The following is a 144,179-nucleotide window of genomic DNA, read 5'->3' as shown; positions in this document are numbered from 1 at the left end:
TTCATTTAAATGTAGCTCAGATTTTAAAACAGTTGATGGTGTAATAGGATAGACAGGCTAAATTCAAAATTAATTCACCTAAAATAAGCTAACATGGATTGTTCAGTTTTTCTAGTTATTTTTATGTTTTCTTATTATATAGATATTTATATACATCCATTATATATATTATTGCATATGAACTCATGCACATGAAAGACAGGAAATAGTCAATTGTTCTGTATTAGTCAGATATGGCTTTTAAGAGAAGGGAATTTCACATATCTCAACATATGGTTGACTGATAATTTCATGCTTATAGAAAACTTTAAGATTATAATGGACAAAGGGATTACCTGAAAAAGTTCAGGATCTTTGACCAGGGACTGAACCTGTGCCCCCTCCAGGGGAAGCACAGAGTCTTAACCATTGGACTGCCAAAGAAGTCCCACCTTGAAATTTTTAATTCTAGAAAGTTCAGTGTTGTCACAGGCATGATTGTTCTCTATGGAACAACTGAAAAACATATATAAAAATTATTATATACAATTATTGTTATTGGCCTGTTCACCTTAAGATGAGAAACTTCTCTTCTTTGAGCTTTGTTTCTAATGAACTAGAAATAACTTCACATATAAACAGGAAAATTTTCTTTCTGTTTTCCATTTTTGTTTCCATTTCAGAACAACAAATATGCACAACAAGCATAGTTTGATAACCGAATTCTACGTTAAGACTATTTTCCACATAAATCTAAGGACTAGACATTGAAACAAATGTCTATTGTCAGCAGGAAGGGAAATTGTTTAATATATTTTTATCTATTTACTTACTTCATCATTGCTGTGAGTGGACTTTCTCTAGTTGCAGTGAGTGGAGGTTACTCTTTAGTTGCGGTGCGCGGGCTTCTTGTTTGTGGTGGCTTCTCTTGTTGCAGAGCACCAGCTCTAGGCTTGTGGGCTTCGGTACTTCTTGTTGGGCTTAGTTGCCCTGAGGCATGTGGAATCTTAGTTCTTGGACCAGGCATCAAATCCACGTCCCCTGCATTGGCAGGTGGATTCCTAACCGCTGGACCACTCGGGAAGTCCCCAGGAATGGAGTTTTCACTAGAAATCACTGGTTTGTATTTACTAGAAATACAACCAGTCCTCATGCAACCTTCACTCAAAAGAGCCAAGAGCAAGGAAAATGCATCCCATTTACTGAAACCTCCATTTATCTTTCTAACATTGATGATTTTAGGAAATTTATATTTTAAAAAAGCTTAGACTGAAAGGATTATTTCCTTGTACCAGTTTGAAGAAATTAATGAAACTATAAAAATAATTTTATCTATTTATTAGCTAGCCTGTGTTTCTATAGGAATTGAACGCCCAACAAATCTGCTCTTAACTGATCTTTTTCTTGTCCTTGTTGGGTTGAGTTGGGATATCCTTCTGATATTTTTTGTACTGAGGATATTTCTGTCATACATCAAAATCCAAATAATCTTGAAGATCCCATCTAGCATTACTTTGGTTAAGGATATATTATCTAACTGTAACTAGACTGCAAAAATTAATTTATGTTTAACAGCAAGATGGGAAAAGAGATATTCTGAGTTACATCTAAACTTGTTTCATTTTTCTATAGGGTACACGGAACAAATTAAACAGCTTTCTCCCCCTAGTTTTCTTGGTTAAATGAACTTTTCATAGTAAAACAAGCTACCTAAATGGTTTTCTTTTGAGATAGGAAGTTCTATCGAGACACTGGATTACTTTACCCAACACTTTTTGCCATGACCAACAGATGGTTATGTTCTGAACCAGGCTGTTACATGCCTTTCATGGTCTAATTTTATAGCTTCTGGGGAATGGAGCTTCCATTACTTTCCTGAGAAGACAGTTCTCCAGTGTAGTCCCTCTAATTATTTAAGGTAGGTCTTCATTTCTTTAAAAGAGCTGAATTATTCAAATTGGAAAAGCAGCTACTGAGTAAGCAGCCTGACTTAAACTGACAAAAGCAAGGAAATTCTGGATCCACAATTCACCTTCCACCCCTTGACCTCACAAGCCGCCATATTAGCGTGATCACACCAAAATACCAGCTTGTGTTTACACTTTCAGTCCTCCTGATGGCGGACGGGTGCGTGTACACGAGCACTCGCTCTGTGTGCACTGAATAGGATCACGATCCGGAGAGCTGAAAATGTAAACACAAGCTGGTATTATGGTGTGACTGGCGGTTTGTGGTTCTTTGTTTGAATACTTTAAAAATGGGCACCCTGGCAAGAACAAAAGAGGCAGACACAGAACTGCTCTGAAATGGCTTCTCTCATCTTTGTCCCGCCTCAGGTAGACCCAAAATAACTTACCCACTTGACGGGGTTCCCCGCAACCGTTTGTTTTTGCCTAGTTGGCTACACTTCAATGCAACAGTTTTGTTTTTCAAAGGCAGGCCGTTCATTCTTTGCCTTTCGTAATTGTAAATTATTTTCTGAGTATTTGCTAGCACTATATTTCTCCAGTCATTATTTACATCAGATCTTCCAAGTGGCAAATTCCTTGCAATGCCTGATGAGTTTAAGCAAGAACCTAAGTGCCTTCTGTGGCCTTGCTTTAATATTTGCAAATCAGGAATGGTTCTTTTACTTCAAATGAGGATTGGCATCAGTATAACCCTATCAGACAACGGTATCTACCTAGTGTTCTTGCTCATGCTATTTCAGTCGTTAATTTGAAGTGCAGAAGTTGACCTTAAGAGAGATGTAAAGGGTATAAACACTCGAAATTATAAACTTCATTTTAGCATAACATCTACTTGCATGGGTGGACCTTTCGTTTTCTCTCGAGCCTTTGTCATTTCTCCATCTTCACACTAAATATGTTCAATCATTGGTTTCCCACTGTGAAGTTTGATTCTGAAATAGATTTACTTGTAGGATGAAGAGATGAGCATATCATTTCAGGGAGAAAATTAAGACATATAAAGAAAGAAGCCTGAAAGAAACTCATTTCCTGAAAAATGTCAACGTATCTCATGCTATGCTTAACTTCGCAGTAAAGTACATTATCTTGTTTTTTAAAAAACAAAATTTTCCCTTTGGAATTAGGTATACCATCACTACCAAAAATCGATAAGCAAAGGAACAGTGGGTAGTATGGCAGGTCCCTTTCTTAAATAAAAATTGCAAAATTGATTTTACACCTATTGAGGCAGCCATTCACTACTGTAAACTTATTTCTGACAACTGTTTATTTTAGAATCTAATAAATAATTGAAAAACAAAAGTGATTTTCTCAATATAATCGAAAGGCAGTTAATGTAAAGACATATACACAAACAACTCATGGTTGTAGACAGTTTTGATGTAGACTGCAGTACTTAATAAAGGAATAAGAGGGATCCTAGCTTGGGATTTTTAATGAAATGCCACTCAAATGGAAACAAGTGATTTCAGAAGTGTTGTCAGTCACTTTAGACTGAAAAGAAATAACAAGAAATAGCTTTTAAGATATCAAATAATTTGCACTCAAATGCTATACTATAGCACCTCATCTTTGAATAGGCCAACAATTTGCCTTGTTTTTTTAAAACCTATTATACATGATCCCTTCACGAGACTGCACAACTTGACTGATCTTTGCCATCTTGTATCTTTCTTATCTCTCTCCTTGTGAAATCCCTTATGGGTAGAGCTAGCAAGCATTTCACAAATTATAATAAAGGAACCACCTACATGAACATCAATACTGACAGATCTCAATCATCTTATTTTCACGTGATATATGTTCAGGCTCAATTGATGACTAAACTATGGAATTAATAGATACTCTGGAAAAGTGAGTTTGATCTTATCTTACACACATGTTTTAAAACAGCTCTATAGAGCTATTTTGGAAACTCAATATCTATGGTAATATGTTCAAATACACAAATTATGTACAAAGAATTGATATTTTCATTGATTTTATCTGCAATATCATATAAGTTCATATCTTATGTGCTATATTTCATATTCTAGCAGAAAAAGTTTGTGCTACAGGATTTCATAGATTTAAAGTTTAGCTTTTAGAGATTCTTTTAAAAATTATTTACTTAAAATATGATTGTAATTTTGCAGAAAATTCAGAACATCCTTGAGCCTATAAACATTCTTATGACTGCTCGAAATTTGTGTTGGCCCATATTTGCTAATGCCATTATTTTCTTTAGCTACCTCATGCCATTAGTATCTGTTGATAGCAAATACAGACAAACAGCATTTAGGTTAGAAGAACTTTGGCAAATTTGTCTTGTGGAAACCTGCTAAGAAAGGTAAAATGGGGGTCAGAAAAGCTGTAGCAATGGTCTAATTCTGCATCTGTAGGAATAAGGGTTAAAAAGAAAAGGATGGGTGGTAGAGATGGATGATGGTGGTGATTGTTCAACAGTGTGAATTTACTTAATGCTAGTGAACCATGCACTTAAAATGACTAAAATGGTGAAGTTTATGTTTTGTGTATTTTACCACAATAAAAAAATAGAGGTTAAAATTGTCTCTGATGAGAAATTAGAGACTGACTCTAAGAACCTACATGCCCAACAAAAAAAGTGATTTCACTGCAGAAAAGCTATAAATGTATGTGAAAACAGGAACACCAAACTTTCTTTTCAATTCATTGAAGCAAACACAAGAATTCTTTGCCTTTGGAGTTGATTCAAACACAGATCATCGTGTAAAATCACCAAGTGATAATAGTAAAGTAAGACAAAGTTTATCAAATATTCTTTAGTTCCTCTCTATATTTTTTTGCAATTGACCATCTTTTTTTCTAGGTTATTTTTTTAAGTTAATGCACATGAGCATATAACTTATTTGTATGACTATTTATAAAAATGAAAAGGAATGAAGTTAAAAGTAGTGAAAAATAACACTGCCTTAAATACTAATGAATTTTAAGTAGTTGAATTTTTTAAAAGTAAACTCTAAGTCATACTCTAGGGCCTACTTTCCTAACTTTTAATAGCTTTCTAAAAAAACTCAAACCTTGAAGCGCATGCAATTAGAAACATGCAACAGTGAAGCTAGGCTTAGTCACAGTACTATTTCAACGCAAACTGCTTCTATTTTTGGTGTCCTACAGAGAAATAGAATTAGAATGTTCTAACCTCTGCTCATTCTGTAGGTGAGAGTATAAAGCTGACTGCTAAAAAATTGCTGTAGGGGGAGTCCTTTCAAGCCAATTCTTTCTCATGTTTTATGTATTAGGTGATTACTTTACTATGAAGTAGACAATTGTTTAAGGACAAATAATTAATTTTGTGTAAGTAATCAGTTCCAAACTCACTACGATAGATTGTCATGAATGTGGCCTCTCTATGGGCATCAGTACGTGGTTTATGCCTCATATTTGTACTATCCTGGTGGGTTTTTTTCCCTGCTATATGGTTTGTAAGGCTAAAACAGAGCAATGTTACTTAAGTTTATAGAATCATAGAACTGGGTGAATTTTGAATTCATCCAGTTCAACCACCCCTTTGATGCCTGAATCTCTTTTAAGTACTTACACAGCCTTAGTATTAATATTTCTAGTGATGGTAATGCTTACTTCTGCTGGAGCATATATAATTGAGAACAGGAAAGCTAAGAAGTCGGGATTAAATTATAATTTCTTCATCTGTAAAAGATGTATACAATTGAGGATTAAATGAAACAAGCTATACGATCAGGCCTAGCACAGTACTAGAAATATAATGCTTACTAAAAATGTATATCACACTTACTACTCTTTATGTTTCAAATATCTAGTGCTTATTAATGTCACATAATTTGAGGGGAGTTACCTGGTTCTCTGTTATTATGTTGGGCTTCCCTGGTGGCTCAGACAGTAAAGAATCTACCTGCAATGTGGGAGACCCTGGAGTAGGAAATGGCAACCCACTCCAGTATTCTTGCCTGGAAAAGCATATGGACAGAGGAGCTTGGCAAGCTACAGTCCATGGGGTTGCAAAGAGTCAGACATGACTGAGCAAGTAACACACACGCTAGCTGGTTGTCTGTTACTACGTTAAGGCTAGGGTCACTGAAGTGTCATTAGGCTAACATTATGATATAGAACTGGGTCACAATATTTTTAACATAAAAAAATGAAGATACTTATAATTAGATTCTTGTGGTGTTAGAGTAATAGCTGTGTCGTGTTGTTGTTCAGTTACCAAGTCGTGTCCGATTTTTCGAGACCCCCCTTGAACTGCAGCACGCCAAACTTCCCTGTCCCTCACCACCTCCCGGAGTTTGCCCAAGTTCACGTCCATTGAATCAGTGATGCCATCCAACTATTTCATCCTCATGTCATGATATATTTACATAAATATTTACCTGTTCAAATTTTATTTTACTTCCTACTCACTCCACTTGTTCTAAAATCTCATCACAAATTTTAAAATCACCAGAAATTTTATAACACCTCAATTATGCTTGTCTTAAAAAATACATGGTTGCTTTTTTCTTTCTTTCATTTACATATTTTGATTAATTAGATATTGAGTACAAAAACCTACTAAATTCTACATCTAGAATATCTCTATTTCTTAATTTCATATTCAGATATTTAAAAAACCCACAAAACTATGCTCTGATAAAATTGCATTAAACTAACAATTATAGACTCTGAGCTGTTTTTAAATATTCCTAAAAATTTTCTAGTTCTGTGATTATGATTATTATTAAAGCAATCTAAATATAAGCAGTTTTGTTGAAGATAAAGTAATTCAAATTATGAATATGTAACCTAAAATTTCTTAGAGTAATTAGCAGCTCTGGTTTACCTGAAAGATGCAGTTATCAGGAGCATGTAGTTTAATATTAGCACATCTCTAATATCGATGTTATTTAAAGCCATACATTAAGAATCATAAGCATCTGTACTGACAGAAGAAGCATGCAACAAAGTACTGAAAAACTGGAATAGAATTAATTGGTTTTGGTCTACCCACTTCAAATGAGAAAATAGCAACAGAAAAAAAAATTAAGCACTAAATGTATTCGTTAGGCAGGATCAGCAATCATGCTGCCCACACATGATCTGCAATTAATTTGTAAATAAGAAGATTCATCACCTGGAGGATAATAAACTCTAATTTTATGGCCCAAAAGACTAGACAAGTAAAAACCACTAATGAATGTACTGTATAAACACAGGGGCAAGAATGTACATTGGTTGAACAAGTGAGGATAACAAGGAGACTCTGTTTTGTTATTAAAGTAGACCAAAAGATACATGACACATATCTGGAGATTTTTCTGAAGTGTTAACACTGCTCAAAACAGGGTCACTTAAAAGACATGGAAAAGTGTTACTACAAGGTAAGAAAGGCAGAAGTTGATTTTTAGAAAGAGTGTTTTATAAAAAAGTAAAGATCAGTGTTTTTTAAAAAAAAAACAGATTAATCTCTTAATTTTAATTGATTTTTCATAACTGCATATTAGAAAATCTTACTACTAATAAACTGAAGTGATTTTAGTTTAGATTTAGTTTAGATTTTTATATGTGACTTGGACTATGAAGAGGTGCCTTCAAACATTATTTATTGAGAAAATAAGTATTAAATGGAGTTTCCAGTATTTCTGTACTTTGGGAAGAGGCTTTGATGTGAAAACTATTTTCCTTCCTATAAGTTACAGTTGTATAACATGCCTTAATTTTGAACCATAAATGAAACACTCAACTTTATGTTGAACACTCAAATGAAACTCCATTCAGATGAGAATTTATTCTTTAGTGCCAACTTAGAATTTTGAGAAACACAGAGAGATAAAAGAATCAGTTTGGATGTTTATTTAAAATACAGCATCCTGGTCTCCACCTCATGCCAAGTGAAATACAATCTCTGCACGTGAAAACTTGGCATCTGTATACAATTGTAGCAAAACCTCTAGTTGATTTTGAACCATACTAAAGTTTAAGAATGACTTTATTGTTAGTAAATATTTATTAGTTGGACTATAAAGAAAGCTGAGCACCGAAGAATTGATGCTTTTGAACTGTGGTGTTGGAGAAGACTCTTGAGAGTCCCTTAGACTACAAGGAGATCCAACCAGTCCATCCTAAAGATCAGTCCTAAGTGTTCATTGGAAGGACTGATGTTGAAGCTGAAACTCCAATACTTTGGCCACCTGATGTGAAGAACTGACTCCTTGGAAAAGACCCTGATGCTGGCAAAGATTGAAGGCGTGAGGAGAAGAGTTTGACAGAGGGTGAGATGGTTGGATGGCATCACCGACTCAATGGGCATGAGTCTAGGTAAACTCCGGGAGTTGGTAATGGACAGGAAAGCCGTGGGGTCGCAAAGAGTCGGATACGACTGTCAACTGAACTGAACTGAACTGATTAGTTTCATCAAATATTTCCTTTTCATAAACAAAATTTATTTTTTAATAGGCACAGGAAAATACTTTTCCAAAGTGTAAAAATTAGACCTGAAATTACTTTTATTAAATAAGTTCTTAGGCCTGGAATCACCTTAATGGGATTAATAATATTATTAGTGCTAAAATTAAAAGGAGAAAGAACTCAAGGGAAGTCTTAATATAGTAAATAGTATACAAATTTTTGAATGCTGTAGAACTTAACTGTTAATTATAAATATAGTATATATATTAAAATATATCACTTATTAAGCTGTTTCAAAGCTGAAACTCCAATACTTTGTCCACCTGATGTGAAGAACTGACTCCTTGGAAAAAACCCTGATGCTGGGAAAGATCGAAGGCAGAAGGAAAAGGGGTCAACAGAGGATGAGATGGCTGGATGGCATCACTGACTTAATGGACATAAGTTTGAGTAAACTCTGGGAGTTGGCGATGGACAGGGAGGCCTGGCGTGCTGCAGTCCATGGGGTAGCAAAGAGTTGGACACGACTGAGCAACTGAGCTTAACTGAACTGAAACTGTGTCAATTATTAACATTTAGTACTCAAAACAAATGTCATAAAGTATTCAAAATAAATGCTATAAAACATGTGACGTTCTATGCAATTCATCAATAGGATTTGACCCAATTCTAATAATTCTATCTGCCTGCTTTATTTGATTATTTAACATTAGAAGTAGCTGTATTTTAAAACAAAGTTGGGGGAAAGGAAATATTTGCTGCTAGCAGTTGCTTTCGGAGAAGGTGATGGCACCCTACTCCAGTACTCTTGCCTGGAATATCCCAGGGACTGGGGAGCCTGGTAGGCTGCCGTCTATGGGGTTGCACAGAGTCGGACACGACTGAAGTGACTTAGCAGCAGCAGTTGCTTTTAAGAAGTGGTATCTGGAAATAGAGCTGTGATGGCTGGGTGGTCAAGGCATTGGATTCAAAATCCAATGGGGTCTGCCTGCTCAGGTTAGAATCCTGCTCACAGCATTTCTCAGTGAAATTAAAAGATGTTGGCTCCTTGGAAGAAACACGATGACAAACCTAGACAGTGTATTAAAAAGCAGAGACATTACTTTGCCTACAAATGTCCGTATAGTCAAAGCTATGGTTTCTCCACTAGTCATGTATGAATGTGAGATCTGGACAATTAAAAAGGCTGGGCACTGAAAAATTGATGGCCTTTGAACTGTGGTGTTGGAGAAGACTCTTGAGAGTTCCTTGGACGGCACAGAGATCAAACCAGTCAATTCTAAAGGAAATCAACCCTGAATATTCATTGGAAGCACTGATGCTGAAACTGAAGCTCCAATACTTTGGCCACCTGGTGCAAAGAGCCGACTCATTGGAAAAGTCCCTGATGCTGGGAAAGACCAAAGGCAAGAAAAGGGGACAACAGAGGATGAGATGACTGGATGGCATCACCAACTCAATGGACATGATTGAAAGCCCATTTTAGAAAGATCTTAATCTGTATTGTTTAAAATGAACTTTTATTTAAATCTTAAGGAGATAAATTTCACCAAACCTGAAAATTCACTTATGGGATTTACCTCAAAGGAAGACAGGGTTTTGTCCAAATAGTTTAACTTAAAGAATATTGTTACTTAGACATATGCGCCATCTAGTGGCAAAGGGCGGTAGTTTTGGGGTAATTGTTTTCTCATTGGATAAGAACAATATGAAACTGGCTACATTTACAGGTTTTGTTAAAGGCTTAAAAAAAAAGTCATTATAAATTGTAGAGATTAAATTGAAAATTATGTACTGAATTTCAAAATAATTTATATTAACGAACATCACAGAGCGAGGAAGAGGTTGAAAATGATGAAGGTAATATCAACATATATTGTAAAGATATGGGTGATATAAAATGGCAAATCAGTACAAATAGAATTTAAGAAAAAACTTTATTGAATATTGTTATAGATATTTACTGTATACACACATTTTATGAAGAATGGTCTTCTTATGTTCAGAGCTCATTTTAAAAATTATTAATATGTAGTAGAATTATCTTTTTTCTGATGAAAGTGGTTATATCACTATATATTCAAAAAATTAGTCCATTGTAAGGAAAATTGGACTTTCTGATTATTTATAATTAACGAGTAAATGTTTATTAAGTTGGTATTCTACATAACTAGGTTCTGGGGAATGAATGTGATTGAAAAAATATGTAGTCTCTATTTATAATCTAACAAACTATAGCTGACATGACAAGAGATTAATTACAAAAAAAATATTTAGTAGGAAAATTAATTTAAATGACATTCAAAACATATAACCACTGTATAAACAAAGCTCAAGAAAGAGCATACTTGCTTATTCTGGTGCTTTGTACCAGCTCAAGAGAAATCATCTGTATTAAAAGTTTATTATGTGTGCTCATTACTTGGTCTGACATATATCTCTATAATTTCTTCCACTGGCATGTTCAAACATAAATATAATGTTTTCTTACACAAAGAATTAATAATGTCAATTGTATGAAACCATATGTAACATTGCTGGGCTATGGTAGATATTTAGTTCCTTTAATTCTTTTCATCTTTAATACAGATAATCAAGAATAGTTATTGTGAAAACTGAACAAGTACTGAAGGGGAATGTTTTAGATGGGGTATGATTGGATAAGGGAAGATATAAGATGTTTTGAGTAAGATCTGGAACAGAGTCATAAGTATAAAATGACAAAGAAGTAGCAAAAAGGCATATAAAATAGGAGCATAAAATTGAAAGTTAACATGTTGTATTAATGATGTAGAGGTCCATGTAAATGTAGAGGTCAATGTGGAAAGTAAAAAGAAATAACACAAGAATGTGATTAGTATCATGCAAGGAATTCTCTCTTAAAGATTTACTTTATATCAATATGATAGGCAATAGGGAAAACTGTATTCAATGTTAGGGTTAAAAAGACTGATAAGATTAGGTTCCTGAACCGAAAGAACACATAATAAATGAGGGTAGAACATTTGCTGGGTATCCAAAATTATTTTGAATTTTACTCGGTTTATTGATAAATATATCCGTTCGATGTTTTTATTTCTAAAGTGTTAATTTTCAGATTCTCATGCACTAATCAGATGGAAAGTGTCCATAGTTCTTCTGGTTGAAGAACAAAAGAACCATATCCCTGGACGGTCCCTAATATCAGTGCATTTTTCTCAATCCTTATGATTTTCAGGGTGATTGCCAAGATGTAGTTTGGCCGTGAAAGTCCTGCTTAGATATCATTTGTTAATTCAGTAGTCTACAGCAAGATTTGGAATGACTTGATGAGGTGTGCTGAATATTTTCTGCTGTTCATCCTCTTCACCCTGCTCTCTGCCCTAGGACACTGGTTCCTAAAGACCGAATCATCTGGAAGCTGCTCTTAGCTTGAGACTGTCTGAATTCTGCTGAGGCCAGAGCTCTGGTCAGGTGGCCCATCCCCCATAGCAACAGTCTCATTTCAGCTTTGGTTGCTACTACTTCCCTTTGCCCCTCAAGTCTAGGGAGAGTAATACCTTCATGTTGGTCGGTACTTCAGTTGAATTCTTTTAAACTTGCCCAGATCTTTGATTAAACTATCTTTTGAATGTGTTTCTGTTTCTTGCTGGAATTCTGATATAAGGCTTCCAGTCACAGTCCCAGGAAGAAGATTATAGAAAAGGAATATACACTAAAAAAAGAGGGACTCGGCAGAAGAGGCTATGTTTATGTTGTGGTAACAAAGAAGAACTAAAATCTTAGTGGTTTAACACATAGAAGATTATTTCTCTATCACTCAAAGGTCACTATCATTGATGTAATTATTCAAGGCAGCTATCATTCATGTGTCACTTAGCAATCTCATCGTCTTTGATTTTCTGGCTCCAGTTTCTTACCACAAGACATCCACATTTGCTGCTGCAGGGGGAAAGGGAACTGCAAAATTGCACAGTGGCTTTTTACTGCCTCAGCCGAGAAGCAAAACACATCACTTCTCATAGTTGATTGACTTGAAGTATCAGATCTCCCCGGCCAACTCCTAAGGGGCTGGGAACTTTAGTCCTGTGTGGGCTCAGGAAGGAAAAAGGACACAGAATACCTAGTACTGTGGTATAATAAGCAATATGTGCATGCGCAGTCACTAAGTCCTGTTTGACTTTTTGCAACCCCATGAACTGTAGCCCTCCAGGCTCCTCTGTCCCTGGGATTCCCCAGGCAAGAATACTGGAGTGGGTTGCCATTTCCTCCTCCATGTGATCTTCCCAACCCAGGGATCGAACCCGCATTTCCTGTGTCTCCTGCACTGGCGGCAGATTCTTTATCACTAAGCCACCTGGGAAGCCCCATGATAAGCAATATCTTTGGCTTTTGTCCATGGTTCCCGGCACAGGGTTCCATTTGAACTTTCTGAGTGCTAGGAGTGACCTTTGTCATTCATAATAAGCCCCTTTATATCACACTTAAGTTTATGCTAATGAGATAACTTAGAATAAGGTCCTTAGATAGCCTCAGGATGGGACTGGTCACCAGAAAGACCAAGCGATTAGAGGGTAGGAACTTGCACCCCCACCCACTGACTTCCAGGGAGAGGAGAGGGGCTGGATATTGAACTCATTGAAACTTAGCTTCCAGAGTGATGAAGAGGTCAGGTTGGTGGGAGGGTGGCATACCTGGAGAGGACAAGGAAGCCCTGTGTCCTCCCCACCCTGTGTCCTTTTCCATCTGCTGTTCCTTTGTGTCTTTCATAATAAACTGGAGTTATAGGCATAGCATTTTCTTGAGTTCTATGAGTCATTCTAACAAATTATCAAACCTTGGAGGGAGAAGAGGTAATAGGAACTCTGGAATTTGTAGCCAAGTTAGACAGATGTGGACTGTCTGGTACCAGGGACTTGGTACTTAGGCCTGATGTTTGAGAGAGAGCAGTATTATGAGATTGAATCCTTAAACTTGTGAAGTCCAACACTAACTCTGGGTAGTTAGGGTGGTTAGTATCAGAATAGTATTGAATTGTAGGACACTCAGATGGTGTCAGAGAATCTGAGAGTTAGAGATGTAGTGTTGGAAAAGACTAAATGTAGACATTGATAAGTTAAATTGTCATGTTAAAATTTAAGAGTAGCAAATGAAAAAGATCATATATCATATATAAAGTCAATTGATTTATAGGTCATATGCAATAACTATAATAATAACACATAATGTTTACTAAATGCTTTACAAATATTAAACCATTTAATCTTCATAACAACCCTATTTAACAAGTAGCATAATTGTCCACATTCTGGCTCTAGAATTCATGCTATTAACCCCTAATGCTAACATTTTATATATGTTTTTATTTGATTACCATTGCAATAGATATCAGCATGTTTTATACAGGTAGCAATAAACAATAGTAAATGTGGCAGTAAATGAAAAGATATACAAAATGTTAACAATTAGTATATGAAACTGAAAATCTTCATAGTTTAGGAAAAAAAAAGCATTTGCGCTTGGCAGTTGGTGAAGATAGAATCATCCCTTAAACTAAAGTACTAGAAAATAGAAATGGTGGTAGTTTAGTCGCTACGTCGTGTCAGACTCTTTGTGACCCCATGAACTGTAGCCTGCCAGGCTCCTCTGTCCATGATTTTCCAGGCAAGAATACTAGAGTGGGTTGTCATTTACTTCTCTAGGGGGTTTCCCTGATCTTCCCCACAAAGGGATCAAACCCATGTCTCCTGAGTTACAAGTGGATTCTTTCCGACTGAGCCACCAGGGAAGCCAATAGATTTGATGATGAGATAATAATAATAATTATTATTATTATATATATAATATATTATATATAATATTATATATATAATAATTATAATATATAATATATATAATAATAATAATAAGTGAGAACTTATTGCAGAAGTGTCACATTTCAAATCAGTAAGATAAAGACAAATTACTTAATAAAGTGAAGAACAGGTAGTCATCTTGAAAGAAATGAGAATTTAGAGACCTACTTTACTCCTTACACAAAAATGAAATCCATATTGATCAACAATTTATATGTAAAAGTGTTTGAAGAAGGAAGAATGATTGTTTAAATTTTTTTATGCTGTGAAATCCTTTTCTTTCTGGGTTGAGTATATCCAACCCAGAAGCAAAAGCAAAATCAGCAAGCTTTCTTTGAAAGTTTTATGCAGTAAAAAATAACATAAACAAATTTACAGAGGGCGCCAGGTTTTCTCACCCACCACAACAGAGCAGTTTGGCATTATTGTTTCATGTACTGATGCTCCGTGTAAGGTTCTATCTAACAAAATGTTCTTGTACTAGAATAAGATAAAGAGGAGGAAGAGGTTGAAAAACACTCTCTAGTTGTGCACACTAAGGCCCAGAGCAGTTAAGGTCACAGAGTCACAATCTGCTCTAGACTTGTGCTGTTTTGTTGTTTGTTTCGTTTCTTTTTATTATCCCTTTGTTAAGATTTTCCAGGCAAGAGCACTGGAACGGGGTACCATTGCCTTCTCCATACATTGCATGGGGGTACCCAAATTGAAGTCTGTAAATGAATTGATCTACAAGCGTGGTTATGGCAAAATCAACAAAAAGCGAATTGCCCTGACAGACAACGCACTGATTACTCGATCTCTTGGGAAATACGGAATCATCTGCATGGAGGATCTATCTGATTCATGAGATCTATACCTTTGGAAAATGTTTCAAAGAAGCAAATGACTTCCTGTAGCCCTTTAAATTGTCTTCTCCACGAGGTGGAATGAAGAAAAAGACTACCCATTTTGTAGAAGGTGGAGATGCTGGCAACAGGAAAGACCAGATCAACAGGCTTATTAGAAGGATGAACTAAGGTATCTACCAGGATTATTTTTGTAATCTGGTCAGTTAATAAACAATTGAAACAAAAAATAAATTAAATTAAAAAGTCATTAGCAACACACATAATGCCAAATGTCCAAAGTATCTTATTATAAACAAGATGTCATCTTCAAGGCAATTGCATAGCACAGATACCTTGGTTGGTATCACAACTCTGCTGCTGCTGCTGCTAAGTCGCTTCAGTTGTGTCCGACTCTGTGCGACCCCATAGACGGCGGCAGCCCGCCAGGCTGCCCCATCCCTGGGATTCTCCAGGCAAGAACACTGGACTGGGTTGCCATTTCCTTCTCCAATGCATGAAAGTGAAAAGTGAAAGTGAAGTCGCTCAGTCGTTTCTGACTCTTAGCGACCCCATGGACTGCAGCCTACCACGCTCCTCCGTCCATGGGATCTTTCTAGCAAGCCTTTTTAATATGCTAGTCTTATAAAGTTACTTCTTATAAATATACATAAATTAGCATTTATACATATGTGTACATACATGCTTTGATGTTGCATTGCATGTGAATATTAATTTAAGTTTTTTTATCAGAATGATTAATAGTTCAGTTGCTCTTGTAAGTATTGATGTAAGTATTGATTCATGTTTTGAAATGTGAAATAAAAAATTCTTTCTCATTAGGGAACAGTAATCTGTGTTTATTTAATTCTTAATCAAATTATTTGCACTTTGAACATTGTACTCAATGGCTGAGATTTATTGCGAATGTTACCATCTACCTACAGAGAACTCGTCATTCATGAACATTAAATCCTCTTCATGAATTAGTTTATTTTCTCCCAAATTGTTTGGAATTCATGTGTTTACACTAACATGATGGATGTGAGTTTGAGTAAACTCCAGGAGTTGGTGATGAACAGGGAGGCCTGGCATGCTGCAATTCATGGGGTCAAAAAGAGTCGGACATGACTGAGTGACTGAACTGAACACTAACATTTTAAAGCATTAAGGTTATTGATTAATTTATTAAATATACAATAATTATACAAAGTTATCACAAAATGCTAAGAAAAAAAGATTAACAGGGTTTATAGAATCCCATGGACGCAGTGGGTTGCCATTTCCTTCTCCAATGCATGAAATAAATAAACAATAAACATGAAATAAACAAAAAATAAATTAAATTAAAAAGTCATTAGCAACACACAGCCTAATGAAATTTGGCATAACGCAGTCCATGGGGTCGCTAAGGGTCGGACACGACTGAGCTGCGACTTCACTTTCACTTTTCACTTTCATGCATTGGATAAGGAAATGGCAACCCACTCCAGTGTTCTTGCCTGGAGAATCCCAGGGACAGGGGAGCCTGGTGGGCTGCTGTCTATGGGGTCGCACAGAGTCGGACATGACTGAAGCAACTTAGTAGCAGCAGCAGCATAGTGAACTAATCTACAAATCAAATAAGTTCATTACAAAAATAGTTATACCTAATAATAGGACTCTTTATAGATCCAATTAATATCATCCAACAAAGATAATCTTGTTTAAGCTACCTCATTAGAGGCTAAGAAAGCTTTTGAAGTTTAAATGAAGCAGTATTTTCTGATATTTAACACATTTTTGATTTAATTTTCCTATTTCTAAGTGGATCAAATTTATTTTATAAAAGGTTCAGAATTTTATGTAAGTCCTAACCAATGGTTCACTAATATTTTTCTGTTAAAACAGGAGCCAAGTGTAAGTTTCTGGATTTTATCAAATTAAGAAAAAAAATTTTTTTTCTAATTCTTAAGTAGAGACTGGATTTTTTGCAAACAATATTGTGCATATTGAAACAAATAATAAATGACAGTATTTTATTTCTCTGAATCCTGGGGTAGAAAAGCAGTTGGGTTTTTAGTGGTGATCTGATACAGCCAATTACCTTAAGTGAGAATACACATAAATAGCGTCTCCAAGTGATCACTTAAAATTAAAAAATAAAAAGAAGCCATAATCTAGAGACACTGAGCTATTAAGTCTTCACTCTGCTACTTTCTTTTGGGCACTCTCTATCCTAACAATTTTAGGAGAGATACTTTAGTTTTGTTCACTTATAAACTACCCAGGTAGTAAATGGAAGATAGGAGATTATCAGTCAAAAAATTGGATATCTCCCTGTGCCTCTTATTTTAAAGCTCTCAAGAACTGAAATATTTGATGCTATCCTTGCCTCTTTGATCATAGCTAATGAAGCTCTTCAAAACTGTCATGCCATATCTTATGTGGAATATAGAATATTCGGTATTTTTCTCGAAATAACATTCAATTGAATTCACCTGTTAGTTTTATTTTCTAGGTTAATACCCCCAAATTACTCTCATCTTTATTCATGCTTTCTGTTATTAAAACAATTACTATTGTTGTTTGTTCTTTTTCTTAAAATGTGATAAAAGCTAGATATAGGATTCTAAAAGGGGCATAGTCAATGGCAAAAATAGGAGGAAATTACATCCTTGCATATGCTTTCTTGAACAAGAATGGAGAGGGGGAGGTTAAGAAGTATACAAATGAGAAAGATGGAGATTTTGGTGAACTTTGTAACCGTAGGTAGTGGTAAGCAGAGAGAGATGTATCCTAAAAGCACTGAGTGTGCCTATGAAAATGGCCAGAAGCATAACCCTGTATGAAAGGGGCAGGCAGCTTTGGGGGGGTGAGGAGAGAAAATATGATGAAGATTAGTCAGCCACCAAAATGGAAAATAATTTTTTAAGATTAAAATTAAATGTCTTCTTTATCAGCCATCGTGCGTGATGAAGTCAGCTTTTATGGATTACCACAGTCATTTTTCCTGTGTATGCTAACAGAATTACATTACATGACAGTTTCAACTCACTGAAGAAAGTCAAAATTTGGGAATATTTATGCAAGGTTAATAACAAAACATGCATATTTTGAAGCAAAAAACAATGAAGAAATCTTAAAAATAGACTCAGGAATATGTAAAACCATTAGAAGGGGGTCAGATGGATTGGGTAGTGGTTTTAAGGATTTGCTTGGGGGCATTTGTGTTGGGATTTAAAGTATGATAAGCAGGATTTGATATTTTTTGTTTGTTTTTTTGCTACAAAGTGAAATGGGTAGACTCTGGAGATGTGAAATAGTGGTCACTAGATATTTAAATCTGAAATTCTTATACACGAAATTCTGTGCAAAATGACTCAATATCATATATCATTTTCTTACATTTTTATATTCAGCTTATAGGCCACCATGGCTATTCTAAACATACTATTCTGAAACCGGAGCTTTCTCTTATAATTAATACTATCTATTCCTTGAATTTGGGATTATTAGAAATGAAGTTTAAACTATTGGATAATTCTACCTATCATACCATACTCTTTGGTTATCCATATTTTTCAAGCTGAATATGCTTCATTCTAAGTACTATCCTAGACAAAATGTTACAAAGGTGCTTTTAAAGTCCTATGTAAATATATAAATAAATATTAAGGTATTCTAAAGCCAAAGTATTTGAGAAAGAGAAGGTGTGCATCATTAGAAAAGATTGACCTGGGCTTGAAATTTGTGTGCCATATGCTAAGTCGCTTTAGTCATGTTCAACTCTTTGCAACCCTATGGACTGTAGTCCATCAGCCTCCTCTGTACATGGGTTTCTCCGGGAAAGAAGACTGGAATGAGTTACCATCTCTCCTCCAGGGGCTCTTCCAACCCAGGGATCAAACCCCTGTCTCTTACGTCTCCTGCATTGGCCAGTGAGTTCTTTACCACTGGTGCCACCTGGGAAGCCCCTGGGCTCGAAACTTGGATTTTCTCAATTTCATGCTCATCATTTGAAAAGTGATGGTGTTGGACTTTTAAGTACATGGTCAACTATTTACTTGTTAACTCTTTGCCTGAGATAGTTGAACCTCGATTTCCTTCTAAGGCCCAAAGGATACAGTGATAATCAAGACAAGATACAGTCCCTGTCTTATAAAGCTTGAGGTTGAGTGATAGTAAAAGCTGACATTATTTTTATAGGCCCAGTACTATGCTAAGTGCATCATATGCACTATTTCATTTAGTCACATAATCCTACCAGGCTGTTAATATTATTTTGATTTTATAGAGAAGAAGACTCAAGCTTATAGAGATTAGGTGACTTGCCCAAGGTAAGCAAAAGATGGAACCAAGATTTGATTCTAGAACTGTCAGATACCACAGTCTGGATTATTGTAGCTATGTAATAAATCTTGGAGTCAAGTAGTATAAATAATTTACCTTTATTTTCTTTTTTTCCCACCATTGTTTTGGTTTTTAAGTCCTTTACATTTCCATATGAATTTAAGAATCAGCTTGGGGAGAATTGATAACTCAGCATTAAATCTGATTCCGTTACTTAGAAATGTTTTGATCCTTTGGGGTCCTGCTTTTAAGCTTTTTAAGTAGGACCAAACCTGCTTTTCACGTATGGCTAGTTATCCCCCGTTACTGAAACATACCATTCTTGGTGCTCTTACTGATGCTGTTTTAATTATGAGGTTTTTTCCTAAGGCTAGTTTTTATTATTATTATTATTATTCCCGGCCCTTATGAACCACTCTACCCTCTAATTCTTTCAATGGTTCTTTCCCCAGCCACATGCATGCACTGATTACCAATTAACTGAATATTCAAGGTGGTCACTCTGTAGATCTCTGGCATTCTCCCTGTATATCTCCCTCCTCTCTAGTTCTCTGCCTGATGAACTCTAGCAGCCTGGCTTCCCCAGACTCCCACCTCTGTCTCTTCAATTCTGGTAGGCCTCTGGGTTCACCTGAGTTCATTTCTTCCTTTGTTGAGGCTTGGACATTTTCTCCAGGCAGTAAACTGGGACAACTGGAAGAACTAGAGCACTCTGTTCACTTGTTTTCCATCTCTCAGGGTTCATTGTCTTTTTTTTTTTCTGGCTGCACCATGTGCTTATGGAATCTTAGTTCCCCAACCAGGGATTGAACCCAGGCCCTCAGCAATGAAAGCACAGGGTCCTAACTACTGGACCATTGGGGACTTCCCCTCATTGTCCTTTGATGCTTGATGTCCATTGTCTTCTTCCTTCCCACTAGAGATGACAGTCTCTCTAGCAATTAGCCATTAGAGTGTAAACAGAAGTGATTATATGTAAGTTCTAGTTCAAGCTCTTAACTAAAAGCTGCTTGCCCCTGATTCCTCTTTCCCTTTCCCACATGCCATAATATGAGAGGATGATGGCACAGCTGGCAGACAGACCCCAGGCTTCTGAGAACCTCATGGAGCAGTGCCACTCTGACCCCCTCACTACTGTGATCTTCAGGTGAGATAGAAAAAAATGTGATAACTTGTTTTGTTGTCGTTCAATTGCTCAGTCGTGTTCGACTCTTTGGGGCACTATGGACTGCACCATGCCGGGCTTCCCTGTGTTTCACTATCTCCCAGAGCTTGCTCAAACTCATGTCCATTGAATCAGTGATGCCATCCAACCATCTCATCCTCTGTCATCCCCTTCTCCTCCTGCCTTCAATGTTTCCCAGCATCAGGGTCTTTTCCAGTGAGTTGGTTCTTCACATCAGGTGGCCAAAGTTTTGGAGCTTCTTTCAATGAATATGCAGGATTGATTTCCTTTAGGATACTGTTTTGATCTCCTTGCTGTCCAGGGGACCCTCACGAGTCTTCTCCAGCACCACAGTTCAAAAGCATCAATTCTTCGACACTCAGCATTCTTTACCATCCAACTCTCATGTCCATACATGATTACTGGAGAAACCATAGCTTTGACTATACGGAACTTTGTAGGCAAAGTAATGTCTCTGCTTTTTAATATGCTGTCTAGATTGGTCATAGATTTTTTTCCAAGGAGCAAGTGTCTTTTAATTTCATGGCTGCAGTCACCATCTGCAGTGATATTGGATAACTGTTTAAGCCATTCGGAGAAGGCAATGGCACCCCACTCCAGTACTCTTGCCTGGAAAATCCCATGGATGGAGGAGCCCAGAAGGCTGCAGTCCATGGGGTCGCTGAGGGTCGGACATGACTGAGCAACTTCACTTTCACTTTTCACTTTCATGCATTGGAGGAGGAAATGGCAACCCACTCCAGTATTCTTGCCTGGAGAATCCCAGGGACGGGGGAGCCTGGTGGGCTGCCGTCTATGGGGTCGCACAGAGTCGGACACGACTGAAGCGACTTAGCAGCAGCAGCAGCAGTTTAAGCCATTACTATTTTGGTCTTTGCTAAAGCAACTCATGTACTAATCAGTACAGCCAAGGAAAGTAAATAACTTCCCAGATTCATACACATAGGAAGTAATGGAGTTAATTTATCAACCCAGATTTATCTATGATCATAATCATTGTCCCGGGTTTCCCAAATTTTGGTTATATTTGTGCCATTTTCACAATTTTTCCCATATCCACTTATTGTTTGTGTCATTGTTTACTTAATATTTTTCCTTAAATAGATGGTTTTAGAAGAAATTGTTATCTTAAGCAATAACAGTCATTAAATAAAAGGTCTGATATACTTTATATATATATATTTTTAGTATACATCAAAATAAGTATATATCCATTAATACAAAAGATGTCCACAGATGTCCAAAATCATCTTGTGTACCACCCGTGGTATTCACAAAAAACACTGAGAAATACATGGTATTTTGATTTTGCCTCTTAATCAATTAATCACAATGAGTAGAGATCACAGTGAGAAGAAAGACCAGACTCATCTGGAAGAATTAATTACATGATAATTACAGCCATGAAATTAAAAGACGCTTACTCCTTGGAAGGAAAGTTATGACCAACCTAGATAGCATATTGAAAAGCAGAGACATTACTTTGCCAACAAAGGTCCGTCTAGTCAAGGCTATGATTTTTCCAGTGGTCATGTATGGATGTGAGAGTTGGACTGTGAAGAAAGCTGAGCATCAAAGAATTGATGCTTCTGAACTGTGGTGTTGGAGAAGACTCTTGAGAGTCCCTTGGACTGCAAGGAGATCCAACCAGTCCATTCTGAAGGAGATCAGCCCTGGGTGTTCATTGGAAGGACTGATGCTAAAGCTGAAACTCCAATACTTTGGCCACCTGATGCAAAGACTTGACTCATTGGAAAAGACTCTGATGCTGGGAAGGATTGGGGGCAGGAGCAGAAGGGGATGACAGAGGATGAGATGGCTGGATGGCATCACCGACTCGATGGACATGGGTTTGGGTGAACTCCGGGAGTTGGTATGGACAGGGCGGCCTGGCGTGCTGCAATTCATGGGGTCGCAAAGAGTCAGACACAAGAGTGACTGAACTGAACTGAACTGAACATTTCCCTCACTCTATCCCCAAGATTTCCAAGATAGTTGTTCACCAATTTCCTCTATTATTTGCCAATATTATGAACAGATCTATGACTTTTCAAATTTCCCTGTTGAGTGTCGTTTCCTTGGAGCAGCATTCCAATCTCAGTGGACTGCTAAACCCATGCATCTGCCTGTTTTAGAAAGAAGGTAGTCACATACATTCTAAAGTGTCACAGACATCTAAAATTATATCTGTTAACACTTTGGAAAAATAAAATGAAAATATGGAAGGAAGTGACATTAATTGCGTATCAGTTTCTTTTCCACCAAATTAAAAAAAAAATCACTGGTTACTATGAATTTTAATTCTGCTACTAACTAGCAATAGGACCTTTCTTATACAAGGTAACCTCTTCCAGTTTCATTTTACTGAAGTGAAAAATGAATAGTTTGAAAGTATACAAAACAATAATAATAATAACTCCATAGTAGAGAATGTGCCAGAGTCATGACTTGGCATTTCAGAAAAGAGTAAATATAAATGGTTAACAAACACTTGAAAGATATTCAACTTTATTAGTAATCAGGAATATGTAAATTAAAGCAAAATGATACATCATTGTACTTTCATTAGCTTGGCAAAAATTAAGAAGTCCAACAAAATTAAGTGCTAGTGATGATGCAGAGCAACAAGAAAGTTTGAACGTTAAATGGGATTACAATTTGACATTATCAAGTTAAAATTGACAACATGCATGCCTTTGAACCCAGCAATTTTACTTGTAGGTATAGTCTTGAAAATTGCTTGTTTAGATAGTCCAGGGAATATAGAGAATGTTTATAGCATTCATAATAGCAAAAAACAAAAAAACTAGAAACAATCCAAATGCCCATCAACTAGAGAATGATAAATGGTATATAATCATTCAGTTCATTTCAGTCGCTCAGTCGTGTCCAACTCTTTGCGACCCCATGGACCCCTTGGCAGCATGCCAGGCTTCCCTGTCCATCACCAACTCCTGGAGCCTACTCAAAGTCATGTCCATCATGTTGGTGATGCCATCCAACTATCTCATCCTCTGTTGTCCCCGTAATACAACAACGAAAAACCTGAAAAAGACAGACAATAGAAATTTCCAAGTCTTCAGAATGTACATGATAATTAAAACTTTCAGCCAGAAAAAATTAGTACATAAAGCCCTATAGAATGAAAGGAAAATTGGATGGAAAATGGCAGAGGAAAAAGGACCAACACATTTCCTTTTCAAAAGGCAGAGGAAAAAAATCTATACAAAACCTTTATTTTAATACTCATCTAGTATCAATTTCCTTCACCCATTATAGATCAAATGTTATTTTCTGTGTCTTCCATACAGTTTCTTTCATCAGAAACCCTTTTGTATTGATGAAAATTACTTTGTAATAAAAATTATTACTCTTTTTTTTTTTTTGGCTACACTGGCTTCCTTAGTGACTCATATGGTAAAGAATCTGCTTGCAATGCAGGAGACTTGGGTTTGTTTCCGGGTTGGGAAGATCCCCTGGAGAAGGAAATGGCTACCCACTCCAGTGTTCTTGCCCAGAGTATCCCATGGACAGAGGCGCCTGGCAGGCTACAGTCCATAGGGTCACAAAGAATTGGACACCACTTAGCGACTAACACGTGCAGCAACAATGTGCAGGGCTTGCTGGATCTCAGTTTCCTGACCAAGGAATCAAACCTGTGCCCCCAGCAGCGGAAGGGTGAAGTCCGAGCTACTGAACCCCGAAGGAATTCCTCCCCGCTTTTTTAAATTCTTAACAATATATTGGGTTTCTGAACTTAAGGGATGTCAATTTGGAATCGTTTGAGTTACCCTGTGTATTTTACTTACTTTGCTAGAATGCAGGAAGTTAAATTTTAGAGGCTTCTTGGAAACAGAGGTTATGCTTTTTTACCCAGTAGTGACTTGAATACATACTCTGAATTCTGATTTATCCTTTTTATGGCATCTTTTCTTTGTAGGTGCTAAAAAAAAAATCTTTGTTATTTGCTCAAAGAACAATAAGGAAATTACTTGAGAAAATTAAATTTTATTGACACCAAGGATACTTAGGCCACATCACCAAAAAAAAAATTATGGCAATATCAGTAGTGCCTTTTAAATTAAATGACAAATTGGAAGTGTTTAACAACATATGGTCCCTTTTTCTTGACATATATGATTAAGAATATATCTTTTTATCAAAATGTAAAATACCATCTGGCAGAAGTAACAATTATTCTATTGGCTTTATACATTAAATCACTGTACTTCAAAAAGTAAATATTTTCCTATTTTTCCTTTTTCTTGTGCTAGATCTATTTATAATATTCAAAACTGTATAATTCAAACACTATAATTAGGTATAACAATTAAAACTGATTTTGAATTTTGAACAAAAAACAATGTTTCTTAAATTTTCCCAAACATTTCTTAAAAATTCATTTTGCAGTAGCTCTTTTCTAATATTCATGATTGTAAATTTAGGCTATCTGAAAACCTACTGTTACAACTTCTTGTTAGACACATAGTTAGACTTTGTATATGAAAGGAGTTGTATGTATATGCATGTAGTGCTCTTTACAAAAAGGAAGGAATTTTTATAATAAGGTTCACGCATTTTGAATGTATGTAGTAATGCTAATAGCCAGAGTTATTCATTCATTTGACAAACCTGTCAGGTGCAGAAGATACCAAATGAGCAGGAAAAGTTTCTCTCTGACACAGGTATATTATATATCTAATAAGGTATACTTCTGCAATATATGATTTTAGGAAACATATCAAACAATTCATAATTTTGTGCATATAGTGTTCTCCAAAGCCACACTGGGACTAACCCAAACAATGAATGCTTTAAGAATAAGATGAAATATTTTTATCAGCTATGTGGCCTGAATTCTATAAATTTTGTTGTTTATTTAACTTTAAAGAATTGATAATTTCAAGAGGGGCTATTAGATTTTAGATATTTCTGATCCTTTTGAGTATTCTTAGCAAGCAAACTACTTGAATAAATATCATTCTAATATTTAAGTATCTATGATGGCTAGGCCCTACCCACTGCTCTCAAGAAGCTTAAAATTTAGATGCCAAGGCAGACAAGTAAAACAAGGATGATAGAGTAGGACTGTAGGGTAGGCAACGTGACTGTTATTTACTGACCATACTTCAACCGCTGGGGTGAAGCATGGGGATGGGAGGTGGAAGAAAGGACATTCTAGACAGAAGTCATACTTTGGTATGACTAAGGAAAGGACTAAATAATAAATTTGAGGATTTTCTTCTCTTTTATGTCAACTATATTATAGTATAAACTATATACAATAAAATGTACTTAAGTGTACAGTTTGGTGAGTTCTGATAAACCACCACAATAAAGAGACAGAATATTTGTGACAACCCAAAAAGTTCTTTCACACCCCATGCAATCCTCCCACCTAACTCCACACTGAACCCCCAAGAGAAGCACTGATCTGCTGTCACTACGTATTTGATTCCATTTGTTTAGAGTTCATTAAAATTGTATTTTACAATATGTACTCTTTTGTGTCTCTTTTTCATCAGTATGATGTGTTCAAAAGTCATCCATGTTGTTGCATATATAAGTGGTTTCCTCTTTACTGCTGAACATTACTGTGTTGTAAGGACATACCACACTTTATCCACTTACCAGTTGGGAAACATTTGGATTATTTCTAGTTTGGGGCTATTATGAATAAAATTGCTATGAACTATTATGTTCAAGTCTTGGTGTGGACAAATGTTTTTATTTACTTTTGGTAAATATATAAAATGGAATTGCTGGGTCAAATGGTAATTTTTTTTTTAACCTTGCAGGATCTTAGTTCCCTGAACAGGGAATGAACCTGGGCCACAGAAGTGAAAGCACTGAGTGCTAACCACTGGACCACCGAGGAATTCTCTGGTGATTGTATTTTTTAACTTCATTAAAAAAAAAAAAAGCCAGAATGGGGATTCCCTAGAGGTAGAGTTGTTAGGATTCTGTTCTTTCACTGCCTAGGTCTCCGTGTAGCCTGTTGCCACCCCTCCTGCCCCCCAAAATCCAACAATGCAGAATAATTTTCAAAGTGGTCAAACCATTTAAGTTACTGTTTGCATGGTAAATATACTTTTCATCCTCTTAGTTTTAAAATGTTTTGTCTTTAAATCTAAAATGTGTCTCTTGTGGCTTGCATATAGTTTTTTTTTTAACCTATCTTACAAATATCTTTTAATTAGAATATTTAATCCATTTGTGATACATTTATTTACATTTAATGCAATTACTGATAAGATAGTATTTATGCCTGCCATTTTGCTGTTTTCTTAATGTCATATATTTTTCTGTTCTATTCCCTGTTACTCCCGCCGTTTATGTTAAATACTTATTTGTACCTTTAATTACTTTGTACCTTTAATTACCAGTCCATCCTAAAGGAAATCAGTCCTGGGTGTTCATTGGAAGGACTGATGTTGAAGCTGAAACTCCAATATTTTGGCCACCTGATACGAAGAGCTGACTCATTTGAAAAGACCCTGATGTTGGGAAAGATTGAAGGCAGGAGGAGAAGGGGAGGACAGAGGATGAGATGGTTAGATGGCATCACCAACTCAATGGACATGACTTTGGGTAAACTCCAGGAGTTGGTGATGGACAGGGAGGCCTGGCGTGCTGCGGCTCATGGGGTCGCAAAGAGTCAGACACGACTAATGACTGAACCAAACTGAACTGAATTACCCTGTTCTTTCTTTTATGATATATTTTTTGAGTATCTTCTTAGTGGTTGTTCTAGGGATTACTCAGTTTTGTTCTCAGAACACCTTACCAGGGAGCTGATGGGTAAAACGTTGTCTTAGTGGTTGCTTCTAGGGCGGGAGGAGAAGGGGACAACAGAGGATGAGATGGTTGGATGGCATCACCGATTCAATGGACTTGAGTTTGAGCAGACTCCAGGAGTTCATGATCGACAGGGAAGCCTGGTGTGCTGCAGTCCATAGGGTCCCAAAGAGTCAGACCTGACTGAGCAACTGAACTGGGGATTACAATTACCAATTTAGAACAATACAGCTTGGATTAATACCAGTTTAATTATAATAGTATACAAAAACTTAGCTACTATATAGCTTCATTCCCTCTTGCTTCCTTTGTATTATAATTATGATACAAATTAGATCCTTATACATAATATACCTATCAGCAAAGATTTATAATTACTATGCAGCTGTATTTTAAATGGGAGAAAAAAGAATTATAAACAAAAAAATACATTTATACTTTTTATAATTATTTATGTATTTAAAAGTTTCCTTTATATGGGTTTGAGTTATTGTCTAGTTTTTCATTTCAACCTGAAAGACTCCCTTTAGAATTTCTTCTATGGCAAGTTTCCTAGTGACAAATTCTTGTTATTTTTGTTTATACATGCATTCGGGGAATGTACTAATTTCTCTTCATTTTTGAAGGATAGTTTTCCTGGATACAGAAGTCTTAGCTGACAGTCTTGCAGCATTTTGAACATGTCATCCCACTGCTTTCTGCTTCAGTAGTTTTGGTTGTAAATCTTTAGGATTATGTGATGAGTGGCTTCTCTCTTGACACTTTTAAGATTCACTCCTTGACTTTGGTTTTCAACAGGTTAATTATGTGTCCAGGTGTGTATTTCTTTGAATTTATCCCACTTAGACTTTATTAAGCTTCATGGATATGTGGATTAATGTTTTTAAATAAATTTGGAAAGTTTGTGACCATTCAGTGTCATCACATAGTATCAATAATGTATTCATGTCAAACCCAATCTCTCAATTCTTTCTGTTCTCCCCTTTCCCCCTTAGTATCCATCCTTTTGTTCTCTACATCTGTGCTGCTATTTCTGCTTTGTAAATAAGATGGTCTATACCGATTTTTTAGATAGCGCTTTTTGAGTGGGAAATTCTGTATAACTGTGCCACTCAACAGCTTTGGATTCAGATGTCGCAATCCTTCCTTTCCCTCTATCCAGTAGATTGATCACTTTTCTTGATTTAGGAATGCTTTAAAGATGCTAGTTATTTAGAACATATCTGACAAAGTGAGAGGGGCTTGGTAAACGTCCTGCCCTAAACCGAGCCTGTACTGAATTGTGATATAAACTTGTCAATAGTCATTTCTTGGGCAGTTTTGCTCTCTCAACACCTAGCAGGGGAGCTAGGTAAAACGTTATTGTTGATAATTACTTGGAGAAATGTAAATACATGATTTCTTAAGTTTTGTAAATTAAATTGGGCTTAAAATAGATGGTTTCGCTATTAGGGAAATGTTTGTTTTCCTTGAAATTCAATCTTCGCAAATTGCTAAAGACAAGGTGAGTAGACTGCACTATGGAAAAGAACATCAGACCGACCGATTTCCACTATTTTCACACGTCTCCCTTTTCTCTCTTGCTTCTCAGATAACCACGTTAAGTTTAGTTCAACTGAACCTTTTCGTTTTGACGTAGGGCCGCGATGAACACCGAAACGAAGGGAGTTCTGGACTTCGCATTCCTACACTTCCATTTCCTATTAAGTCACCTCCCAGGGTGCGTAGGCCAGCGGCTCGGATCTCGGCGCTGGCCGAGCGCGGAGAAGCCGGGAAGGCAGACGTGAAGGCGGAGCAGCGAGGATGTCCGGCGCTAACTTCCGCCTCGCCGTCCAAGCCTGGAGTCAAGAAGCTGGCCCGCTCCGTCTGTCGCGGGCGCTACTCCTGGGACGCCTGCCCGACTCCCGAGTCGTCTCCAATTGGCCGTCGGAGGAACGGAAGCCGAAGAGGAGCAGTGAACCCGGAAGTGCTTCGCAGCAGAGGCCCGGGCAACTCTTTTGAATGGAATCGGGCTGATTCATCGCCGGTTTGCCGAGCCAGAGCCGGGCCCAGTTCGAGCTGCTGCTGTCGCTGTCGCCGCCGCCGCGTCATCGCTCCTGGAAGACTAGGGTCCAGACCGCGACCTCCCGCTCTGCCCGCCTTCAGGTAAGCCTGTGAAGGCAGGCCTTGGACGTCCGCGGAGGCAGCCGCGCTAGGCCTCTGCTAGCCCCGTGCTTTCCTGAGTCACGTTGCCCAGCCGAGTTGCCACGGCCCCGGGCGGTGAGGGTGGAGTCCAGGTTCCTTCGTCCTTCTCTCTGGCTTCCCGGGTCTCTGATTAAGTTAGGTCTGGATGTAGTTTCCTTCCGGGCGTTTCTGCTCCGCTGAATTCACCACACTGGGAACCTCTCCTCCCTATACAGGGAGAATCCTTGGTTTTGGCCACTGTTCCGGTTCTGTTCTAAGTTACCCCTGTGTTAAAAAACTTCCCACCAGACAGGAAACAAGGGCGAGAGAATAAAATGAACTGTACCGTTGAGTGCATGTTTGCTTTATCACTTCTCCTAAAGATAGGCCTTGACCCATTTTCTTTTAGTTTTAAGTTTTTATCTCCCTTCAAAAAAACCAAAACCCAGAGGTGCACCGGTTTTAACCTTGAAACTCTTAAAAACAAAGTGCGATTATTTCTGCTGTCTTTGAACTTACTTTCAGTTTGTCCTAATTGAGTAGTTGTTGATGAGTTGATTGCATTTCTTGTTTTCGGTAAAACTCAATTTTCCTGGGAACAATACATTGTGTCAGTCAAGGAAGAAAAATGTAAACTTCTTGAAAAAGTTTGAAAACAAATCCAGTGCTCGAAGGAAAAATTCTTGAATTTAAAATGGTTGGTGAAAGATTGGTAAAAGATTTAATGGGAAAGGCAAGGAAGAGGTTTTAAAAGTGAACAAGAAATGTACTTTTAGGGTGAAGATTATTTTTTTCCATTGCCCATAAAATTACTTAGTGCTGCTGACTTGATGTTTGTGAGTAAGCAAGAAGACAGCCAGTGATAATGATGAAATAACAGAAAAAGAACTGAATACAGTTCTAGTGCAGATGATTAATATAATAGTAGCCTTCTAGTGTCCTATAAAACTACCAACTGGTTCATTTAAAGTTTAAACTGGGTATGTTTTAAACATACAAACTTAAGTGGGTTATTGTGCATTTGAAGAGATTAAGATAATGTGGTGGCTGAGAATTAACTACAGGATGCATTTAGTGAAGTGGTATTTCGTGAAAAACCTGAATACTGTCTTGATTTTGTTTTAGAACAAAGTTACATGTGGCCAACAGGAGAAAGTTCTGAAGTCATGATCTTTCAATATAGCCCCACCTGTTGCGTTTGGGAGGCTTTTTTCCTCCTAGGATGCTTGATAAATATTATATTGTTGTTCTAATTGAAAAGGTGAATTTTTAACCTGCCCAACTTTAATTTACTTTTATACCTGTCTGTAAATCTTGTGTTTAATATCTAGTTTCAGAACCCTTGTTTGAAAATCAGTAACACAAAGCGGTTGTGCTTAAAATTTGTTTTTAGTTTTATAGCAATGTTTGTTTCCTTAGTTGTTGTCCACCTGTGAAAGCCTTACCTAAACACTTATGATTATAACTCGTGAACTTGTCTTATAACCAGTTTGTTGCACTCATTTGACACTCATTATGTTTTATGATATTTTGGTGTCCCCGTCTGTAAAGTGAGAATTGGGTTAAATAATCTCTTCTGGCTCTAAGAGAATACTAATAACAGTTACTGGGTATCTGTGAATGTCTCAGGCACTGTGTTAGGTGCTTGTATTTTTTTTTCTTACAGCAGACTTGCAAGAAAGATACCACTCTCATTTTAAGATGAGGTCTAGACTCTAGATCTAGAGTCGAGAAGAAAGGAACTTGTTCACATCATATAGAGAGAGGGTAGGTGAAGACGCCAGTATTCAAATCTAGGTCTGATTTCCTCTAGAGCCTTTCCAGCTGAGTCTTTTCACTTTATGCTTTTTTCTTGGGTTTGTATCATTCCTCTCAGGTAGATGGTAAATTCTTTTGGTGAAAGTCACTAAATTCCTTAGTGACTCTGTTTCTGTATCATCTTATGTACAACAATCACGAAGCCCTTATTTGTTAGTCAGTAAGTTGTGTCCCACTTTTTGTAGCCTGCCAGGCTCCTCTGTCTGTGGGATTTCCCTGGAGTGGGTTGCCATTTCCTTCTCCGGGGGATCTTCCCGACCCAGGGACTGAACCTCGGGTCTCATGCATTGGCAGACAAATTCTTTATCTCTGAGTCACCAGGGAAGCCCTATATACTAGGAACTATTTAATAAATGCTTTGTTTTAGTGCTGTAATTAGGAGATAGCACAAGATATTTTCAATAATTCTATCCTTACTGTTCTAAATGGGGGGGTGAGAATCTTGCTTTCCAAATCTTATTTATATAATTAAATTTAATGTTGACTGTTTCTATTTCTTTCACTGAAGAAAGTGAGAGAAAGAAATTCCTAATTACTTTCCACAAATCAGAGAGTAGAGGAATTAGAAATACAGTGAGATCACAGAGTAAAGAATTTATCATCAGTCTGAGAATAGTATATAAGTGCAGCGTGGGTTGAGAAGTAAAAATGAAAAAATGAGCTGGAAAACAGAAGAAAAACTCGAACAGATAAGAGATTCATGATTTTGTTAGCTCAGTTTGGGAGATGAAAAAGTGGAAAATCATTAGGATATTGAAAGTACTGATACTTATTTTGTACTGTTTTTTACCAGAGTTCTAGACATTATATATGACACGTTAGGCATAAACACTTTATTCATATTATCTGATAATATTTTAGCTAATAATATCATGAACGAGCTCTTGAGTCCTTTTCTTTTTGATAGATGTAAAAACTTAGTTTTGATCCATAAACATTTTGCATTGCTTTAATTCTGAGTATTTGAAATATTCTTTTTTTGTAAGTATTCTTTTATGTTCTAGTGTAGCAACTTAAATTTTATGAACCCCTTTGCTAAGTTCTGCAAAAAACAAGTCCCTCCTCTTCAGTGTGATTGATTCATTTTTTACTGTGAAATATGCCCAGTGTTTTGATAGTCACTAAATGTCAAACTCTTTGGGAAGAAGAACCTGTGTTGAATGAGTACTAGCTATGCTCATAGGATGAGCAGCTGGTGACAGCAGCTAGCATTCATTGTTTACTTCCTATGTGCCAAGCATTATTAAATGTTGTTTTTGTTCATTGTCTTCTTTAATATTCTAAACAATTCTGTGAGAGAGATATTATCATTATCCCCATTTTACAGATGAGAAAACTGAGCCTGAGAGAGGTAACTGGCCCAGGGACACAGAGCTAAAATGTTTTGGAACCAGGATTTGAATCCTGGCACTGAGACTCTAGACTCTTAAGCTCTTAACCTTAATATACCAAGAAAAACAGTCATCACTATTTACCACCTGGGTCCAGTAGATCTTTTAAAATTTCTTACACCTTTAAGTCAGTTTTTGAATAATTTATAGAAGTAAAAATAAAGGAATAGTAAAAAAAAAAAAGTATATTTAGAAATGTTAATGAAATTTAAACATAGCACATGCAAATTTTTGTTCTGTATTTTCCTGGTTTTGAAGGTATATGTACCAGAAATGGATAACATCATTTAAATGTAATTAGCTGTTCATCATCTATCATACACGAACCTACATGTTTTTAATAACGTCTCTTAAGAGGCCCTAGCTTATCTTCTGGTTCTACTTGTACTTGCAATACTTTGTGTGTGTATGTGTATTAAAATATGCATGTAATAAAATTTACCATTTTAACCTTTGTTAGGCCTACAGTTCAGTGGCATTTAAGTACATTCACATTGTGCGATCATCACTACCATCCATCCCTAGAACTCTTTCTTCTTCCCTGATGCAATAATTTTTAATTGTCTAAGATAGTTTTTAAAGTAAGCTTGTAGTTTTGCTGAAGCAGGGATAGCCATCATCTTTGCTCATAAAACATTCTTACTTTTAGATTTATGAACACCGGTTAGTCCAGTGATTTTTTTTTTAAATTTGTGTTCTTTCCTTTTACTCACCCTGGTGTACACTTCAGAATTGTCCACATTTGAACTATATCAGCATCATAAATAATAACACAATATGTCACCTCTTCTGCAAAACAGGTTCTTGTTGTCAAAGTGTGTAAAGAGTCCTTCTTGTTGAGTACTAACTGGATATTCCATATTTCCTTTTTGATCTTAGAAATTCATTGTCCAACTCATTGATCCTTTAAAAAATAATTTTTTAGGTAAAATTCACGTAGCACAAAATTAACTTAAAACTTTTTTTTTAGTTATTTCTTTTTTTTAATTCACATATAGTTGATTTGTACCAATCGGCTAAATAGCAAAGTGACTCAGTTAATCACATACATGCATTCTTATATTCTTTTCAAAATTAGCCATTTTAAAGTGAACAGTTTAATATCATTTCAGTTCAGTTCAGTCTCTCAGTCGTGTCCGACTTTTTGCGATCCCATGAACCGCAGCACGTGAGGCCTCCCTGTCCATCACCAACTCCCAAGAGTTCTCCCAAACTCATGTCCATTGAGTTGGTGATATCGTCCAACCATCTCATCCCTGTCATCCCCTTCTCCTCCTGCCCTCAATCTTTCCCAGCATCAGGGTCTTTTCAAATGAGTCAGCTCTTCGCATCAGGTGGCCAGAGTATTAGAGTTTTAGCTTCAACATCAGTCCTTCCAATGAACACCCAGGACTGATCTCCTTTAAGATGGACTGGTTGGATCTCCTTGCAGTCCAAGGGACTCTCAAGAGTCTTCTCCAACACCACAGGTCAAAAGCATCAATTCTGCGCTCAGCTTTCTTTTTAGTCCAACTCTCACATCCATACATGACTACTGGAAAAACCATAGCCTTGACTAGATGGACCTTTGTTGACAAAGTAATGTCTCTGCTTTTTAATGTGCTGTCTAGGTTTGTCATAACTTTCCTTCCAAGGAGTAGGCGTCTTTTAATTTCATGGCTGTAGTCACCACCTGCAGTGATTTTGGAGCCCCCCAAAATAAAGTCAGCCGCTGTTTCCACTGTTTCCTCATCTCTTTGCCCTGAAGTGTTGGGACCAGATGCCATGATCTTAGTTTTCTGAATGTTGAGCTTTAAGCCAACTTTTTCACTCTCTTCTTTCGCTTTCATCAAGAGGCTCTTTAGTTCTTCTTCGCTTTCTGCCATAAGGGTGGTGTCATCTGTGTATCTGAGGTTATTGATATTTCTCCTAGCAGTCTTGATTCCAGCTTGTGCTTCTTCCAGCCCAGCATTTTGCATGATGTACTCTGCATATAAGTTAAATAAGCAGGGTGACAGTATACAGCCTTGATGTACGCCTTTATTGATTTGGAACCAGTCTGTTGTTCCATGTCCAATTCTAACTGTTGCTTCCTGATCTGCATACAGATTTCTCAAGAGGCAGGTCAGGTGGTCTGGTATTCCCATCTCTTTCAGAGTTTTCCACATTTTATTGTGATCCACACAGTCAAAGGCTTTGGCATAGTCAGTAAAGCAGATATAGATGTTTTTCTGAAACTCTCTTGCTTTTTCGATGATCCAGCGGATGTTGGCAATTTGATCTCTGGTTTCTCTGCCTTTTCTAAAAGTAGTTTGAACATCTGGAAGTTCACAGTTCACATATTGCTGAAGCCTGGTGTGGAGAATTTTGAGCATTACTTTACTAGCATGTAAGATGAGTGCAATTGTGCAGTAGTTTGAGCATTCTTTGGCATTGCCTTTCTTTGGGATTGGAATGAAAACTGACCTTTTCCAATCATTTAGTAGATTCATAATATTGTACAACTACTCTCTCTATATATTAATAGTTCTGAAACATTTCCATTCTTCTGAAGTAAAATCCCCTATCCACTAGTTTCTCCATTTTATTCCTTTCCCTAGCCCCTGGCAATACCAGTCTGCATTTTGTCTCTATGGATTTATATATTTTGGATATTTCATATAAATGGAATCATTCAATAATGACCTTTTGCACATGACTTCTTTCAAAGAGCATGTTTTGAGATTCATCCACTCTGTAACATTTATCAATATCTAATACCTTTTTATAGTTGAATAATATTCCATATGTTCCACTGTATGTATATATAGAATTTGTTTGTCTTTTCCTCCTTTTATGAACATTTGGGCTGTCTCCACCTTTTGGCTGTTGTGAATAGCGATGGTATAAACATGCATGTATATGGACTTGTTTTGAATCCCTGTTTTCAGTTCTTTTGGATGTGTACCTGGGAGTACAATTTCTGGGTCCTGTGGTAATTCTGTGTTGAACTTTTTGAAGAACTCCAAGTGTTTCCAACACTCATTGGATTTTAAGTTTTAGAAAATTATCTAGGATATTGTCAGTGGTTTGAGATGTTGTTGATATCAGGGTGATTTTACCTGAATGATTTTACCCTTCCAGGGGACATTTGGCAATGTGTGGAGACATTTTTTTTTTAAAGTATAGTTGATTTGCAGTATTGTGTTAGTTTCAGGTGTATAGCAAAGTGATTCAAAGTTTTATATATATATATACACACACACACACACACATATATTAATTATTTCCATTATATGGTATTACAAGATACTGAACATTTTTCACCATGTTATACCACAAATCCTTGTTTCTTATCTATTTTCTGAATAGTAGTTTATACTGTTAATCCCATCCTCCTAGTTTATCCCTTCCTCACCCCTTTCCCCTTTGGTGATTGTGTTTCTTTTCTATGTCTGTGAGTTTGTTTTTGTTTTGCATATAGAGTTATTTGTATTATTTTTTTTAGATTCCACATAAAAGTGATATAATTTTTATCCTCTCTGTTTGACTTTGCTTAGTATGAAAATCTCTGGGTCCATTTATGTTGCTGCAAATGGCAATGGTTCATTCTATTTTTTATGGCTGAGTAATATTCCTGTGTGTGTGTGTGAAATATTCTTGAACTAGTCATCTGTTGATGGGCACTTGGGTTGCCGCCATGTCTTGACTTTTGTAAATAGTGCAGCTATAAACATTGGGATCGGAGAAGGCAATGGCACCCCACTCCAGTACTCTTGCCTGGAAAATCCCATGGACGGAGGAGCCTGGTAGACTGCAGTCCATGGGGTTGCTAGGAGTCGGACATGACTGTATAACTTTCAAGTAGACAACCTGAGCGACTTCCCTTTCACTTTTCACTTTCATGCATTGGAGAAGGAAATGGCAAGCCACTCCAGTGTTCTTGCCTGGAGAATCCCAGGGACGGGGGAGCCTGGTGGGCTGCCGTCTCGGGTCACACAGAGTTGGACACGACTGAAGGGACTTAGCAAACATTGGGATACATGTATCTTTTCTAATTGTCATCTTTTCCAGATATATGCCCAGGAGTGGGATTGCTGGATCATATGGTAGTTCTATTTTTAGTTTTTAAAGAAACCTCCATATTGTTTTTCGTTATAGCTGCACCGGTTTACATCCCCACCAACCGGGCAGGAAGGTTCCCTTTTTTGGAGACAGTTGTGATGATCACAGCTGTACTTGCTATAGGATCTAGTGGGTAGAGGCCAGGGATGCTGCTAAACATCCTGTAATGCACACGACAGCCCTCTCCAACAGAAAAATTACTTGGTTCTGAGTGTCAGTAGTGCCAGAGAAACCTTGGCTTATGTCAACTGTATTGTCATCATTAGAGTGCTGTTACTTTTTCTTGTTTTTAACGTTCACCTGGTGATTCTCTAATAATTGTGCAACTTTTTCTCTGTCAGTTCTCTCTTTGCTGTTAGGGGAGGAGTATGTGGGATTCTGAAGTACTTGTTCAATGAAAGCTAACAAAAAAGACTACAAAGATGGTATCTCAAGTGTTTTGTATCTTTTTGAAAGATGAAGCAGGGCTTTGGGCAGCACCATAAAAACCGAAAGATGATGCAGTGGCTATAATGTATTTCCCTGTTGCATTATTTAGGGTGATTACTTCACTATTGCATTATTTGGGGTAATCTTGCATTTTCTTTTTAGTTTAGTCTTCTTTGGCATAGTTGAGAATAATTGATTAGGACATGTCAGAGTAATTCCTAGGATAATGAAATAACAAACTTTAAAGATACAGGGAAATTAACCACTAAGATTCCATAATATATTACAGATTTCTAATAATGTGCAATGAACCTATATGGTAATTTAGTTCTATTTAAAAATGAATAAATCTTTGTTCTTTAAAACTCCTCTAGAAAGACTGAAAGTCATGAGATAGCAATCTTTATGTATAATTAGAACAGCTCAAAAAAAACTTTAGGAACAAAATTTGGATACAGGGGTAATCACTATGCTCTGTAACTCCCTTGGGTGGTATTTCATTCTGTACTCTCAGGAAATGATAATTAAAGAAATCAATTTTGATTTCTATTTTGTTTTTAGAAATTTTGCTTGATATATTTCCCTCCTTAGTTCTCAAAATAATTATATCTTATTTAATTAATTTTTTTTTTTGTAGGAGAGAGAGAGGGGGGAAAAAAAAAGCCTTGGGAAAAATTATACCTGCCAGTATTAACAAGAGAATTCTTGAATTAAGAAATTTTTCAAACTCAGCAAATTGAAGCTTAACACCACAAGAGCTGTAGCTACTGACCAGGTAAGAATTAAGAATGTATTTTACTTTTATTTATTCTTTCAGGATATTCTTATAACAATATTGTGAAAATGTGTTACTTTAAACACAGATCAAAAGCCCAGATTTAAGAGCTCCTGAAAGTCACAAGTAGCATTTTTGTTCTTGTCTGCTTTCTATAAACTTCTTAAAAGTAGTGTAATTTAGAATACTTATCAGTATATTTCATTTCCAAATGTTGGTTTTTTATTAAACCTTATTATCTTATCTTAAATGTTTTAGTTTGCTAAATATTTTTTTCTGTTTGCTGAGACATCTCATTTTGCTAAAAACACGAGTTTGACCTGCCAGATTTTCTATCCCTCTGCTCCCCACATAGCTCATGTATATTCACAGCATCTGGAGTCTGTGTAAAGTCATCAGAAACAACACAGGGGGAATAGATAAACTGAACACAGCTGGGAATTTACTTTGGCTTGGAATATATAAAATGTCTAAAATTTTTTTCCCCCGTTTGTTCTTTATGTTAGTAAGCTTGCACTGATCCAAAAGAATTTTTTTTTCTTGGAATAATATCTTGTAGAGGAATAAGTGTCTTTTATATTTTAAATACACAGGACTTTATTTTGTTTTGTTTTCAGTCAACAGCCTTTAAAAAGTACTGTGTATTGAATGCCATGTTTGAGTTATGGAATTTTAATGAGAATTTAATGGAGAATTATTTGTAAATGTTGCTGTTAGGAGGGTTAGTTAATATTGTGAAGTGGAAATTTTGTTTAGACTATCAAGTTTTCTTATGTCCCTTTTCGTTTTTTAAAGAGAGTTTATCTATTATCGGTCTCATAAACTTGTGGCGTGAAGGATGCCAGACCCAAAACATATTATTTTGTTTATATAAAATTCAAAAACCCTGAGAAGCTATGCTGTTAGACCTTGGAATTCTACCTTTGTAGGGTGTTGGAGACTAGGAAGGGAGCATAAAAGATTCTTAAGTGCTGGTAAGGTTCTCTTTCTTCATCTAGGTGGTGATTATGGTGGTATGTTCACTTTGTACAGATTCCATGGTTGTATCATTTGGGCAGTTTTCTAAATTAGGATTTGAATGAAGTTTGCAGTATTAACAATGTTAAATATTCACAGGATTAAATTGTTAGCAGTATTCAACAAACATAATTAGGCAACAGTGTAATGATTATAAGTTAGTAGAGTCAGTAAAGCTGTTCTAACTAGTAAAACAACTTGGACAAGTGACAAAATTAATCTGTTAGTGTTTATTTAGTTTCAAATATAATTTGTAGTAATGCCATTTTCTAGAGCACACATGTAGGAAGAAGAGGAATTTTAAGGCATAGTAGCAGTTTTCAAGTAGAAAGCATTGCTTCATTATTAGGTTTATTTAGTTGTACTAATATTAATTTTTATAATTGATTACTCCTTTTTGTGTATTTGTGGCCATATTAGTACCCTTGCTATTTTTTCCTTTGATTTCTTCTGTGAAATTTTTGAGCTTATAAGAGTATCTTCTGTAGTTACTCCAGAGATTAAAAAAAATCAGATCGAAACTTCAAAGTTAATCTTCTTTGTATTGATTTACTCTAAAATTGAGACCAGCAGCCGAATTTCCTTAGTGAAAATGGTGTATATATTCACAGTATCTGAAATAATGCAAACTATCTGTGTGGATTCTAGAACACTATCCTAATGCACTTAATGTTTACTTTATAATATTTTGTTTAGTATAATGAGTGCGTTTTAAAGCCTTTGATGCTAATTCAGAGATCCATAATCTGCTCACAATGTCTTTCACATGTAGTTTTGATGATAACTGACAAGCTGTAAGTTAATTAGCACAGAACTTACTAATGAGGATGTTAAAATTTAATTTAAAAGTGAGGATTTTTATTTGTACACTCTGGACAAATTGAAGGAAATTCAATCATACATACGATAAGCATTTCAGGCACTTTTTCCTCATTCAGGTACTTTATTAGATAACAATAAGAAAATATAATTAACTTAATGATAGCAAAGTTTTGAAAGTATGCTAAGATTGCTTGTCTTTAAAACTGGGGATAACCCAAAACCAAAGCAGTAAAATAAGGTCTGTTAATTAGCATGGAAGACAGCTTCTTGAATTAATATGTGGTGTTAATTAACAGGAAGTTTGATGTTGTGTTGTAATTACCACCAATATTTTTGACATACTGAGTGACTGAAGGTGAATTACATAGATAGCAATTGAGTAAACACTTTTGTGCTTAGGATCATTTTTCTTTGTTTCTGTTTTCTAGAAATATGGACAGACTTCTTAGACTTGGAGGAGGTATGCCTGGACTGGGCCAGGTTAGTATATGGACTAAGTATTTCTTTGTGTGTTAATTACAAGCCTTTGACTAGTTATCCAAACAGAAAGAAATCACTCCCAAGAAATTCTCCTCATAGATAACCTTATGGTAAGAAGCTTCCCTTACTGCTTGTTGTTGTATACCAACACTAAATAACTTGTGAGAGTATGTTCTATTATCTTAATTTAATTTTCTCCTAGGAATAAGAATTTTCTCTGCTTTGATTTAAACTTTTGAGATATGCAAGATAATCAAAGTTGCCTTTTGGTTAAAAAAAGAGAGACTCATAATATGGTATTTCTGGGTTTACAGTGTAGACTTTAAAAGTAACACATGAAAAAGTAAACATTGCATACTATTCGCAAGATCCAGAAAACCCATAGAATGTCTGTATGGACAATCTTAACATTGATAAATTCCTTCTAGTAATTATATGGATGAATAAGTAATATCTCTTTTTCCTTTAAATTTGATATATATAATTTCTTTCACATGCTTATTAAAATTACATTAATTTTCAGTTATTTTTAATATTATCATTTATTTTGTTCTGTATAGTTGAGGCAAATGGCCTCCAGATAGATTTCTATCTTAGGATATTCTGTCTGCTTTCAGCTGAAGAAGAAATTTCTGCCTTTTTTGAATTCTACAGTGATTGTCTTCCCAATCTTCCAGTCACAAAAAAGATGACTATGTGAGACTTTTATGTAATATATTATTTTATGTCAACATTTTGGGAGTATTTTTCTAACCCACCTTTAGAACCCTTTTAGTGATCAGCTTTCCCATATTTCCATATCACTATCAGTGACTTTGTCTTCCTTGATTCATAGTAGTCTAATATTTTGTGTGGGAAATAGTTGTGTTTGAGATTTCATGAAATTTTCAATGTTTCTTAGGCACTTGTACAAGAATTCTGTGTTAGGCCCGTTGTGCTTGATGACTAATAAACTTTTTCCTTTTAGGATGTTGAAATCATTTTATGATTCTGTATCACATCTTTGCATAGACCATTTGTTAGTTTTGACTATTTCTCATGTTCCTTTTCTATAAGCATGTTTCTTTATGATTCTTCATTTTTCTAAAATCTTTGTAATACGTTTGCTTAAGAGGTCTAAGTTTCTCTGAACTTGGCCCCTAAAGCTGCTTTCATACTTTTGCAAACATTATAGATAGCTTCTAGAATTTTCTGCTTCATTCTAAAATCAGCAATAATATTGTTTAGGTATATAAAAGTGTCAAAAGTGAACTGAGGTGGTGCATAGATACTTCACATTTACCTGCAAATTACAGGTAAAGATATTACTTTACTGGAATTCTTAAGAGAAGTTGCCTCAGATTTAAATACCAAAATAACTTTTCCCTTAAGTAGTAGATACAGTAAATTATATATCCATGCCAGAAATCCATGCCTGGGAATTACTGGACATGAAATGATGGTTTGACTGACCACAAATTGATTTACATCATACCTCAGTGACCACTGCAAACCTTTGCATTGAGTGGAAAACTAAGTGTTGGTTCAGTAACCTGGCCTTGGTTTTGGATAATTTCATCGGCACGTGTTCCTCCTCAATTTGTATTCTTATTTGAACTTAAAAATATGTTGTCTGAGAATCTGTTACTTAATGTGTTTCATTTTTCTGATTAGATGACAGACTTTCAAAAGAATGATATATGGGGTTCTTATTTCTGTGATAACCTTGTTTACCAAATACTAGGTGTTCAATAATTATATTTTTTCTTAAAATTTTATTATGCTCTTGTTCTAGACTAAATTGACAAACAGATATGATGTTACTTCTATACAATGAAATGTGTATTATTTTGTAATAAGGAGTAAAAAAGTTAAGTGTATTGTTTATTAAAAAAATTTTTTTTGGCTGTGCATCCATGGCATACAGGATCTTAGTTCTTTGACCAGGGATCAAGCCCATGCCTCTGCAGTGGAAGCAGGGAGTCTTAACCACTGGAGTGCCATGGAAGTCCCAAGTGTATTATTTAGTTTTAATTAAAAAGTCAAAGATCTTTGGATTGATAATAGCTATTTCCATTTGATAACGCGTAGCAGCCAGTAAAAGTAGAAAAGGAGATATAATTTGTTTTATCCCTCCAAAAATAGTGGGAAATGTTACTATCTTACCATATAGTGGAAAAGTCAGAATTTCTTCATAAATAGGGGCAGATTACTTGCTGTTAACTTTTCAGTGGCCCTTTTAAAACATTGAAATTGTAGCAGAATAAAGTTTTCTATCCATCCTACTGACTCAGCTTTCTTTGACTAGAAATGACTTTTCTCTTTTCCATGGCTAATCCTTTCACTTATTCTCTGATCCCATCCTGTCTTGAAACCTTACTCATCTCCACTGACCTTTTTCTCTGTTACGGATATTTAAATGTCCTATATCCCCCCAAAACTTCATTGCATCCTGCCATTTAACATTTCATTTCCAGAATTCTGTAATAATAGCTGAGACTCACATATTCTACCTCCTTACTTCCATTGACTGATGAGATTATATTCTGGCCTCCTCCATTACTGTACTAGAATTGTTCAAATTGTCAAGTCTATTGGCTCACTTTTAGTTCTCTTTTCACTGTTTTAATATATCACATTGTTCACAGTGTCTTTCTTGAATCTTTCTTCCATTAGCTTTATCCTGTTACTTTTTCCTAGTTCTTTATTATGGTATGTGTACCCTATAAGACAACTTAAAAGTTTTTTTTTAATATTACATTTTTAAATGTTATTATTTGAATCAGATCAGATCAGATCAGTCGCTCAGTTGTGTCCGACTCTTTTTGCAACCCCATGAATCGCAGCACTCCAGGCCTCCCTGTCCATCACCAACTCCCGGAGTTCACTCAGACTCACGTCCATAGAGTCAGTGATGCCATCCAGCCATCTCATTCTCTGTCGTCCCCTCCTCCTCCTGCCCCCAATCCCTCCCAGCATCAGAATCTTTTCCAATGAGTCAACTCTTTGCATGAGGTGGCCAAAGTTCTGGAGTTCTGGAGTTTCAGCTTTAGCATCATTCCTTCCAAAGAAATCCCAGGGCTGATCTCCTTCAGAATGGACTGGTTGGATCTCCTTGCAGTCCAAGGGACTCTCAAGAGTCTCCTCCAACACCACAGTTCAAAAGCATCAATTCTTCGGCCTCAGCCTTCTTCACAGTCCAACTCTCACATCCATACATGACCACAGGAAAATCCATAGCCTTGACTAGACGAACCTTTGTTGGCAAAGTAATGTCTCTGCTTTTGAATATGCTATCTAGGTTGGTCATAACTTTCCTTCCAAGGAGTAAGCGTCTTTTAATTTCATGGCTGCAGTCACCATCTGTAGTGATTTTGGAGCCCAGAAAAATAAAGTCTGACTCTGTTTCCACTGTTTCCCCATCTATTTCCCATGAAGTGATGGGACCGGATGCCATGATCTTCATTTTCTGAATGTTGAGCTTTAAGTCAACTTTTTCACTCTCCACTTTCACCTTCATCAAGAGGCTTTTGAGTTCCTCTTCACTTTCTGCCATAAGGGTGGTGTCATCTGAGGTTATTGATAGTTCTCCTGGCAATCTTGATTCCAGCTTGTGTTTCTTCCAGTCCAGCGTTTCTCATGATGTACTCTGCATAGAAGTTAAATAAACAGGGTGACAATATACAGCCTTGACGTACTCCCTTTCCTATTTGGAAGCAGTCGGTTGTTCCATGTCCAGTTCTAACTTCCTGACCTGCTTCCTGACCTGCCAAATTCAGACTGAAATTGAAGAAAGTAGGGAAAACCACTAGACCATTAAGGTATGACCTAAATCAAATCCCTTATGATTATACAGTGGAAGTGAGAAATAGATTTAAGGGCCTAGATCTGATAGATAGAGTGCCTGATGAGCTATGGAATGAGGTTCGTGACATTGTACAGGAGACAGGGATCAAGACCATTCCCATGGAAAAGAAATGCAAAAAAGCAAAATGGCTGTCTGGGGAGGCCTTACAAATAGCTGTGAAAAGAAGAGAACCAAAAAGCAAAGGAGAAAAGGAAAGATATAAACATCTGAATGCAGAGTTCCAAAGAATAGCAAGAAGAGATAAGAAAGCCTTCTTCAGCGATCAATACAAAGAAATAGAGGAAAACAAGAGAATGGGAAAGACTAGAGATCTCTTCAAGAAAATTAGAGATACCAAGGGAACATTTCATGCAAAGATGGGCTCAATAAAGGACAGAAATGGTATGGACCTCATAGAAGCAGAAGATATTAAGAAGAGATGGCAAGAATACACAGAAGAACTGTACAAAAAAGATCTTTATGACCCAGATAATCACAGTGGTGTGATCACTGACTTAGAGCCAGACATCCTGGAATGTGAAGTCAAGTGGGCCTTAGAAAGCATCACTACGCACAAAGCTAGTGGAGGTGATGGAATTCCAGTTGAGCTGTTCCAGGTCCTGAAAGATGATGCTGTGAAAGTGCTGCACTCAATATGCCAGCAAATTTGGAAAACTCAGCACTGGCCACAGGACTGGAAAAGGTCAGTTTTCATTCCAATCCCAAAGAAAGGCAATGCCAAAGAATGCTCAAACTACCGCACAATTGCACTCATCTCACGTGCTAGTAAGATAATGCTTAAAATTCTCCAAGCCAGGCTTCAGCAATATGTAAACTGTGAACTTCCTGATGTTCAAGCTGGTTTTAGAAAAGGCAGAGGAACCAGAGATCAAATTGCCAGCATCCGCTGGATCATGGAAAAAGCAAGAGAGTTCCAGAAAAACATCTATTTCTGCTTTATTGACTATGCCAAAGCCTTTGGCTGTGTGGATCACAATAAACTGTGGAAATTATTTGAATAGTAGCAGCCTAAAATCATTAAATCTGTCCATAATACCCTACTTCAGTATAACTTATCAGTAGTGCAGCAAAAACAGATGTTTTATTAGAACTATTACAATTTGTAAATGAATAGCTTTTTGTTTCAAATATGTTTTTATTTACTTTGCTACAGTGCTTATGAACTTGAAATTACTGAAAGATGTGAGATGATTTTATTAAAAGCATTTATTGCTCTCATTAGATGGCTTGATTGTCTTTATAACTATCCCAACCTAGGTCTTGGCAACTAAGCTATTTCCAATAGCAGTCAAGACTAAACCCAAGAGATGGGCATAGCCAAAGCATAGTTGCAGTCTCTAAAAGTTTCTTTTAAAATAATTTAATAATAGTTACTTTATTTTATTTATTTATATTTTGGCCTTGCCACGTGGCTTACAGATCTTAGATCTCTGATGGGGAATCGAACTCGTGTTTCCTGAAGTGGAAGCTGAGTCCTAACCGCTGGACCACCAGGGAATTCCATCCACAAGTTTAGGGACTTCCCTTCTGATCTAGTGGTTAAGACTGCACTCCCAATGCAAGGGGTCCTGGGTTCAATCCCTGTTCAGGAAACTAGATCCCACATGCCTCAGCTAAGTGTTCATCTCACAACTGAAAGATTCTACATGCCACAGCTGAGACCTGGTACAGCCTAATAAATACATATTAAAACAAATTTAAATAGAAGTTTTAGTTTAAGTCTCGTGGTCAATTTTAACTTTAGAAATAGTTGAGATAAGCTTAAAAGTGAATGAAACTGGAGTAAAATGTCAGTGGCATTATCTTGTATTTGAATTCTTTAGACCAGTGTTCTGAATTTTTTAATATTGTTGGTTGTTATGCTATAGGGAATACCAAGGTAAACAAGAATATCATTATTTAGTCTAGGGACCTAACAATCTGGTAGACATACAGCAGTTATGTTTTAAGGGCCTGGCACATATTAACTACTTCTAATTAGCAAATGTTAGTGCTTTTTATAAATAATGTGATTTTTATAGGATATGGTATTTAATTTTTTACACAAAAAGGGAAAGTGAGACTGAATTGAGGAAATGATGCTTGGACTAAATTTTGGATTATATCCAAGACATAATGAGAAAAGCCAGGAGAATAGGTGATATGAGGGGAAATAATGGAAAAGGAAGCTGGTAAGGGAGTTTGGAGTAGATTAGATATAGGCATTCTAACAGGTATTGAATGCCATTCTTAGTGATTTTTACTTTTTCTCCAATTGTTGTACTTTGATGAAGACTTTTTATTTTTTTATCAGAGTTGTGAGATAATTACACCGGTGTTTTTGAAAAGTAATTCTAGTGGTAGTTTGGAGGAAAGATTTTAAAGGTAAAGTCATCAATTATATGAAATATTTTTGACTTTTAACCTTCTAGGAACATAGTAGGTTTATGCCTTTCCATCATTTTTGAACTTAGCCTGCTTGTGATTTTGCTTCGGCTGGTGGAGTTTGACTTGGAAATTGACAGGTCACGTTTAGACAGAAACTTTAAGAATCAGTGTGTGATTTGCCTGCCCTGGTAACCCAGGAAGTATGGAAATGGAAGCTCTCTGAATGGAATCTCTCTGAGAGAGAGAGAGAGAGAGAGACATAACAATCTATAAGTCAGAAATCCTATGATTTTTGTGTGATATTCCTGAATTTTTTTTAGTCTCTAGTTTTTAAGAAACATGATATAGGCCAAACTAAAAACATATGTTTTACCTGTAAGTTACCAGATTGTATCTAACACTGACTTCAGTAACTTCTGATGCAAAAATAAGGGAATATACTATAGGGGGGGTGGTCAGAAAAAGCTTTCTGATAGTGGTGAGATGTAAGGTACATTTTGAAGGATTATTCCAGGTGACTAGACTTAAAAAAAAATATGATCTGTTTTATTTGTTATAACTCCCAAATCCACAGTGTATGGATTTTGTATTTAAAACCAATAACTATTTTTTGGTTTCTGTTATGAGTCTTGGAGTAGAAATGTTTTTTCAATTATTTATCTTACAGGTTTTAATGTAACATTTTATAGAAGGTATTAATTTAATATAGTAATGGGGGAAATGACTGGAATAAATGCAGAAGTAACACCATTTTCATGAATGATGAGTTTCAGTATCACATGCCAGTTCTCTCCAGTTAATCATAAATTCAGTGCAGTTCCAATAAAAATACTAACCAGAATTTTCATGGAATTAGAAAACTGATTATAAAATTTATATAGGAGGAAAAAAAAAACCCCAAGAATAGCAAAGAGATTCTTAGAAAGGAAAAAGAAATTTTGTTTCACCAAATATCAAAATATATTTTAATACTGTGTGACCCAAGTAGTGTTTTATTGGAATAGAGATAGGTGGTGGTGGTTGTTCAATCACCAAGTTATGTCCGATTCTTTGCAACTCCATGGACTGTAGCACGCCGGTCTTCCCTCTCCCTCACCATCTCCTGGAGTTTGCCCAAGATAGAGATAGGTGGATTGGTATAATCAAATAGAAAGTTCAGAGATAGACTCATGTATATATGGAAACTTGATTTATAGTAGAGATGGTATTAAAAATTAGTGGGGAAAGAGAGGCCTAATCATTAAATGATGCTGAAGTAGGTGGCTTTCTTTATGGGAAGGAGAACTAATACTAAATACCTACCTAATTCTGTACACAAAAATCTATAGCAAATGGATTAAAGATCTGCTTATGAAAATTAAAGTTTATAATTTTGGAAGACATACCTATTAAGATAGTTATCCAGAAAATGTAGCAAATAAGCAACTCTTAGTGAGAGTATAGAGAAACCCTTGTGCATTGCTGGTAGGAATGTAAAATTGTGTGACCTCTGTGGAAAATGATATGGTGGTTCCTCAAAAAATTAAATAGAATTATATGATCCAGCAATTCCATATCTGGGTATATAACCCAAATAATTGAAATTAGGGGCTCAAATAGATATTTGTACAGCCACTTTATAGCAGCAGCATTTGTAATAGCCAAAAGGTAGAAGCAGCTTGTATTTATTGATGGCTTAGTGGATAAACAAAATGTGGTATATTAATACTGTGGATTATTATTCAACCTAAAAAGTGCTGACACATGCCTCAACATGGGTGAACCTTGAAGATATTATTCTGAATGAAATTAACCAGTCACAAAAGGACAAATATTTTATGATTTTGCTTAAATGAGTTACTAGTCTGATACATAGAGACAAAAAGTAGGATGGTGGTTGCCAGGAGTTGGGGGTTGTAGTGGAATGAAGAGTTGGTGTTTAGTGGTACAGAGTTTCAGGTTGGGAAGACGGAAGCTCTGTAGACCGTGGTGGTGATTGTACTGCTGCTGCTGCTGCTGAGTCACTTCAGTCGTGTCCGACTCTGTGCGACCCCATAGACGGCAGCCCACAAGACTCCCCCATCCCTGGGATTCTCCAGGCAAGAATACTGGAGTGGGGTGCTACTTCCTTCTCCAATGCATGAAAGTGAAAAGTGAAAGTGAAGACGCTCAGTCATGTCTGACTCTTAGTGACCCCATGGACTGCAGCCTACCAGGCTCCTCCGTCCATGGGATTTTCCAGGCAAGAGTACTAGAGTAGGTTGCCATTGCTTTCTCCAATGATTGTACAACAGTGTGAATGTACTTAATGCCATGAAATTGTTCACTTAACAATGGTTAAAATGGTAAATTTTATGTTATGAAAATAAAAAAGTGTTGGATTAATTTTTTAAAAACAAACAGTTGTTGTGAAGTGTTAATGAAGACTTAGGAAGCAACAATTCTTATGGAAGCCTTTTTCCTTAGGGTTGGTCTGGGTGTGACAGTTTGGATTATCGAAAAATTGCAAAGTATTTAAGTGTCAAAATGCATTACGATGGACTATTATATAGCAGTTAAAGTGAACTAGGTTCTATATCTCAGTATGCATAATACAAACATATTAAGAGAAAATTTCAGGTTGTAGGTGTATATATATACTATGAAAGCATTAATGCTAATTCTTAAAACAGAATAACTTTTTTTAAAGGTAAAAGTAATACAAGTTCTAAAGCATCTCTGTTCAATAGAACTTGATGCTGTGAAGGAAGTGTTCTGTATGTGCTAATACAATAGCTATTAGCCATATGTGGCTATTATTAAGGACTTCACAGGTGGCACTAGTGGTAAAGAACCACCTGGCAATGCAGGAGATGTAAGAGTTGCAGGTTCGATCCCTGAGTTGGGAAGATCCCCTGGAGGAGGGCACGGCAACCCACTCCAGTATTCTTACTTAGAGAATTCCATGGATAGAGGAGCCTGGAAGGCTGTGGTCCCCAGGGTTGCAAAGAGCAGACATGACTGAAGTGACTTAGCATGCACACACAGCTATTATTAAGCCTTTGAAATGTGACTGCAACAACTGAATTTTTAATTTTACTGAATTTTAATTCACTTAAATTCCACAGCTTCATGTTGAGTCCACGATATGTACCAGTATGACTTGAAGAACTGAATTTTTAATTCTACTTGAATTTGAGTAAGCACATATAGCTAGTGGCTACCATGTTGTATACCACAGGTCTGAATAACCCACATCAAGTTCACGAGAAGGGAGGGAGACAAAAGGAATTTCCACTTCATAAATAGTGTTCTCTCTTTTTAATAAGAACAACAATAAAGAAAAAGAACAGCTCAGTGAATAACATTAAATAAGATTTTCCTTTAGTTAAACTTCTTTTAAAAGCTGCCAAGTAAAACAAAATCAGAATTTTAATTTTATTTTCATGCCTTACTTAGATGTTCCATATTCTCTCTTAATCTTGGAGTTGAAGAGGGTAACACTTTAGAGGTTGCCAGAGACAAGATCATGTAGGGCCTTGTAGGAAATTCTCTTCCAAGTGACTTGGGAAGTTGTTAGAGGTGTCTAAGCACAGGAGTTTTGCTCATCATACTTCCATTTTTAAAGAACCGGGATACTCTTGCAGATGAGACTTAAGGCAGGAATGAAAGCAGAGACAAGAAGCTACTATACTGTTTTGAAATAAATTACAGATTATGATGTTTTATTTTTATTGTGTATTTACTAGAGGGATTCTGGTGTGGCTTCAGCCAGCGTAGATTAATGTGTACAGTTGATGTTTACACCTGTTTTCACATTTGAAACAAAACTTTTGTTTATTGCTGGTGCAGTAGCTTGAAAATGAGCAGGTGTTTACAAAAGGCTTTTTATGAGTTCTTTATGTTCCTGAGCTCTTTAACCTGTCTGTATTGACAGTTTTTATATACCGATGGATGTTTCTGGTTACGTTTTTTCCCCATTTGATTCTTTGAGTATCTTTCCTGATGTGATCCTCTGAACATTTACAAAGAGCCTTTCTAAACATCAATAGATTAATTTGGTCATTTTTCTTCCTATTAAGAAGTAGGTAAGAAGCGACTTAGCAGCAGCAGCAGCAGCAAAGTGTGAAAGTGTTAGTCACTCGTCATATCTGACTCTTTGTGACCCAATGGACTGTAGCCCACCAGGCTCCTCTGTCCATGGAATTCTCCAGGCAAGAATACTGGAATGGGTTGCCATGTCCTTCTTCAGCGGAGCTTCCTGACCCAGGGATTGAACCTAGGTCTCTCACATTGCAGACAGATTCTTTACTGTTTGAGCTAAAGGGTCAAGAAATTTGAATTGTCTTATTTCTTTGCTTAACTACAAATAAATAGTGATTTTGCTTTAGAAACAAAGTAAAAATACAAAACGCATGTAATTCTTTTCATTTGCTGCTCTTGATGTAATAATTTTATTATTTAAAAAGTATAGTTCCTAATTATTTTATTCATGTACTTGAGCTGATGTTTCTACTGTAGAAAATTAAGAAAGAGGTCAGGTCAAAAGTAAGCTAATTAGAACATACTCTTTTTAGATGTCGTAATGTAATTCTTCTGCACAGGTATTAAACCCTATGAAAAATGTGATGCTCCTGAGAAGTCTCAAATCGGTTCTTGGGTGTTCTCAAGTAAAAGGGAAGCAAATTTCTGGTAGTGGCACTGTGGTTAATCTGTGTTGTTTTGTTTGAACTTTCTAGTTGTGACTGGTCTTTCAAGGGGAAAGGTCTTTGACATTTGTGAATGTTAAATTTCTATTTTAACATGAAATTACCATAAATGACTTTGCTTGAATTCTTTAGAACATAAGGAGAGCAGTGATGTGTTTTTCAATTACAGTGAAATTGTCTTCCAGAATTGATCACATTCTGATGAAATAAAAAGTCAAAATTCTGAGGAAAAAACAAAATGTTAAGATTTTAAAGTCAAGGATATGATGGATCCATGACAACTGATTCTGCTTTTGGTAGAAAGGGTATATGGAGTGAGAAATAAGATACTTTTGTCTAGTATAGGAAACTAAGATATTATAATAATATCTTAATATTCCAAATGTGTGGGATGTTATGATCATAAAAATTCAATTTATATCTTTTCCTTCCTTACCCTCAACATCATTTTACATGTTTGGTTTACTGGTCACTTTGCTCATTTGGTACACTGATCTTCGGGCTTCCAATCTTAAACCTGCCTAACATGATTTCTAATTTTTTAGTTCATATTATCATTTGGACAGTTCTTTAGGTATCATGCTAACTTAAAATCTGGACAGTCATGGCCAGTGTTCTATCCCACAACATATGTTCAAGGTGGTTCTTCATGAGTTATTATCTGGGTTGAGCATCCTGGAAGTATGCCCCCAAGAGCAGGGCGATGGTCTCTACCGGGCAGCCTCCCAGTGCTGCTTTTCAGACTGTTGTCAGTGATTTCACAGGCCCTTCCCAGGAGACTGAATGAATGCCTGTGTTGGGCACAATGGGAAGGCTTAGGGACAATAAAAAGTTAAGTGATAGGGATAATTGTACTTTTCTCTGTTTCATTGTATATATACATTTCCTCTCTTTTTACTTGATTACATTCTTACCTGCCTGTGGTATCTCTCTGTTAACTGTCAGTTCTTTGTAGTGTTCTAAACACAAGAACCTGAGTAATTAGAAGCAAAATGCTTATCAAAAGTAGACAATACAGTAACATATAATTTTGGAAAAACACCCCTTTCTGTTTTATAGTAAAGATGTTCTTTTACTTCATGGGAAATTATTGTTTTATTACCTAGAAAAATACTTTTTGTTACTATTATATTGCTCTGTCTCTATAAGGAGATAATTGTGATTTTACTTCAGTTTGTAACTCATTCCAGAGTTTCTGGCTACGATTGCCTTCCCCCTTGCAGGTTCTGAGTACTATATGCATTTCCTAGTTTCTGCTTTATAGATAGAAACTGAGGTCTTCAAATATTTTATAGCTCAGTCTTTCTACAAGATTCTTCCTTGGGGCTTTCGTTGGGGTCTGAAAATTGTAGGAATACAGGGAGATAGCCAGATTATCTGAATAGGGAATGTACATTTCAGTGGGATTTGGAGCAAATGTATGGACCTGTAAAGAGAATGCACATATTTTGACAGTTGTGTCAGGATTCTTCTCTGGAATTTATAGAAGTAGGATGGAAAAAGGGATGAGAGCTAAATGGACGAATGCTGAGGGCTTGCATGATTTAATGTGAGTGTTGTGTGTGTATAATCTCCTCATTTAATCCTCAAAAGCAGTCCTCTATGGATAGGGATAATTATTTCCATATTATTGGGCCAAGTCATGGAACTAACAGGAAGTGGAGCTAGAGTTGGAACACACGTCTTTCTGAGGCCAAAGCCTGTTCTGCATCAACACCGTGACATTAGGTAGATAATATCTGTGATGTTAGATACTTGCTTCATATAACATTAGGCTACTTGCTTCATAAATTAGAAAGCCTTAGCAGTCTGGAATTTTTATTGGGCAAAATGTAGGTGAAGAGAAGATGCCTGCTTTACAATTTTTTTAGGAAAACTAAAATATTTGAGAGGATTTCTCTTTATGATGACGTTTGTTAAATGGCTATGTTTTTAAAATATTTAAGGAATGAATAACCATTTTATTCATTTTAATCCTTATGACTGTATATCTTGACACTGATAAAAGACCGAGGAAACAAACAGTACAACTTTTTAAAGAAGGTTTACGTTTCTTACTCCTTTTAGTTTATAAAACATTTTCCTTACTGTTCAGAAACTGATTAGTACTCTAAGCTAGTTGTCAAAGTGTGTGGTTTCATTAAAAATTTTATTTTGGGAAAGAGGTTTCTATTAAGCTAATTTGAATGACCAATCTTGTTGTACCTTGACTTGTGATAATGAAAGAAGAGGTACAGAGAGCTGCTTTATTTGAATAATAGACTTGCCAATTAGCCATCAAGTGCTTCCATCTGTGAAATTGTTGATCAGATGGGTTAGCTGGGATGTTTCCAGACTAGGGCATCATAAATGGCACTTGAAAACTGTCACTTTGATGATGAGGTTTCAAGTATTACACTGCTTGATGCTGTGGAACCTTTTTTTCCCTTTGCAGTTCCATGTTTTTTTAGAACATACTGATCCCACTTATGAATTCTGTGGCATCAAGAGAACTTGGGAGACCTGCCACTGATGTAAAGTTCTGCTTAATCTGCTGCTCTGGCCTGTGCTGAGATTAAACCAGAGTATTAACAGCTTCTTTCATGGCCTTCACAGTAATGCTGGTTGGTGATCTGACTGGCACAGGCAGGCGGTGCTCATTGCCTGTGGGCCATGGAACTGGCACATGTTGACAAGTTTCTTTGCACTTTTCCATTAATATAAACTCATTTCCAGATGTTTACTCCCCTAAGTAAATGTATAGTAGTCCAAGGCCACATTAAGTGTTTCTATGTAGGAATCATATGAAGTGAATTTAACATTTGTCCTATATATTTTTAAAGGATTTAACTTACATATTGATAATTATTATATTTAAAAATTTAATAATAACTTGGAAATATAAATTTCTGGAAATAATTGTCATGTATCCTTCTTTACAATGCTGTGTCTTCCTTGCTTGGTCTTATATTTTATAGGATGTTTTCATTAGTAAGTTGACCTCCTTGAATGCTTGTGGATATGATTAGCTGTTGAAGTCCCTAAATGTTTTTCCTGTCTCGTAGGACTGTGTCTTGCTTTTCTTTCCCTATAAACCCAGATTGCTGAAATTTGGGCAGACTTCCTGGTCACCAGTCTGTGTGAGGACAAATTTATGCCCTTTTCCCTTTGTGGACACCAGCTTGCCCTTCTGTTTACCCTGGCACAGATCTCTGACCTGCCTAAACTCATTGTGAAAGGCAGTATGTTTTGGGCAATGATGAAAGGCATGCTCTGGAACGAGGCTAGATCCAACAATGGCTGAGCTCTATGGAAGAGGAAGAGAGTAAGTACACCCATGGCAGATTTGATGTATGGCAAAACCAATACAATATTGTAAAGTAATTAGCCTTCAATTAGAATAAATTTATATTAAAAATAAATAATTTCCAAGTTAAAAAAAAAACTCTTTGCTACTTTGAAAAAAAAAAGAATGCTGTGTCAGTGTGCAGGAAAGTGGATGGTTTGGGATCTTGTTCCTATTTATTTTTCTTCCAGGGTAGATTTTCATATATTTGAATCATCCCCAGGTCCTTCAGCTTCCCTGAGTTGATCCTCTGTCTCCTAATGAGAGAAAAGTATCAATTCTAATGTTTGGTTGTTTGTTACTTGGGAGTATCTCACCACTGTGCCTTTTTGTTCTCAAAGGTTTGACTACTCCCTCTCCTAGGCAAAAATGTCCAGTAGTAAGTGAATAACATTGATTAGGCAACAGGTCAGGAAATTGAGGCATGTAAATAATTCAATTGTTCAGTGTGCTGTGTCATTTGAAGAAATACAACATTTGAGGGGAAAAGTGACTTCAAAGCAGAACCGAGACTGTTGCTGTTAAGTGCTCTTCTATAGAGCTTTAAACTGAAGTATAAGAAGAGAAGAGAGATGACAGTATTACCTGTGCCTTTCTTCCCCAAAGAATAGAACTTTCTCTTGTGCCTTTTGACCATAGTTACTTTTTCATACCTTGTAAGCATTTTTTCCCTGGTGTTTTTTTCTGTCCCTGTTCCTTAATTCCTCAGAAATAGCAGCTCTCTAATTTTTTGCATGGTGTCTCAAATAGTATTGTGACCAGAAGAACAGTTCGAACAGTTAGGGTAGTGGGCAGGAGCATTTCTAGGTGGTCTAGGAGAGAGGATTTCTGTCCCTTAGGCCCCAGCTGTTATGCCTTAGAACTTCTGAGCCTTTTTAGAAAAGGTAAATCATTATTTTAAAATAGGTGATATTTGATATGTTACAGAGTTAAGAAGTTAACTATGTGAAATGTGTCCATTCCTTTTCTGTCCCCTTCCCTAGGAACTGTTACTAATTTCTTTCTGTTCTTCCAAAAATATTCTATTTCAGTGCTGTCCAATAGAACATTCCTTGAGCACAGAAATGTGTTATATCTAGCTGCCTAGTATGGTAGCCACGAGCCATGTGGCTATTAAGCCTTTAAGTATGAGTGGTATGACTAAAGAAGTAAATTTTAAATTTGATTTTAAATAGTTTAAAGTTTAAGTACCTGCATATGGCCAATGGCTACTGTATTAAACAGTGTTGTATATATATTTGGGTTGGCCAAAAACTTCATTTTTTTTTTTCCCATAAGATGGCTCTAGTAGAGCTTAGTTGTCTTCAACTTCATTTGAAACAATTTTGTTAGATTGTATTGTGACAGCTGTCGTATCAGCCTGCGTTAAAAAAAAAAAAAAAAAGCTTATCAAAATAGGTGAATTTTTGTGTAGCCATTTTAGTATTGAAGATTGAAGAAAAAGCAACATTTTAGGCATCTTATGTCTTATTATTTCAAGAAAGGTAAAAAATGTAACTGAAATGCAAAAAAACCAAAGATTTGTGCAGTGTATGGAGAAGGTGCTGTGACTGATTGAAGGTGTCAAAAATCGTTTGTGAAGTTTCGAGCTGGAGATCAAGTGTCGAAAATCATTTATACTAGCTTGGTTATGTTAATCACTTTGATGTTTGGGTTCCACGTAATTTAAGTGAAAAAAACCTTGACTGTATTTCCACGTGTGATTCTCCACTTAAATGTAATGAAAATGTTTGTTTTTAAAACAAATTGTGATGGATGATGAAAAGTGGCTACTGTACAATAATGTGAAGCAGAAGAGATAGTAGAACAAGCTAGATGAACTACTACCAATCACACCAAAGGCCAGTCTTCATCCAAGAATGTGATGTTGTGTATATGCTAGGATTGTAAGGGAGTCCTCTGTTAGGAACTCCTTCTGGAAAACCAAATGATTAATTCCAACAAGTACTGCTACCAGTTAGGCCAAATGAAAGCAGCACTCAACAAAAAGCGTTTGGAATTAGTCAGAAAAACACATTCTTCCATCAGGATAACACAAGACCTCTTATTTCTTTGATGGCTAGGCATAAACTACCCACTCCAGTGTTCTTGCCTGGAGAATCCCAGGCACGGTGGAGCCTGGTGGGGTGCCGTCTATGGGGTAGCACAGAGTCAGACACGACTGAAGCGACTTAGCAGCAGGCATAAACTGCTGGGGAGTTCTGATTGACCCACTGTATTCACCAGACATTGTACCTTCAGATTTCCGTTTGTTTTAGTCTTTACAAAATTCTCTTAATGGAAAAAGTTCAGTTCCTTGGAAGACTGTAAAAGGCACCTGGAACAGTTCTTTGCTCAAAAAGATAAAAAGTCTTGGGAAGATAGAATTATGAAGTTGTCTGAAAAATGGCAAAAGGTAGTGGAACAAAGCGGTGAATACCTTGTTCAGCATGATGAAATGAAAATTTGTCTTTTACTTAAAAACCGAAGGAGATTTTTGGCCTACCCAGTACTTAATAGTACATTCTGGAGATTGGCGCCTTGTGTATATTGATACGTGTGTATATAGGTGCCTCCTTTTCTTTAAATGGTTGTTTGCTATGCTATTTTATGTATGAACCATGATATATTTAACCAGTCCTCTGTCAATACTTTCTTAGTTTGTTTTCTGTCTTAATGTTTTCACAAGGATATTTACAACATCATTGGCAGCTTTGAATTTAGGCTTCGCTACTTATCTTGATCACCTTGGACACATTGATTGACTTTGAGCTTTGGCTTCCTCATTTTTACATGGCAGGCAGAGTAGTATCCACTTTGTAGGATTATGTGATTATTAGAAGTAATTTATATAAAAGATTCAAGAATGGTATTAGGAGCTCAAATTAGGTGTAGTAGATAATAGCCTTACTGTTACTTACTGTTTTAATAATGAGACCATAACAACTCCAGAGGCTGATGTTTAATGTTAAATTGTGGCAGAACATTCAGGAGGCTTTGCTTAGCTCATTTCAGGTCTGTAAGTACAGACAATCTCTACCCTGTATTCCCTTCTGTGAATTGTACATAGCCATCTGTGGATTACTTTTCATATGCTAATTTAGAACTTTTGTATATCAGCTGGCAAAATTGTACATTTCAAGCTCTTAACGTGGTGCCTTGCCTGTCAGCCAATGGTTAAATTTAAGCAAGATCACAGTCTTAATACAACATTGCCTGTGCTTGAATATTTTATAATATATTTGAAGATTGGTGGAAAACAGGAAAATAAAAATGCTGATACTATTTAGAAGCAGCCATAAAATTACATGGATTAGGAAGCATAATTATGAGTTTAGATATAATTTTTTTCTTCAGTATTTTCAGTGATATTGCTTATAAATAAGATCTTTTGAAGTATATTGAAAAAGTAAACTTTTTTGCAGTATGAGTTCTTGATCACAGGTGATTGTTACGTTCTTAATACACTGGCAGCTATTACACTGGCAACTATTAATAAGTGTATTTTAAGTTTTTCTTGACTTCACTTTTCATAAAATTTAAAATCTGTTGGTAACACTTTGCACTGTCATAAGAATTGTTTTCTTATTCAAAGTTCTTTACAGAAAAGTTAGATTAATTTTTTAAAGTTAATAATCAAAATGTTAACAGGTATACAAGTATGCAGATTAAGAACCAATTTCGGGCATGTTCTTTGTCTGTATACTATGAAGGATATGTCCTGGGGGTTTTTTGTTACTGTGTTTAATCTGAGTACCTGAATGGCATGTGTGTGAGTGAAACTCAGTTAAAGGAAAAACAAAGTATTAGCCTTGTTATATCTAAATGTAGTTAGCTTTAGTATTAACATTTATTTCTAAAGCATATATACATATAGTATTTAAATTAGAATTGCTATTTTTTGATAGACACTGGTAATTTAAATATTATAAATTTATCATTAAAACTAGTAGGTGGAATGGTAGCAGCTGTGTGCCAGGAACTGCATATATGCAGTACATGTTTATGCCGTTTAATCCTCATAGTAACCAGGACTGTGGGTATCATTTGCCCCATCTCACAAGGGAAAGTGAGCCTGAGTTTTAAACTGCAGTGAGGCATAAACCTCATATTTAGTTTTCTAATTCCAAAATAGTTTGGGAGGAAGTTTATCAGATTGTTCATAAGCATTATCATCTTCCTTATTTACTGACTTTATAGGAATTACCCGGTGCAAATGGTTATTTTTTGTTCATGGTGAAGGTCTCAGGACTGCCTCTGCATATGATTTTGAGCAGCAAGAAATAATATTTTTAGTATTTGTAATCATTGAAATGATACACTGAATCAAAGGGATTGAACTGTGGGCCAAGAGATTTGGTTCTGAATATACCTGACATGTAGATTGCACAGTTATTTAAACTACCTATGTTTATTTTCCTATGTGTATCTGTTCCTATCTGTAAGTTCTATAGAAGTGTGATTATATCTCTTTGACTGCTTCATTGTTTTAAGGATCAATTAAAAATAAAACAAGGAGAGGATTTTAAAATGTTTTGTAAAGTCATACAGCACTCAGCAGATACTTTAAAATATTGGCTATCTCCAAGCACATAACATTGTGGTGAGTTGTCAAGCCTTGATGAAGCATCCCTAAACTAGATTTGTCTCCTTACACCATAAATTCTCTTAACTTTTGGAGCTGCCTTTGGAACTGCAAATTATGAGATAGGAGATTCGGAAACTGCAGAGAGAAAGTGGGGGAAGGTGTGTGTGTGTGTGTGTGTGTATGTAAACACAGGTGCTATAATTCAGTTAGGCTGTAGATATAAGCAGAAACTGATATGTTTTTCTGAAAGAAAAGCTCCTCTTAAAAAGTTTTAATTGGCATCTCTGAATGAATGCTATTTTTTGACATGATGCCTGAATTTGCTGAATAGCTGTAACATCATATTATCTACCCTGTTTGTAGGTCTTTTTTCAGTTTTATGCTTACAAAAGAGTTTTATTTTGTAGCCACTATATTTAAGAATGATTATAAGAGAAGGTACTAAGAAGGGCATTAAATAACTTTACAATATCTTTGAGTTATAAAAAGTTAGAAGTATTTATAAGCCTTTTATTTTTGTTTTATTTACTAAGATATAATTAGCATACACTAAACAGTGCATACTTAAAATATGTAGTTTGATACATTTTGAGATGTATGCATACACTTATGAAACCATCACTACGATCATGATGGTGAGCATCCACCAACCCCCCCCTCCTCAAATTTATTTAAACATTTTGTAATCCCTCTCCTTTTACTCTTCCTCAGGACACCATTCATCTGCTTTTATACATTAGATTTAATTTTCTAGACTGTTAAACAAGTGGAATTATAGAGTAGATACTCTTTTTTGGTCTGGTTTTCATTACCATAAGTATTCTGAGATTCTTCTCTGAGTGGTTATCGGTAGCTTGTTCTCCTTTATTACTAAGTAGTAGTATTTCGTTGGCTAGACATACCACACTTTATCTATTCACCTATTCATAAGTATTTTAGTGTTTTCTGATTTGGGGCTGTTACAAATAAAACTGCTATGAACATTGTGTCAGTCAGTCAGTTCAGTTCAGTCGCTCAGTCGTGTCCGACTCTTTGCGACCCCATGAATTGCAGCACGCCAGGCCTCCCTGTCCATCACCAACTCCGGAGTTCACTCAGACTCATGTTTGTCGAGTCGGTGATGCCATCCAGCCATCTCATCCTCTGTCATCCCCTTCTCCTCCTGCCCCCAATCCCTCCCAGCATCAGAGTCTTTTCCAATGAGTCAACTCTTCACATGAGGTGGCCAAAGTACTGGAGTTTCAGCTTTAGCATCAGTCTTTCCAGTGATCACCCAGGACTTATCTCCTTTAGGATGGACTGGTTGGATCTCCTTGCAGTCCAAGGGGCTCTCAAGAGTCTTCTCCAGCACCACAGTTCAAAAGCATCAATTCTTAGGCGCTCAGCTTTCTTCACAGTCCAACTCTAACATCCATACATGACCACAGGAAAAACCATAGCCTTGACTGCTACTGCTACTAAGTCACTTCAGTTGTGTCTGACTCTGTGCGACCCCAGAGACGGCAGCCCACCAGGCTCCGCCGTCCCTGGGATTCTCCAGGCAAGAACACTGGAGTGGGTTGCCATTTCCTTCTCCAGTACATGAAAGTGAAAAGTGAAAGTGAAGTCGCTCAGTCGTGTCCGACTCTTAGCGACCCCATGGACTGCAGCCTACCAGGCTCCTCTGTCCATGGGATTTTCCAGGCAACAGTACTGGAGTGGGGTGCCATTGCCTTCTCTGTAGCCTTTACTAGATGGACCTTTGTTGGCAAAGTAATGTCTCTGCTTTTGAATATGCTATCTAGATTGGTCATAACTTTCCTTCCAAGGAGTAAATGTCTTTTAATTTCATGGCTGCAGTCACCATCTGCAGTGATTTTGGAGCCCAAAAAAGTAAAGTCTGACACTGTTTCCACTGTTTCTCCATCTATTTCCCATGAAATGATGGGACCGGGTGCCATGATCTTCGTTTTCTGAATGTTGAGCTTTAAGCCAACTTTTTCACTCTCCACTTTCACTTTCATCAAGAGGCTTTTGAGTTCCTCTTCACTTTCTGCCATAAGGGTGGTGTCATCTGCATATCTGAGGTTATTGATATTTCTCCTGGCAATCTTGATTCCAGCTTGTGCTTCTTCCAGCCCAGTGTTTCTCATGATGTACTCTGCATATAAGTTAAATAAGCAGAGTGACAATATACAGCCTTGATGTACTCCTTTCCCTATTTGGAACCAATCAGTTGTTCCATGTCCAGTTCTAACTGTTGCTTCCTGACCTGCATATAGGTTTCTCAAGAGGCAGGTCAGGTGGTCTGGTATTCTCATCTCTTGAAGAATTTTCCACAGTGTACATCTTTCATTTCTCTTGGATAAATACCTAGATGTAGAATGGCCAGATTATATGGTAAGTGTGTGTTTAACTTACTGAAAACTGCCAAACTTTTCAAAAATGATTTACTGTTTTCCATTCCCATTAAAGTGTGAGAATTCCAGTCACTTCACGTCCTTGCAAACATTTGGTATGTGTCTTTTTCATTTTAACCATTCCAAAAGGTGGTAGTATCTGATTATACTTTTAGTTTGCTTTTTTTTAATGATTAATGATATTGATCCTTTTTTCATGTGCTAATTTGCCATTTATATATCTTTTTTAGTGAGGTCTTTATTCAGGTTTGCTACCCAGTTTTTACTGGGCTATTAATGAATTTTGTGAGTTCTTTATATATTCTTTTATAAGTCCTTTATAAAATGTGTGATTTGCAGATATTTTCTCCCAATCTTTGGCTTATTTTTTTACTCTGTTAGTGTTTTTCAAAGAGCAGAGTTCTTAACTTTGGAGTCTATAAAAATTTTCTGTTATAAATCGTACTTTGGTGTGATATCTAAGACATTTATGCCAGTTTAAGGTCACAAAGATATCCTCTTATCGTTTCTTCAAGAAGTTTTATAGTTTAACGTTTTACATTTAGTTCTGTGATCCATTTTGAATTAATTTTTGTATATGATGCAAGATATGGATCATGTTCAGTTTTTAAAACAACTTTGCGTGTGAATATCCAATTGTTTTGTAGCATCAATTGTTGATTATTTTTTCCCTACCTTTGCATTGTACTGTTATTGGAAATCAGTTCTCCCTATATGTGTGGTCCTATATCTGGAATCTCCATTCTATTCCATTATATTTATCTTTTTAAGCCAGTATTGCACAGTCTTGAATACTGGAACTCTGTAACACATGTTGAAATCAGGTTGTAATAGTCCTCCAGGTTTTTTTTTTAAACAGCCATTGTTAAATGTTGTTATTGGCCATACTAGGGCCTTTAATATCTTCACATATGCTTAAAAATTAACTATGTCAATTATAATAAATAAAAATCTGCTGGGGTTTTGACTGATGGTGTATCAGATCTATACATCAGTTTGGGGAGTATTGACATCTTAACCATATTGAGTCTTCCAACCATGAACACAGGTTATCTCTTTATTTATTTAGATCTTCTTTAATTTTTCTCAGTAATTTTTTGTAGGTTGCGGTGTGCAGAATTTTTATATCCTGTCATGTTTATGTCCAAGTATTTCATATCTTTGATACTATTATAAGCAGTATTTTTATTTCATTGATTTTCTTGTCTATAAAAAAGGCAGTTTTACTTTTTCCTTTCCAATCTGGATGCCTTTTATTTCTTTCCTTATTGGACTGACTGTAAATGTCAGTAAAATGTTGAATAGAAGTGGTCAAAGTAGACATTCCTGTCTTGTTCCTGATCTTAGGGGGAAAGCATTTATTATTTCACCATCAAGTGTGGTATTAGCTGTATGTTTTAAATAGATGTTCTTTATCAGGTTACAGAAGTTCTCTACTTACTATTTTTACTTTCTACCGAGTTTTCATCAGGAATGGATGTTGGATATTTTTAAAATTCATATTCTGCATCTTTTGAGATGATCATATTGACTCATTACTGATATATAATGTTTTCTTTTAGCTCTTGCAATGTTCTGTGATCTGAAATTGTTTGATAGCATCCCAGCTTTCTTTTGATTGCTATTAATGTGGTATACCTTTTCCTGTCTTTTTCCTGTTAATATATTTGGGTCTTCATTCAACCTACTTGAAGTACCTTTCTTGTAAGCAGTATATAGGTAGGTCTTGTTTGTTTTTAATCCACTCTGATAATCTTGGCTTTTTAAATTGAGATTTTAAGATTATTTGCATTTAATGCAATTATTTATATAATTAAGTTTCAGTCTGTTGTTGTTCACCCAGTTGTGTCTGACTCTTTGCAACCCCATGGACTGCAGCACACCAGGCTTACCTGTCCTTCACTTCTTCCTAGAGTTCCATTGAGTCAGTGATGCCATCCAACAATCTCATCCTGTGTCGCCCCCTTTTCCTCCTGCCTTCAGTCTTTCCTAGCATCAGGATCTTTTCCAGTGAGTCAGCTCTTTGTATCAGGTGGCCAAAGTATTGGAGCCTCAGCTTCAGCATCAGTCCTTCCAATGAATATTCAGAGTTGATTTCCTTTAGGATTGACTGGTTTGATCGATTGCAGTCCAAGGGACTCTCAAGAGTCTCTCCAACACCACAGTTCAAAAGCATCAATTCTTTGGCACTCAGCCTTCCTTATGATCCAGCTCTCACATCTGTACAATGACCACTGCAGAATCCATAACTTTGACTATACGGACTTTGTCAGCACAGTGATGTGTCTGCTTTTTAATATGTTTTCTAGTTTTGTCATAGCTTTTTTCCCAAGGGTCAAGTGTCTTTTAATTCATGGCTGCAGTATCTGTCCACAGTGATTTTGGAGCCCAAGAAAATAAAGTTTCCATCTATTATATTACTATTTTCATAGTATTTTTCTCATTTGTTCTTTTGTTGTTTTTTCCTTTTTCTGCCTCCTTCAAGTCATATTATATTACCTCACTTGTAACAAATGAATGTTAAAATAATATATTTTGTATCTTATGGTGGCATGTTGGGCTTCCCAGGTGGCTCAGTGGTAAAGAATCTGCATGCCAGTTCAGGAGACTCAGGTTTGATCCTTGGATTGGGAGATCCCCTGGTGTAGGAAATGGCAACCCACTCCACTGTTCCTGCCTAGGAAATTCCATGGACAGAGGAGGTTGGTGGGCTTCAGTCCATGGGGTGGCAAAGAGTTGGATGTGACTTAGTGACTGAGCATGCACTGGTATATTGCTGTTATAATTGTTATTCTTACTTGTTATAAAGTCTGTAGTTTAGTTTTACTATTTTTGATTGAGTAGTCTTTTACTGTACTAAAATATTTGCTAACAAAATTTGCCCATTTAACGATTCTTAAGTGTGCATTTCAAATATTAGGTACATTCACACTGTTGTGCACTTAACACCACCATCCTACTGCAAAACTTTTTCATCTTCCCATGCTGAAACATACAGAAAAAGGGCTTCCCTGGTGACTCAGACAGTAAAGAATCTGCCTGCAATGCGGGATCCCTGGATCAGGAAGATCCCCTGGAGCAGGAAATGGCAACCCACTCCAGTATTTTTGCTTGGAGAATTCCATGGGCAGACAATACAGTCCATGGGGTTGCAAAGAGTTGGACACGACTGAGCAACTAACACATACACATACATACAGAAACTCTGTACCTCTTACTAAGCGATAATTCATCGTTCCCTTCTCTTCCAACCCCTGACAACCACCATTTTACTTTCTGTTTCTACTCTCGGTGCCTCATATAAGTGGAGTCAGACAAAGGTCTGTCTAGTCAAGGCTGTGGTTTTTCCAGTATTCATGTATGGATGTGAGAGTTGGACCATAAAGAAAGTTGAGCGCCAAAGAATTGGTGCTTTTGAACTGTGGTATTGGAGAAGACTCTTGAGAGTCCCTTGGACTGCAAGGAGATCCAACCAGTTCATCCTACAGGAAATCAGTCCTGGGTGTTCATTGGAAGGTCTGATGTTGAAGCTGAAACTCCAGTGCTTTGGCCACCTCATGCTAAGAGCTGACTCATTGGAAAAGACCCTGATGCTGGGAAAGATTGAGGGCAGGAGGAGAAGGGGACACAGAGGATGAGACGGTTGGATGGCATCACCGACTCAATGGACATGGGTTTGGGTGGGCTCTGGGAGTTGGTGATGGACAGGGAGGCCTGGCATGCTGTGGTTCATGCAGTCGCGAAGAGTCGGACACGACTGAGCGACTGAACTGAACTGAATTGATACAGTATTTGCCCTTTTGTGACTGGCTTGTTTTGTTTAGCCTGATATCTTCAGGGTTCACCCATGTTGTACCGTGTGTCAGAATTTCCTTCCTTTTTAGGCTGAATAATACTCCATGTACGATATACCACATTTTATTTATCTGATGTTGGATGTTTGGGTTGTTTCAACCTTTTGACTATTGTGAATAATGCTGCTGTGAACACTGGTGTACAAATACCTGTTCTAATTAATGAGTTTAATTCTTTTGGGTATATACCCAGAAGTGGAATTGCTGGATTAGTTAATTAATTAGTTCTGTTTTTAAGTTTTTGAGGAACTGCTGTGCTATTTTTCACAGCAGTGTATTGTCTTTTAAAGAGATTTAAATAATAAGAAAAAGAATCATATGTTTACATATGTCCTTTAGTTTTCTGTGTTGTGTCTTTTGTGTGGATGTATATTTTATCTGGTATTTTATGTTTGCCTGAAGGGCATAATATGTTTTGTAATGCAGGTCTGCTGCCCACTAACCAAAAAAAAAAAAAGGGACTATTTTTCTTTTAATATTGAGCTGTTAAAGTTCTTTACATATTGTGGACAGAAGCCTCCTTATATGATTTGCAAATATTTTCTTCCAGTCTGTAGGTTCTCTTTTCACTTTTTAAAATTTAATTTCTTTATTTTAATTGGGGGCTAATTAGTTTACAATATTGTGGTTGTTTTTGGCATACATTGACATGGATCAGCCACAGGTGCACATGGGTCCCCCAATCCTGAAGCCACCTTCCTCTGCACCCCATCCCTCTGGGTTGTTCCAGAGCACTGGCTTTCAGTGCCCTGCTTCGTGCATCAAACTTGCACTGGTCATCTCTTTTACATATGGGAATATACATGTTTCAGTGCTATTCTCGCAAATCATCCCGCCCTTGCCTTCTTCCACAGAGTCCAAAAGTCTGTTCTTTACATCTGTGTCTCTTTTGCTGTCTTGCATATAGAGTTGTCGTTACCATTGCATATAGAGTTGTCGTTACCATCTTTCTAAATTCCATATATATGTGTTAGTATACTGTATTGATGTTTCTCTTTGTGACTTACTTCACTCTGTATGATAGGCTCCAGTTTCATCCACCTCATTAGAATTGACTCAAATGCATTCTTTTTTATACCTGAGTAATATTCCATTGTGTGTATGTACCACAACTTACTTACCCATTCATCTGCCAGTGGATATCTAGGTTGCTTCCATGTTCTAGCTATTGTAAACAGTGCTGCGATGAACATTGGGGTACATATGTGTCTTTCAATTCTGGTTTCCTTGATGGTACGCCCAGCAGTGGGATTGCTGGGTCATATGGCAGTTCTGTTTCCAGTTTTTAAAGGAATCTCTACACTGTTCTCCATGATGACTGTACTAGTTTGCATTCCCACCAACAATGTAAGAGGGTTCCCTTTTCTCTGCACCCTCTCCAGCATTTATTGTTTGTAGACTTTGATGGCAGCCATTTTGACCTGCATGAGATGATACTTCTTTGTGGTTTTGATTTGCATTTCTCTGATAATGAGTGATGTTGAGCATCTTTTCATGTGTCTGTTATCCATCTGTATGTCTTCTTTGGAGAAATGCCTGTTTAGTTCTTTGGCCCGCTTTTTGATTGGGTTGTTTATTTTTCTGGTATTGAGCTGCATGAGCTGCTTGTATATTTTGGAGATTAATTCTTTGTCAGTTGTTTCATTTGCTATTATTTTCTCCCATTCTTATGGCTAGCTTTTCACCTTACTTATAGTTTCCTTCGTTGTGCAAAAGCTTTTAAGTCTAATTTGGTCCCATTTGTTTATTTTTGTTTTTATTTCTGTTACTCTGGAAGGTGGGTCCTAGAGGATCTTGCAGTGATCTATGTCAGAGAGAGTTCTGCCTATGTTTTCCTATAAGAGTTTAATAGTTTCTGGTCTTTTCACTTTCTTGATGATGATCAGTCTTCTTTTATGACCTGTGCTTTTTTTTTCCCCTTTGGCTGCACTGTGTGGCATGCGAGATCTTAGTTCTCAGACCAGGAATCTAACCTGTGACCCTTACAGTGGAAGCCAGGCAAGTCCTATGACTTGTGCTTTGATGTTGTATTGAAAAATCATTGTTTAGCCAGAGTTTATGAAGATTTCGGAGAAGGCAGTGGCACCCCACTCCAGTACACTTGCCTGAAATATCCCATGGATGGAGGAGCCTGGTGGGCTGCAGTCCATGGGGTCGCTAGAAGTCGGACACGACTGAGCGACTTCACTTTCTCTTTTCACTTTCATGCATTGGAGAAGGAAATGGCAACCCACTCCAGTGTTCTTGCCTGGAGAATCCCAGGGACAGGGGAGCCTGGTGGGCTGCCGTCTCTGGGGTCACACAGAGTTGGACACGACTGAAGTGACTTAGCATAGCATAGCATAGCATGAAGATTTACTCCTCTACTTTCTTCTAAGAGCTTTATGATTTTAACTCTTACATTTAGTTCTGTGATCCACTTTGTGCGTGATGTGTGGTGGGGATGATGTCTAGTTGTCTCAACACCATCTTTTGAAAAGACTTTCCCTGTTGAATTGTCTTGGCTCCTTTATCAAAGATTTATTGATCATAAATGTTAGAATTTATTTCTGAACTTTCAAATCTGTTTCATTGTCTCTGTATCTCTCCTTATTCTGCAATACTTTAAAGATTTTTCTTATCGCTTGTTTTTAGTTGTGATGGGTAGTGATGTAGGTTTCTTCATATTTCTTGTGCTTAATGTTTTGCTGAGCTTCCCGTATCTGTAGTTTTATTATTTTCACCAAGTTTCAACAAAATTTGAAATTTTTAAAAAATATTTTTTCTGTTCTACCACCTTTTCCACCCTTTCAAAAATCATAGTGATGTGTATATTTTTGTTTTTGTAGTAGTCCTGTTGTTTTTGATGGCTCTGTTAATTTTATTTCCAATTCTTTGGTTTCATTTCCTATTGCTGTGTCTTCAAATTCACTCATTTTTTTTCCCCCTGTACAATGTCTGATCTTCCATTAATCCTATCCAATGTATTTTTCATCTTACAGCTTTTTTTTCACTTTTTGACCATCTGTGGACACCCTTAAGATAAAGCTCCCCCAAGTGTCTCCAGATTCATGCATACTTGATCCTGTTGCCACTGATGAATTGTGGCATTCATTAGAAGAAGTTTGATTTGGGTCATTTTTATGTCTTTCATGTCTCTACTTAACTTTTTGACAGTTATAATAAGAATTTAATATCCTTGTCTATTAATTTTTACCATCTTTGTTTATTCTAGATTGGTTTTAATTAATTGATTTATCTCCTAATTGTGTGTGCCTGGTAATTTTTTTAACTAGGGCCTGACGTTGTGAGTTTTGCCTTGTATGTTGACTGTTTTTTATTCTTATGAAGTATTCTTGATATTTGTTATGGGATGCAGTTAAATTCTTTGGAACCTGTTTGAGTCTTTCTAGTTTTGCTTTTATAACTTGTTAGGTGAGACTGGAGCAGTGCTTAGTCTTAGACTCGTTTTTTCCCACTATCGAGGCAAGGCCTTTCTGTCTATACTCAATGCCTTGTGCATTCTAACGTTTTTCTGTTTGGCTGATGGGACTAAGCGTTGTCACCAGTGCTGTGTGAGAGCTGGGTCCTCCTCTCTCTGGTCTTTTTGGTGCTCTTTCCCACCCTCATGCAGTGTCCTCATACACTTGAACTGATCAGTACTCAGTTGATTATTCAAGGAGGAGCCTCAGAAGATCCCAAGGTTTTTTTCTCTTTGCGGCTATTTTCTCTCTGGTACCCTTTGACGATGACTGTAGCTGCTTTGGTCTCCCAGTAATCTCAGCTCTTAACATCTCAGTTCAGAGAGTTCAGTAGACTGCCTGGTTTCCTTCCCCCTGCACTGCAGCTTGGAAACTCTCAAAGCAACAAACTGGGGTAGTAGCAGGGTTTACCTCCTTTGTTTTCCAAGTTCTCAGAGGTCACTGTCTTTTGTTGCCTGATCAACAATGTCTTACAAGCTTTTCTTTTATATAGTTTTGTCTATTTTTTGTTTCTGTTGGGAATGTAAATATAGTCCTTTATTACTCTCTCTTGAATGTAAACAGATGCCTCTTTTATTTACTTATTAATAAGAAAAATGGTGTGGGACTGGAGATTCTGGAGGGGATTCTCCTTTCTATTGGAACTTTAAAGAGATCAGCATTAGAATTGTACTTAGATTTTAAGAAAATATGCTGACAGTGAATAATAATTGAAATAAAATTAACAGAAAGTGCTATTCTTTCTTAGCTTTCAGAGGTACTAAATAAACAAGATAGGTTATTGCTTTATGAACACATAAAATTAAATGTGTAGGGCAGAATTTCTTAAATATGATAGCAAGAATACTAAAGGGACAGTGATAAATTTACATTGAAACTTAAAATTTGTTTCCCTTTAGGATATGATAAAATAAGTAGATAATATTAAGTAGTTAATATTTGTGGAACACTTAGATGTGCCAGGCACTGTTCTAAGTATTTTAAATATATTAACTCATTCAGTCTTTTCAGCGATTATATGAAGTTGGGTTATTGTTACAATCTTCATTTTTTTTTTTCAGATAAAACTGAGGCTTGAAGAAATGTAAAAAGCAAAGTGGTGAGCCACAGATTGGGAAAGATATATATATCTAACATATAATGGACAAAACACTAGTCATGAATATATGTATTTTGTTTCTATAAATCAGTAAGAAAGCAATATTTTTAAATGGGCAAAAGATAGGAATATTAGAAGAAGGAACACAAATGGTTTGTAAACCATTCGTGTAAGCTAGTAGTGGTGTACAGCCATCCTGTGCATTTTGGTAAAATCTAGTAATGGGAAAGATTTGCTTACCCTGCATCCTGAGAGATCGTTTCCTAATTATGTTTCCTAGGGAAGGTGTCCCATGTGGATGCAAGAACATTCACAACAGTATTGTTTATAACCCCTTGGTACTCCTTTTCTTAAAGGTCTGGGTCGTAAATATTTTAAGACTTGTGGACCAAATGGTTTCTGTTGCAACCACTCAATTTCATCCTGCCGTTGTAGTGTTAAAGCAGCCATACATAATACAAAATGAATGTGCCTGGCTGTATTCCAACAAAACTTCATTTTCAAAAACAGTCAGCTGGCTCTCCCACAGGCCCCAGTTTGCTGATCTGTAGTTTATAATATCAAAAAAATTGAAAACAACCTAATTGTCCATCAGGAGGAAAATATATAATTTTGCTTAACAGTGAGGCTTTTGTAAAGTCAGTGATCTTCTCATATCTGCATGATTAATCCATATTAACATACTAGAGGAAAAAGGCAAGTAGAGGAATAAATATGTTCTAAATTTTAATATATAATTTTAAAACATGCAAATACTACAATATTATGTATTATCTATATCTGCTTACATAGTGGAAGTATGAGGAAATGCATGATAATCACCAAAAATTAGAATAATGGCTGCAACAGGGGTTATGGAGAGGGTGCAGTCAGTCAGGAGGATGATGCAGAAGCTTCAGCCTAACTTTCAGTGATGTTTTATTTCATAAGCTGTTTAGTGAGTGTACCACAGTCTTTTGTGACTCCTCAATAAGTTTTAAAAGAAACTAACAGTGGTTAGAAAAAAGCATTAGTTGTTTGCTGTGTGGATAGTTGCCACTTTGCTCTCATTCCCTCTCAGCTGCTCACCTAACTGCCTCACTGGCCTCTCTTGTCAGGGAGGCAACTTTCTACTCTTAGGCCTAAGGCGGATTTAATTCCCTAAATAGTAATAAGCCTTGTGTCCAGTCTGCTGCCTCATTGGTTTCTTATCTCAGTTTCTTCGTCTCTTTCTAAGTAGGTTCCGTTGTTCAGTTGCTAGGTCGTGTCCAACTCTTTCGACCCCGTGACCTGCAACAAGCCCGGCTTCCCTGTCTTTCACTATCTCTCAGAGTTTGCTCAAATTCATGTCCATTGAGTTGTTAGCTTCCTTTTCTCTAGCCTCTTATTTATTCAGCCTTGTGGATATACTTCTCCCGAGAGAAGGGATCTACAATTCTTAATGGAGACCACACAAGCATAGGATTGCCTTTGGCATTTTCATGTCTGCTTGGCTCACAGAGGCATCAGAACGCCTTTCTTGGCATGTTTGTGGGTGAGATAGTGATCGAAAAAATAAAAACCGAAACTGCACTTATTTATAAAGAGATTGAGGAGTTATTTATTGAGCATCTTTGTGTGTGTGCGCAGGATACTGTTTCTCTAGTGTGGAATTCTCTCAGTTATGATAGTAGCCTTTTCTATTAGGTAGTCTGTCAACGAGCAATGGTAGTATGCAGAGTACTGACCCAGTGCTGCACAAAGTTACAAGCAAGTGAATCCCAAGCCCTTAGACAGTGTTTTACTTAATGGGGACTCATAACACGATGAGAAGAGTGTGTCGCAGGGAAAATCTAGTGGCACTAAGGAGTGTGGCTCTGGGTATGCTTGGTGAGTCCAGTGTCAGCAACTGAGCCCACCAGCAGGGCCGTGTGCACGATGTGCTCAGAACTGTATTTTCTTACCTAAAGTAAAACGCGTATTTGTCATTTAATGAATGATTATTTTAACATTTAGAGACAGAAGATATTTCAAAGTAGATGCGGATTTCCAGTAAGAATAAAAATATGATTTGTGTATCATTAAGATATAAATTTCATGTGCTTTTTTTTTTTCCCTATAAGAGGAAACTTAGTGACTATTTGGCAAGAGCACTTTATTACTTACTTGAAGACAAAGAGGTAACAGTTCATTTTGAAAAAGCTATTGGTGTGTGTAATAATATAAAGTTGCCGCTGGCTTAAGCTACACAGAACAAGTGAAATGGGGGAGAGAGTTAGAATATGGACTTAGAACAGAAACCACTTGTTACTTGGGAATAGGGTTGTCGTAGTTCACAAAGAAAAATACTGGATGCCCAGTTAAGTTTGAATTTCAGGTAAACAAATAAATATTTAAAAAAATTAAGTATGTCCCAAATATTGTATGCGATGTGCATAAAAGTATTCATTTATCTAAATTCAGACTTAACTAATAGTTTATTTTGCAGCCCTGCTTGAGGATGAACTTCAGTGGTTTACACTCAGAAGAAAACTAGTCCCACTGAGACTAAAATGTTAGGATGCTTAATTTTCAGTGAATAACTGATGGCTGTAATGGCTTTTGGTAGTCTTATATTGTTGCTCTTAGGGCAGGGTGTAACCCGCCGTGTAGACAGACTACATATAGTGTTACTATAGCTGCATTGGTTTGAATTTCCACTTTGTATAGTAATATCAGGTCTTGATTAAACAAGGTAATAGGAAGGAAAGAAGATCTCAGATAATTTCTAATAAGAATAAAATCAAAATTAGTTAAAGGGGAGATATAGATGGATTTTATGTTCATGTAATGTTTATAGTTATCACCAGAGTGTGTGGGTGGTAAGAGGCAGTCAGATTCTGGAGATTCGGGATGTGGCCTGAGGTTTATTTACTTGTATAATTGTCCTGTCTCCTACCTCCATTTTAAAGACTAGGACAGCATGGAATTGGTTCATCATATATCTAGCTCCTGTCATAGTTCCTAGCACACAGTTTTCCCAAGTCCTTTTTTTTTTCCTCTCCTATTCACTCCAACAAGTTTTTTGAAATCCCTCTCCTCTGTATGTATGGTGCTTTTTCTTATATATCGTTCCTTGGTCTTTCTCTTCTTTCATTAGATGAGATAAATAACATATTTGAAAAAATATAAAGCAGGATATACCCAAACAGGCAAGGTTATTAGTATTCTGTGTTAACACCTCTAGAGCCTGGCTCTTATGACTGCTTAGTGGCTCCAACAGCTGATCACAGTAGCATCCATTTAACCCTCAGCTCCTCTGATCAGTGATCCAGCTAATCACAGTCTTGAACTGTGTCTTCTCTTCCAGGGGTACCCATTGCTTGGATATCACACAATCAGCTTTTTATAAATACTTACAGAAAAAAAAATTTTATTTTGAGAACTTGATATGTTAAATAGCAATAGCCCTTGGCCTCAGGATTGAGTCAGATAGAATATTTGTGCAAATTCCATAAACCAAAGAGATACTACATATTACTGTATGACAGCATTTTGTATGGAAAGCACATCATCTTCTCTGTTGTCTTAAAAACTGTGTCTTTTAAGCATGTCAGAGAACTCCAGACTGATTTGTATTCTGAAGTGCTGAACATTTTTCATAAAAGGCTAAAGTGTGGATAAGAAAAGGCACTTCTTTTAAAAATGGTCTTTGAAAAAAGTCACATCTTCAGTAAAATACCCATTGAAATGGAAGCAGTATTAACTCATGTTTGGCTGCTTAAGAATCCATTTGTTGTTCAGTTGCTGAGTTGTGTCTGACTCTGAGACACTGTGGACTGCAGCATGCCAGGCTTCCCTGTCCTTCACCATCTCCTGGAGTTTTCTCAGACTCATGTCCATTGAGTCATTGATACCATCCAACCATTTCATCCTCTGTCTCGCCCTTCTCTTGTCCTCAAATCTTTCCCCGCATCAGTGTATTTTCCAATGAGTTGGCTCTTTGTATCAGGTGGCCAAAGTATTGGAGCTTCAGCTTCAGCTTCAGCATCAGTCTTTTTCAATGAATATTCAGGGTTGATTTCCTTTAGGATTGACTGATTTGATCTTCAGCCCATTTTATTTAAAAAAATTTTTTTGAATGGTAGTGTGCAGGATAATGGCTTTTTTTGTGTCTCTATGCCTTTAAATGTGTTATTTTCTTTGCTTGGGATGCCTTTCCTTGCCACTCCTCTCCTTTTTGTTTTGCTTGGATAAGTTCTACATATTTTTCAGTTCTTAGCATAAGGGAAGATTGTATCAAGTACATAACTCTGACTTCTGTGTCCACTATGTATGCTTGTGTGGTGCTTTTACAGTTTTTCTTGCTTGCCTTCTGGTTTGTAAACGTATTCAGGGCATCCGTGCGTGCGTGCTAAGTCACTTCAGTTGAGTCCCACTCTTTGTGACCCTATGGACTGTAGACCACCAAGCTATTCTGTCCATGGGATTCTCCAGGCAAGAATACTGGAATGGGTTGCCATGCCCTTCTCCAGGGGATATTCTTGACCCAGGGATTGAACTTGCATTGTTCTCTGACTTCTGTATCCACAATATATGCTTTTGTGGTGCTTTTATAGTTTTTCTTGCCTGCCTTCTGGTTTGTAAACCTTTTAAGGGCAGGGGCCTGTTTACCTTTGTATAACCAGTACATGGCATTGGGCTCTCAGGTCTGTGGTGGTTGAGTAAATAAATAAAACATGCACTCTTTGTATGTGTGTATAACATTCCATACATGACTTTGCATACTATAGAAGGTGAGCAGCTACTTAATTATGAATGCTTCCCAAAATAACCAGTTTGTTTGTGGCTGACTATATTTTACATGTTTAATTTAAATACATAAATAGTTGAACAGTACAAAAGGAAAAAGGGCCATCAGCGCCTATAAAAGCTTTAAAGTCAATTGTAGAGTCTGTTTTGGAACAGTTCTAATACCTTAATGCTCTGTTGTAGGACTTTTGAGATTTTCCTTGATTCTGGGACCCTATGTCCAATTATAAAAGATAGCATGTTTTAGCCACTCCTAAACATTTGAAGTTATAGCTTCTGAGATCATGCCATAAAAGGAATTCTGGCTTTTTGGCAACCAGTCATCAGGATATGCTTTGACAGCACACCCTATCAAAATAATGAAACTTAATTACAAAGGTGTTTAAAACATTTTCATAATAAGGATTCTTGTATGGATATTGTGGAAATTAAAAGTTTAACTAAGCAGTCCTCTATGAATTATGCTTCTTTATAATAGAGGTAGTTAAGCATTGTACTTGTTCCTTCTTCATTGCTATGGGTCAGAGTGAAAGTCACCCAGAATGGGAGACAGTTGGTCCCTGTTCTAATAAGACGAATTTCATAAATGGCTAAAGTGGTTGGTGCTTATGGCATATTTTACACACACAAGTTTTTAAGTAGGTGAAAACTGTTTCAAAGTGAGTATCAGGAGTGGTCTTAGAGAGAAAGAAATGTCACAGTTGGGCATTATTCACTAGGCCACCAGTCCCTGTGTTACTTGATCAGGTGTCTTTATAAACAAGTAATTGTGTTACCTCCCCTTTTCCCTGACTGCTACCTTGCCTCACCCCACTGCCTGTTCCCCACTGAAATTTTTATATTCTCAAAATGTTGACTCCAGGATAGTTCCTTAGGTTTGCTATATTGAAGGAGCTCAGTAGACCTAAGGGAAAATGTCAGTTTCCAGAGAGGCAGAAACTGAGTGTGTCAATGATGAAAAGACTTGAAAGAAGGAGATGAATGATAAAAGGGAGGAAAAGAATAAATATTAGGGTATAGGAATATAGCATGTATAATTCTCATTTTTTGACATCTTCAAACCATTACATTGCCTACTATTATCTCAACCCTTGCTGATAAATTTTTAGTTAAGTGTATTGTTGGTTAGAGTTTTACTTGAGAGCTCCACTGTACAACAGTAGATGAACTTATGTCTCTGTTGTCATGCTGGTAATTTTTTATTGATTTATCATGAGTCATAGTTTTAGGCATTATAGATTTACTAATGTTTAGTTCTTACTCTGATAATATTTTTATTAAGGAAAATACCTCCAAGATTATTCAGTGGTGAAAGATGTAGCATATGTGTGTTAATTTTTTAATCATAATATTTAGAATATTATTTATGTAATTGAGTTTTAAATGGCTATAATGCTTATTATATGGGAATATTAGTATTTATACATATGGCATTTCAAAAGCAATGCATCATTGTTTTAACATTCCTATTCTTATTCTTCTTTCCTTCTTTTTGTCTTTTTTTTTTTTTTTTTTTTTAAAGAATTAATGTGCCATCTGGAAACCTCTGAGATCATGCCATAAAAGGAATTTTGGCTTTTTGGCAACCAGTCATCAGGATATGCTTTGACTCTGCACCTTATCAGAATAATGAAACTTAATTAGAAAGGTGTTTAACTTATATATGTTTCAAAACATTTTCATAATGGAGATTCTTATATGAACATTGTGGAAATTAAAAAATTATTACTTCTCTGTCCCAAGGTTAAGATATTTAAGTTATCATTATGAGTTAGCCCATGTATCTTAAACAGAATTGTAAATCAGAGCCCTATATGACTAAATGGTTCTGAGCTAATTTTAAACACTATATCCTGTATCTTTTTTCAGTGTTAAAATAAGCAAATATGTTTAGTTTATATGTTTTTCAGAGAGGAGCGTTGCAATATTACAATGCAATTAACTTGCTCTGTTCTTCTCTTCTGAATAATGTAGACATTGGAACTGTCAGCCAAAGGACCTTTTTTTGGAACATTTTTTTTTTAACTCTAAAAAGTAACAAGTTTTTAAAATTAATTGAGAGAAAACAGCTGAAAGCATGCATTGAAAGGGTTAAGTCGACATGAAAGAATTCATTTCCACTTTAATGACCTAGCCTTGCTGGGTTAGGACGATGGGGAACATGCTTCTGACTTGTACTCCTATTGCCAATTAACACCTCCTATAACAGGTTGCCTCAGCTAGTCATTGAAGCTCAGGCAGTAGAAATAGTTTACATGCAGCTTGTTTTTCACACTAGTTGTTTAATACTCACAAAATTAAAGTATTAAAAGGTTGTTTCTTACCTTGCTCAGTAAGAGATAAACAGTACAGTGGTAGTTATTTGTATATGTTTGAATTTTCTTCTTTTCTGTTCAGGTACCCCCTGCCTAGGGGTTTTTAACTGAGGAAACTGAAGATGGTGGTTTCATCAAATTTTTAAATTTTTGACGGAATTTGTGAAGTGCTGTATTGCAATGCCAGAAATTAAGATTTATTTCTGGTCAGCTATTTCATATATGTTTAGGTTTTATTTTATTTTTTAGAATAGTCACCTTCATTTGTTAATAAAATGTTTTTTGTGTTGTTGAAAAACATTTTAGCAGACCTAAAAGATAATTCTATAATGCAGGACCAAATATATACTTTAAAATAGCCATTATAAAAATAAATAAATCCATGTAATATTTTAATCCTAGAACAACTTTTAAATAAGTCTAGAAATGTTTTATGTCATTGCCCAAGGTAACTTATATTTTTAGATTTTTTTGGACTGTTGCAATTCAGTGATGTTACTTATTTTACATTTCTTTTTAAGTGACACTTTGGTTCATGTTTAATCAGCAGGTATTTTAATAACATTATAGAATTGGCTAAATAATTGATACCAGTTCACACTAAGAGAAAGGTGGAGTAATATAACTAATAGTGTTAACAAATTTGTTAAAAGGCCTGAGTAGGTAACACTTTGAGGTGTTAGTTTTTATCCTGTTATAATGGTACATGCCTTTTTTTTTTTTTTTTTTTTTTTAAGCACTGAGTCAACAAGGGCTGCCCAAGTAAAAGTCATGGCTTTTTATGCTGGATCAGATTTTAACCTTCTAATGAGGGCAGGTGGTTAAGTCCCACAAAAACAACTCATATCTCTTTTAATTTAACCACATTTAAAATTTGTGGACCTGGATGACAGTTTGTTTTACTAAATGTACCAGATCAAAACAGACCAAAATGTAACAGATTAGAACTCAGTTGTACCGAGTTTGATGGCCTTGTGGAGCTCCTGATAGGTGTTATACCACTGGTCAGGGAGATCTTCATGCATGTACAAAAGGCTAGTCACACTGCTGTGCCTGTGGCTTGCCTGTCTTACCTTGCAGTTCTGTTAGACAGCTGACTTACACTCTTAGCCAGTTTAAAGGTATGAATTTACCCTACCTCATTCTAAACAAACTTAACTTTAAAAAGTCAGGTGGGATGAGGAGGAAAATGGGAGGGAGGTTCAGGAGGGAGGGGACATGGGTGTACCTATGGCTGATTCTTGTTGATGTATGACAGAAAACCACAAAATTCTGTAAAGCAAATGTCCTTCAATTAAAAAAATGAAGTGGCAAAAAAAAAAGAGTCAGGCTTACTTAAAGTGATTTTAACGTTGTGCCTGTAGGATTTGAGTATTATGGACTTATACAGCAAAAGCAATTATTTCAATTTCTTATTTGTATGAGTGAAAGTGAAAGTCACTCAGTCATGTCTGACTCTTTGCAACCCCATGGACTATAGAGTCCATAGAATTCTCCAGGCCAGAATATTGCAACGGGTAGCCTTTTCCTTCTCCAGGGGATCTTCCCACCCCAGGCAGGGTTTGAACCTAGGTCTTCCGCATTGCAGGTCGATTCTTTAAACCAGCTGAGCCACAAGGGAAGCCCTATTTGTATGAGGGGTATGTGCATTTTAGTTCCATGTCTTTTTATAGTAGTATGTAGCTAAATCATTCTCCAGTTTTTTTCCAATTTTCAAATTGTTAGCATCCATTTAAGTTTTAACAATAGACTATAAGGTTGTAGAATATTCAGATATTTCTTATTTTGCTTATCTTTTGTGAGTTATGTATGTATTTGTTGTGTGAAGTACAGACCAATTTAGTTTTTTTTTTTCTTTTGCTTAATACCACTTTAGTTATTAAAATGTCTTTAGTAATTCTAATAGTTGTTTTTTAAAGCACCTTGGAGTTTGTTATATCATATTCAATCTTTAAAAAATAAAGACTTTCTGTACTTGTTTATTATGATGGTTAAAGAGTTGTACCCCACTCCAGTACTCTTGCCTGGAAAATCCCATGGATGGAGGAGCCTGGTAGGCTGCAGTCCATGGGGTCGCTAAAAGTCAGACACGACTGAGCAACTTCACTTTCACGTTTCACTTTCTTGCATTGGAGAAGGCAATGGCAACCCACTCCAGTGTTCTTGCCTGGAGAATCCCAGGGACGGGGAAGCCTGATGGGCTGCCGTCTATGGGGTCGCACAGAGTCGGACACGACTGAAGTGACTTAGCAGCAGCAGCAGAGTTGTTATAAGGTCAACAGAGTTAACTTAAATAGTTCACATACCATCTAAGTTGGGAGTTTTAGAGCTATGCTGTTGATTAAGCACCAGAAAGAAACATTTTCTTCATTGTTTATTTTTGTAATAATAATATCCTAAGCAAATTATTGAAATTCAAAAAATATTGGGGCCAAGATTTTCATTTGATTTATATCATTGTATCATTTATATCATTTAACATTTTTTTACTTTAGCCAGCATTTTGCCTAGTTCTTTATAAACATAATAAATTCTCAGTAAAGTGAAAGATAATTGAAGTAAATTAAATTCTGTACATTTATTCAGGTATTTTTCATCCTTTGAATGGAAGATACATAATTTGTCATTATATGCAGTCACTATGATGTTCATTTTAGTTGAACGTAAACATAGCCTAACAGGTGATTTAAATCTAACATTAAGTTTGTATCAGTTTCTAATTGTAAAATCTTTTGTTTCTGACTAAAGTCATAGGGTTGTAAATTCGAGACAGGAGGATAGGGGTAAAGGGACTTGGAAACTTTCTGTGGTTGAGGAATGAAAACCATCCTATGTCTCTTTTCCTGGATGGCACCTCCCAATCCTGGAAGTCCCTCTTTGCCCATTACCACTTTATGTATATTTCTCCTCTTTGAATCCCTTGACTCACACTGTTTTTTCCCTTCAGTTGTTTAACACTTGAAATAGAGCTATACCTGGATATCTCTATTTGCTTAGGATATAGCCATCTAGCACCTCAAGTATCTTGACAACTTACTTGATATCTCTACTAAAGAATTGGAGTCCTATTTTATTGAGTATATTTACTTACTTCTTTAAAATATATTAAAGTAATACTCAAGTAATTTTGTATGCTTATACACACACACACACACACACACACACACACACAGAGCCATGATTTAATCATTTGAATAAGGTGATATGTTTATGAACTGTGCTTGTTTTATTATTTTTCTACCATTTGTGTAAGGGTTAGTTGCTCATTCGCATCTGGTTCTTTGCAACCCAATGGACTGTATCCCACCAGGCTCCTCTGCCCATGGAGTTTTCCAGGCAGGAATACGGGAGTGGGTTGCCGTTTCCTTCTACAGGGGATCTTCTTGATCCAGGGCTTGAACCTGGGTCTCTTGCATTGCAGGTAGATTCATTACCATCTGAGCCACCAGGGAAGCTTTGATTAAAAAAACAGCCCTAAATGTTATATGTGACTTATTTCTTACAATATGTTTTAATAAAAAGGCATATTTTTGTTTTCATGGTAGTGTACATACTGGGTTATAAGTAAATTCAGTAGTGCCTTTTGCTCTGCTAAGCCCCCTGTGTCTATCTAGATTTCAGTAAATAAAGGGAAGCCCAGAGATGTTCCCTGTTCTCAGTGGGCATACTAACTTTCAGGTGGAAAGAACATCTATTTATTCTCAAGACTTATTTCTGTTTTCTTTAATAGGAAATGGCTCCAGGTGGCAGAGGATTCTAAAATTGTAAACAAAGGAAAAGAACTAAGCCTCCAGAATAAGTAGATTTGGCCATCTGAAAATGGGATGGTATGCTATAGTGAAAAGAGCACATTGCTAGAAGTCAAAAATTGCATTTTATTTCTGATATTCTGTGCCAATGTGTGTTTAATCTGCCTTTCCAACTACAATATAAGCTTCTTGAAGCTTTAGTGCTAGACCCGTGGTAAATACTTAAATGTTATTTGGAACCTGAGCTTGATCTCGGCCTCACATTTGAGAAAATGATAAATTGTTTCACAGCCTCAAAAGGGAAAGTCCAGATTTTCTCTGAGAGGACCATGTGGACCATGGAATGAATTGGAAAAATTCAGGTTAAACAAAGATAAACAGATTTTTTTCCACTCCAGCATTTTTCTTAGACATGAATTTGAGGGGTAGAGTGGATATTCATGATATCCTAGACTTACTTAACTAGGAATGAACTATTATGGATGGTATTTTCTTGAAACTCTTTTCCCAAAAGTGAATTTTAAAATATATCTCTGTCATACTGCAGAATAACAAAAGAATTGATAAAACTTGGTGATGTATTGACTATAAGGACCGAAGGAGAGTCATTGAAAATTTTGCCTAGGTTTCTAGTTTGAGACTTAAGATTAAAATAAGTTGGGAAGGTTAGTTTGTAGAGAAACAATTGTAAGTTTGATTTTTGAAGATGTTGAATTTGAGATGGCTCCCTTGGAAAACAATATGATAATTGGTAGTATACTAAGTTAGAAACAAACCCCAAAATATTTAGTCATCAAATATTTGAACCCCTCTGTAACATTTTCCCCACTTGAACCAATTATGTTTGAATAACTGCAATTACAGGGAACTCATTAACTGGAACTCTTTAGATAGTTTGGACCAGTAGAAGCTTTTTCTTATATGGAGCCCAAATTCAGTCTCCCCATAAGCTTTATTCCATTTACCCGTAGTTCTACAAACTATGTGGTCTAAGTCAGGGTTCTCAAGTTTTAGCAGGCATCAGAATCACCTGGAGGGCTTTCTAAATACCAAGATTTCTGGACTCTCCTCCAAGAATTTCTGATTCAGTAGGAATGTACATTTATAACAAATTACTAGGTGGTGCTGATGTATCTGATTTAGGGACTGCACTTTAAGAGCTGTTAGTCTGAACTTTGTCTAACAACTCTTCATATCTTTGAAGATAGCTGTTTTGTACCTTCTCTTTTCCAAGCTTTATTAAGTTCTTTAGGATATCTCCTATATATCATGATATTAAGTCACTTTTACATACTGGTCGCTCAGATTCTGAGAGTGAAGAACTCTGAAGTGGAATCCTTTCAGTTCAGTTCAGTTCAGTCGCTCAGTCGTGTCCGACTCTTTGCGACCCCATGAATCGCAGCACGCCAGGCCTCCCTGTCCATCACCAACTCCCGGAGTTCACTCAAACTCACGTCCATTGAGTCGGTGATGCCATCCAGCCATCTCATCCTCTGTCGTCCCCTTCTCTTCCTGCCCCCAACCCCTCCCAGATCAGAGTCTTTTCCAATGAGTCAACTCTTTGCATGAGGTGGCCAAAGTACTGGAGTTTCAGCTTTAGCATCATTCCTTCCAAAGAACACCCAGGGCTGATCTCCCTTACATATAGTCAAAAGCCAGTCAAAAAAAGACCTCATCCTTCAGTGTTCTTAAATACTTTGCACTGTTAAACGTAGAAGCTTGTGTGATTGCTCGTAATTTGCCTCTGTTATCATGAGCCTCCAGAACGGGAGAGAACTCTGCCTCCAGTGAATGTACTGAACAGCCATACTCCTTTTTATCAGTTCCTTCAATATGGGAAGTTAAAAATATTCATTCAATATAGCAGCAGGCTAGGGTAGTTTTAACTTAAGGTAATATTGATAATTAAGATGGCTAGAGTCATCTGAGATCACAGAGAAAGGAATTTTAAACAGTATTTTTAAATTATTGGTTGTTTTGTTCTAAGGTTTATCTGCATTTATTAAAAGGTTTATGATGAATGTTCTGGTTCATGCTAACATCTCTGTTTATTTACTTAAACAATTTCTAGTAGTGCAAAAGCAGGTTAAAAAGTTTGTGCGTTTGTAAGTCTCTTGATGTACATTGCTCAGTTGCTTTTCTGATAGATTGTACTAATTCACTTTCCCACCAATAGTGCTGAGAGTGTGTCTTTTATCATACCTGCTCCAAAATTGGGCATTGTAAAGCTTGTTTGATAGGAACAACAGCAACAACAATGTCTTAATGTGTTAATTGGCATTTCTTAATTAAAGGAGGTCAACTAGAGAGGTTGAACATTTTTCATTTATTTCATTATTTTTTATGTAATTAGTTGCTTTATATTCTTTGCCCAATTTTCCGGTAAGATTTTAGTATTTTGTTAACTTGGGTATTGACTTGTTATAAGTGGGGCAACTATTTTTTCAAGGTTTTTTTCTTTTTTAGTGGAGGCATACCTCATTTTACCTAGTTTCACTTTATTGTCCTTTGCAGATAATTGTTTGTGTTTTTTTTTTTTTTTCCCACAAATTGAGCATTTGTGGTAACCCTGCGTTGAGAACGTCTATTGTGCTGTTTTTCTAACAGCATTTATTTACTTTGTGTCTCTATGTCATGTTTTGGTAGTTCTCAATATTTCAAACCCTCCGCCAGCAAAAAGATTATGACTCACTGAAGCCTGAGATGATGGTTAACATTTTTTAGCAATAAAGTATTTTTAAATTAAGTATATACATTTTTTAAACACAGTGCTATTGCACACTTAGACTACAGTATAGAATAAACATAACTTTTATATGTACTTGAAAACCAAAGTATTTATATGGCTTGAGTTATTGCAGTATTTACTTTATTGGAGTGGTCTGGAATTGAACTCACAGTGCTTCCAGTGTATGCCTATATTCAGCAAATTTAGGTTATATTGTCAATTTTATATTGTTTTATTTGTTCAGTTGAGTTTGTACCCAGAATGTGTTTCCTTGCCTAGCTCTAAATAATTAACTGGTTTAAACTAAAATCAGATCAGATCAGATCAGATCAGTCGCTCAGTCGTGTCCGACTCTTTGCGACCCCCTGAATCAAAGCACATCAGGCCTCCCTGTCCATCACCAACTCCCGGAGTTCACTCAGACTCACGTCCATCGAGTCAGTGATGCCATCCAGCCATCTCATCCTCTGTCGTCCCCTTCTCCTCCTGCCCCCAATCCCTCCCAGCATCAGAGTCTTTTCCAATGAGTCAACTCTTCGCATGAGGTGGCCAGAGTACTGGAGTTTCAGTTTAGCATCATCCTTCCAAAGAAATCCCAGGGCTGATCTCCTTCAGAATGGACTGGTTGGATCTCCTCGCAGTCCAAGGGCCTCTCAAGAGTCTTCTCCAACACCACAGTTCAAAAGCATCAATTCTTCGGCGCTCAGCCTTCTTCACAGTCCAACTCTCACATCCATACATGACCACAGGAAAATCCATAGCCTTGACTAGACGAACCTTTGTTGGCAAAGTAATGTCTCTGCTTTTGAATATGCTATCTAGGTTGGTCATAACTTTCCTTCCAAGGAGTAAGCGTCTTTTAATTTCATGGCTGCAGTCACCATCTGCAGAGATTCTGGAGCCCAGAAAAATAAAGTCTGACACTGTTTCCACTGTTTCCCCATCTATTTCCCATGAAGTGGTGGGACCGGATGCCATGATCTTCGTTTTCTGAATGTTGAGCTTTAAGCCAACTTTTTCACTCTCCACTTTCACTTTCATCAATAGGCTTTTGAGTTCCTCTTCACTTTCTGCCATAAGGGTGGTGTCATCTGCATATCTGAGGTTATTGATATTTCCCCCGGCAATCTTGATTCCAGCTTGTGTTTCTTCCAGTCCAGCGTTTCTCATGATGTACTCTGCATAGAAGTTAAATAAACAGGGTGACAATATATAGCCTTGACGAACTCCTTTTCCTATTTGGAACCAGTCTGTTGTTCCATGTCCAGTTCTAACTGTTGCTTCCTGACCTGCATACAAATTTCTCAAGAGGCAGATCAGGTGGTCTGGTATTCCCATCTCTTGAAGAATTTCCCACAGTTTGTTGTGATCCACACAGTCAAAGGCTTTGGCATAGTCAATAAAGCAGAAATAGATGTTTTTCTGGAACTCTCTTGCTTTTTCTATGACCCAGAGGATGTTGGCAATTTGATCTCTGGTCCCTCTGCCTTTTCTAAAACCAGTTTGAACATCAGGAAGTTCACGGTTCACATATTGCTGAAGCCTGGCTTGGAGAATTTTGAGCATCACTTTACTAGCGTGTGAGATAAGTGCAATTGTGCGGTAGTTTGAGCGTTCTTTGGCATTGCCTTTCTTTGGGATTGGAATGAAAACTGACCTTTTCCAGTCCTGTGGCCACTGCTGAATTTTCCAAATTTGCTGGCATATTGAGTGCAGCACTTTTACAGCATCATCTTTCAGGATTTGGAATAGCTCAACTGGAATTCCATCACCTCCACTAGCTTTGTTTGTAGTGATGCTTTCTAAGGCTCACTTGACTTCACATTCAGGATGTCTGGCTCTAGGTCAGTGATCACGCAATCATGATTATCTGGGTCGTGAAGATCTTTTTTGTATAGTTCTTCTGTGTATTCTTGCCATCTCTTCTTAATATCTTCTGCTTCTGTTAGGTCCATACCATTTCTCTCCTTTATCGAGCTCATCTTTGCATGAAATAAACATTAATTTTCCATACTCCTCTTCCTGTAGCCCCTAACAGCCATCATTATATTGTCTGTCTTTATGATTTTTGACATCTTTGTGTAAGTACTTCAGCATGTAAGTGGAATCATATAGTCCTTGTCATTTTTGTTTGGCTTATTTCACTTAAAATAACGTCTTCAGAGTTCACTGATATTGTAGCATATTGCAGAATTTCTTTTTAAAGACTGAGTAATATTCCACCATGTGTGTGTATACCACATTTTGCTTACCCATTCATTTTTTGGTGCACATTTGGCTTGCTTCCACTCTTTAGCTCTTGTGAATAATATTGCTGTGAACACTGGTGTACTGTTCAAGGTCTTTGCCCATTTTTAATCAGATTTTTTTGTTGTTTCAGGAGTTCTCTTTGTATTTTGGATATATAATTTACAGTTATTGTTTTGGCATCCTTGGCATTCTTGTTAAAAATCATGTGACTGTATACACCAGGGTTTATTTTTGGCTCTCTGTTCAGTTCCACTGGTTTTTATGTCTGTTCCTATGTGTAGTGCCATATTTTTTTTTATTACTGTCTTTGTGGTAATTTTGAAATCAGGAAGTGTGAGTCTTTTCATTTTGCTTTCTTTTGAAGATTGTTTGGCTCTTCAAGGTCCCTTGAGATTTCATATGATTTTAGAATAGGTATTGTGTTTCTGCAAAAGTTTTCATTGAAATTTTGACAGAGATTGCTTTGAATCTGTAGATCACTTTGAGTAGTCTTGACATTTTAACAATATTAAATTTTCCAGTCCATGAACATGGGATATATTTCTATTTATTTATATCTTCTCTAATTTCTTGCAGCAGTATATGTGGTTTTCATTGTACAAGTCTTTCATTTCCTTGGTTAACTTAATTCCTAAGTATCTCATTCTTTTTTAATGACATTATAAATGAGATTATTTTTGTAATTTCTTTTTCAGATTGTTCATTATTTGTTAATGAAATGCATTGTTTTTGAGTGTTAACTTTGTGTCCTGCTACTTTACTGAATTTACCTATTAGATCTAATACCCTTTTCATGGAGACTTCAGGGTTTTTTTGGTGGAGTTTTCAGGAAATAGCAACTCAACTCAAGTATTCTTGCCTAAAGAATTCCATGGACAGAGGAGCCTCCTGTCTCCATGGGGTGGCAGAGTCAGAAATGACTGAGTAACTAACATACTTTTAGTATTTTCTGTGTATAAGATTATATTATCTCAAATAGATAATTTTAGTTTTTCCTTTCTAGTTTGCATGCCTTTTACTTTTTTTTCTTGCCTAATTGCTCTCACTAGAACTTCTAGTACTATGTTGAGTGGTGGTGGTGGTTTAGTTGCTAAGTCATGTCCAACTCTTACAACCCCATGGACTATATGTAGACCATCAGGTTCCTCTGTCCATGGGATTTCCCAGGCAAGCATACTGGAGTGGGCTGCCATTCCATTTTCCAGGGGATCTTCCCGACACAGGGATCAAACCCTCGTCTCCTTCATTGCAGGCCAGCTCTTCACTGATGGAGCCACCAGGGAATCAAGTGATAAAAGCAGGCATCTTTGCCTTGTTCCTCATCTTAGAGGAAAAGTTTTCAATTTTTCACCAACATGGGACATTATGTTCACTGTGGATTTTTCATCTATGACTTTTATTGTGTTGAGGTAGTTTTCTTCTGTACCTAGTTTGTCAAGTGTTTTATCATGAAGAGTGTTGAATTTTTTCAGATGCTTTTTCTGCATAGAAATGATCATTTATCCCCCCACCCTTCATTTGCTTAATGTGGTGTATTACATTGGCCAGTTTCTGTTTGTTGAACCATCCTTGCATTGCAAGTTTTAATCCCACTCAGTCATATATATAGATAGTCTTTTGACTATGCTCCTGTGTTCTTTTAGTAATTTGTTAAGGATTTTTTCACTGATGTTTGTAAGAGATGCTGGTCTATCTGTAGTTTTCTTATCTTGTAGTGGTTTTGTCTGGTTTTGGTATTCGGGTAGTGTTGACCTCACAGAATGAATTAGGAAGTGTTCCCTTAACCAATATTTTTATCATGGTTTGATTTGTTTTTAAATGTAAATCAGTTCTCTGGGTAGTAGTAATGTGATATGGAGAAAGAAATTTAATGTGAAATGTTATCCATATTGAACAGTTTAAAAAAAGAGATAAAATAGACTGATTCTGTGGGGATAACTTTGAATCTAAATGAAATGAAACTTTGTGGAACAATATAATAGTCCATCTAGTTTCAAGACAGGTAACCTGAATTTATTAATACCACTGTCATAAAAATAAGTTCTAAAATCAGCTTCAAAGGTAAATATTTTATTAATGAGCTTGTCCAAATTTAAATTTTAAGACGTACATAATTTAGTATACGTATTTTATTAGAACATAGAAAATGGGAAGTTGTAAACTTTCCAAACATTTAATAAATTGAGTATAGTGATATCAAAACCTGACAAATTTAACAGAAAAAATAAAATGCCTGTTTAGTCTCACTTATGTAAAAATAATATACTAATATATAAAATAATAGAAATAAATATATTTTAAAATGTTAACATAATAATAAATCAAACTTGAACAATTTATCCTGGAAATGTAAAGGTGATTTACTACTAGGAAATCTGTTGATGTAATACATCCCTGAAGAAAAGCAAGGTGAGTAAAACACAGTGGCCATTGTGGCTTGTTTTATAAAAAGAAACATATACATGAATTTCCATTTTAAACCACAAATGAGAGACTTTTACTTCATTTATATTTTTTCATTACCAATATATTTGGTCTTAACTTATGTTGTTTGCTATTTTTGTTTTGTTCCCTTCTTGGTACTCTGATTTTTATTGTTAGTTTTGTCTTAGCTTTTTCATCTCCAGGGGTTTGGTAAGGTCTATAATCAACTTTAATGGTTATCATGGGTATTTTAAAGTTGTTCAAAAGACTCTTAAATCCATATTTATATACTAGTCTAAGTCAACACTTAAATCTCTTTTTTCCCCTTCTATATATCAGATAGAGTTTTGTATACTTTTATTTCTATCCATTGCTCTGTATAGTTATTGGGTAATATCTGTAGTTTTGAACCCTGGTTATTTATATTATTTAGATCTGTCTCTGTTTTTAACTGTCTTTCGGTAGTTTTAACAGATTGTTTTATATAATGGTGTTTCCATTTTTGACTTTGTAATTTTGATTTGTGGGGTCTCAACTGGCTCATTTTCAGGAAGTTCTTTGAAGGAAGATTACTGGAATCATTTTTTCTGAGTCCTTGTATATTTAGTAATATATTTGTAGGCTTTCAGACTTTTTTTTTTTGACCAGGTATAATGCATATGCCTTTTCATACTGTTCATGGCTTAGTTTCATTGCCATGAACAGTATGAAAAGGCAAATGCATTATACTTGGTCAAAAAAAAAAAGTCTGAAATGTGAAGTCAAGTGGGCCTTGGAGAGCATCACTACGAACAAAGCTAGTGGGGGTAATGGAATTCCAGTTGAGCTATTCCAAATCCTGAAAGATGATGCTGTAAAAGTGCTGCACTCAATATGCCAGCAAATTTGGAAAATTCAGCAGTGGCCACAGGACTGGAAAAGGTCAGTTTTCATTCCAATCCCAAAGAAAGGCAATGCCAAAGAACGCTCAAACTACCGCACAATTGCACTCATCTCACATGCTAGTAAAGTGATGCTCAAAATTCTCCAAGCCAGGCTTCAGCAATATGTGAACCGTGAACTTCCTGATGTTCAAGCTGGTTTTAGAAAAGGCAGAGGGACCAGAGATCAAATTGCCAACATCCTCTGGGTCATAGAAGAAGCAAGAGAGTTCCAGAAAAACATCTATTTCTGCTTTATTGACTATGCCAAAGCCTTTGACTGTGTGGATCACAACAAACTGTGGAAAATTCTTCAAGAGATGGGAATACCAGACCACCTGATCTGCCTCTTGAGAAATTTGTATGCAGGTCAGGAAGCAACAGTTAGAACTGGACATGGAACAACAGACTGGTTCCAAATAGGAAAAGGAGTTCGTCAAGGCTATATATTGTCACCCTGTTTATTTAACTTCTATGCAGAGTACATCATGAGAAACGCTGGACTGGAAGAAACACAAGCTGGAATCAAGATTGCCGGGAGAAATATCAATAAGCTCAGATATGCAGATGATACCACTCTTATGGCAGAAAGTGAAGAGGAACTCAAAAGCCTCTTGATGAAAGTGAAAGTGGAGAGTGAAAAAGTTGGCTTAAAGCTCAACATTCAGAAAACGAAGATCATGGCATCCGGTCCCACCACTTCATGGGAAATAGATGGGGAAACAGTGGAAACAGTGTCAGACTTTATTTTTCTGGGCTCCAGAATCTCTGCAGATGGTGACTGCAGCCATGAAATTAAAAGACGCTTACTCCTTGGAAGGAAAGTTATGACCAACCTAGATAGCATATTCAAAAGCAGAGACATTACTTTGCCAACAAAGGTTCGTCTAGTCAAGGCTATGGATTTTCCTGTGGTCATGTATGGATGTGAGAGTTGGACTGTGAAGAAGGCTGAGCGCCGAAGAATTGATGCTTTTGAACTGTGGTGTTGGAGAAGACTCTTGAGAGTCCCTTGGACTGCGAGGAGATCCAACCAGTCCATTCTGAAGGAGATCAGCCCTGGGATTTCTTTGGAAGGAATGATGCTAAAGCTGAAACTCCAGTACTCTGGCCACCTCATGCGAAGAGTTGACTCACTGGAAAAGACTGATGCTGGGAGGGATTGGGGGCAGGAGGAGAAGGGGACGACAGAGGATGAGATGGCTGGATGGCATCACTGACTCGATGGACGTGAGTCTGAGTGAACTCCGGGAGTTGGTGATGGACAGGGAGGCCTGGCGTGCTGCGATTCATGGGGTCGCAAAGAGTCAGACACGACTGAGTGACTGATCTGATCTGATCTGATAATGCGTTTGACTTCACAGGGTTTCTCCCTTAAAAATCTGAAACTGTGCCATTTAATGTTGCAAAGAAATCCAAAGTCAGCCTGAGCTGCATTTTTTTCTTCAGGTTATTGAGTTTTCCTATTTGTTTGGTTTTAGAAATTATGCTTTATCTATGCAGTTAAGATTTACCTAAAACTTTACAAACACTTTTCTTCATTGGTTACTGCCATTGACATTTAGTAGTACAAAGTTGAGGTTTTTTTTTTTTTATTATTCAAGAAATTTTTCTTTTGCTTTGTCTTAATTGATGCTTTCCATTTCTTATTTTCTCCTTAGGATCAACTGTATTTCATAGTTTGTATCTCCTTACTTTCTCTTTAAGTATCATTATGTTTCTAATAGTTTTCATCTCTAACTTTTTACTCTGCATTGTAAGACATTTTCTAAAGTTTATATTCTACATTACTGAATTAAATGTGTGATAGTGTTATTTTTATCCTTGTTTCCTCCAGTGTAATTTTAATTCTGCATTATTTTTCATGCTTTAACCTTGGTCTGTCCTACAAGATTCTATTCCAAAGATAAGAAATCATGTTGTAATCTACTGATGCTAAACAGTTTTCTAGAAATTTGTTTATGATTCTTACTTTTAAGTGACTTTCCTCTCCTTGAATTGTCTGAATGGTATTCCTCATGAGTGTTTGCCGGAAGGCAATGTAGGTAAGTTGTCCATAGGTCCACATTTTTCTCAGCTCAGGTCATCTTTTTACCTACAGCTGTACTGGCTCTTACATAATTGTCTTAGCTTAATTTCCAGAGTCTTTGGTGGGGTTTTCTTCACCTTCATTTCCTGGTTGTGTGCTATTCTGAACAAGTGAGCATAATGATAGAAAAATGATAGCAGATATTCTCTGCTACTGGAGATCCTTAACACATCTATCCCATAGACAGTGTTTTACATAGACAGTGTCTTGCCAAGTTGTTTTGGGGGCAATTTATTCTAACTAGAGCAAAAAACAGAATACTAATGGAGGGGGTAATAGAAAATATCACTGGCTGCAGTCTCAAAACACAACACCTGTACAATAGAGGAACCGGCTGCGTGGCTTTCTGTTAGTATGTTTCTGAATCGGAAGACCATAGAGAGAAGCTGAGGATCTTTACATATACTTGCGTGTGGCTGTTCTCACGCCCAGGGTGACTGGTGGATATTCTTCCTTTCTGTTCTTTTGACTTGGCACTACCTTAATTTGTTCATTCTTTTGTTTTTTTCCAACCATTTCTTACTGAGTTCCATGTGCCAGGCACTTTGCTAGGTACTAGATATTATATACTGTTGAACAGAACAGTGTTCTTTCATTGACAGGAGAAATAGTTTCTGAATTTTGTTGGCAATGCATTTGGTGATGATGTGATGTTTTATTTCCCTATTCTTTTTCTTTTCTTAGTAAGTATTTTCTGGAAAGTTGAGAAAGGCTATATTAATAGCTATAACCTAAATATCAGTTTTAAATTCTTTTGTTGTGAGCATTTTTTAAAGTTGCTCTGAATCAGAAAATAATTTTTATAAATGTAATGTTCATTATCCTGACCTTAAAGTATTATTTCTCCCAAAACTTCTTGTTGAAGTTGACTAATTTACTACTACCGTCTCTTTTTTCTTAAACTTTCTTAACTTTCTGAGATGAATAAAATGGTCATATCAACAAAATTATCATGTTTTATATGATGACCTCAACAAATGTTTTGGCATTATAGCACTTTAGTTTACCTTAGAGTTTTCATAACTATTTGAAAGGCAAGCAGTAAAGCTGCATTAGGTGATAATAGATTGAAGAATTTGGTACTTTAAAAAATGTATTATCTGGTATTTATTTTTAAACATAATATTTGAAGGATTTTATTTTTCTCACCACTTTGTATATAAGTGAACAGAGGTAATTTTTGTATGTGTTGCTTATATTTAGAGAAAACTTACTCTGGAACTTTTTATACTCAGTGCTTCCAGTAAATATTATGAGCTTTTAAACAAAACAAAACAAAAAATCACAGAATTTGGCATATAAATAGACAAGAAGAAGCATAAAGTACACAGAGACCTATAAGTGTGAAATGTAATGAGTAAAGCAATTGTTTAATTTTAGTAATAAGCAAGTCCATAAAAGCGAGTTAGAGCATTGACTTACAGTTTAGGTAACTAACATATTCATTATATAATTTGTAACAGTTATTGTTAAGGAAAGGGGACTTTTAAGCAAAACAGGACCTGGCAGTTAAAAGTACATGTCATGTCATTTTCCCAGAATCCTCAGTATTAAAAAAACCAAGAAGCTTTCTATATACACTGATTGGGGCAGAATTAATTTTATAAGATTGTAGTCATATTGAGGGTAAGAACTATATGTAAATTACTTTATGTAGCAGAATGTTATAGTAAAAACAGATTTGGTGCTTTTGATGAATAAGACAGAATCTTTAGGGACAAACATAATATCTTCTTAGGCTGTAGTAAGATTACTAGTAATGTTTTCTTTAAAGGTGGTTGTCACGATTTGGAAGTCTTTTCCAAAGACTAGCTAACACCAGTCTCAGCCAGTTTGCTCACATCTGGGCCAGTTGTGTTAAATTTGATGTTGTGTAAGGGAAGGGAACAACTTCAGGTGAAGTGCAGAGCATGTTGTTTTCACAGCTCTTTCACCTAGGGATTAGAAGTCTTCTCCGCCCCCCTACTTCATCCCCATACAGATATCGGCAGAGATCCCAAAGCCCCAGTCTACATGCTGTCTTTAGCTGAAAATCATGCTCACAGAATTTACTGTTTGTGTTGGTTCTTCAGTTAATCATACTAGTCCAACAGCAGTTTACATTCACATTGAGGTAAGAAACATAGCTAACTGGTGCATTGTATCTATTTTGTAGTGGAGGTGAGCTAGCATTGCTGAAATATTCATGCATTACATCCATTGGAAACTTGCCTGAATGCTAAGTTTGATGTTTTCTACAGGTTTGATATTTGCAAGCTTGTTTTGATTGTTTATGTTGTAGCTGAATAAAAGGATACTTAACATGTTTTCTCTAAATTCTTTTAAAATAATCATGTTTAAATAATGTGTGACTTTAATTTTGAACTCATAATTTCTCTGTATTTATAATGATTTCTATGCTTGTTTCTAGGGGCCACCTACAGATGCTCCTGCAGTGGACACAGCAGAACAAGTCTATATCTCTTCCCTGGCACTGTTAAAAGTAAGTGTTGAATGGAGTTTCTGGTTTTACTGAGCTCTGCTGCTTTCTCTGTGTCTTTTACATTGAAATATTTTTCATGTTAACCCTCTCATACATAAACGTTTTAGGTGCATGTATAAAATAGAGTGGTTTTATTTTCAGTGAAACACAATTAGGTTATTAATTAGAAGGAGGGGTGTTCGAAGATCTCAAAGGCTTTGTGTCTGTGTATCGTCCTCTTTACAGATGTTAAAACATGGCCGAGCTGGAGTTCCAATGGAAGTTATGGGTCTTATGCTTGGAGAGTTTGTGGATGATTACACCGTCAGAGTGATTGATGTGTTTGCTATGCCACAATCAGGAACAGTGAGTACTTTTATGGTTGCCTGCTGCAAGTAAATGTGTTTCTTTTTTTTTTTTCCTTTGCAAAATAACTCTTATCATATTATAATTTTCCTGCTAGAAAAATTAATTATAAAAGATTAATAAGAATAATTTTTAGACTGTATTGAGTTAAATCTTGTAGATGAATTATGAATTCCCTAACGGTCTGTAGACTGAGTGATGCTAGCATTTAATTCCTTTACTTCTTGTTTCAGCTTTAACTAGCATAGTGTACTGGATTTATGTTACTTATTTTAATATAGTAGGATATTAGTTTGATTAGTTTGAATACTTGGTTAAAAAGATTTCAGAGACTCAATTAAAGTTTTACTTCATGTACATTGTCTAGTCCTCATGTTTTGTTCTTATTGTTTTGAAATAGCACCCATTTAAAAATGTTCTATATATGGTGATAAATGACTCTTAAGCTTTTCCTATTCAAAATGTTAAGTTTAAAAAAAACAGAAACCATGACAGACTTTAGTTCTTTTTGCCTGGGTGTGGTGATTTGTCACAGACTAAGCATACTACATACTGATTGGGAAAGTCCTCCACCCATCTACCCGTGGGAGTTTTTGGTGGGGTTGTAGTTTTTTTTTTTTTTTTTTTTTTTTTTTTCTGTTTTGTTTAATGCATTGGGCTTGTAGATAGGTGTGTATTTAGATTTTTAAAAACTGGCCAAAACCAATAACCATTTACTGACCTTCCAAAAAATAACACACATAATTCTTCTCATCCATTTGCCTAAGAAAATATGTATATTTATCTGATGAATATCCTTATGTGGATATCTGTTATAGTAAAGGGTTCTTAAGTTTTAATATCCTTTATTTCCTTGTAAGTGTTTGTTTGATCATATAAAATAGAATATTTGATCTCTACGTTCACTCTGTGTAGTAGAATTGGAAAGTTTCTCTTCTAGCCCAAGAGTTAGCAAACTTTTTCTGTAAAGACATATGTCTCTGTCTCATATTCTTGTTTTTTTTTTTTTTAAACCACCCTTTAAAAATGTAAAAAAACATTCTTAGCCTGTAGGCAGCAGATTGCATACCCCTGTTCTTGAGGATGCACTCTCAATTAGAATTCAAAATACTGTTTGTTTTGGTGGGAAGAAGTGCTTATGTTAACTGGTTTGTTTAAGTAGATTAGACTTAAATTCCTGATGTTAGAGGGAAGCCTTGAGGGAGCTATAATGGCAGTAATCTATCACTGGAGAGATGATATGAATGCCTTTAATTCTTACATGTCCTAAAATTTTCTTTTGGTTGAACTAACAAAATAATGGAGCATTTAAAAGACTTGGTTTCAGATTGTCTCATGTGGGAAGTTTTTTGAGAATGCTTTTATATTTGAGGTAATATTTAATGTGTGTATCCTTCCAATTGCCTAATCTACCAAGAAGTCCTAACAAAAGCACTGAACTTCCTCCCCTCCCAGCTCAGACACCCAAAAAACCAAGCAAAAAAACTCTTTAAATTGTTAAATTATTTTCCTTCCAGGATCTTTACATTACTGAAGAAAAAAAAAGAAAAAGACTTCAACTGTTGGTTGTAACAATAGCCAAATAGTCATAGAACTTTGAATGAGATGGAAGAGACTTACTGCCTATCAGTTATCAGAGGATGATTTTAGGACGTATGCTTGCCTAGACAGATCTAAACAAGAAGTTATTGATTCACTAATATGGTATTTCTTTTGTGGGTGTGTATTTGTGTGTGTACACATTAGTCATGACCGTAAACTCTTATAAAGCATCCTAAAAATTACCTTAACTCATTAACAGCAGTTTGGTACTTGGCAGTTTTTTGGTACTTGGCAATTTAAAAAGTTTTATTGATGTATGGATTATAATTGAATGACATGGGTATCAAATATGGGTATCAAAATCTGTTAAATTATTTTGGTATCCCCAAATAATGTACATAGGTTTCTTGGCAGTAGCTTTTTGTTCATTATCTTGTAATACAATTTTTTTTCTTTCTTGTAGAAGCTAATCATTTTTTTTTTCTTTCTAAACCAGGGCGTCAGTGTAGAGGCAGTTGATCCAGTGTTCCAAGCTAAAATGTTGGATATGTTGAAGCAGACAGGAAGGTAAATATTTCAAATGATCATATAATGGAATAATGGGAAATATTTTCAGCAATATGTCTCAGAATTTTAGATGTTCATGAATATCATTCTTAGGGAAAAAAAACTATGTTGTTAATGTGATAGTGTTACTCTTAGTGCTTACCTATCTAGTATCTCTTTTCTGTAGAATCAAAGAAATTTGCCAGTCAGAAAAATGCCTCATGTTAAAATTCTCAACCATTACATAGTAAACTTGGACTGTAACTTCTTTCTGTTTAGCATATGGAGTTACTCTCTAGTCACTTATAATTGAAAGAGCGTGTATGTTCCAAAATTCAAGAGTTGCAGCTAAATAAAATTCTGAATATTGAATTATATTTGTAGTCATATTGAGTTTTACATACAGGGAAAGTAGAATTCAAATATTGTTCAGGTTTTTTACCCCAGATTAAATCTCTCAATAGTTGTCATTCTCTTGCTCAAATTCTTGTACTGTGGAAAAAACTTCAAAATTAATGTTAGCAAAAGGCTCAGCAGCTGGGCAGAACAGTGCAAATTGGTTTTTGACTGAGTTCCTAGTTCTCTTGCTGGTTTAATTGATATTTAATCCTTTCACAACAGTGGATCCTGGTGTCCATTGTTAAAAATGTACTCTGCCTGAAAAATTCAACTCCCAGAGCTAAGGAGTTAAAGAGTAGATATTTACTTGAATGCTGAAAGGGTAAAACTGGCTCTGAGAAAGTGTGGTAACAAGGTGAAAAACTGAAAGCCTTATCTACCACTGCTAATGTGCATCTCTTAATGATAGCACTCCTTTGTCACACTTACTCATTTCCATGTTTTCTGGGTAATATGGTGTATGATTTCAGTGTTTCTAATGGTGTTTTTTCACACCTGTGTGTTTTTCATCTCTTCTTAATTTATACCCTGTTAGTGTGTTGTTTCTTTTCATATCATAAATGTAAGACTTTTTCTATTCTGAACGGCTAAATGCCCTCTTTGTTTCAGGCCTGAGATGGTGGTTGGTTGGTATCACAGTCACCCTGGCTTTGGTTGTTGGCTTTCTGGTGTGGATATCAACACTCAGCAGAGCTTTGAAGCCTTGTCGGAGAGAGCTGTGGCAGTGGTTGTGGATCCCATTCAGAGTGTAAAAGGAAAGGTAGAGTGGATTCTGTCTTTATTAGCATCTCCTGCCACATTCTGTTTACAGATACATTAAATAAAAATCTATTTTGTTTAAAGCTTTTCTTAATTACACACTGAAACCCTGGTCTCTCTACTTAAAAAAACAACCAAACAAAAAACTTACAAGTCAATAAATGTGTCTTGGTATTATTATTATTAGCGATTTAACTGTTTAGAGATTGGTTTCTCCTTTAATCAGTCTAATCATGTGTTTATCTTTAAATTTTATTTCATAGATTTAAAAATGTTAAATCATACTGAAAGCCTGCTTTTCACATTTTATTAATATTTTCATAAACATTTCTCTACCTTTTATTTTAAAATGGTAAATTTGGGATTGGCACAATGTTTAACAAATCGAGTTAAATAGCTCCGTTGTGCAGACATTGTACAGGGCATATTCTGGAATTGTATGTTCCAAATATTTTAGACAATGAAAACTTGCCCCAAACACTTGGTATCAACCGTTTGCATTTTTGGAGTGAGGACAGAGATGAATGATTAGATATGGTAAATGATTCTGAAAAGAGATTAACTTGAAAAGCATATTGGGTTATATTTGTTCTTGTTGAAATCTTTTGTTCTTGTTTAGTTCTTTTTTCCTTCTTTATTTTCTTTTTCCTTCTTTTTTTGTTTGTTCGTTCTTTTCTTTTTTTTTCCTTCTTTTTCTTTCTTAGTAGCCCCATATGCCATTTTCCTATTTCCTGCCTCATGACAGCAGGGAGCAGCTCTATTATCACCTTCACAGAGCTGTCTGCAAATGTGAGAGGCAATTCGATTTTGCTCAACCACAGGGAGAGTGGATTAGAAAAACTACAGAACATACAGAAATTGGCTAGGTGGTTACTGCTTTAAAATACTGCTGAGGTGTCTTGTTTGAGCATGTACTTCCATTGTAGTGTAGAATAATTGTTAAAATCACAATACATTTATGGAATCCTTTTTATGCAGCTTTTACAAATAATTTTTGGAGCACTTAAAAATAAATATTAGCTTGCTATCTATCAGACCTGGAGTTTGATAGTAATGCAGATTACATTTACATCTGCTCACCAGCTCAAACAAACTAAATATGGCTGTTAAAACATGGAGTTTTTTCCTGTCATGAATTCGAAGTTGAACACTTTTTGACATTATATTACTATGATGAATAAAAATTGAGGTCTTCTCTAAATCATGATACTATTAGATGTGATTTAGCTTTTCAGAGGCAAAAACTAGCCACAAAAATAATAATAGTAACTGATACTAGGCAGATCTGAATGGATAACTTCTGAGGCTTGCTGTATACCTATATTTCAATTTATTTACTTTCTTTTTACTAAATGTGTTGTTTTTTAACTGATATAGATAAAAGGAATTGAAAATCCTTGAATTTTATTAGTTTTATGAATTATACTACAGTATAGTATTTCTTAAGTTTAATTCTCTGATAATTAAGATACCTTTTAAAAAAGTAACCCTTAAGTAACTCATTGAAGTAATAATTATTTTAGAAATATAACTATGTGATTAAATTCCCCCACCACAACACTTACAAATAATAATTGAAACTTAAATTTAAATATAATTATATTTCTGTTTTGTAGTTTTAGTGTGACTTTTTATGATACTTAACTCGTGATAGTGGCTAGTTTGTAAAGGAAAATATAAAGTTAAATACAATGAAAGAAAGCATTTTCAAAATAGAATGTAAGTAAGTGAATATGTGTTTTGGTTATTTTGTTTATAGTATTTTAACTGGCAGTTTTAGTTTCCAAACCTAGTTTAGGTATTATATAATAGTGGAGTTTGCATTGTTTATTTCTAATTAAGCATAATTCATGTTAAAAGAGTGCATTCATTAAAAAATACACTTGTATCACATGACAGTTGTAATGTGATAAAATGTAGTATTTTAAAATATATATCAAAAACTACTTTATGGAATTACATGTATCGCTGTCTAGTTTTATATGTCTTGAAAAAACAGTTTTGGAAAAAATGTAGTATAAGCATCTATCATTGATTCATATCACTTGTTGTACCTAACATGTATATTCATGCAATTATATTACCTCAAATAAGGATCTAGTTCTTTGTCAATAATTAACTTCATTTATAAGGTACCTGAGTTTGATTATCATTTATAGTTCTCTCAATGTCTCAAAACTTTGAATTAAACTAAGTTTTATTAAATCCATGGCCAGAGTGTTCTAGTTTAATCATTAAATTTAAGAGTATAAACTTTAAAAAGAAAAGAATAATAACATAGGACTCGCCCTTCCCCGTCTCTGTATATGATTTAGCAAAGCTGTTAAAATAATTAAATCAAGAGTTAAAAAATGACAGTCTATGTATAAATGATTTAAGTTAGGCAGAAACTCTCAGAGGCAGAAACTAGCCACAAAAATAATAATAGAAACTGATACTAGGCAGATCTGAATGGATAACTTCTGAGGTTTGCTATATACCTGTATTTCAATTTATTTACTTTCTTTTTACTAAATGTGTTTTACTAAAAATGTTCTTTTTACTAAATTATTACTTAAATGAGTTACTTATGGGTTACTTTTTAAAAAGGTATCTTAATTATCAGAGAATTAAACTTAAGAAATACTATACTGTACTATACTATACTATATTAAAAGAACATAGAGTTCTTTTAATACTTAGTTCCTGTATATTTTTATCTTTTCATTTTTGTAAGTCCTAGTATTATCCCCCTGATTTTGAGTGATTAGGTAAAAATGGATTCTTTCTTTGTAATCTCAATCCATAAAGTTTGATTTCCTTTTATTATTTCACTTTTTTCCTTGACTTGACTGTATATGAATTCTTGCTGTGTGCCAGGTATTGTGGTAATAACTGTATGAACTTAACTCATTTATTCTTTTTGGTAATTCTGGAAATAGACTCTCTTATTCTGTTTGTCAATAAAAGAGTAAAAAATTTATAGAGTCAGAGAGATCACTTTGCCCCAAATCATCCTATTATGTAATAAGCAACAGAACAAGACTAAGAATCTAGGTCTATAAAAGTGAAGAACTCAAGCTGTTTACTGACTCTTTAATATGAACAATGTAATTAGAATCACTTGGGAATGGAAAATTAGTACCAAAGTCATGGCAGGGCCTTTTCTTGACTTACATTGGTAGATGTCATTCTCTTCAGCATAAGTCAGAGGAAGGAACTGTACATTTTCTCGGAGTTCTCAATAGTTCTATGTGCTATTTTTAGTAGGTATTATATATTAATTGATTTTCTTATATAGTATTTTTCTATTAATTAAAAACAATTTAGGCAGACTCATGTCTGTCAGCTTTTGTGACATCCCTAATCAGCATAAACAATAAAATGTATTATATGATAAATAATCCATATCTCTGTATATTGTGTAAGCCTGTAAGTATTTTAAAATGATACAGGTGAAAAATCAATGATAATAACATTTGTAATTTAAATGGGGTGTAAGCTTATAGAAATTACCAATGAGTTCCTCTCTAAATTTACCAGTGAAATAGTTTTTAGGATTCTCTTTTAATTTACTTATAATGAAAACACATATGAAAATGTTTTAAACTTTAGTTTTCAAGAGGCATGGTGGCAGCCTCTTGCTTAATGTTTTGTTATCCTATATATTCAGCCTACAACTGGACTCGATCCAGCGATGAACTTAGAAGTAAATTCAGCTTGTAATATGACTGTAATTCTTTATTAGGGCAAAAAGAACAATCACTTTGTGCAAAGTCAAAACTAGACTACAACTATTACTACTTTTTTTGAGAACTAATTTTCTTCACAGGATTCCTGTCAATAAAATGTTCAGATGTTACCTGCTGACTCCAAACAATCTTTGTATCTATTCTCTATTTAGAAAGCATAAAAAAAATCACTGAAACCCCTTTATCCCAAATAAATCTTCACATTGGCTGGACTTTCTTGACGATTTTTTGTTTATTTTGATTGGAAATATCCAATGGGCTTCTGAAAATGTGGTGTTTATCTGGTTTCAGATCAACTCATCATCAGATACTTCTTAAGTGTACCTGATATGCTTATTTGGTAATGATTTTGGGGTATGAAATAAATAAAAAATGGTCTTAGCCTCTTTGAGAAGTCATACATATTTAGTGTCACTAGTGAGCCAGGTAACATTCTGCCAAATATATGCTGGTAATCCTACACTGCATACTGATATAATACAAACTATACTATACTGCTTTGTTTCTGTAACTATTGAATTAGTTGCGAGTGACAAATAATTCAACTAATACTTATTTAGAACCTTTTATGTGTCGACATGCAATAAAGTAGTACTTGTGTAGCAAACATAGTAAATGCAAATTAAATTAAATGGAGGCAGAAATTAATGTAAGCTGCACAGAGTAGATGAAGCTTGAACCAAATTTTAAGGATGTTACTTAGAAAAAAGGAGCTTGTACTTTATGAGGAAAATGTAGAAATTATACCATTCAAAGTGGTTCTTTTGTTCATTCTTTTTTCACAGATATATTAGAATATAAAATGAGTAGTTTTTGTTGTTGTTTTTAAATCAGTGTTTTACAAAAAAGGTAGGGCTTTGAAGAGTAGAAACAAATAAAGGAGGAAAGAATTAGGGAATTAATAAGAGCTTACTTTTTTATTTTCAGATATCTAGAAGGTTATGTCTTTTTCAAGGTAAGGCGGGTAATAGTTTACTTATCCAAGAAATTTTCTATTAGACAGTTTTAAGACGGTGGAGATTTTAAACTATTTAATAATAGTTTTGTTTTAGCACTTTATTATTAAAAATTATATTTCATAAAGGCTGAGAATAAGTAAAGAGTGCAGGCTTTGGGGTCAAGTCTGCATTAGAATCCAGTTTTTAACTCTTTTTTTACAGCATGACCTTGAGTAAGGTATCTAATATTCTTGAGCTTCAGTTTTCTCATCTGTAAAAGAAGGATTTTAGTAACTCTCATAGTGTTATGAATATTGTGAAGTGATATATATATTCTGTGCACATGCATGTTGAAGATGTGCAATAAATGTCACTTCACTATTCTAAAGATTAAAATAATTGATACTTAAAAGGAAAAATGAGTAGCATATTTTTAAAAATAGAATCTGAATATTTTTGAAAATTTTAAGAATAAGTGTATAAATTAATTACTAATTTGCTCACTTTAGGAAGGTGAAGGTAACAGCTACAAAAGAAATGAAAAAGTTCCCTTTTTATATTTTGTACACTCAGACTAATTTAGGAATAGTCGTCTGATTCAGCTGATTTTTTTATTGGACACTTAGTGTTTTTCCAACATATTTCTCTGGGGCATGCTGATGAAAAAAGAATGTGAATATATTATGTTAAAATTCTGGCCTTTAAGATAATTGACGTGATTAAAATCATTTTGTGTTTTATTCATCTGTCTATGGGCTTCCCCAGTGGCTCAGTGGTAAAGAATTCGCCTGCAGGGCAGGAGCTGCAGGAGATGGGGTTCGATCCCTGAGTTGGGAAGATCCCCTGGAGGAGGGCATGGCAACCCACTCCAGTATTCTTGCCTGGAGAATCCCATGGACAACGGAGCCTGGTGGGCTGCAATCCGTAGGGTTGCAAAGAGTCAAACACGACTGAAACGACTTCACACACACACACACACACACACACACACATACGTCTAAATGTTGTCTCCCCCACAAGATAAGGGAGAAATTTTTCCTTGTCCTGAAATTCATGCAGTGTCTGCAAAAAATAGTTTTTTTCATAAGTGGTTATAAAATAAAATCAAGGAATGAGTGTGTCAGTGGTCAGCTATCACCAATTCTGACTTAACATGTAAGAAAACTGCAGCTAATTTTGTAGGATTTAGGAAGTAATTTGTATATGTTAGTGATGATAGAGTCTTATTTTAAATGAGTGAAACATGAGATTGACAAGGTCAATGAGCCAGTGTTTCATAGACATTAGCCTTGATAAATCTGAATTTTGTGTAATCAGAGCTAGTGTTCAAGTTTGTCATGTCATTTGTCTTTTAAAGCTAGTGGAATATATTTAGCTATTATTCAGAAGATTTTCTTTTCATCAGTATCCCATAAAAGTTAATTTAAGGGCTGAATAGTCCTTATCTCGAATTTTGTATACACACACACCTTTTCTTTGCCTACTTTTCCAGGCTGAAAGAGAAAAATAGAAAATAGGACACATAAAAATTCTATTTCTATTCCTAATATAGCTTTGTGAGCATACTCATCCAGCTCTTGGAACAAGTTTAGTTACTATATTATCTTTTGTTTGTGCCGTTTTTCACTCTTAGTATCAATTTGAAGTTTTATAACATGCAGATATAATCTGTGAGGATGTCTAAGAAAATATTTTAGGTATTAATATGCATATACTATTCCTGCTAGACTTAATAGTTTAGAACACTAATTTATCTATATAATCAGAAATTGTCAGCTAAGAATGTTAAAGCAATTTTATGTTTAAAATTCTAAGTATAAATCTGATACACAACTAACAGTTCTTAAGTGTCATTCTTTTAATTTCAAACTTCTGTATTAATAATGCAATTTGTGGGCGAATTTATTGTTGTTTAGTAATTTCTATGCATTTGAGTGATAGAAATCTGCTTCAAATTAGTTTGAATTCAACTGTTTCTATAAAGATGCAGGAAAACCTTTAAAACAATATCCTATTGTCTATAAAAATATTATTTATTGACTCTTTTGCCTCTTGAATACTTTTCTATCTTCAGTCTAATGAACCCTGGTCATTCATTCAACAGACATTTATCGCTCACACTGTGTGCCAGGCATGCAGTGGACACACAGGGCCCTAAGAACTACTCCCTGTTTTAATGCCAGTGTTGTACCGGAAAATGGAACCTGTAACTTTATATCATAGCCCATATATATTAGTTGCTTAAGATCATACTCAAATGATTTGACATTAACCCTTGTTAATTGTGAGGATGTTTCTGAGCCTAGGACTTAGTTTTGTCTGCTTTAGCGTGTTATCTCTGTAATTTCCTCAGGAGGGTAGAATTGACTGTGGTTGTAGATTTTCTTCTAAGTCATAGTTGATCATTATTCTAATAATAATCAGTGGTTATTCTTAGACTACTAGTAAGCTTTTCAATGGATGCCTGCTGCCACTTCTTATATTCCAAATAGCTTTTCTGTATGTAGTTTTTATTCCTACTACTACTAAGTCGCTTCAGTCGTGTCCAACTCTGTGTGACCCCGTGGACTGCAGCCCACCAGGCTTCTCCGTCCATGGGATTCTCCAGGCAAGAACACTGGAGTGGGTTGCCATTTCCTTCTCCAATGCATGAAAGTGGAAAGTGAAAGTGAAGTCGCTCAGTCCTGTCCACTCCCAGCGACCCCATGGACTGCAGCCCACCAGGCTCCTCCATCCATGGGATTTTCTGGGCAACAGTACTGGAGTGGGGTGCCATTGCCTTCTCCGTAGAACTGCCTTATGACCCAGCAATCCCACTGCTGGGCATACACACCGAGGAAACCAGAATTGAAAGAGACACATGTACCCCAATGTTCATCGCAGTGCTGTTTTTATTCCTAATTAAACACAAATCAAAGGGGAAGGGACTTTCCTGGTGGTCTTGGGGTTAAAACTCAATGCTTCCATTGCAGGGTGTGCAGGTTCCATCCCTGGTCAGGAAACTGACCCCAGGAAAGATCCCACATGCCATGCAGTGTGGCCAAAAACAAACAAACAAAACAACCAAAAACCAGTAACCCAAAATGCTTTCTTGGAGCTTTTCAGTTCAATAGATAATCTATTGAATCTTTTCTGTAGTATGTGTATTAGGGGTCCCAAGTACTCTGCTGGGGAATGGATGTTTGGTGGCACATAAGACACACACCTTGCTGGGATGTAACTGAATCTAAGAGTGGTCTTTTTTTTGCTTTTGTGTTAGGATAACTGTTCCATCAGATAACGTGGTGATGAAAACTACTGGCTTTGGCATCCTGTGTATGTACAGATGATAGTGGTGTCACTTACTGGTTGTCATCTCATCTAATTTATTCAAGTCCTTGGAGCCTCAGTTTCCTTATCCATAAATTAAGAATATTAGCGCCTACCTCTTGGTTGTTGAGTATTAGTGTAATTTTTATGCAATATTTAATTAATAAGCCCAGTAAAAATATGTAAAAAGGATACATACCAAAGTAATTGAGCTTTACTTTTTTTTTTTGTATGAAAATGACTGTGCCTTTTGAGAAATGGCAATTTGAAGGATATATTTGTATTTTTTTTTGGAAGGTGATGTTAAAGCACAAGAAATGTATGTAAATCCTTTATTTCCGTTATCCCCTCCCTACTACCTTTCTAACGTGGGTGAGCCCTAGCTTTTAGTCTCTGGAGCCTTTTATTCCTTTACTTTATGTGGAACTGTCAATAAACATACTAACTGTGTTGCTTTCTTTTGTCTACTAAACAGGAGTCTGAAGTCACTTGTCCTTTTTGTGTTGACTGTCAGGGTAGCCACCGACAGATTTGGTAATGTTAAGTTCGTTACCCAACCAGTGACCCAGAGATGCTGGTCTCTTGTACATTAATAGTCCCTGAGGAATTCAGTTTTTAAGTTCACTGTTTATTAGTCACCTCTGATTCTAGAAATAGCTATCACAGAGGAATACCAAAATTCTAGGCATATTGTCATTAAAAAAAATATTCAGTATAGCTGTTACATTTTTTATTTTATTTAGAAATTTTCCTAGGGGAATATGTCTTAAACTTTAACACTGTACTGCAGTAGCAATATTCTGCTTAGTTTACTGTGTCAGTTTGAGTGCTCCAAGAATCAAATCCCAAAATGGGATTTGGTCTATGCAAGAGATTTATTTGGGGAAACACCTTTAATGGATAAAGGGGAGACTCTTCAGACAGCAGTACAAGTCTGACTGTGTAGAAGGAGAAAGGGAAGGTAGGATTGAGTAGGAAGAGCCTCATACTGCAGCATACTCCTAAGAAAGTTTCAGCCAGGCTGTTGGGGAGTCCTTGGGACTGTTGTCCTTTAGAAGAACCCCTTATTTGGTAGGAATGGCTATGTTTGTAATAATACCCTTGGTGTGCCCAGTCATTGACTGGGAATAGCCCTAGGGAGATGTGTCCTGGGGAACCCCCAGAGGATCCAAAATCATAGCATCTGAAGTTTGTGAGTCAGCTATGTCTGCAGTAGGTTCTACTAAAAGGAGATCCAAGCTGGGCAAGTCCATGACTGCCACAGTTAGTAACACTAAGAACCATAGTGGTGGAAGTGAAAGTGACGTCGCTCAGTCGTGTCTGACTCTTTGCAACCCTGTGGACTGTAGCCTACCAGGCTCCTCCGTCCATGGGATTCTCCAGGCAAGAATACTGGAGTAGGTTGCCCTTTCCTTTTCCAGGGGATCTTCCCGACCCAGGGATCAAACCCGGGTCTCCCGCATTGAAGGCAGACGCTTTAACCTCTGAGCCACCAGAGAGGTACACAAATATTGTTTTATTTAATTTTATCATCAAATGGTATCATTCATGAGCACATGGTGACATTGAAAAGTCAAATAGCAGTTAACTTAGCTCAATTAACTCACAGGTGATAGAACCAGAATTCTAACTTAGGCAGGATTCTGACTCCACAGAGTGTCTTAAGCATTTAAATACCTATACCATACTGAGTACAGGCATAGACTATAAAAATTCTGCTAAACTTTATTTCGTGACTTAACTATATTCTTTTTAGAAAGTTTCATGAATCTAAAAATGTCTAATTACCTTTCACCATACTAGTTTCCAGAGATCGATTTGTTTTCATTAAAGTATATATATTCAGAACTGTGGCTTTACTGTTTGAATTTTGATGCATGTCTTCACTTGTCAAAAAAAAGTACATTATGCTAGTTACACTCCATCCCCCTTTTCTCCCAATATATGGAAGTTGTACTACAAATCTCTAGCTACAATAAGCAATTCTCCAAGGATGAAGAAAGAAAATGTACATACACACAGGAATTTCTTTTCCAGGACTAAAATTGACGTTTTATAAATAATTTCCGTGTTGCAAAGTTGAGACTAAGAAATCACAGCAATTCAGTGATATGCATTTGGCATGAGTCAGTTTTAGTTCTTAGTGCTTTTCATTGGAAATGGCATAAAAAGTAAGATTTCTTTGAATTTTTTATGCTGTGGGCTTACAAGAGACATAAGATGTTTTTCTCTTATAGATGTCTGGCAGTGCATGGCAGCAGAAGTAACGAAATGGTCACAAACCCCAGCAGTACTTCCCAGGTCACAGGCACCCTTAATTTTTAAAGAATCTAGAAACAACCTAAGCAGTTGATAACAGGTCATTTCTAGGTGATAAAGGATATTTGATATGGGGTGTTGCTTTTCTTTCCACACCTAGCATTTTTATAGTCATTTAGAGACCTACTTCACATGGTGGTGGGTTTATATGTGTTTAAATATGTAACCTAACTGATAATTGAATTGTAACTCTTTTCTTTTCTTGATGTTTGACATTGATTTTGAGGTCTGAAATGTTTTTTTCAAGCTTATTTTCCCCTGGCTCATTTTATATATAAATACTTCCCATAGTCATTGACTTCAAAATAAGGGCAGTTGGGAATGCCAAATGCAGCTACTGTTGAAAAAACAAAAGAGAGAAGGAGAGAAATTGTGAATTATAGTATCTACTGCCAGAAGTACTTATGCATTTTTCTTTCAGACACCTTTGTATTAAATTAATTTTACAAGCTTTACTTAAAAAATAGCCTCCTTTGAATGTAAAAATTGGGAAACTGTAGATTGATGCTTTAGAAATTTAGTCTAGTCTTTCAGTGACCTAGTAGTTGATATGAAAACATGAATTTAAAAATAAATAGCATATTGGCTAAACTGTACTATACTCATGAAAGAAGCCAAAAAATTATGGATTAAACTGAATCTGAAAATAACTACAGTTTTGTGTCCTAAACCAGATTCATTTTTAAAATGAAATGATAGGTCCTTGACCCTTGGGGGTGCTTGGAATAAATATGGAACACAGTATTGTTTTTAAAACTATTTTGCTTTTATAAGCTAAGACAGATGTACAAAAAAGATGCAGTTTTTATTTTGTATTGGCAGCTTCCAAATATTTAGTATCTATTTCCAAGAGTTGCAATTAGTAAAGCTACCATGGTACTGAAATCTGCACATCCCACAAGCTAATTATATTTGCAAGGTCAGAGTGAATACATATTTTCAGAAAAATAAAGGGTTATATAAATATGTGTCTTCTACTTGGCTGTTATATCACAGTTTGTTGATCTGGAGTATAATGTGTACAATTCACAAATTTGTCTGATAACAGAAAGTGGTGTGTGATTGTGTTTATTTTACTAACCAGTATATTCACAGCAATCACTTCCAAATATCTCTCCAGTAAAGATGTGTTAATTACAAAACAGACAAGGTCTTCTATTATATTAAAGCTACTAACAAGAAGACAGCAGGAATCACACATGTAAATAGCATCATCAACCCCTATTTTAGTCCTCTGTTTTGATCTGTGAGTTGCGCATAGACCAAAGGTGCTATTAAAGACTGAGTGTATGAAATAGGCAGCATTATATGAACAAAATTTATTCAACAAGAAAACAGACCTTTAACATGAATTTAACAAGCCTGAGAAATTATAAACTATCATATGCTGCAGATTCATGCAGTGATAATAAACAAAAAAAGGAAAGGAAGAGGTTTCCCTAAGCTAGCCAAACTGCTAATGGTTTTGTTATAAGCTGTCTACTGTTGCAGTGACCTCTGCAAAGTCTCAAGGCACTTGCACCAGAAAAAAGGAAGTGGTCAGGCTGGTGAACAGAGATTCAACGTGGTGCGTAGGACTGTAGCACAGAAAGGAATTACAAAAGTCTAGCCTCATGTTCCTGAAAATATTTGTCATACTTCAGGTTGGAAGTTTTTGTTGGTACATATAAAGGAGAGAGGTTTTTGGCAAAGTTTTTTGGCTAAATTACTTTTTGGATTTATAAACTTATGACATAGGCTGAACTGGTTTAATGTATATATGGATTAAAAAATACCATTCAGAAAATTCATATAGCTCGAAAAAATGGATTTTGCCCCTTCCCTCCTCCCATACCTTAAATAATCCTAGGGGTTTCTTTGTTCAGTATATTGTATCTAAGATTTCCATCCTCATCCATGGAGTGACCACTTTGCTGTCATTCTGTTGCATCATGCTATAAATACATAAACATGGAGAAGCGCCTTCAGCTTATACACACCTCCAAGTGCTCACTAGGGCTTTTTCTTGAATCTTAGTGTGGCATAATTAACACCTTCTTCACCCGTTGCTCATTAGTGCACCGGACATTAATGAGTCTATTTTGATAGTTGTTCTGAAGGAGAAACTTACTTATTCTCACAGTGCAAAAAGCAATTATAAAATTGTATAGAAATTAAAATGTAGACTATATTGCCATATTTATTTTTTATTGCATGCTAAATCTAATTTTAGTCCGCAGGTTGTTGAACACGTTCGTTTCCTTAAGACAGTTGCTATAGTGATGGCGGCAGATCCCTTTGATCTTGGTGTAGTTATTCATTTTTTGTTGGCTATCATATTGTCAGTCAGAAATTGTCAGTCTAAACAGTTAATTTCACATAGGTTGGAACAGCATATTAAATTCTTGAATTTTTCTCTTAATTTTAAAAAGAATTAAAAAATTTAAATTTCAGATTGTTTTTAACTGGTCACAATATCTATTTAACTGGTATTTCCATTTCCTTTTTATGAAGTTTCATACCTTTTTATAATATTCCAGAGAAATATTAGAGACTTTTTCCTGTAAAATAGCTGGTTTGCTGCTTTCGTTTGAAGGCATTCTATATAAAAATACATCTTGTGATATATAATGGAATTTTCATAGTTTTGTAGGAGTTTTCTTTTTCTATAAATTGTATTGAAATCTATTTGGAATCAAACTATTTTATTTTTTATTTATTTATTTTTTTAATTTAATTTTATTTTTAAACTTTACATAACTGTATTAGTTTTGCCAAATATCAAAGTGAATCCGCCACAGGTATACATGTGTTTCCCATCCTGAACCCTCCTCCCTCCTCCCTCCCCATTCCATCCCTCTGGGTCATCCCAGTGCACCAGCCCCAAGCATCCAGTATCGTGCATCGAACCTGGACTGGCAACTCGTTTCATACATGATATTTTACATGTTTCAATGCCATTCTCCCAAATCTTCCCACCCTCTCCCTCTCTCACAGAGTCCATAAGACTGTCAAACTATTTTAAAAAACAATTGGACCAAAGTGATGCCTTGCTCTTAAATTATTTACTGCTGTTGGTTAGGGAATCAATTCTTAATTTTATATTTATTTAAGTTGTACTTCTATCAGAATAGTCTCTTTTCCCTTCTTTGGCCTACATTTTATCTTATTTTTATGTGCTTTTTAGTAGAAAATGTTAGAAAATTTTATTTTGATATGTTTTTAAACAACTGTCTGATAAAATCTGATTAACACATGTTTGATAGTAGTACTTACTTTTATTATTGCTTTATGAAAAATATTTAAAAAATTAAGTGTAAGCAAGAGGTATAAACCTAGGCCATATTTATTTATACATAAATGTGAAAATTAAGAGTGAATTACAGTTATTGTATAAAAAAAAGGTTTTCACAAACTTTTAAATCATGCATGTTCTGGGGATACTTGGTTTTATTTTAAGGCAAGAAGAACCTTTGGGGAAATTCAGACTGTTAGAAATAAAAGCAAAAGGCAAGGTTGATTATTTACTTATTTATTTATCTGGCTGATGGAATAGACAAGAGGGCTTAGACTGTGTCCCTTGTCATAGTGCTTTGAGCTAAGTTTGTGTACTTTCATACCTTCGTGGCAGCTTTTCAGAAAGAGTGACTCTTTCTTTCAGTCTTGTTCGTGGCATATAGCATTTAGTAATACACTTCCTTGATGTTTCAGACTTTATTACATTCCAATTGACTTATTTTGGAATTTTTTTTTTTAACTTAGTATCCTCAAACAATAATTATACAAATGAGAAACAGTCTAGTTGACAACAGCTTTTGAAACATTGATAAATCTCAATTGTTTAGCACTTTGAAAGGCAAACCTAGAAATACTATTGTATCCTGCTTTAAGATATTTTTATATGAAGAACCTATTGAGTTTATTCTCTAGGTGATTGATTTACGTTCTCTAAAAGAGACATGTGTCTTGAGATCCCAGGTTCTTTGTATAAAACTTAACAACATTTAAAACCTTTAACAAGTTCTTTCAAATCCATGATAATGAACAGAGAAAAGCATTCAGATAATAGGTGATTCTTGTTAAATCTCTTACTATATAAGAGCTAATTGATGATTTGTATCATGTAAGGATTTGAAGTTTTTCTCTACAAAAATGTTGAATCCACCCAGCAAAAAAAGAATACCTATCGTTATTTGTTTACTTTGAACTTAGAACTGTATTATTCTTTACCATGTTCCTAACTTAAAGCATAGATGACCTTGGTTTTCTTGTATTGTGCCTCTTATTCTTGAGAGTGGTTTGGACACTTAAGGCCATCAGACAAGGTATAAAGTTTTTTATAGTCACAAGAAGTAAAAGGTATCTGACTAGAAGAGAATACGTGGAGCAACTGCCTTGCTGGTTGTAATTTTGTTGTCATTTCAAGTATTGTGGTAGTATAATTGATGTGACAGGGCTGGGCTTTAGATGTGGTCCCTTAGCTTGTGCTCACTTTCAGTTTTAGTTTCTCTTTGTCATTCATTTTGATTAGGTAAAATTTAGGTGACAGACATGCACACCAATGAAGGCTGTTTGGTGTAAGTTTAGTAATGACGTGTTTCAATAATAAAGATGCAAAGTTAATATTTTCCTTTACTGCTTCATGAAAATTGCAATAATTGGTGTCACCTTACATTACAAGATAGAGGGTGGTGTGCTGATGGCACAGTCAGCAGGGGTTCTTTTTTATTAATATTATAATTAAATGATTTTCTGGAAATAGGCCAGAAACAGATGCAAGTTGATCATGCCTTGTCCACTGTTGCTTGGCATCATCACTTGTTTTTTAAAAAAGAAATGACCTGACACCTTGTTTTTACAGGTTGTTATTGATGCCTTCAGATTGATCAATGCTAATATGATGGTCTTAGGACATGAACCAAGACAAACAACCTCAAATCTGGGTCACCTAAACAAGCCGTCTATTCAGGTAATGCCTGTATTTGATTATGTGTTAAAACTGTTTTACATTTTAAAAGCCTGTTGTAAATGACCAGTTTAGGATTCAATACTTAGTCTTTTAATTTGTTTTGCAATTAATTTTTCTTGTGCTTTAAAAGGAGTTTATGAAAATAGTGTTGCAAAAGTTAGATTTGTTGTATATGAGTCCGCTTTTAGTGATGTCTTTAAACTTTGCTAACAGTTTGAGGACATCCTTTTGGGGGGCATAGTAAATCCTTAATCTTGACAGTACCTTACAGTTTTGTTGGTTAACAGTGTAGTAAAGGACTGATAGGTGTTTAAGTGGAGTGTTAGGTATCATAGTATCATTATTGATTGGTTAGTAGACTTTTCTCTTAGTACCTAATGGCACATTGCTGTATACTTTAAGGGGTTCCCAGAAGCAGTTCCTAAATATTTCTTTTTTTTTTTTTTTTTTTTTTGCTTAATCCCTTCTTTTAAAACAATTCATACAAGACACAGCTATATACTGCTTTCGATTAGTTTGTATCTTGTTCTTTCTAGTGATGTCAGCCACATTATTAAAGTTATTTGGACACTTAGTATCCTCCTGAGTGATTAGTGTTTTCTTTGTATCGTTCACATACCTCATTGTTTTTACACAAATCTTTATTGTCTGCAAAAATTATTTTAATATGTTTTTAAATGCACCACAACCTGTGTCTGTATAGTTAATTGCTTCTCTGAAGATTAATTAAAAGGACAGAAATACCATGTTTAGTTAAACAGAACACACAGGACAGAGACATTATAGTGGCTATTGCTGCTCCATGTCTGAAACCTTGCCCTGTCATGTGGTTGTCTTTGGGGAGTTGTGGCTTTGACAGTTAGCCATGGTTAAGCTTGGCTGTACTTTGATAACTTTATACTTTCAGATGCTTAGTTTTTCAGCAGTCACTCATCTGAAGCCTTCATCAAAGTGAAAAAAATTTTTTCCCAAAGGATTGAGGTGTGTTGCTTTTGAAAAAATTATTTTAGACATCAGAGAAAACTACAAAGTACAATGAGTATGAAATAAGCTACTAGTGTTTTTGATTGGGTACAGACAAGCCCATGCTTGCATGTTCCAAGAGAATATATTATTGGACCAGTTTAGCCTGGGATAATGACCTTTCTTGTAAACCCCTATAGCATCATACTGCTTCATTATTTTTTTGCACAAGGTTAAGTAGCATCTCACAGTCTAAGATCATTGTGATTACTGCATGGTGTGTTTCTGCCAGAAGTTTCTACTAATTGCAAGTCAACAGCCACCTGTTGCAGATACTGTCTTTTAAATTTAAATACTGCTGTTTAACCTTAAAAATTGAGTGTAATTAAATAATTTAAATCTGGTTCTTTTTACATCAGTCCAGTTTGTATTTTTTATCTGGTAGTCTGTAATTTAAGGTGAACCTTATGAAGCTTTCCAAACTGAAGTTAAAGGGACCTGTGTATATAACAGCTATAGCATCATTGTTTTTCATTTCTCCTTAGTTTGTTTTGCCTTCCAATTAAAATCTGTAAATATATTTATTTCACAGTTTATATAGCGCCCATCAGGAAGATATCTATCTGGGTGCTTTGCAGTTTTGAGACAATTCCAGTACTAAAACACTCAAATGGGATCAAGCCAAAAAGTGACAGAACGAGGGCGCACCTTAATACAATTTCTTAGTTTTCTAAGACAAGGTAGAAAGAAAGCAACCTAGAAGAACTTGAAGTGAATGGTGTTATTCATAATAGAATTTTAAAATGTGTTGGCAGAATGTGTACCTCAGGGATCAGAAACCTTGCAGAAAGGCCATGCCTCTTATTTTGGAGGAAAATTAGTTTGTGTTTAGAGGGATCTTGTTCCTAAACCAACTTATAAGTAGTAGGAATAGGAACCTGACAGGTATCATCAGCCCTCATGCTGGTGTTTGCTAATGCTTTGCTGATTTTTTTTACTATGATTTTAGGGTTATATTGTAAACTACTATTTAATATATAGAAGAAAGTTCAAAATACCTTAAGGTAAAGATTATAAAATCACATATACAAATTCTCCTCTTTGAAAAAATATGTATTAAAAACTGTGCCTATGTATTTACACCACAATGTTAGTATTGATTGCCTTTGGGTAATAGGATTATGGATTTTTTTCTTGTTTTTCCTTCTCTGTATTTCTTAAACTTTTTGCGGTGAAACATACTGCTTTTAGAAGATGTTACTTTTAAGCACTAATCGCAATGTTGAAGTATCTACAACAAAACAAAGCTAATAGACAACGTTTATATGAACTTTCATGTTTTAAATAAGAGAAGTCACTAATAGAGTCATTTCCGATAGAGAGGGAAGAGTGTAATGCCTATACTGTAGAGTTTTCTATTAATGTTTGTAACTGTAATACTATTTTGTATGTGGAACATTTGACCGATACTGTCAAATGTATAGAATTGAGAATTAACAAACATTTATTTTATTAAACCTATTTGACTAAAAATTGTTCAACATGTAAAGTCCTTAAAGGTCACAGTTTGTATGAAGATATGTTGTCAGCTGCATGGAAATTTACTGTTGATGCATAGGAGCATTAATATGTACTAGGATTGTGAGCCCCTTAAGTGTAGCTCTGAGTACAACTGCATTGTCTAACAGAATTAAACTCTTCAAAAAACATTATTTTCAGTAGTTGTTAAGCAGTTGTAAATCAGTTGGTCTAGAAAGAACCATGTGGGCATTTTGTAGATGAGGAGACTTGAGGCCCAGCGTATTTGTGATTTGCTAGGTTACCTCGTGAGTTGTAGGAACTATAAGCAGAGCTTCTCCTTTTTTTATACTATATTTAGAAGATTCATTAATTCATTAATTTTGGCATAGATAATATACATATACAGCTCAAAATTCAAAACTTATGAAAACATATTTAGCAAAAATGATCCCTTCTGCATTTGCCATTTGCAGCCTAGTTCTCCACCCAAAAGGGAACAAAGCACATGTTTTGTTTCTTTTCAGTTATTTTATTTTTATAAAGAAAGCTTCATTTTAAAGTATGATTTAATGGATGATATTTAGCAGCACACTTTCAGTTTATCAATGTAAAATAAGGCAAACAGATTCATCTTTAGATCTAAATAAATATGCCTTAAGAGCATGAAACTTTTTTTTAACCTATCAAGAACCTATAAATAGGTTATTATACATTGCATAAGCTGTGTGTTTTATAATATGCCTGTTTTCCACACAGTGAGCAAATGAAGTTAGAACTTCTCATTTCTCCTGAGTAGTCTAGACATTTCCAGAAAGTGTGATTTCACCATAAAGATTATTGGTGTACTTTTCTTCAGATCTATTATACCAACAAAATTATAAAGCTCTACTCTAAAGATTAACTTAAATATAGAAATAAACTGAAAGTCACATCAGTGGGATCTCAGAACTCCTCTTTGTCTAGTTACTTCTCCAGATTACTCTGTCTAAAATAAATAGCATCTTACATGGATATTGAGTATCAACCTAGGAAGAACTCCCTTCTTTGAAAGTTTTTGACAGCCTTTAAGCAAAGAAAACAAGGGTCAGCATATCCAGGAAGCAAATAAGCTAAGTCCCATTTTAGTAATTCTAAAATGTATTGTCCTAGAAACAGTGCTCTAAAAGGTGATTTAGCTTCCCAGGTCAGCCACTGAAAGCTTATAGCCCACAATATAAACAGTATAGAACAGAACCTTGCTTTTTAATGGTGCTTCTGTGAGAAATTGTTGCAGGTTTTGAATAATCAATGAATGAGCTTCAGGACAAAATCCTGTTTTACTGAAGAATTGCCTAAATTTTCCTAAATCTATCATGTGTTTTGTTAAGTGTAGATTTAAAAATTAGGTATTGATGTTCCAAAATTTCCTGGTTATGTAACTTCTTTGTTGGCCTGATATACTACGGCATTTTCAACTTGGCCGTTTGAAGAGGCTAGTCTCCGCCTTGGTAAAGCTAATCTCTTATATTTGATGTATGCTGCCACAACTTGTAATTCAGTGTCAACTAAATTGGTGAATTTGAGAAAATTTATTTTTCACTAAGCTGAATAAAAGAGCCTGTGCCTTTTGGGTTTATATGGAAGAAGGACTCCACGGGGCCAGTTTACTTATGATTTGGGATGACTGTAATGGGGGCACACAGCAGGTGAGTAAGTGAAATTAGAAGATAGTTTGAGGATATCATTTGGATTAAATTTATATTTGTTTATTATTGTTCCTACTAATCTTTCATACTACTTGTGTTAGTTTTACTACTTTTATCTGAATAATGTAATTGAAAATCAAGTAGGTAGTGCCTTCAAGTTCTAAACTGTGTATTTCAGCAGTACAGTTTATCTCCAAAATGTGGACCTGTCTGTGTGCCCATTTGGCTGACTTCTGTATCTATTGGCTGTACCATTACTAGCTTTATGGCCACTATATAAAATTATACAGTTGGAGCACAGCATAAAATCATTTGTATGAGAGGTCATTTGGCACCTGAAATCTAGCCTAAGCTTCACTCTGTAGCCCAGCTGTATCTGCTTGGAGCTTGGGCACCTTTTTTTTAAAGTCTTCCACCCAGAGGATGTACTTCCTAATTTGCATAAAGGTGAGTACCATTTAAAGGAGGCACTGATTAGCCCCACTGTTTGATCCTCACAGTAGTACACATATCTATGCACTGAAATTTAGCTAAATGAATAAGGATTTAATAGATCCTCTTAGTACTTTAATTTCACATGTCAACTATTTTATTATAGCAGATGTTAGAAATACGAGAATGGATTTTTGCAGTACATAATCTAAAATGGTTTAGTATTTGGTGGGGTGATTTTGCTAGCAAAATTTAATAATAATACTATGCTTTGTTTTCATTCTCATTCTTAAAGTACAAAGAATTTAAGAATTTCTGAGATATATTGTAGCATCATAGTATGGTAGGAAAAACATGGGCTTTGGAGTCAAAAAGTCTTAGGCTCAGACCCCAGCTTTGCCTTTTATTAAGTAGAAACTAGTATGAATTGAGATAAGTGTCTTATTACCTCATCTGTCAGAAATACACATGGAACCAGGCTACCTTACTGGGTTGTTGTGAAGATTAGAAGACTTATTTTGTAAAGCAGATGCCAGGTGCTCATCAAATGTTTCCTTTCTACCCCTTTTTTTACCTCAGCACCTTAAGACTACACTATAAAAACCTAATTATAGTTTATCTTTAGATTCCTGAGAGTTAACCCCAAAGCCTTTTTTGTTTTTATACTTGAAAATGTATCCAATGTATATTTTTGTCTTTAATGTCTTAGAAGGCTGATGAAGGAGTCCATAGAAACTGTTCTGGACTTCATTTGAACCTCTGCTGCTAAGTTATTTAAGCAGTTGTGAAGCACTTCCAGCACATGCAGGGTTATTGTTTCTTAATAAAACCATGCCATTAGCTTAAGTTTTTATTATGGTCTCCCTGTTTTTCTCAGTGATCAAGTACAGTAGAAAGAAGTATTTAGCCAAATGGGGAAACAGGTCCATATTTTAGAGACTCAACTTTTCTGCTGAAATTCCAACTTTTGAACTTGAAGGCACTACCTACTTGATTTTCAATTATGGTATTTAAATAAAAGTAGTAAAACTAGCACAAGCAGTATGAAAGATTAACAGGGACAATAATAAAAAAAATATAAATTTAACCCAAGTGATATCTATAAGTACTGCTTAGTGAGATTGCCTGTCACTAGATCCAGTACAGAACAGATTCCATTTTATTAATTTAGAGACAGGTGCAGACAGTTACTTTTCAGATATTAGAACCGAATTAAAAAGGGAAACTCCAGGTTAATGTTGTGGATGAAGGAATAATTATTTTATTACAGCTTTTTAGGCTTTTCTGTAAGAAAGAGCCCCTGCCTAGATGATCATAAAATTAGACTTAATAAATTATGTGCATTTATAAATTATGAATAGTTAATCTCTAAGTTAGATAATGATGAAGTAAAACTGTATCTGACTCTGAGCAAGGCTACTAAAACTGTTGAATCTGTGCTGCTATATCATGCTTTAAAGATTGTGTGCCCCATACCTCAGAACCTCACTCCTAAACTTTAGCAAGAAAAAAATAATTTAATATTTATTTTGGATAAAAAGTCATTTTTAGAAGATATAAAGGTATTGTCTACTGGCTGTGTCAATAGTTTCAAACAGCTATATTTATCTTATTAGATGAAAAATACTAATTTGTCCTTTCTCTAATCATTTATCTATATAGGCATTAATTCATGGACTAAACAGACATTATTACTCCATTACTATTAACTATCGGAAAAATGAATTGGAACAGAAGGTGAGCTTAAATTTTTTACCTTCGAGGAGGAAAAACGTCTATTTCAAACAACTGAACTATTACCTGGTTTATTTGAATTTAAATTGTTGACCTCTTTCATTTATTGTATCCAAAAGTTTTTTCATTCCTCTTGAATTGCAGCATAAAATAAAGGAATATTTTACTGGACACATTGAAAGACAGTTTTACCTTCTTGGTATGTGCTAAAGCAGAGGAAGAAGTAGGAAACAAACATTCCAGCTTGGTTTTATGATAAATTATAAAAATCTTTCTTCTAGGCCTGTTATTTTTCTGATTAATTTATCTTCTCCATAAAATGACCTTTTGTCACTAAATTGCTAAATAGATAACTTTCCAAATTTGAAAGGAATAAATTAGATTGTAACTGTATCGTGTTTTTTAAAAAGTACCATGGTTACTTAGGATAAACTAAAGGTGAGTCAAAAGGGAAATACATTTTAAGGATTTTCAGATATCCAGATCTAAATTAGTACACCTTTTTATAGTAGTAAAACTTGATACTTTAAAAATTACCTAGCATCTTGATGAATTAGCATTTTTTCAGTTCAGTTCAGTTGCTCAATCATATCCGACTCTTTGCGACCCCATGAACCACAGCAAACCAGGCCTCCATGTCCATCACCAACTCCCTGAGTTTACTCAAACTCATGTCCATTGAGTCGGTGATGCCATCCAACCATCTCATCCTCTGTCATCCCCTTCTCCTGCCCTGAATCTTTCCGAGCATTAGGGTCTTTTCCAATGAGTCACCTCTTTACATCAGGTGACCAAAGTATTGGAGTCTCAGCTTCAACATCAGTCCTTCCAATGAACACCCAGAACTAATCTCCTTTAGGATGGACTGGTTGGATCTCCTTGCAGTCCAAGGAACCCTCAAGAGTCTTCTTCAAAAGCATCTCCAAAAGCTTCTTCAAAAGCATCAATTCTTCAACACTCAGCTTTCTTTGTAGTCCAACTCTCACATCCATACATGACTACTGGAAAAACTATAGTCTTGACTAGACAGACCTTTGTTGGCAAAGTAATGTCACTGCTTTTTAATGTGCTGTCTAGGTTGGTCATAACTTTCCTTCCAAGGAATAAGCGTCTTTTAATTTTATGGCTGCAATCACCATCTGCAGTGATTTTGGAGCCCAAAAAAATAAAGTCTGACACTGTTTCCACTGTTTCCCCATCTATTTGCCAGGAAGTGATGGGACCGGATGCCATGATCTTAGTTTTCTGAATGTTGAGCTGTAAGCCAACTTTTTCAGTCTCCTCTTTCACTTTCATCAAGAGGCTCTTCAATTCTTCACTTTCTGCTATAAGGGTAGTGTCATCTGCATATCTGAGGTTATTGAATTTCTCCCAGCAATCTTGATTCCAGCCTGTGCTTCTTCCAGCCCAGTGTTTCTCATGATGTACTCTGCATATAAGTTAAATAAGCAGCGTGACAGTATACAGCCTTGATGTACTCCTTTATTGATTTGAAACCAGTCTGTTGTTCCATGTCCAGTTCTAATGTTGCTTCCTGACCTGTATACAGAATTCTCAAGAGACAGGTCAGGTGGTCTGGTATTCCCATCTCTTTCCGAATTTTCCACATTTTGTTGTGATCCACATAGTCAAAGGCTTTGGCATAGTCAATAAAGCAGATATAGATGTTTTTCTGTAACTCTATTGCTTTTTGGATGATCCAGTAGATGTTGGCAATTTGATCTCTGGTTCCTCTGCCTTTTCTAAAACCAGCTTGAACATCTGGAAGTTCACGGCTCACGTATTGCTGAAGCCTGGCTTGGAGAATTTTGAGCATTACTTTACTAGCGTGTGAGATGAGTGCAATTGTGTGGTAGTTTGAGCATTCTTTGGCATTGCCTTTCTTTGGGATTGGAATGAAAACTGACCTTTTCCAGTCCTGTGGCCACTGCTGAGTTTTCCAAGTTTGCTGACATATTGAGTGCTGCACTTTCATAGCATCATCTTTTAGGATTTGAAATAGCTCAACTGGAATTCCATCACCTCCACTAGCTTTGTTTGTAGTGATGCTTCCTAAGGCCCACTTGGCTTCAAATTCCAAGATGTCTGGCTCAAGGTGAGTAATCACACCGTTGTGATTATCTGGGTTGTGAAGATCTTTTTTGTATAGTTCTCCTGTGTATTCTTGCCGCTTCTTCTTAATATCTTCTGCTTCTGTTAGGTCCATACCATTTCTGTCCTTTATTGAGCCCATCTTTGCATGAAATGTTCCCTTGGTATCTCTTATTTTCTTGGAGAGATCTCTAGTCTTTTCCATTCTATTGCTTTTCTCTGTTTTCTTTGCATTGATTGCTGAGGAAGCCTTTCTTATCTCTCCTTGCTATTTTTTGGAACTCTGCATTCAGATGCTTATGTGTTTCCTTTTCTCCTTTGCTTTTCGCTTCTCTTCTTTCCACAGCTATTTGTAAGGCCTCCTCAGACAGCCATTATGCCTTTTTGCATTTCATTTTATGGAGATGGTCTTGATCCTTGTCTCCTGTAAAATGTCACGAACCTCCGTCGGTAGTTCATCAGGCACTCTGTCTCTCAGATCTAGTCCCTTAAATCTATTTCTCACTTCCACTGTATAATCATAAGGGATTTGATTTAGGTCATACCTGAATGGTCTAGTGGTTTTCCCCAGTGTCTTCAATTTAAGTCTGAATTTGGCAATAAGAAGTTCATGATCTGAGCCACAGTCAGCTCCCAGTCTTGTTTTTGATAACTGTGTAGAGCTTCTCCATCTTTGGCTGCAAATAATATAATCAGTCTGATTTCGGTGTTGACCATCTAGTGATGTCCATGTGTAGAGTCTTCTCTTGTGTTGTTGGAAGAGGGTGTTTGCAATGACCTGTGTGTTCTCTTGGAAATTCTATTAGCCTTTGGCCTGCTTCATTCTGTACTCCAAGGCCAAATTTGCCTGTTACTCCAGGTGTTTCTTGACTTCCTACTTTTGCATTCCAGTCCCCTATAATGAAAAGGACATCTTTTTGGGGTAAAATTTGATACTTTTCAAATTACCTAGCATCTTGATAAATTAGCATTCTTTCAGTTCAGTTCAGTCACTTAGTCTTGTCCGACTCTTTGCGACTCCATAAATTGCAGCACGCCAGGCCTCCCTGACCATCACCAACTCCCGGAGTTCACTCAGACTCAGCGTCCATCGAGTCAGTGATGCCATCCAGCCATCTCATCCTCTGTCGTCCCCTTCTCCTCCTGCCCCCACTCCCTCCCAGCATCAGAGTCTTTTCCAATGAGTCAGCTCTTTGCATGAGGTGGCCAAAGTACTGGGATTTCAGCTTTAGCATCATTCTTTCCAAAGAAATCCCAGGGCTGATCTCCTTCAGAATGGACTAGTTGGATCTCCTTGTAGTCCAAGGGACTCTCAAGAGTCTTCTCCAGCACCACAGTTCAAAAGCATCAATTCTTTGGCGCGCAGCTTTCTTCACAGTCCAACTCTCACATCCATACATGACCACTGGCAAAACCATAGCCTTGACTAGACGAACCTTTGTTGGCAAAGTAATGTCTCTGCTTTTGAATATGCTGTCTAGGTTGGTCATAACTTTTCTTCCAAGGAGTAAGTGTCTTTTAATTTCATGGCTGCAGTCACCATCTGCAGTGATTTTGGAGCCCCCCAAATAAAGTCTGACACTGTTTCCACTGTTTCCCCATCTATTTCCTATGAAGTGATGGGACCAGATGCCATGATCTTTGTTTTCTGAATGTAGAGCTTTAAGCCAACGTTTTCACTCTCCTCTTTCACTCTCATTAAGAGGCTTTTTAGTTCCTCTTCACTTTCTGCCATAAGGGTGGTGTCATCTGCATATCTGAGGTAATTGATATTTCTCCTGGCAGTCTTGACTCCAGCTTGTGTTTCTTCCAGTCCAGCATTTCTCATGATGTACTCTGTATATAAGTTAAATAAGCAGGGTCACAATATACAGTCTTGATGAACTCCTTTTCCTATTTGGAACCAGTCTGTTGTTCCATGTCCAATTCTAACTGTTGCTTCCTGACCTGCATATTCTTTAGCTTCTACTAATTTAGGGTTATCTTGAGTACAGTTTTTCTCTCAACCAGTTAAAATATTCTGCCTATTGCTTTTTGAAATTATAATCTGAATTGCTTTTTTCTTTCTTTATTACTGCAATTGGTCATCCTCCAAATAAGCTTCTTGTGTTTCTCTATGAGAAAGACTTTAAAAAGTCTTAAAGACCATGAGTACTATTGGCAGCCAAGAAGCTTTGAATACTACATGCACTCTGAAGTTCAAACATGATAAGTAATCAGTAGTAAGCAAGATCTTACTAGTTGTAAGTGTTCCCCACAGAGTTACCTTAGAAGGGATTCTAGTGCATATGGTGTGTTGGAGGTGGAATAAGAGGGCTCCCTATAATACTTCCTCTTTCAACTAAATCACTTCCTTTTTCTGTCTCATTTATATTTTGTGGGGAGCATGTGCCATGTAAGATTTTCTGAAGTTTGATAAACTATGGATTTAAAACTTCTAAGCCACCAATACACTCCCTCAAAGGTCCTAGGTGCTTGAGCATGGTTTTGAGTGAGGTGCTGCAGGGTGCCATTTCTTCCTTGACCTGAGGGAAGACACAGAGCCATAAAGCTCTCTTCCATCTGTTTGCTTTTGTTCAAAAGTTCATACCAGCTTTGGTAGATTTAGTTGATAACTGAAAGTACATTTTCAACACTTATTTTAATTTTATATAGACTAGGTACAGGTCATGGGTAAAAAGGGTACCACTCAGACACAAACTGAAAAATTCATTCAGATACATAAATATATTAAAAATATATTGTCTGTCTTATATCTGAGACCCAGCTGTTTGGAAATATCCATCTAATTACATCAGACTTTCTTTTTCTTCTTTCTTTTATAGTATCCATTCTTGATACTTTAGCTACCATCCTTGATATAAAAAAGCATACATATAAATAATTAATTAATAGTATATTTATGTTCCTAGCATAGCTCAGTTCAGGTGCTTTCTTAATGTCAAAAACCCCTGCCTTTATTCTTATCCCACCAACTTGTATACTTATCTCCAAGTCTTACCTGAGGGGCCCAGTGCGATCGTTGTCCAGGCAGGGTGGGATTATTATTCTGCTCTTTGGGAAATTTTTTGGTTTGCCTTTGAAGCGTACAAAAATCCTGTTCTCAACACTTAATTATAGGTAGCTTTATAACATTGGTATATATAGCTTTATAGCATTTTTAGCTTTATAGCATTCCCTGGGTTGGCAAGGTCCCCTGGAGAAGGAAATGGTAACTCACTCCATTATTCTTGCTTGGAGAATTCCATGGACAGAGGAACCTGGTGGGCTACAGTCCCATGGGGTTGTAAAGAGCTGGACACAACTGAACGAATAACACTTTCACTTTCTTATAACATTGGTAGTTGCAACTGCACCAAAATTTCCTGAAGATGTATTTTCTAAAACATTATCCATGGTGAAGATGGGAAGCAATCAAAGAAATTGGGGGTACATGTGCAGGAGTTTTCTAGGTTTTTTCAAACTACTCTTGCCTCCATGAGCCCCAGGGGAGGAATCAAGGAATTTGGAGCTTTTGTGTCTTGGAAGTTCTCATAGGTGATTTTGACTTGTAGCTTATTCTTCAGCATAAGGAAAACTTTGTACTGATTTTAGCTGCAAACACTTCTTTTAAACTAAACTTACTTCTGACTATGTCTTTAGAGCCTTGTGCCCTGTAGATCTCACTTAAAGTATACTGCTTCTAGGACCTACTGTATAGCACAGGGAACTCTGTTTAACGGTATATGACAGCCTGGATGGGAGGGGACTTTGGGGGAGAATGGTTATATGTATACGTATGGCTGAGTCCATTTGCTGTTCCCCTGAAGCTAATAGGTACACCTCAATACAAAATAAAAAGTTAAATAGAGTATACTGGTTCTCATAGCAAGAAAACATCAATCATTCTCTAGCCACCATTTTTTTGATATTGTGTAATTTTATCATTTAGAAAACTCTTCTTATTCACTGGTAGTCCTCAACTGAAGGACATTATTTATAGAATAGGACTTTAAGAAAAACTGTCTTAGGAATTTGAACTTGAAAACTGACGAATTTCCAAGAATATGTATTCAGAACTAGGAGTCCAATTTAAGAAATAATGAGCTAAGGTGTTTAGTTCCGTGATCACTAATAGCTTCTGATCCTAGTTTGCTGATGTGATTGCAAACTGGAAGAATCTGATTTTTTTCCCACTTTTATGACTTTTCATTCTGATATAAAATTTAAATTTAAAAAGTTATAGACAGAATATTAGAATTTGAAGGAAACTTGGAGATTATCTACAAGCCTTCAATTCATAGATAATGTAAACAAAGGCTCAGAAAGACTGACACAAAGTCATTCAGTAAATGGGAGCATTTACTTCCTTATCTTGGTGTTTGAAAGCTGGGCTATATGAACTGTTAGAAATCCTATGCATAACATAGTAGTTTCATTCATTCAGTATATACGTATTGATTATTTGCTGTGATTAGATTATGATCTAGATTCGAGAATCTAGACCTTGGTGATCTTGAATTAAAGTCCTTGCCCTGTTGATTTCTCTTTAGTGAGAGATGCACTAAACAAGAAAACACAAGTTTCAGCTGTTTATAGTGTTATAAAAATAATAAAACAGATTAAGGAAAGAAAGATGTTTAGGGTAGTGTGGAGTGGCTTTTTTATAAGGTGGTGAGAAGTGGCATCTATCTCTAAGGAAGTGAGAAAGGTAAGCTATAGAAAGATAAAGAAAATAGCCGTTGAGGCAGAGGGACAGCAAATGCAAAGGCCATGGGGTTGGAGTATTCCTTAGAGTTTTATTAATATAAATTTAGGAGGATGCTCTTTAGGGTTTATTTAAATTAATAAAATTAAATTTAAATTCATTAATTCCAAAAGTTGTTTGTGAAGTTGTTTTTCAAGACATAAAGGAAATTTCTTCAGTATAGAAGCATAATTAATTTCTTTATGTTTTTTAGATGTTATTAAATTTGCATAAGAAGAGTTGGATGGAAGGTTTGACACTTCAGGACTACAGTGAGCACTGTAAACATAATGAATCAGTGGTAAAAGAAATGTTGGAATTAGCAAAAAATTACAATAAGGTAAAAACTTATTTTCAACATTTATTTCTTATAACCTTTGGAATATGTGTGATTAGCTATTAGGCATTATATAAACAGTTAAAAGCAGAGTGGCCTATTTCCATAGATCAAACAGTAAATATTTTAGGCTTTACAGGCCATCCCGGCCATCCAGTCTGTTGCAACTATTCAACTCTGCTGTTACAGTGTAAAAGTGGCCACAGACAATAAATACATAAAGGAATGCCTGAAGCTGTGTCTTAGTAAAACATTTACTAAAATTGGCATCCGGCAAGATTTGACCCATGGCCTGTAGTTAGCCAGCCCCGGTTGTAGGCCACGTAAAATGGTCTTTTACATTTGAAATCTTGCCATTGTTCAGAGGACTTTTTCTTGTAAGGGAAGGAAGAACAAGGAGATGTGAACAACAATAGCATTTAATACTTCATAACATGTAACTTGGGATTGGGGGCAGGAGGAGAAGGGGACGACAGAGGATGAGATGGCTGGATGGCATCACTGACTCAATGGACGTGAGTCTGGGTGAACTCCGGGAGTTGGTGATGGACAGGGAGGCCTGGCGTGCTGCGATTCATGGGGTTGCAAAGAGTCGGACACGACTAAACGACTGAACTGAACTGAACATGTAACTTATGAAGCTTCCTGTTTTTCATTAAATAAGTATTTACTGAAAACTGGTTAGATGTCAGGCTCTGGGGATATAGTAAGAAATAAGACCTATCCTCGTGGAATTTATTTTCTGGCAGAGGAAACAGAAAGTCAACAAATAAACACAACACAATACATTATAATTAGTGCTGTGCAGACAGTAAACAGGATGATATAAAGAAAAAGAGCAAGGGGAGACCACTTCATATGAGGATGTAAGAAAAGTTATAATTTTGAGAATCTCCTAAAAATGTTTATTGTACGCTAAAGTGTATGTGGGGCTTTCCAGGTGACTCAGTGGTAAAGAATCCACCTGCGAATGCAGCAGACACAGGAGACTTGGATTTGATTCCTGGTTCGGGAAGATTCCCTGGAATAGGAAATGGCAAACCACTGTGGTATTCTTGCCTGGGAAATCTCATGGTCAGAACAGCCTGGCAGGGTACAGTCCATAGGGTTGCAAAAAGTCGGATGTGACTGAAAGACTGATCACATGCACACACACACACAGATATACATGGTCATGATAATATTTTATTCACAGATTTCTGGTCTTTTACAGTTTGAAGCTAGAAGTCCAAAATCAAGGTATTGGGAGGACCTTACTCCTTGTGTAGCCTCTAGCAGGGGAGGGTCCTTCTTTTTCTTTTCCAGCTTCTGTTGGTCCCCAGGTATTCTTTGGCTTGTGGCAGCATAATTCTAAGCTATAACCAAGGTTTTGATTTCAGTGTATCCGTTTAGGGTGGACATGGTTCAACTCATGTTTTTCTACTTTTTTGACAAAAATCCATATAAAGAATAGATTTTACATTTCGACTCAATACATGCAATGTATTTGTATGTATGTATATATTACAACAGAAGTAAAGTGAAGTGAAAATCACTCAGTTGTGTCTGACTCTTTGCAAGCCCATTGGACTATACAGTTCATGGAATTCTCTGGGTCAGAATACTGGAGTGGGTAGCCTTTCCCTTCTCCAGGGATTACAATAGAAGTTCTATGAAACAATATTTACCCTTTTACAAATGATATATTCTATTTTCTTTCTCATCTGACTTGATTTCATTCTGTTTCAGTTATATATATATATATATATATACATATTATGTACATGGACATATAGCTTGTGATCTATTAAAGGATCAAAAACCTGTGATTTGTGAAACATATGCATACTGTATGTACAGTGTTATGGTTACAAATAGTTATCAAATATCTTCTGTACAATTTTCAGTGAAAACAGGGATTCTTCATTCATTTTTAGGAAAATAAGAGCAGTAAGAAAAGTTCAGTACCAAAGTACTAGACTATAACTGGTGTGTTTGATAACACCTTAGTATTCAAATTTTCCACAGACCAGCTGCATCAGTTTCACTTGTAATCTTGTTAGAAATGCAGGTTCTTTGACCTACTAAATCAGAATCTACATTTTAACAAGATTTCCAAGAAATGTGTATACCCATTCAAGTTAGAACTTAGAGAACACTGCCGTAGAGAAGTCCAGGTGAAGTCCTATAGTTCAAAGCTTTTTCCTTTCAGCTGGGAGAGACTCAGGATGCTGTTTTAGAAAATAATAACATTTGAACTAGACCTTAAAGCATGAGTAAGATTTGGAAATACAAAGAAATGTTACCCCAAGCCAGCTGAATGTCATGAGCAAAGACTTGGAGACAGAATAGGCAAGGGCATCTTTAGGAAGCTGTGTTTGGGTATAGTACATAAGAAGCATGTACATAAAAGGGTAAATAGTGGGGAATAGAGATTTTTAAATTACTGAAGTCAAGTAACAGTCTGGATAGTTTATTTTTTGATTAGGGGCATGATATACCCAGAACCTGACTTTAGAAACATAATTTAACAAAGGTATAGAAGAAAATATTCTAAGAGGAGATTTGAAATGGAGATTCTTCTTAGGAGGAACTTCCTGTTACCCAAACAAAAGGTAGTAAGTGTCTGTGTGGATTATAATAGTTGTAGTAGGAACAGAGGTATCAACAGATTAGTAAAATAAAATGTGCCAGTTGGATTGATAAAGTGAAAGAAGAAGGACTCAAAGATGAATTAAAGTTCTCCTGCCTAGGTAACTTGAAGTATGTTAATACTGTTAACATTTCCAACTTAAGTAGAAGTAGAAAGATTGAGGGGCTTTCTTGATAAAGAATCTGCCTGCAGTGCAGGAGATGCAGGTTTGATCCCTGGGTCGGGAGGATCCCCTGGAGGAGAACATGGCAAAACACTCCAGTATTCTTGCCTGGAGAATCTCATGGACAGAGGAGCCTGGTGGGCTATAAGTTCATAGGGTTGCACAGAGTCAGACACAGCTGAAGCTAGCACACATGCATGCACTGAAAGATTGAGAAAGGATATAAAGAGAGAAAACAAGTAAGGAATTCCCTGGCAGTCCATTAGTTAGGATTCCACACTTTAATGGCTGAGGGTACAGGTTTAATCCTTGGTCAGGGAACTAAGATCCCACAAGCCACAGTGTGGCAAAAAAAGAAAAATAGAATGTAAATAAGTGGTTCACTAAGTGGGACTAAAAATTGACAGCAAGGGCTAGAGCTTTTGGAGACAGTTAAAATTGATATTAGTTGTCACAGCAAAAGAAAAAAAAAAACAAATTTTTTTTCTTTTTAATTTAAAGACATCTTACAAAATATTAGCCAAGAGATAGTGTATAAGATTTGCCGAGAGTTAACAACCAGTCTTTTGAGATAATGGAGGGCTTTGGAAAGAATGTTGATGGGCCCATACAAGCTAAAATCCAGCAGAATTAGGGTTGGCTTTGAAGAGCATTGCCCTGATTTATATGTAGTATTCCAGCTAGAAATCTCCATTGGTTCTAGATTATAGGGAAATATATATATATAATGTTTCTAGTATATGTTGTAGAGATTAAAGAGAAGAAATCATTTATCATATTTAAAACAGTTAACTTTTATAAATTAAAAAGTTAAGACTTAAGTTATTATTCAGCAGACTGTAGGAATGGTTTTCATTTCTCTGTAACATTACAAGTTTAAGTAAATTCTTATTGGTATCACTGCCAGGAAATAACCTATTTATGGTTACTGCTGCCCATCCACAGAAGTTTTTCCTATTTTACAGTTTTAAAAAATCTCTGTAGTACTCAAAAACTTGTAAGGTTTGGTTATAAAATGAAAACAATGTGTAAGCTGTGATATGAAGGAGTCCAAATTTGGGGCTGTAATTCCCTCTGTGATTGAAAGAGAATGTGGTGGAGTTTTTAGTAACACTTAAAATATAAAAAGAAAGGCCCATACAACTAGTTCTCATAGTATTCTTTTTAATTGGTTGGCGTTTTAAACTAAGGTAATTATAGTTAGGTGCCAGTTAGCTCTGAAAGTGAAAGAAGGTTAGAAAATAATTAAATTTTTTTGTATCAACTTTTTGATTTCAAATCTGAAGTCCACGCTGAGATTCTACTTGACTGTTAATTGTTGATTTCTCTATAATTACTGAACTTCAACACCCACAACTCTTTTATTTCAAATCTACTAGTTTATTCATGCCAAGATGCATCAATATTTCAAAACTGATAATATTTGGTTAGATATTTGTAAATAAGTATGCCAGAGAAAAAAGGAATTGTAGAAGACATTTTTAAGAATAGCATAAAAACATAAAAATTTACTTTGTTTTCAAACATGTGGCCCTATAAATTCAGAGATTTGATAGTTTACACTTTGGGTAGAAAAACTTCCTGCTTAGTAACCTGAAAGAAAGTTTGGATGCAACTTTTATGTAACATAAAATAAGTAATTATATGGTTACATTTGGTTTACTAAAGTAGCTGTATTAAAGAAGAAAGTCTTGTTTTACGCTAGTGCAATAAGATAAGAAAAACAATATATAAATATTAGGAAATCAGGCCAGATTATCATTATTTAAGTATGATAAGATATGTTTGCAATCAAACATAGAAATATATGAAACTAAACTAGAATACTATTAGAACTATTATGATTGAGAATTATATAGGTTATAGTAACCATGCAGTTACATATGGTGAAATGAGTTATAAAAGGCAAATCAATTCACAGTAGCATCCAAAATTACAAAATACTTAGGAATAACTACCATAAAAATGTAAATGTATAAATATATATGACTTCTTTGAAATACAGTAAAAAAAGCATTTGTGAATAAATTCCCTTGTTTCTGTAAGGGAAGACTCAATATTGGTAAAGATGTGGTCAAGCTTCCCAAAGGTTACATTAGTGTTAGTAAAAATTATCAGTGAGCTTTTAAATTTTTGATTAACAGTAAAGTTTGTCTGCAATAAAAATGACATTTATTGAATGCTTGTTAGGAGTCCAGCCAGCAGAAAATATTTATACCTATAACGCAGAAAAGGCTAGTATCCAAAGAGTACATAATAGACATATAGTTCCTACAAAATAATTTTAAAAAACAGTAATAAATTGATAACAAAACTGGAAAACTCACTGACGACAAGTGGCATATAAACATGAAAAAAAGTTCAATTTTATTATAAAATATTCAAAGAAAAAGTTAATAATACAAGTAGTTTCTTTTTTCTTTTCAAATAGAAAAAAGTGGTTTGGGAGAATGTGCCACTAGTGGGAAAATAAAGACTGATACATGACATTTTTGAAGGCCATCTCCCATTTTATCTTTCACTTTTAAGTGCACGTGAGCTCTTTAAGCCAACAGGTTCTCTTTTTAAGGATTTATTATGAGGAATGAAATTCTATAAGTACTAACTTAAAGAAATATTTAAAACTTGCTCTTATGTATATAAAACGAAATTGTATAGCAATATTAAAAATTCCTGCTATGTGACCTTCCCTACATTTTCCAGTGATAACCTCTCTCTCATATATCTCAATGTATTATGCTGTTAACAGTGTTACCTCCAAGGTGGACGGTAGGGGAATTTTATACTTCATGTAAATCTTGGATTTTTTTCAGTTTTTGTACCAAGTATGTTTTAGTTATAACTAAGATTGTGTTAGCTTGAAGTAACAATGGATTAAACAAGATAGGAGTGTATATCTCTTGCAGTTCAAGGCCTTGTGAAACTTTGAAATTACTGCAAACCCAGATATCTCCATCTTTTGCCCCATTTTCCCTATATTGGCTTTTGTCCTTGGTATTTCCTCATGATTCCTGGTGGTTGCTAAAGCTTTAGCCATCCCATCTGAGTTTCAAGCAACAGTAAGAAATGCAGGGGCAAAAAAGGATACTTCTCAGATAAATCAGTTCCTTTTCAGGGTCCTTTCTATAAGTCCCACACAGCACTTCTGATTATATCTCATTAGCAGAACTTAATCAAGTGGACATACTTTGCTTTGAGAAAGGCTCTATAATACAGTCTTTTATCTGGGAGCATAGCTGCGTTTAATAAAATCAAGGCTATATTACAAAAGAAGGAAAAGACGTATGTTGGGTATGTAACTCATATGTATGTATGTATGTATGTAACTCGTATGTATGTATGTAGCTCGCATGTATGTATGTAACTCGTATGTATGTATGTAACTAGTATGTATGTGTGTGTGTATGTAACTAGTAGTAGACTCTGCCATAGAAATTTTTTTCTACAACCTAAACCACAGTTTCTATTATACATACAACACTTGTATGGGCACACACATATGCTCTTTATTTTATATGTTTTATATAATTACATTTTAAAGTTGGATTCCTTTTAGTATTTTTAGAAAGAATTTACACTGTTTAGGGTCACTTAATAAATCACGGGTTTGCTTTATTCAGAATGTGTCATTAAAAACTAAGTATTTCCCAAATTGCCATGAATGTTGCTTTGAGGTCTTTGGAGATAGATAGGACTATATTTAAGTCACAATTTTTACTGTGTGTCCGCATTTCATTGAGTATACTCCTTTTTTGTTTATTTCATACTGTATTATAATTTGTGATTTATAGGCAGGTAGAGTAAACCTCAAATGTGACCTTCTTGAAGAACTGTCTTATTTGTAGTGAGTACTTAATAGTTACTTACTAATATATAAAATAATGAAAAATCTACTCTTGAGGACATGCATGAAATGTACTGGAGTGTTATAAGCACTTTCAAAAGGAGAGAAAGAAAATTTATAGTATAAATATTGATGTAATTAACATATAGAAAGAAGATCATGCCTAATTTCTTTATGTAAAAATGTAGATTAACTATTTCAATGGAATGTTTTAAGGATTCTGTATATTACTATGTATATGTTAATGTTTAATTGCCAGTGATTGTAGGAAACCCATTTTTTTGTTCTCCATATTCACACCTGTAATACTTTCTCAGAGAGTTTTCTAATTGTTTCATGTTTGTTAATTTTGCTTTCCCAAGTATGTTTTATAAAAGCCATTTCTTTAAACTTACTCTCAATCCTCATAACCCATAATGTGATTTTCAGTTAAATAGTCAATTCATTGACTCTATAAAAATCAAGAAAAAAGTAAAATGCCTATGTTACATTCACTGGCAGTTATGCAGAGATTGTTTAGTGATGAAATAATATACCATACACGTGATTTTTATAAAGCATGTGCTTAATTGGGAGCATGGCATGTTATAGAGTGAATACAGCAAACATGTCAAAGGGAAAAAAAGAAGCCCAAGAAATGGGCTTGGGTAGAATGATTGGTTGGTATCATCAACTTAATGGACATGAGTTTGAGCAAACTCTGGGAGATAGTGAAAGCAGGGAAGCCTGGCATGCTCCAGTCCATGGGGTTGCAAAGAATCAGACACGACTTAGTGACTGAACAACAATAAAGTGAAATAAGAGACATGATGTCATAAAAGCAGAGGTTAAAGAATTAAAAAAGAAAAGGGTGTATTAGAAAAGGTCTTCAGAAAGTCCAGGGAAATGGAATCTATTGGAATTCACAAGGTGGAGAGATCCTTAAAATCATATTAATGAAGTGCCAAGGATCCAATCCATGTTTGTCAAAGGGAAAATAAAATGGTCAAGTTTAAAACAGAGGTTTTCCATTTGAGAAATTTGACCATTACCAGAAAAAAGACAGTGAGATTAATGGGTTTGGTAAAAGCCTCTTTAAGATAGGGGGTACATCTAAAGGGATTGTGATAACATAACAGACCAAATTCCAGGAATTTCTTAGAACTGTGCAGACCGTGCATGATGGGATAGCCATCTGGGGGTCTTTGTTGATAAACTGTTAAAAACGTTTCTAGTGTGAATAGCCACAAACATTTTCAGTGCTTTTTTGTTGGTTGAGTAAACCGAAGAGCACGAATGCAAAAGCAAAGTTTGATGCCAAATCACAGAAGTTGCCATAAACACAGAAGTTCCCCTAGTGAGGACATTGCCTGTGCCTGAATTTCATTTGTTTCTGCTGGTACCATTTCTTAATTTTTCCTGGTGACTAGCCAGAATGAAGACAAACTGGTCTTGCCCAGAATGGTAAAGTGGTAAAGGTAACTTAGGTAGATGGAGAAAATATTTAGGGGTTTGTTGTGATGATCTAGTCTATCTCAGAATGTAGGAGATGTGCTTACTCTTTTGTCATGGGGGTTTGCAACCTTCGTATATGCCTAAATCTACAGCTGCTCCTCGTTTTCCAGATGGCATCTATGGCTGGGAGTACTTTTTACCATCTGCACTTCTCAAAGAGTTTGTGAACTCTCTCTTTTAATTATTGGAAATGGAAAAACTAATTGGTAAAGTGGTTAAATGATATAAAAGATTTTAAAAACTGAGTGAGAGCTTTTTAAATTCTTTTTATTTTTATATTCTGTTTAACCTTTCAAATAGGATCAGTGCTTTATGTGGTCTTTTACTTTCATCTTTGCATGTCTGCCATCTTTGATATTTGCAACACTCCAGAATACTGCATAATAACTGTTTTGTACATGGATTGGTATTTTGAGCCAAATTCCAAAACCCTTACCTCCTTCCAATACTGTAAAGTACTATTGTTGGCATGAGCATGGAACAACTAACACTGAATGGATATAGAGTACAAACTTACGTGAATTGTTCCATTCATCTAATGTTTTCAAATTGGTAAGATACAGTGTCATGATTTGTAAAGGTAATTTAGAAAGACAAACTTTTTATGTGTTGCCAGTGTTTGCATGTATTTAAGACACTAAGATAATGGGAGACACAATTTTGGAGATTCCTGTTTTAACTAGCTGAGAATAATGAGTGACATCTGACTCTGAAAATGAACATATTCTCTGTCTAGGGAATTCTGGATTTGGAGTGTTATTAACTTATTTTCTCTTCTTTCAGTCTTATGAGTCATAAATGTATTTCCTAATGATGTGTTGTAAATAAGGATCCTTTAATAATCAGTAGACAGATACAATACTTATTCACCATCTTCCCTTTAGGCTGGTTCTACTGGGGAATATTCTCCAGATAGTTTGTCCATTTATAAAATTAGATACTTGCCATCTTTGCTCATTTTCAAGTTCTCTGTTTACAAAACTATTAAGAAGGTGTGAAATGCAGCCAAACTTCCCAGTTTATGGGAAATGTCTGATGATTGCATTTCCTACATGTTCATTGTTCACACATGAAGAAATTTGGCAGCTGTGAGATTATTAAGTTTGGAGTATCCAAATCTAACCCTCACTGGGATTTTGGTTTCCTGCTTTCTACCCATATCTTCTCACTGCCCACCCCCCCACTCTTAGTAACCATTTTAAGTCCTGGGGTATTATTTCTTAAGATTGATGATACTTAAATTTTCTTCATTTTCCATTTATTAAAATGCTAGGAATAAATCATAGACTAGGAGTTCACCTGATGCAGAGTCCTAGTTCCCAGCAGTGGCATACTCAAAACTGTTCAGAAGGAGGTTTTTTAAACTTAGAATTCTCAATAAAGGGTTTATGTGGTGGTGCCATTATTAGGGTAGCGGGCAAGAGTGGTAGCTAATATAAATGCTGTAATTATTTCAAAATTATTCTGCTAGAAAATTTATGGTCATACACATAAAAGTTTATAGCTGACTCTGAAAATAGTAGAAAGTGATTTGTTTATATGGTTTGATTGATTTAATTTTTACTTGATTTGGCATTTAATTCAAGTAATTTTTTAGTGTTGAAAACCTCAGATTACTCTATTTCTTCATGATTATGAAAAATCATGTAGAGAAATGAGAAAATTTTCTGAATACATATTTTACTTTTAGAGATTTAAATATGTGAAAGTATTAAGGGAAGATACTATATGATCTGTTAGGTGTGGATCAAAAGTCAGCAGCAGGTCCTTTGATCCAGCAGGTCCTTTGATCCCAAGTGTTTTGCTGTGCTGTGCTTAGTCCCTCAGTCGTGCCTGACTCTTTGTGAACCCATGGACTGTAGCCTGCCAGGCTCCTCTGTCCCTGGGATTCTCCAGGCAAGAGTACTGGAGTGGGTTGCCATGCCCTCCTCCAGGGGATCTTCCCAAACCAGGGATTGAACTTGTGTGTCTTATGTCTCCTGCGTTGGTAGATGGGTTCTTTACCACTAGTGCCACCTGGGAAGCCTCCTAATAGATACTGGGTGTGCATGGGTTTGGCTGACAAGAAAAAGGAGACAAAATAATAGGGAACTGTGGGAAAAACATGGAGAAAGTAGGAAAAGAAGACAAAATAAACTAGTTAGTACCCCAGTGCCACAAGCAGCTGCCTTAGGTTATTCCTTCTTCCAGTTTAGCCATCCATCAGATAATTCCGTAACAGTTTTCAAATGGTTGACACTTTAATTTGGTGATCCAGTTTGATATTTTCAGTTTTGGGGGGTTTTTTTGGACAAATTTCTTAAGTCTGTTTTCAAAATGATGGTGGTGATAGTTTTTATTACCCTGAAGGATTAGCAGAATTGCTTTTTTGCCCAATAAATTGCTTGAATAAAAGATTCTGTGAATGAAAATTAATGATTATTATCATCTTTGATTATTTTGCAGTGGGAAAAGCACATTTATAATTTGAAACTCTGTCCTTTGTGTTTCATTCACAGGCTGTAGAAGAAGAAGATAAGATGACCCCTGAACAGCTGGCAATAAAGAATGTTGGCAAGCAGGTGAGGTGTACTGTAATAGGTTATATAGTCACATAATAACATGTTCTTGAGAGTTAAAACTATTTTGGAGCCTGTATGATTTTTTTTTTCCTGTGTTCACTCTACATTTTTCTTCTGTCATGTAAATGTGATGCTAATTTTAAAGGTCACTGAATTATTTGATGTCAGAGTCTTTTCGCCAGCTATAGAGAAGTAAATCACAAATATATACCTATGAGATACTATTTTTAGTGAAAATAGTAGAAATAAATTAGGAAACTTGCATCCTGAGTTAATTTTCCAAGTATTATTTTTATCTGAAATAATATTATCCTTGAAGATAATAGAATGGTGGGTTTATTTCATACATAAAATGATATATAATCTGTCAATATGTAGACTTCAATTTATAGGTAATATTCTTGAGAAAGCTGAAAGCCCTGTTGGATTTTACTGAGTGAAGAGAAAGGGTTTCAAGTATTTGCTCTTTCACTTTACCAAGATGAAATATATATTTCAGTTCCTATTTTTCTGAAGGTTGGGGGGGAACACACCAACCAATTAAAAGAATCTACAGATTAATTAGACTGTTTTTTAAAGAATGTTGATTACATTTTTTCATTTCATGGAACATGGTTATCATATTGCTGATGTTGGCAGAATCTTGATATTTCAGATGCAAGACACTAAGCTGTCTTTGCTTTCAGCCATCCTACCATATGCTCTGATCCCATCACATCTCACAAGCTATGTAGGTTTGGGCCAGGACCATTCTTGGATGGGAAATCTCTAAGAATCACCCAGCTGCCACAAGAAGTAATGTAGATAACTGCGGGAAGTGTGTTACCAATTTGCTGCAAAACCAGTTACTCCAATAGAGCAGTAGGGGCAAAGGTTCTAACTTAAATATCATGATTGATGAAGTCAAATCCTACTGCATTCTGAATATTATGGTTTAAATAACAGTAGAAACCCTCCAAAACCAAAATGAGATATAATTCATCTTATTCTTTCATCCGGTATGATAGTCACCCTTGTTGTCTTTTCCCACTACATATTTTATTCTAATATGTAATATTAGATCACCAACTTGGAACCCAGCATTCAGTAACTATTTCTTGAATAAATAACTCTGATGCTATAGTTTCTTGATGTAGATTCAATTTAGCAGTTAGCAGCAAATAAAAGGAGTAAATTAAAAGTGAAACTGAAAATATATATAATTGCAAAGTTTAATAATCATCAGAATCATTTTTTAAAATATCGTACTTCACTGGTTTGGCCTACTGCGTGGCAAAGGCAAAACTGGCTATAATGGAATCAGACCAGTGTCTTTTTCTCTCGCCAGTGTTAGACTCATTCACCTAAAATGCCCTAAGGCTTGTTTTTTTTAACTAAAGAAAATTTAATATTATGGTCTGGTTGTTTGAAATTATCTGTAGCGTGTTGTGTGTCTGGGTGTTTTAAAGAAATCAGCGTATTGAAATTGTAGTTCAGAAAGCAACAGCCAAGAAGTAGTTTCAGTGGTGAACATTTTTTTAAAGTTAGGATTCTTGGTATTTTAGCAATTCATATAAGAAAATAATGCTTTAATTGAGAATTTTTTATTTTGTACAATGTATACCCTGTATATCAAAGCTTTCAAGTTTTTAGCTGAAATATTTCAATCAGCTCAGCCTTAAACATAAATGTATATTAAGCATTTTAATTTAACTTCCTTTATTACAGTGCAACTTTAAGCCTTATTTTTAACTCATATTTCAAATACAGATTTGATCAGGTTTAAATTAATGGATTGTACCTATATTCTTTTCTGTGATACATTTTTTCAAAATAGCTACATGAAATATTCTTAACATTTTAGAATTGATCCAAATTGTATTAAAATTTTTAAGTTACTAATAGTAATATTGATCCAAGAGTATTTCTGATTTAAAGTACTGTTTGTGAAATATTAAAATCATATAGAAAGTAAATTAAAATTATAGAGGAAGTGATGAGATTTACATTGAACTCTTGCCTATTGGTATGTGTCTGCTTTGAGCAAAGTACTCTCTCAGACATTGAATATATGTGAATGGCAGAAAATATACATCTATAATCAGGCTTATACATGCATATAAAATGCTCTTAACTTTTTTTATCAGATGATTTCAAACTGTATAGAATTCCTTGTGACTCTTTATATTTCTGCTGCAGTCATAACATTGTGTAAATCAACCTTTTATTTACTTTATCAGCTCCTTAACATTTTAACAGATTTAGTAATCCTGAAAATGTAATAGTATATTAGGAAAACAAAATTTTAAAATATATATATACATTTAAGTTTGGCTTTCTTTACCGATTTCATAAGCTACTGAAAAAAAAAATCTAAGCAATTCGTCTACCAGTAATATGGTTCTTGTTTTTTTTTTCCCTTTCCTTATTCTTTTTTTCTTTTAGGACCCCAAACGTCATTTGGAGGAACATGTGGATGTACTTATGACTTCAAATATTGTCCAGTGTTTAGCAGCTATGTTGGATACTGTTGTATTTAAATAAAGTAATGGAAAAAGCTTTTAGTGATACTTTCAGTGTATAGTCCTCTGTTGTTCCTAATGCTCAAAATCAAGGGACCTCTGAAGGTGTATTTGGTTAAAAATAAGACATCTGGCATCATTTGCAGCACTGTAACACCTTCAGTCTCCATTGTGCAATTACTTCTATTTCTTTAGTCAGGGTCTTTGCAGATTCCAAAGTTGTATAAGAATACATCAAAGTGGACAAATTTTGTTAAGATCCCGTTTAATATTTGAAGAAATCAGTAACACAAATATATTTTGATTGTTGCTTACAAAATAAAATACATTTACAATCTATGTCTCCTGAGGTCTTTTTGGCACTGGGTGGAATTGATAGAATAACATTTGACAGTGCTCTAGAAATCTCACACAACGATATGTTTCCCTTTGCAATTTAAGGTAACACAAAACATCAGTATGATAACAAAACTTGACAAATGTAAAATGACTGCCATTAATGAGTGGCTACCTCATTAGTGAGTAACCCAGAAAAATGTTGACAGATTAAAAGTATTTGTCACAAGTTAATATTGTATACTCAATATCTTGTTAACACATTATACTTCCAGTATTTCAGAAAAGTAATATAAGAAGAAAAGGGAGGCAATTTAAATTTAGACTTTTGTGATTTTCTTTTTAAAGGGTACCTTCCACCAACAATGTTGAAATTGTCTGGGAGTTAGTTGCTTGCTGCATACTTCACTAGACTTTAGCTGAAACCGCTGTAGAAGGTGTGTAATGTCTTCAAAGCAAAATGAGAAATGAAGCCATAATGTGAATTTAATATCTTGAGTACATAAGCAATAAGTTTGTCATTGTTTTCTCTCATCTTAAATTAACTGAGAAGGACCCAGTTTCCTGATAAAGACAAAAATTTGACTAATGGCAGTTTTCAGAGATATTTCAACCTGTTTCTAACTTGATGTACATAAGTAATTGTTCTCATTAGTATTCATTCATGGGACAGTACCCTACCAGGGCCTCCAAGAAATGTGCAAAAAGTATGGAGACAAATAACATTTAATTCTGTCTTTCCCTTTGTGAAAATATGGTAAAAATGTTTCTAAGGCTTCATTAAAGGGGAGTTTACTTGGGGATTTAGAATTGAGACTTAGCCTCTGCTAGAGGTAGTATGAATAATATGATGAACCAAATTACTGTCCTATTTAAATAATCCTAGGCTTTCCTTGGTAGCCTAATGAAAAGTTGCTAGAAACTTAAGTGGAAATGGCTTAAACTCCCAGTATGTTTCACAGCCTCATTTTTGGTGGAATGAGAGGTGTTTTGAGCATTTCTTGATTGTCCTGTGGTTTCTTCTTTTAAAGACAGTGATGGTATATTTTATGTAGGATATGTAATATGTATTAATTGTTGGGATTATAACAGCCAACCATTTACAATTAAAATATAAGAGTTGAAGTTAGTAGTTTTCCTTTTGCCTGTTTTAAACTTGTGTGCAAGCTGGGTTTTTTTTCATACATTATTTTCCCCCATACATAAATAAGGTTCTGTGACTTCTTGCACAGATACTGTTCATAAGAGCTAGTAAAGATTTTTTTGGTACAATATGCCCTCAGAAGAAGGTCTGAGTAATCGAAGGGTTGTTCTCAACATTCCATTTGAAACTTTTTTTTCTTTCTCTTTCACTTTAGTCCCCTGAAAAATAGCTCCTGAGTGAATAAAATGACTGAGAAGGCTTATACAAGGCCTGCCTTTTGTTCTTGCTTGATCACCTGATCTTCCTGGACCTCCCACAGTCAAGTATCACATTCTCCCACTTGGTTCATGTTGGAGACATTCCCAATTTCAAAATCCCTTCTAGCAAAAAACCTAAATTTTTATAGATTTGGAGTCCATCAAAAGGAGGATGCCCAAAGAAGAGGCTCTGTGAACACCTTTGTCTTGGAGTGCACAGCTATTTTAGCTAGCAGCAGCAGACTGATAGCCTAGGCGGGCATTGAAACAACTTATTTAACCACAGGCTCTATAAGCCGCTTCAGGTGTGTGTGTGTACATGTGTGCTTATATGAGCACATTCATGGATTTTGCTGCACTAGAACCAAAACTTGCCTCAAATGTCCTGCTTTCCTCTTAGACTAGTATGGGGGCATGGAAAACTCCTGCCTCACTAGTCAGTGTGATCTGCTTGGACCAGGAGCACCTGAGTCTTCTGGGAGTTCATCATACATACAGACCTACTGAATCAGAATCCTGGTGTGGGTCATATGCACATTTTGAAGTTTGGGAAGCCCAGCTCTACAGAAGTATGAGTCAAGAGCAGGTGTGCTGATCCTGAGAAAAACCTTAGTTTTCCTTCTTGAGCATGCATATTAAAGGCATAAACCTGTATTGAGGAATCACTGGATGAATCCTGATTATCTGAGTGAGTGTTCCTGTTTATCTTCTAATCCAATGCCTTAAAAACTGAGGAAGGTGTACTCTCCCTCTTCTGAACTTGAACATGTCATTTTAGCATTCTTCATTTTTAAAAAAAGCCAACTCAGGGTACTAGGAATAAAAAAAAACTGACAAAGAGCTCAGGTAGAGTCTCTGCTTTTTTGCTACACACTTAAGGCTCTGTCCCACTGAGGGAGTGGGAGGTGGGCAACCTTGGAAAACAGTGGAAAGAAAGGCATTCAGGGACAAAGAAGTTAATGAAAGGAAAGCAACAGTAGGCCAAACAGGGCAAAAGGCTCTCAGAAATGGCGGTAGAGCTAAAAGGGAAAAAAAAGCATCAATAATGTCATAGCCACGGTCCCTTCCCCCACCTCCCAACACCTTAGTAATTAAGCCCCTGCTTGTTTATGAAGCTTTTTAAAGGAAATTGGGGTCTGGCTGTATTTTTCTCCCAGAAAACTATATCGGCTTGAGTCTGGGACATCTGGTCATCAACCCTTCCAGCCCTGGGTCCCCCGCGTCGGACCTTGCTTGCGGCGCCGTGGTGGAGGCCACAGCTGATGCCCTCTGCGGCCGAGGCGCCCGAACCGCCACCGGGGCGCAGTCCGGGCTGGACGCTGACCGCTGGGCCCACCCAGGCGGCGCTCTCCAAATGCGCCCGCGTAGGCACAGGTCGAGTCTGGAAACCCCTCGCTATCAAGGCAGGACCCACCCAGTGTCCTGGGCCCCCTTTCCCTCCGGGAGCGGCGGGGGCGAGGGGAAGGCAGATACACTCTCGGAAGAAGGCATGAGCTCCACCGGGCGGAGGCGCCCAGGCCAAGCCTCCGGCACAGAAAGAGTGTGTCCCCCTGGGGTACGCGCCAGCTTCCGCGCTCCCCGGGTATCCGGGCGGCTCCCCCTCGCGATCGCCTGGGTGCTGGGAGCCTACTCGCGGGCCGCTTAGAGACCTTAAACAATGGAGCCGGAGCAAGGCGGCTGGCCTAGGGCCGAGCGCCGAGCGCGGGGGTGGCTTCTCCCGCCGCCGGCCCCCGCGGTGCCCCGCCTGGAGCCGGCCCGCCAGCCAGCACGCGGGGCCGAGCCGAGCTCCGGCGCTGCGCTCCTCCTCCTGGTTCCCGCGCGGCTCGGCCGTCCCGGGAAAGCCACAGGAGGGCGGGCTGGCGGGTGCCCGCCACGCGAAGCAGCTTTGGGCGGTGAACCCTCTGCTGCTCTTGGCTCTCTGGTTCGGGCGGAGACTGAGTTGCTCCGTGGAACCAGTACCAGGAGATCTCTTCTTAACACCTCGGGGTTCCTTTGGGCTTCGTGCTATCTATTTGTGCCAACATCCTTTTAAACTGGTTCTTTTCTCTATCCCTCTTTAAATTCTTTCTCATTTTAAAATTATTGGCATGGATTCTTTTTCTCTCCTCCAGATTATATAAACATTACACACACACACACACACACACACACACGAGTCTTCCATAAAGATCACTGCGTTGACACCACTTCCACTCTGTCTCCCCAGATCAGCGCTTTTAGCGAACCCATTTTCGCGAGGATTCGGCCCTCTCTTTTCCTGGCGAGGCTTTTGAACCTGTCGCCAAGGCCGTACCTCGGAGAGAAGGAAGTGCAGTGGGACGTGAGGGATGCATGGCGACTGCCCCCAGTTAGATGCTCTTCAGATAATCTGCGACCAAGCTCGCTGATTAAATATTTAGGAAAGACCTCGTAAACATCACTGCAAATACATTAAGGCACTTCAACCCGACAGCTTATGATTATTTCAAAACTTAAAAAGGAGATCATTGATTGTCACTGTTTCTGTGCTCAACCAAGAAACCGAATCTTCCCGAGGTGGGTGGATGGGGTGGCTGAATTGCTTGCTTTTCTCCTCCACGACTCCCCCTTCCCGCTCACTTTCATGGCTATGGCGCTCAGTAGCAGTGATTTATTTATTTCTGTATGGAGTTAAAAGGGTGTGCGTTGGTGGGGGTGTTCTTTGAGGACACGCAGGACCTGACCACAAAGGACTGGCTCAGGTGTCTTGCTTCTGTATTAACTGGAAAAGACAGACTCTGGAACTTTTACAGGGCGAGAAGAGGCCACCGGCTCGCGCTTTGTATACTTTGCACTTGAAATCGTTACATTCAACTGAATATTTGGCTCATTCAGATCCGAAAAGTCTCCTAGCATCGTCAAATTCCCTCCTCCGCCCCTCAGCTCCAAAGGAGGGGGAGGGGGAAGGTAGGAAATGTTTAGTAAATTGCACATCTTTGAATCTTCCTAAAGCAGTGGTCACAAAGCTTAAAGGTGACACAACAGTGCTCACGTAAAACCAACACACATTCCCCACCCCCCTAAACCAACAATAAAATCATCCCCTTCAATTTGCCATGATCGCTGCGACCAGGAGCCAGGTGATTATCCTAATTAATGTCTATCTAATTAAATTACTGTCAGCAGTTAACCAATGGCAGGAGCCGTTTCATCGGCTGCACAAGCAGCAAGATCAAAAGTGAGCCTTTTCTGATTGCTGCATAGTGTCAATTGGCCAATCTCTTCTCCCAGGGAAAAAAAAAAAGTAAATCAAACCTTTGAGAAGCATTTGCTGGTTGAAGTGCTTTCTGTCTAGTGAGGGGGTCTGTGGATTTCTAGTTTATG

General features: G+C 36.0%; 2 protein-coding genes and 1 non-coding gene across 7 annotated transcripts in view; all 3 read left to right on the top strand.

Annotated features, from left to right (window-relative positions):
* Nucleotides 1–9,271: 9,271 nt before the first annotated feature.
* On the top strand, nt 9,272–9,353 carry TRNAL-CAA. The gene has a single exon. It is a non-coding gene; the product is annotated as a tRNA-Leu (tRNA).
* A 19,764-nt stretch (nt 9,354–29,117) lies between these two features.
* Nucleotides 29,118–139,439, top strand: PSMD14 (proteasome 26S subunit, non-ATPase 14). 5 transcript variants are annotated; one of them, XM_006074293.4, is made up of 13 exons: nt 29,124–29,455; nt 31,140–31,240; nt 37,832–37,969; nt 40,237–40,288; nt 93,509–93,580; nt 93,806–93,925; nt 95,964–96,034; nt 97,022–97,172; nt 112,309–112,416; nt 118,680–118,754; nt 125,783–125,908; nt 136,537–136,599; nt 139,024–139,439. In XM_006074293.4, exons 4-13 carry the CDS (start codon nt 40,241–40,243, stop codon nt 139,120–139,122), a joined length of 933 nt encoding a protein of 310 aa, XP_006074355.1. In that variant the 5' UTR covers nt 29,124–29,455; nt 31,140–31,240; nt 37,832–37,969; nt 40,237–40,240; the 3' UTR covers nt 139,123–139,439. The 5 variants fall into 5 exon arrangements, with proteins under 5 accessions (XP_044790672.1, XP_044790675.1, XP_006074355.1 ...); XM_025275977.3 differs by lacking the exon at nt 31,140–31,240 and adding an exon at nt 69,837–69,874 and having other exon boundaries at nt 29,125–29,455; XM_006074292.4 differs by lacking the exon at nt 31,140–31,240.
* Nucleotides 139,440–142,647: 3,208 nt separating this feature from the next.
* TBR1 (T-box brain transcription factor 1) overlaps nt 142,648–144,179 on the top strand; it is a 9,299-nt gene continuing 7,767 nt past the window's right edge. The window contains exon 1 of the mRNA XM_006074291.4: nt 142,648–144,179. This exon is cut by the window's right edge and continues 748 nt beyond it. The gene's annotated coding sequence lies outside the window, so the exon portion shown is untranslated.

The sequence above is a fragment of the Bubalus bubalis genome, chromosome 2 (assembly GCF_019923935.1).
Source record: "Bubalus bubalis isolate 160015118507 breed Murrah chromosome 2, NDDB_SH_1, whole genome shotgun sequence".
Taxonomy (NCBI): Eukaryota; Metazoa; Chordata; class Mammalia; order Artiodactyla; family Bovidae; genus Bubalus; species Bubalus bubalis.
This window is presented reverse-complemented; position numbering and strand designations above follow the sequence as displayed.

Bases quoted from the DNA above. Each gene is read 5' to 3' on its own strand.
- PSMD14 (XM_006074292.4), top strand. From the start codon at position 40,241: ATGGACAGACTTCTTAGACTTGGAGGAGGTATGCCTGGACTGGGCCAG. The intron at 40,289-93,508 runs GTTAGTATATGG...GCTTGTTTCTAG, and splicing joins GTATGCCTGGACTGGGCCAG to GGGCCACCTACAGATGCTCC. The intron at 118,755-125,782 runs GTGAGCTTAAAT...TATGTTTTTTAG, and splicing joins AAAATGAATTGGAACAGAAG to ATGTTATTAAATTTGCATAA.